General features: G+C 42.0%; 3 protein-coding genes across 7 annotated transcripts; 1 reads left to right on the top strand and 2 right to left on the bottom strand.

The window, feature by feature from the left end:
- Positions 1-32490: 32490 nt before the first annotated feature.
- Positions 32491-69740, bottom strand: TXNRD1 (thioredoxin reductase 1). Of its 3 annotated transcripts, none has more exons than XM_084306652.1 (15): positions 69621-69740; positions 57503-57600; positions 55148-55270; positions 52419-52491; positions 52183-52302; positions 51169-51311; positions 50927-51042; positions 48933-49158; positions 46448-46540; positions 44733-44809; positions 42832-42988; positions 40982-41089; positions 39496-39591; positions 37277-37411; positions 32491-33970 (listed from the first exon to the last, which is right to left on the bottom strand). In XM_084306652.1, the coding sequence occupies exons 1-15, from the start codon at positions 69694-69696 to the stop codon at positions 33815-33817; spliced, it is 1797 nt and encodes a 598-aa protein (XP_084162778.1). In that variant the 5' UTR covers positions 69697-69740; the 3' UTR covers positions 32491-33814. The 3 variants fall into 3 exon arrangements, with proteins under 3 accessions (XP_084162778.1, XP_084162780.1, XP_084162779.1); XM_084306654.1 differs by lacking the exon at positions 69621-69740 and adding an exon at positions 58155-58171; XM_084306653.1 differs by having other exon boundaries at positions 33828-34064.
- Positions 69741-78333: 8593 nt separating this feature from the next.
- On the top strand, positions 78334-96765 carry NFYB (nuclear transcription factor Y subunit beta). 2 transcript variants are annotated; one of them, XM_084306240.1, is made up of 7 exons: positions 78334-78450; positions 88314-88407; positions 88910-89040; positions 90904-91101; positions 93070-93151; positions 96035-96114; positions 96322-96765. In XM_084306240.1, the coding sequence occupies exons 2-7, from the start codon at positions 88314-88316 to the stop codon at positions 96352-96354; spliced, it is 618 nt and encodes a 205-aa protein (XP_084162366.1). In that variant the 5' UTR covers positions 78334-78450; the 3' UTR covers positions 96355-96765. The 2 variants fall into 2 exon arrangements, with proteins under 2 accessions (XP_084162366.1, XP_084162367.1); XM_084306241.1 differs by lacking the exon at positions 78334-78450 and adding an exon at positions 79224-79392.
- A 9109-nt stretch (positions 96766-105874) lies between these two features.
- HCFC2 (host cell factor C2) lies at positions 105875-126228 on the bottom strand (the record flags this gene model as incomplete). Of its 2 annotated transcripts, XM_084300136.1 has the most annotated exons (16): positions 105875-108853; positions 109714-109999; positions 110919-111104; positions 113132-113269; positions 114497-114567; positions 115778-115978; positions 116951-117113; positions 118120-118223; positions 118638-118823; positions 120082-120270; positions 120849-120952; positions 121909-121993; positions 122478-122686; positions 123719-123879; positions 124268-124416; positions 126063-126228. In XM_084300136.1, the coding sequence occupies 16 exons, from the start codon at positions 126226-126228 to the stop codon at positions 108828-108830; spliced, it is 2424 nt and encodes an 807-aa protein (XP_084156262.1). In that variant the 3' UTR covers positions 105875-108827. The 2 variants fall into 2 exon arrangements, with proteins under 2 accessions (XP_084156262.1, XP_084156261.1); XM_084300135.1 differs by having other exon boundaries at positions 105875-109999.
- Between the last annotated feature and the right edge of the window lie 3287 nt (positions 126229-129515).

Raw genomic sequence — 129515 nt, 5'->3', positions numbered from 1 at the left:
AACACAACTCTTACTGAAACAAGATTTGAGGCTTTACAGAATCAAAGCAGCAGCAGCAGCAATCCCTACCACTGCCACAAATCCTGTGTGAGGCTGGAGCAACACCTTGCCTTCCAGAAGAGGCCAAGAGCACTGGCTGCTATCGCTGAGCCCCTTTGGGCCTGTCTCTTCCCTGCAGAGCTATTTCCTTGGGAGACCAACAACAGTTTTCTGTCAGCATCACAGGCAGAGTCCTATTTTATCAGTACAGAATCACGGAGTGGTTGAGGTCAGAAGGGACCTCTGGAGGCACCTGGTCCAACCCCTGCTCCAGCAGGGCCACCCAGAGCTGGTTGCCCAGGACCATGTCCAAGCGGCTTTAGAAGATTGCCAAGCAGGGAGACTCCACAGCCTCTCCAGGCAACCTGTGCCGTTGCTCCATCACCTGCGCAGTAAAGAAGAGCCTCCTGATGTTTAGACAGAACTCCCTCTGTTCAATTTTATGCCCACTGCCTCTTGTCCTTGCACAGGACACCACTGAAAAGAGCCTGGCTGTCTTCTCTGCAATCTCCTTGGGGTGTTTATAGACACTGTGAAGATCCCCCTCGGCCTCCTCTTCTTCAGGCTGAGCAGTCCAAGCTCTCTCAGCCTCTCCTCACAGGAGAGATGGTACAGTCCCTTGATCACCTTGGTGGCCCTCCTCTGGACCCCTTCCAGTACATCCATGTCTCTCTTGTTCTGAGGAGCCCACACCTGGACACTGTACTCTAGGTGTAGCCTCACCAGCACTGCATAGAGTGGAAGGCGATCTCTCCTGACCTGCTGGTGATCCTTCACCTAATGCAGCCAAGAATATTGTTAGCTTTCTTAGCAGAAGTAGGATGGGCCATTATGGTAAAACCCACTCACAGTTACTCAGGTATGGACAGTCAGCCTCTTGTACTTTGGTCCTCAGTGACCCTGTAACATGCCAGGAGATCACCTTTCCTCTTCTCATACCAGAGAAGAGAAAAGCACCACGTGAAGGCTCGTGGCAGCACTCCAAGAGACAATCAGAAAAGCTCCCTTAGAAAAGGGTCATTCCCTCTACCTCACAGGGAAGATTTCCCTGAAACATCTGCAACTTTACTACTATGGTTTCAGACTAATGATACACTCAATTCCAGACTTGCCATGACGTATAGGGCTGAGAAGAAAGTAAAACTAGGTCATTTTTTTAATAACTAAACCCAGTGGCATGCCTTGCCTTCAGCTGAACCTTTGGGGTTGTGCTTCTGATGACTTTATTTACAAGTTTATGTTAATGTTGGTAACAGCCTTTAGCTGTCACAACACTAGCAGCATATGCCAAATCCGTGTATACTAAAGGAAGCATCAAGTAGCTTTGCATTTAGGGCAGGGGAAAAAAAAAAAAAAAAAAAAGAAATTCTCTCTCCAGGGACCCAATCATCCTGCCAGTTTAAGTTGCAACACACACCTGATGAAATGATTGTGCCTCAAATTAAGCTTCCTAATTTGTGTATAAAACTGGGTCACAAAGCGTATTTCCTCTTCCCCTCACCCCCCTTCGCAGCTCCCATCCATTCTAGTGCACTCTAGTACAGAGAAAAAAAAATATGCTGAAGGGTAGAGCTTTGTGGATGGCTCTTCAGTGTATCTATGATGTGTGTTACAAGTACAGCTTGCAACCAGTTTCTGAGGCAGCACGCTGACTCAAAACAATGTGTGCTTTACCATGGGGCTCTCTGAGTCTGTTCTCATTATGCTATCAATGCAGTAATCTTGCCTTCCTCCTATTTTGTTTTTAAATCCCCTCCCAATTTGTGTCACCAGCATCACAAAGTCTGTTATTTGCCAAGTGTTTCTCAGCCTCTTGAGTTCTGTAGGCAGCTTCCAGATTAGAGTTTGTAAACTAACCAAATCATTGTTGTTATTCGTTTGCAAAGCCTTGGTTACAATGTGAAGTAGTCACAGAAGATTTGCTTTCTTCTCGTCTAGGTGCAGGCTTAAGAAAAAGAAAAAAATAAAATAAAATAAATAAAAAAAGGATTTTTTTCTGAAGTTAGATATAAAGTAATCTGTACTTACTTAAAAGAATTACCATTATACCGTAAACTGAGAGATAAAACATTTGTCAGGCATACTGACAAAGCCCCGCAGCCAAAGTCTCTTATCACTGAACCATCCAGACAAACAACTCGAGCTTTTATCCTCCAGCAGATGTTGCAGCTGCTCAGGTTAGTGGAATACCCATTTCCATCTCTGCCCAAAAACAGCAGACTCGGGCTCTTGCAAGTCACCATCTGACACCAGGAACAAAAGGTCAAACCATAGTCTAGACAGAAGCCGTAAACTGGGATGCCCAAAAGCCATCAGTCTGACAGCCTGAAAGAGGAACCTAGCTGAATTTTTACAGCAGATTATATGCAGAGTGGGTACCTTAACATATATAACTCCTTCCCATTAGTGAAGGAGTTATACAAACATAGGCCAGATTTTTGGCCCACACTACGTTTTGCATGATTTTAGTTTCTCTCTAAGGTACTCACTCACCTTATTTTAGGAAGGCAGGTCCAAAAGCACAGGTCAAATACACTGAAGATGTACCTTGATATAGGCAGGATAAACTCAACTAAAGTTACTAGAGGAGTTCTAAATATTAATTTAACACAAGGGTCAAATTCAGTCTGCTGACTGAAAACAGCTAATCAAAGAGCCGTGGTAAATCAGAGAATTAATCTACACAACTGTTGCAGCACCCTTCCTTTCCTCTCCAAATCGGCCATGAAATCAGTACCGCCATCTCAAAGTGAAGCAGTACGGGCACCCCAGCGAGCTCTCTTACACTTTTCATTTGACCTCCTCAGGGCCCAGATTTCACCCCACCTGTTTTATAGCTTGCGAGCAGAACAGCAACCTGAGGGATGAGAAATGCAAAAAAACATTCAGGATTTACACTCAACTAATGCCTCATCGTGTCTCTGCTTGCTAAGCTCTACAGTAGTGTCAAGGAGCAGGGTTGAACACCTTCAGTATTTGGCTACACAGCTCTAATATGCATGCTGCTCCTGCGCACCCTGCCTGCTTTGATTACTCCTGCTTTTGGCAATTAGCACCAGGAGATTAACAATTGGCTCCAGGACAATTGACTCTGGAGGCAATTAGCCTCTTACAGGCACCTCACTGGTTGCCAATTTCGGAGAGGTGAGAGGTGCAGGGGCTATTAATGAAATGCATCAGGAAGAAATAACTGAACTGTCAGTTAGTCTTGGGTCTCATCCATAATTCTGGTTAAGAACAAATGCTGTAATTGTACATCCCATGTGAATCACAGAAGGCTAAGTGAAATCATCCTAGAAGGACTGCTTTCCTTTGCCACAAGCAAGGGGTTCGTCGGATGCTCCCATTACGGTAACATCCAGTTAAAATTTTCCCTGTTTTATACAAATTAAGTGGTAGTGAAGTGAAACGACAAGGACGCAGCTGTGCCGATTTAAGGTAACACCATCCCTGCCTGACTTCTGAAGCACCGAGTAGACGCACCTCTCTTCCAGCCTGGCGTTGTATGTAAAGGCAGTGACCTGCACAGCTGAGCGCTGCCTGGAATGCTGTGGTCAGTTCACAACCAAATCCAAAAATACACGAGCTGCTTCAGAAGCAGATGGTCTGCTTGAGCCATTTAAACAGCAATAAACTTACATCTGTATATACATTTACTATTTGTAATACACAAGGAGTTCGGTTCAGAAATCCTTAATTATTTGAAACTGTTCATATTAGTATGAGTTGTGTGGGCATGCATCCTTTGAGAATAGAGATGTTTTCCAACTTTTTACTGGTGTTTATCCTAGTGTTGGAAAAGCAGGTAATGTACACCTGGACCAGGAGCTTCTGGGGAGTAAATCTGTGGAAGGAATTAGGCTTTCTGTCCCCGCAGCGGGATCCTCACACTCCCAGGGGAGGGAGAGGTGCTCAAGACCGCCAAGAAATAGTGCACGAAGCAATCCTCAGAGGGTGCTGTTGGCGAGGCTGAATCTTATATCTTGTCCCTTTCCAGGATTTCATTTCATGGCTAAGTCCACCTGGGACTCACAGCCCGCAGTTAGGTATATTAGCTAATAATAATGTAGGTATTGCACACTTAATAACCCCTGCAGCTGGGACGGGAATTCGGGACTCCTGTCAGCTCTAAACAGCAGGCTTGAAATTCTTGGCCCTGCTTCAGTTGTTTATGAGGATAGGCGATTAGAAACAGTGGCAAAAACCTTACTAAAGTCAAGATAAACATCATTCACTGCTCTCTCTTCATCCACCAAGCCAGTCCTCTCACTGTAGAAGGCTATCAGGATGGGTAAGCACCATTTCCCCTTCATAAATCCACGCTGACTACTCCCATTCACCTTCTATCCTTCACATGTTTAGAAATGGTATCCAGGTCTAGCTGCTCCATTGCTGTCCCAGGTAGCAAGGGAAGGCTGGCCAGCCTGTAGCTACCTGGATCCTTTTTCTCGCCCCTTCTTGCAGATGAGTGACATTTGCTTTCTTCCAGTCTTCAGAAACATCTCCTGATCACCGTGACCTTTCAAAGACAAACTAGAGTGGGTTCAGAGAGACACCGGCTAGGTCCTTTACCACTCACATGTGCATCCCAGGGGACCTGATGTGCATCCCCAGTTTGTGTACACCTTCCCTAAGCTGATCCTCCTCTGCTGAGGACAAGCCTTTCTTGCTCCCCACTCTCCTTCTGTCTCAGGAGCCTGAGATTGCTGAAGGCAACGCCTACCATCAGAGTCTGAGGCAAAGGTGGCATCGAGTACCTCAGCCTTTCTGATGTTCATTTGTCCTCTGCTTGAGTCTTCTTTCCTGGAGTTCATCACCTGCTATTTCACTTTTCTCATTCTAAAAATGTCTCTTAGCTTGTTTAATCCTCCTGCAATAGATTTTTTCCTGTTAGCAAATTAAAACTAGTGCTCTGGAGGCCAACAAAAAGCAGTCTCTTAGTGCAGGTGGGCTTTTTAAAAGGTGCTGAGCATTTTATTTGAGAATTGGAGAGGGAGAAACAGTCCCATAAAAATTAAATTACACCCATTTGATACCAGTCATCATTTTATTGCACATAAAACCTGAAAAGCAAAACATTTAAACTCTTCTGTATTTTCAAGTCGGTTATCTTGTAAAATATTATATTTAGCATAAAATATATCCTCAACCAAAATATTGATCTACCAGTTACCCTAGACAGAAAGGAAATCAGTATCAGCTTAATGGTGTCTGGCATTTCAGTTTAAAACCTTTTCAGCTACAGAGAGAAGAAATGAAATACAGAATCCCCGTCTGCACACTGGGCTGGATCTTCTCCAGGCCACAGGCAAGTGGTGTGCCTGGGTCTGGCGCCCCACCTGCACTGATGGCAAGAAATGCAACCGCGCTGCCAGTGTCCTGGGTTGTAGTCTGATTTCTCAGCCATGCCATTACCTGTGAAGCAGACAGTCAGGAGCACAACGTGAGATGGAGCTGCACATAGACGTAGCTGAAGGAAAGGGGCTGTGTGGCTGTTGATGCCCATCACCTTGTCAAGCACTTCTTGAGGTTGCCATCTATAAAAAAGCCAGCCATTACCACTGCTCAACCTCTGTCACAGCACATCCCCTCAGGAAGGTGTTTGGGAGGCCTTGTCCATTCATGAAGGCAGTTAGCTAGGAATACCTTGAGGATTCAAGACCCTCAGTGGCCAATACTAAACAGCTTTTCACTATACGGGCTAGAAGGTCAGAATTTCAAGGCATGGCTCAGAGCTGGAAAGAAGTATGGCAGCACAGAGAACAGCTAACGTTCCTCTAAAAATTACGTGGACATAGGTGAGCTGAGTGAAGAAGTGGGTAATAAAGCATCAAGCCTTTTGTTGTCTCCAGGACAGCGGCAGTAATTGAAGACCAAAGACTAGAGAGCAATTCATACACATATAAAACATGCTGATCTGAAATAATGTCTAGCCAAAGTCATAGAGCAACTGCAAACACAACATCCATAAGGAATGCCACTGGAAAGAAAGATCAACGCTTCAGAGCATGGGGTTGAGGAGAACTGAAACCTTACCAGAATGGTCGACCAAGATTTGTACCAAGCTCACAACTTTGGCTAAGAGTGAGAGGCAGCACGTAATGGGAGACCCCATCCCATGGTCTCATAACCCAGCAGTGTCTGGAGGAAGAGTCCACAGATGTGAGAGGAACTCAGCAAAGCACAGTACAGCTTTCTGAGTCCATTGAAAAGCTGTATGAAAACCTACAGAAATAGACACAGGTACCCATCATCTGGTGGAAGACATAATAAACCTAATTCTGGCTGATCACACCACACTAATTCTGGCTGATCCAAGCTGGCTCCCTCCACGGAAGACCATCTAGAAGAAGAGGATGGGCATGCAGAGCTCTGAGGCAAGCGTGCTACAGAGGGATGACAGCTATGCTTCACTGTGTGCGGGCATCACAGCAGGTCTGTGACACGCAGTTTCAGACTAGGAACAAAAAAGCAGTGACTTTTTTGGAAAAAAAAAAAAAAGAGCAGTGAACAGAAAAAAATATATATAATTTGAATAGTTTTAAACCTTTTCATTCCGACCTAAAATAAAAACCTTTCTACAGAATGCCCACACCAACTGGCTGTGTGTGTGAGCAGAGCAGGATGCCTCTCAAAATAAGAAAATATAGCTGTGCATTTCTTATGCCCAGGAACCAGTATAATGCCTGACTGCCTCACAATAAAACGTCAAATCAGAGTCTTAAGGGGATGAGGCAGGGAAAAGCCTTTGAATTTGACCCTAGTCAGAACAGGATTAGGACGTTAAGGCCACATGTGCAGCCGAAAAGCACAATATTGATGCATACAGAACTGGCAAAGCAGTCAGAAGAGCTTTGAAGAACTGCTGCTGCCAGCAGAGACCAAACTCTATCTTGTGACAAACGTATTAACCTTTGGAAGCCCTGATCCAGGTGTCTCATCAATTCTGTGACAATTCTCTCAGCGTCAGTGTGCGTGTTGCACTCATGCCAGCGAGGTCACAGAGCTCATTTATGGTTCGATTTCACACACCCCTCCTCCATTTTTACCATCTTAAGAACAGCCCAGCTCCTGTACTGAGGCCAGACTTTTTTTTTTTCAAAGGCGCTTAAACTCCAAGAGTCCCTCCTTGTTCTCAATGGGAGATGAAGGCTTTAGAAAATGCCAAATCCCCATTTAGAGCAAGGGGCTCTGTTGGAAATCTGATTCTTAGCATTTTGCATAGCGTTACAGGCCCACCTGCCCATGCAAAATGAACTGCCCATTGCAGTTCATTTTGCAGCCAGAAAAAGCCCAGTAATATGTGACTAGATTCTTGGTGAGTGCTCTGAAACTGGACAAAGTACGCTCCCTTTATCAGCACAAAGAATGCAAAGCAGCTAGCTCTCCAGAGTGCGTTTGTATAAGCGCCTGCTTAACCATCACATTTAGATAAGGAATCCTAGGTATTGTGTGGTTGTTACTGCAATAACACCTGCACAATCCTTTACCCTCTTGATTACATCTATCCCTGTGCCACCCCTTCAGGGCGGTGTTATCGCCTGCATCTTGCTTACACAGAGTTGAGGCAGGGAGATGGATTAAGGCAAGCGACCTGAGACACATAGTGCAGAAGTCTGCACTAAAACTGAAAAACAACCCAAATGACTACCGCACTCTAAATAGAGCCTTAGCACAAGGTATAAATACAGAAACCAGCAGACAGATGGAGAACTGCAAAATATGGGTCTCCAGGAAACCAGCAACAACATTTAGTTTAATACCACAAAGCTGCTATCTGTATTTCTTCATACAGCTTATCAGTAGGAAAGTCCATCTGAAAAAAAGCAAAAACAAAAACAAAAACACTAGTTTTGCAGATTTTGAATTTCCTTCCTTCCTTCCTTCCTTCCTTCCTTCCTTCCTTCCTTCCTTCCTTCCTTCCTTCCTTCCTTCCTTCCTTCCTTCCTTCCTTCCTTCCTTCCTTCCTTCCTTCCTTCCTTCCTTCTCTCCTTCTTTCTCTCTCTCTTTCTCTCTCTCTCTCTCTCTTCCTTCCTTCCTTCCTTCCTTGTTTATTCTTAATGCCTTTAGGCTCTAGTCCTATGAACCCTTACACCTCAACATGTATTTCTCAAAGAGATACTTCTTCCATGTAACGCTTCCAGCACTGGATTCTTCATGACTAGAAACTACCGCCTAATAGGCTAATAGGGATTCTTTTTTCCCGTATGTGAATGAAGCAAGCTAATATTAGGAGGTTATTAATAAGCTCTATTGCATTCTCCAGAAAGCCTTCCAGGCATAACTTATCTAAGTATTCAGCCCCTCTCTCAACTTTCTACACTTACCTTCACCTTTCCCCTCATCAGTCCCCATGGAAAGAGAACCTACCAGGCTCTAAGGACAGAGCTGTTGGCACCACTAAAGGCTTCCTGATCAAGGTGCAGTCCTTCAAGGGGCTGTGTAACTAACACCTGACCCTGGAAGTGCTTCTACACACATGCAGTTACTCAAATGCATTTGCAGAATCAAGCCCATTTCACTCTCACTCCTTTGTTTCAAAGAACATTTCCTTCCTCCTCCTTCATCTGCTGGGAAGATACCACACACAGTTGCAATTGTGACTGTAGCCCTCGGGGTCTACAGTTTGCTCCACGCAGATTACTTGTCTACAAAGCGTTTTCTCACCTGGACCACCTCTTTAAAGGGAATTCCTCTAGCTCGGGTTTGTAATGTTTCCATAGAACATTTATTACATTGCTATTCACCAGCATGAAATCCATGCTCCATATGAGTTCATCAGCTACAGCACAGCAACTTCCTAGACATCCTGCTATGCCCAAGGTCCAATTCTTAAATCCAATTTTCTCCACTTTAAGGCTGGCTGTCACAGTTTCCATTTGAGACTAATTCAGTAGCTCAATTTTAGAATCTGTTACTCCCAGCAATTTTAGCAAGACTGGTCTAATAAAGGCAATTTTTCAAAGGCAAGTTGGTGCAATTCTTTTTTTCTCTGTCAGGCTCGCAGGCAAATTATCTGTGTTCAGTACACACAAAAAGGATCTCAGATTCCAGTCTAGCTCTATCCCTCACACAGTGAGATTTTACCATCATACCCCTGAGATACCGTCTTTTCTTCCCTACAGAGGGAGCATTAGTGTGCTAACACTGCTAATGTTGCTAATACTGTCACGAGCAGACTTTTGTTCTGCTCCTACCTCTATTACTAAGATGCTATGTGAGGCCAGTTCTTCACCTCTTGCCTCAGCTCTTTTACCTCCCAAGAACAGATGATATGGATGTTGTCATACGCGGCCACCAGTGCTCTGGTATTTGAGCGCTGCTTTTGGGTCTTAGGGAGAAATCAGTGCTGAACTTCCAGCTGGAAAGTCTGGCTTACTAACGTGATTCCCACAAAGGAAAGGAAGGAGAACCTCTTGTTTCTATACCCTAAAGGCACTTGGGATTTTTGTGGGCTTCCAAGGCCAGTCCTACATATAATGAAAGCCATAATGAAAAACAGAGACCCTTACAATGAAAGAATACAAAAAATGGACTCAGGCCTGAAAATGCATGTCTTCTTGCCCTCTTGCCTACGCAGAGCTCCACAGGGACAGGGACAGGAATTCCCCTGCATTGAGCTGCTCCCCAGATCACAGCTAGCTGGGTGGCCAGTTGATCATCTACAATTTCCTCCTGCTTCGCAACAGCAGTGCAGCAGAGTTGCACAAAGGCTCCTCAGCTGTATGGCCAAAACTGCACTGTGCAGCTGCCAGCTGAGGAGCGGGAGGCATCATGCCCAGGCCTTTACCCCATCAGGGGAGCTGTGGGGCACAGAGGCGGTGACACATGGCAGGCTGGGAGAAGAGCCCGACACTGATGTCCCACACACCCTGAAGGCTGCAGTGGCCCATTTGGCTCCATGGGATCCAAGCATGCCCCCAGGAGCCAGCCCAAGCCCTGCCAACACGCTTCCTGAAACAGCTGGGCAGCTGCCTGCGTTGCAGTTTATAATTTGATGAGACCTCTGTGTCACTTTTGCTCTGCTCCCTGGTTTATGGCCTGCTTTTGGTCAGGAGCTTTTTGCTTTTTTGGCCAGATCTGAAACACAAAAGCTCTGGCAGAGCCAGACTTCCAGGAGGATTAACCCAGAAGATATGCCAGGTGGATGGCAGGGACACTTGCAGCAGCAGAAGGAGAAGCTCTTCAGTCTGCTGCTTTATTTACTTTTTTTTGTTTTGTTTTGTTTTCCTTTACCTCATTCACATTTAGAGGAAAAGGGCAGCTGGAGAGCCCTGCAGCAGGGGTGCTTTAGCCATTTGCTTCCCATTGCAATTCCCCCTTTGATGCAGCTTCACTTCAGTTTCCTCGCTGTGTTTCTCTGCTGGCAGTGATCAGAGGAGCCCTCCAGCTTTCTCCTTCCCTGGTGATAAATTAATTTTGGTGATGAGTTATTCAAGAGACACTGTGCCCATCTAGATTTACAGCAGCTCCCTTATTATCTGGAGTTACAAGCTGTCAGCCACCTACAGGGGAGTCTTCTGCTGAATAACCCAAACACCTCAGCAGCAGGGAAAAAAACACAGCCTTTATTTTACATTTCTGCTGGAAACGCCAAACTGGGTGGCCGCAAGCTGGCGTGCGGGGCTAAGCCTGAGGGAAACCACCCCGGTGTCGCGGGGAGAGACCCGACCCCAATGTCTCCTTCCAGGACAAGCATCCTTAAACCGACCTTAAACCTTAACCCGACTCCCCCTCCGCTGCCCTGACCCCTGGGCTCCCCACAGAGCTGGGGCAGAGCTCGGTGGGGACACCCGAGGAGCGGGGAGGCCACGGGGAAGCCCAAGGCCGCCGGCGCGGCTGCGGCGCCATCTTGCGGCTGCGGCCGGCCGCTGCCGCCCGGTGCCCGCGGGGCGCTCCGTGCCTCCAGGCCCCTGTCCGCCATTTGCAGCCCCCTCAGGGCCCCTCCCGCTGCCGCATTTTGCCTCAGTTCTGACCTGCTGACGGGAGAGAAGGCTGCTTTCAGCTCCTTCCTACCCGAAATAATGATTCACAACCTGAAGCTTGTGGCAGGGATGCAGGAGCTTTGTCTGCATGTTTTGTCCAAGCGTTTTTTTTTATGGTAGCTAAGATCTGAGGGCTTTTTTCCTCGCAGACAAAGAGTGAAGCTGCTAAAGCGGTGATATAATGGCACCGCACTGGCAGTTAGCTTGCCTGTAGAAATAAAGCTTTACAGTAAAGAGCTTCCTTTATCCCGTCTCTTCTTTTTGTAATTTTCCATTGATAAAGACGCTCAGACGTCCCTTGCTGTTCCATCAGAGCATCTGAGAGGCAGCAAAGCATCAATAACCTTAGGCTCGCCTAAATCTAAAAAACAGACCTTGACCTGAGTAGAAGAAAACCAACATCACATCTCAGCTACTGCACACAAAGGGTACAGATGCACTCACCCAGCTCCTCAATAGGTCCTGTGACGTTGTTTTAGAATGGGTCTCCCTACCATCTATACAGCTTAAAACATTATTTTATATCACTAACCTAAACGTAGCCTTTGTTTCGGAGTTACGGCAGGAGGTAGGGTGTGCGTGGGTTGGTTGGAAATTCTTGTCCCAGACATTACAAACCCTATGAAAATTATTTCTTTTTTGCATTTTTCCCAGGGGACCACTGCAGAGATCAGGAAGCAATGCATAAGATAGGAATGTCTCCAGTCTGCTACAATAAACTTGAGCTCAGAGCAGATGAGTGAACTTTGCCCATAAGCCACGGTCAGAGCAGAGTAGCATTTGGAAATGGGCAGAGCTGAGAGCTGATATTTAAGAGCTTCACGATGTGGAAGGCGGGGAGGGAGCATCACATGCCAGAGTATTTTTCTCTCCCAGGCAGACAGACACCTTTGAGAGAAAGTTGTCTTCATAAACACAATATTCTCCAAACCACATTGTCATACAGGGAAGCACACTTTTAACAAAATGCCTTTCTCAAACTGTTCACAGTTCCCAGCTTTACCTTTTGGCAGGGGGAAGGTAGTATTTATGATGTGGACTTGTTCCACTGAGAAGAACAGATGAGTCCTTGTCTCTCAGCAGAAACAGAGAATTGTCATTGGGATGGGTGTGTGACAAGTTACAGAGGGTTATTCTGAAGAGTGGAAGATTTTTCCAGGATTGCCATGCCTTGTCAGAGATTTTATTTTCAGGGGGGCTACAAAACAGATGTCCACACTCTCACATTTCACATTTCTCTAGGATTTATTTTTTTTTATACATAGCATTCATGAATACAGAGTTGGAAAGGGCCAGATCCTTGCAGGGTTGAGGTATGCCTATGCCATTCTTGACGAAGATTTCCTAGCTGTTTCTTAAAGACCATTTCCAACACTGGAGATACTACAGCCTTCCTGGGTAATCTATCCCAGTGCCCCGCTATCCCTGTAGGGACAGGTACTTCCAGACGCTTAAACACAATTTCTGGGACAGAAATAAAGGCATATCAATGGTGTGGCTGATACTGGCACATAGTCTTGCATTCAGCAAGACCACTGGACGTCTCAGAACCCCAAACAATTTTTTTCAAAATTTTCAAATTGCAGGTGGACCAAGTTGCTGCCCACAAAGAATAGTAGAAGTTCAGAGAAACCGTACAGATACCAAACACACGCCACACCTATTATGGCAATTTTCTGTCAGCGCTGTAAAAGATGATAATATCACGTAAAATAAAATTGCCCTGTTTCAACTGGTTTTATCCACCTTACTGAGGAGATTATACAGATGATTTTCACAAGACCATGCATCTGCAGTATAGATGGGGTGCTTGTGGACTGCAAGCAACACAAGCACAGCAGCACATCTTCCCTACACAGTACAGCTCCCATGCAGAGGATTCCTCAAGGCTGGTGCAAGGACTTCTGCATGGTCTGAAACCATAGCAGGGGAGGAAGTGAGCAGATGGCAAACCCTGCTGCTGGCATCACTGAGTTACCCTGGCCTCCAGCTTCATGCTCTGCTTTATTTCACCCCATGCTAGAGCAGCAGCAGTGGTCTTCTGCCAGTGACCCAAGTCACTGGGTTCCCAACAGCCTTCTCCTGCCAGCACTTTGAGCTACTTAGCTTTGCCATCCTGTCACCAAGACATTTCTCTTGGTTGTCAGTTCTGAACATACATCACTGAAAAATGGGATGCTGTGAAAAGTATCTATTACATCAATATTTCTGTATCACCAGCAATCAAAGCAGCTGCTTTTAACACCAAAGGGAAAACAACAACAGTAACAATAACAACAACAAAAGAACTGTATGCTTCTCTGTGTTTATACAGACCTATTTTTGCTTGTTTCAGAACAGGTGTGGGAGTGAATCTCGTTATAATCTGTGAAATTTTCTACAGCTTCTCAGTTTAAACCCTAAACTGATTATTCTCTGAGGCTACGTTAACTGGAACAGCAGCCATGCAGGAAAGGTGAACTGTTTGGCTGGCCAACGCTTGCATGATCAAATAATTAATCAGCCTCGACGGAAAAATTAGATTTCCAGGAACCCTGCTTCTTTGGGATTAGATTTTGGAGTGGAAAAGGTCACACTGAGCAAGCAGCTCAAATAACTCACAATGCTTTCTTCTGTCATTTTTATTTAATTTGGAGCAAGAAAAATAAGCTTCCATCCAGAGCTGGGTAAAGGAGTTTTCTCTTGTTAAGGCAAAATCCTGATGTACTTACTTAAACCCCCAGTACCTGTTTTTGGCTTGGTCCCAGTTTGGTTTATAGCAGCTATTTGCTTGCAATACAGAAGCCCCTCTTGCCAACAACAAATTTATTAGCTCTTTGGAGATTCACCAGGCTGCGTGGTCAGGACCCACTAATGTGTCATTTACTATGCTCCTGACAGAGACACCGCTTCTGCAGAGCTCTGGTTGTGAAGCTGCCTCTGCTGCTGAAAGATGGCTCATTTGTCTTGCACAAAAGAGGAATTGATCCTTTTGTAATACTTAGGATCTGGAGACTGGGTGTAGTGGGGAACATCGAGCTCTAAAGCACTTGACCCATCCCTGTGGAGACAATGAGCTGTGCTGGTGGTGGTGGAGAAAGATCTTAGTCCGCAGAGCTCATCTGATTTGTACCTCCACTTTTCCTTGGGATGCCAGTCTCCAATAATGACTTCCTCAGACAGATGCAGAGCACAGACCCTATTAAATACAGTAATTAAGCCCAGCTTCAGATGTCCTCTGCTATTTTATAAAAACAAAGGGATGAATGCACAAAAACCCACAGCACACAGACACACCAGGGCTTTTCCTTCTGTTCTGGTGACACCTTCCATCTCCTGCCAGCACAGCTGTGCCACCATCACCTGTTAGTGGCTGCTGCCATTTCTGACAACTGTAATATGCTTGCTCCAAAGGGGCAGCTTAGCACCACTGCTAACAATTTAAAAATTATTTTTCTTTGTAATTCCTTAATAAAATAAATAAATAAATATCAACCTTAAGATACCCCCGAAGCAGAAGTTTGCATGCAGTGAGCAAGACAGTGAGTTACGGTGCACAACCCTACGTGGCTGTGTTTTGACTGCGTGAAGAGTGAGGTAACCTACATCCCACACAGCTTGCACTCAGCTTCTGTGCAGGACATGGGTGCAGATTCACAGCTTGGCTTTCCTGTGCACTGACTCCCCAAAGAAACGAGTCCCAGGCAGCACGGGTGCTGGCACACGGGTCCAGCCAAACCCTGCGCACAACACTCGGAGCTCATGAGGACACTCGGGTGGATCTGTGGCCCAAAATGTTCTCCCTTCTGTTTACTGACAGGCACAGCCTTGTAAGGTCCCGTGTTCTTCCTCTAACTTGCAAGTCCCTTAAGATACACATGTCAATGGTTGCGAAGGGCAAGCTGGGGCATAAGGAAAATACTTTTATCCTACAGGTTAGGAGTGTTCCAGCTAAATAGCAGGCTTCTGTACATCAGGTACAGAGGGCATCAGTGGAACTGAACGTAATTCACACGTTTGCTACCAGCACTCAGCTTAGTTCTCACTAGCACTTTCAGTCCTCCCCTTCCCTGAGCAAAGAAATCCTTCCAGTTTGTTTGTTTTCTAAACAAAAAATAAAAATTAGGAAGAGAATATTTCTATGCTCTATTCACTCACAGTTGTTTACAGGTATGTTGCTGGGACAGCAAAGTCTGGTTTTAGTGACTGGTTGCACTATGAGGCTTCCCGAAGACAGATCTCTGTCTTGCCAAGAACAACTTTTCTGTCCCAAATTAATTTCCATAGTGAATGTACAAGGGGGAACGGAAATTTTAGCAGCATGCTCAAGAAATAAGTATGCCCTACACACTTCCAATTATGGGCCCTGAACAGGCCTGGAAAATTTTTTATTTTGGTCGACTCACCTCTGTATTTGAGAAGTATCTAAGCCCATAGCACAACCAGAGCGCTGTTGGCATTGTCTCCACACTGTGAGAACGGTAAGCAGATTGTGTCTTATCAGGAAACACCTCCGAGGTTGTATGTAAATGACAGATGAACACAGCCCGACAAGATGTTCGTTGACAGTAAGTGCTCAGCTAGCACTCTTCACTCTTTACAGTTCCAGTCAGTGTCACTGTCTTTGAAAAACAGCCAGAAAAACGAAGTGCACTGCTTAAGTTACCCAGCTGCGTAATGCTGGGAATCCTTCTCTTGGGGCTGGCATTTATACGAAAGGGAAAAAAATATAAGATCATCTTGGACAGAATTCATAGCTGGACAAATTTAACCATATTTCTGCCACTCTGCACTGCTGAAATGGGTTGAACATACCTGAGAAGTGGGATAATGTGATTTTTTTTATTATTATTAATGCCTTTCATTTGCAAAAATACAGAAAAACATATATTTTCTATCACTCAGAAAGCCTAAAGCCACAAAGAAATAGGGCAAACCAGCCTAAGTTCACTCATTTATGATCAAGCGAACATATAGTTTACATCATGTATACATTACAGCTCTATTTTCCAGGGTGTCCAGGTCCAGCCAAGACATCTAGTGTCCAAAGCCTGACATGACACAAGCTGGGCAGTTTGTGCCTGGGATCTCAGCTATTCTGGTCCCTGACAGATTGCTTGCACCCACGTATGGGCTGCTGACTGTGGTGATAGCCTGGTGCCCACACAACGTCCAGCATCAGTACAGAAATCCCAAAGGCACCCACCTGCCTAAGAAGGAGCAAAAAGGTCTCTCCCCTGTCCTAGTCCACTGCCATGGGCACAGAAACCCATCCTCCCTCTGAAAGGAGCTCCAGAAGCAGAGGTCTGGCACAGCAGTATGTCAAAGGCAGTGTTTTCCCTCTGAGTTTTATGAGTCTCCGCAAGAAGGAAATTAGAAACTGAAGTCTACACTCTCTCCCATGTATAAATGTGTCCATAATGTGTACGTTGTGCTGTAGGTTAATGATGCAGTTCTCAAACAAGATTAACTGCTGCTTCAGACAGCCATCAATTTTTTATGATTGCAAGACCATTTCCCTACTAAAAATGTATGTTACATCCCCCCAGGGACGGGCTGTAGTCAGCATCAGTCAGGTGTGTAGGGTGAGAAGATGAGGATAAAAAAAAGAAAGAAAAAAGAGAAAGAGAGAGAGAAAGAAAAATACACAAGTCAGTTCCCCAGCTCCCCCAGTAGGGAACAGCTATCTGACTTTTAACACTGTTACTTCTGAGAATCCTGACTAAGGTAAAATATGCAGGGATGGGTTCATACTACTGACCCCACTGATGGGGCCAGTTCCCTCTAAAATGACCCTATAGGCATTCAGTAACCAACACCTGACAAAAGCTGCACAAGGCCAGCACAGGTGTCATCCTGCCTCAACAGCCTGAGACATTTCCCTTGCCTGAGAGAGATGGTCCAGAGATTGCTTAATGCTGTAGTTAAGATTTGAGTTATGAGTTATTTGTTTTTTAAAACAAACATAGCCTTTATTTTAAGTCAATCCCAAGAGGCTGCCTATAGCAGCATCAGCAGAACAACAGGAAGTCACCTCATCCACCAGTCTTTTAGGACTAAGAAAGTGGGAAGAACTGTCTTGTGTGGGCGCCTGCCTCTCACCTTTCTTCCCTCCACCAGCTGCCAAAGGCAGCCTGATGCCTAGCCAAGATTAGAGGCACACCGTTAGATGTCTGAGGCAAGGAGAGATGAATCCTCACCTGGAGTGTGGGATGACTTTGACCAGGAACTACTGGTGAGGCTGAAAGGGTCCCAGCCACCTTCATTAAAGATAATTCACATTTTAACCTGATGGTAGAACCGTTATCACTCTGAACATTTTCAGAAAACTAAACCAGAAGAGTACAGTGTCATTGTAACTGCACTTAGATTCAGCTTTAGGCTGGCTTGTCCTCATATACCTTATTTTGGCTCTATGTAAAGGAGTAAGTTACATCTACGCAATGAACCTTGTATCCTAATAACTACATCTTTGTTTTCGTCTAAAAAAATTAGGGTAGGTTTAAAAAAAAGAAAAAAAAAAGGAAAAAGAAATCAGTCTGTTGTCCATAGCTTTTTCCCAGCTTTGGGACTACAATTTCTCATATCATTAACCTCATAACCTCATCTCATATCATAAGACGTTATATTTGTGTTACCATAAGTGCAACTGAGACCTTTATTAAAAAAAATGGGACTGGAAAAAGTTCATTGTGAACACTGCCACTAAATAGGTTCCTAATTAGCATGTAATCCAGCTATTTTTAAGAACAGTTCTGGTGTTAGTACATTGACAATGACTGAACAACCCTATGAGGAAGTCCATGCTTAAGTTCGTGTTTAACTGCATTTCTTTCAGCCAACTCATAGCCCACACTGGAAAAAGTCTGGGCCTCAACTACACTAACTTCTCTGGGCATCTCCCACTTTTCCAGAGTTGCAAATGCAGCTCTGGTTGTTTCTTCCATTTGCAGTAGTGTTGAAGAAAGCCTTTCTGGAGTTGTTCTATTGCAAGGATGTAAGATGAGAGCGTCCAAATGGGAATCCTTATTTGTGCAGCTGCCTTTTGCTACAAAGCACAGTGACCACTACTGAGCTTACCTTTGTTTCAATATCTTAATGGTGAGACAGATGGGTTTTGTTGCTGCCCCCTAAAGCAATTTGAATGTGCCTTGATAAAGCAAGGGTGGGCTTCTAATTACTTTGCATTGAAAATGCATTTCAGACAAAGTCAATGAGAACATTTCCTGTTCAGCCTAATAGGATATAGATAAAAGTAAGCTGACACACCTACTAGTACAGCTTCCATTAAGAAAACAACTTAAATATTTATGAGGAAGGAACATATCCCATCTTTTACTACAGATAAGCTAGGTCTCCTAACCTTCTTTGGGAAATACTGTAAATCTTATGAGCACACACATGTAACTACCCTGAGCTGCTCTTCCGAAGAGCCAGGTTGCATATCGGGTGCTTGGTGCGAGTCCTTCACGGGAGACCTGAGGGCTTCCAGGGTGTAACCCCAAAGGCCAGAGACCACCGTGGAGAAGCAGGGTGATCCACTGGCTCGTCCTTAACCACCCCAGCAAGGAGGAGACAAGCCCACAAGCAGCCAGGCCACTTCTGACAGAGCAAAAATATTTATCGCTGCCCATGCCAGAACAGCCCCAAAACACTGACAGGAGAACTGGGTGAGAGGCATCCCTCGCTCCCCGCTGTGTTCACTAGCCGTTTGGAGAACAGCAGTCACTACATTTTTAAAAGCTGAAAGGCTTGACAAAACAATATTTAAATGCAGGAAGGGTGCCAAAATGATAAGTGCAGGGACTCGAGCTCGCCATTCATATGCAGAACAGGTCTAGCACAAGCTGTTGCAAGGCAAACCTCAATTTATCTGTTTCTGTGGTCCCACCATCTCCAGAGTAGGGCAGCTCCCCCCAGTGCTCTGACATAACTGTAATATTTTCCTTTCTTGCTGCACACTGGAGATAAAATTTGATTAATCTCAAGCTTGTTTTCTGCTGTGTGTGTGTAGAAGCTTAGGCGCTTTTGCCTGTTTTCGTGCACAGCGCTACTCAGAAGAACACTGGCTATCCACAAGCTTATAGGAACAAAACCAAATAACATAAAACAAAGATACACAACCAGTTCACAGCTCCTGAACTGGCTCCCTGCCATCAAGCTGGATGCCATTCTTGTGTACATGTGAGAAGTGTTACTTTCTTCTTTGTCTAATAAATACAGGCAAATGCACAATACAGGAAACTAAGACTGTAAAACAATCTCAAACAAGCTAAAGACATTAAACTGCACATGCCACATGAGAGACGGAGCAATTGCACTGCTAGTTATTTCCATGTTTTCTAATTCTACCACAAGATACTCATTTCACTAGCTATTATGTGCAAAAATTGTTACAGCGCAGAGGGAAGCAGGGAATAGCTTGTATATCCATAGTGTGATCACTGCCAATACCCCAGTGCATGAAAACAAATGAATGCATTTTCCCTCAAGTATCAGAGTAAGAGGCTACATATCCAAAAAAAAATTGACTTAGTCCTACGAGGAGAAAAGCCATTTTTAAAGAAACAGCATTAGGAGGCAGAAAAGCAGAACAGAATAACTTTAGGGTCATTTCAAGAGAAAAGCGGAAGGCTTAGATAAGGGTATCTGTCATACCACAGGGACTGGTCTTTGTATCAGCAAAGAAAGAAACGAGAAATACATCTGAATTCTTCTTTGTTGCATTTTTAATTAATTTGTTCCCTCTACAATTTTTTTAGGCTATAAATATTAAACTTTGGATGCATACTTGTTGCTGGAGCATCTTGGCAATCTAATTGTGGTGTTGCACAAGCCTGTAACTCCAGTGGCAGATCCTTTCCTCCCCCAGCTCAAGGTTCAGCGAAGGCACACTGAAATTTAGTCCCAGAGTTTGTCCCTTTCTGAGGAGCCCCTGCTTTTCTTCCCAGGTTGGAGCATAAGAGGTTTAGCCAAGGAAAGGCTGGGAACTATAAATGTAAAGGTGAAGAGGGAGAAGACGACAGCTTGATTGACTGGTCTTTCAAACACTTTGGCTGTTCTGAATTCTAAACACAAGAGAGAATTAATGAGACAGAGCTGTCCTTGAGCATTAAAATTGTCAACGCTCAATCACTGAACACCACAGAAGAAGCACAAGCTTCTGCTCTCACCTGAACGTTGTCAGACCTAACCTCCCTCCCCTTCAAGCCGTCAGGTTTAAGCCTACTTGTGATGGTGCGTGCTGAGGCAGCACTGTGATGGACAGGCAGGATGAACCCGGAGAGCAGATAGCCAAGCAAACGGGGCTGACAGCACTGGCAAGGAGAGCAGAAGGAAATCTGCTGAGTCCCAACCACGTACCTGGTTCTTCCAGATCAAGTAGGAAAGGTCAAGGTAATGATTTTTATCACCAGCTCATCATTTCTCCCTGTCACATAGGTTCTCAACAAGTATGAATCACTTTGTGAGGGACGTCTGTGCTTCTGATCTAGACAGTTTCTGAAAGGATAAAAGCAAGCTGGGCTGCAAAGTGGTCTTAGGTCTTTGGGGTGGTCTTGTGCCTGGGAGTCTCAATACTCCTGGGTCTGACGGGCTGACTCGGGCTCCATTAACCATGGAGCAAGCAAAAACTCAACCTAATTTATACTTAAACTATTTTCTAACTGAGGAGACAGATTAATGGCTCTGTCTGTAAAACAATCCATATAATGTATTTCAGAAAAAAAAAAAAAAAAAGTGTCACAATTAATGCTTCTGTACAACTGAATGTAATGAATCCTGATTGATGTCAACCTAATCCATATGTAAATGTCTTTATGAACCCAACAACCTCCTAAGAACCTTCTGCCTGATTTGGAGAAGCAACTGAAGTACGCCCTTGCAAAGGAGAAAGAAGAAAAGATGATGATGACTTTTCCTCCCAAACCTCTCTCTGGTTAGTAGGTTAACTCAAAGCTCTCCTTGCCAGGATTCAATATGGCAGTTTTCAGCCTCAGTGGAAACTGGAATTACTGCAAATAATGGCAAGTCCATAAGAGGCAGGACCAGTCAGCAGTGCCTGAGCCACTGAGTCTGAACCTATGGCCGCAGACTGACAGCTCAGACACCCCTGGGCAAGCACCCATCCTGATCTCCTAGTTACACCTAGAAGGACAACAGACATAATCTGGAGCAGTACCAACAATAAAGTCTGTCCCAGATACATGTTAGGTGACCTCTTAAATGTCTAATTAATGTTGATCTTTTTCTTTTGACTCTAGACCTGTCGTGGGAAGTGAGGCAGAGGGAAGTTGTGGAGGACAGGGACTCACCACGGGTGCTTCATGCCTTTCATTTGCAGGACCAACCATGACTCCATCTTCGCAGTCCAGCTGAGGTAGCGTTCAGCATCAAAGATGGGCTTTCACATCTGTCACCATTCTGTGTTTATCACCAAAGCGAAAATGAAAATACAATAATGAGCAACATACCCTGTAGCTTCGGAGCTAATTATGCAACTTTCTTCACAAACTAAGTGGAAAACACATGAGCTTGGAAGATAACCACGGAGCAATTAAACACGTGCTTGTCAACATGTCACAAGTACTGTGTTGTTACAGTTGAAATGAAAACACAAAATGCCATCTGATTGAACTTCAGAATAATTAGCACATCATAGCACAAAACCATGACAAGTACCTGTCAACAGTTATCAGCACAGCAATGACATTTTTCACTGTGAATAATAATGCCATTTTCCACTTTTGAATAGTAACACTGTTTTTTATTAGGAAAAAACAGCATTGTTTAAAACATACAAATATATCCTTGGTAAAACAAGATTTCGTTCTGCTAAGTTAACGCTCAAACAGAATTATTTCATCGATTTTGTAGCCCAATGTGTAATTCCACATGCAAAAGCAAACGAAGCTCTAAATCCACGTAACTCCTCGAGGGAGAGGATGCTGCCCGCGAGATGCTGCCTTCGCGAGCCAGTACCCACGTACGCCTAGAACACTTTGTCTCTACGCCAAGCTGCAAACCGTGAATGCTCTGGACTTGTACTAAGCTGGTGATTTTTTACAGGACACATTTTAGTATAAAAATATACCAGATAGTCAGGGTGCTGTGGGTTAGTCTCAGCAATTTGGGGCAAGTTAATAACGACAGTTCGGCTGAGCTCCTAGAACAGTTTGCTGAGGCAAAGTGTAAAAAATAAAAATAAAAAATATTCTGTGAAGTTTTCTTAAGGTTATAAACTGCTCTGCTGGGTTGTTTTCTGTAAACAAGTTGGTTATTGATAGTTACGACTTAAAATACATGTCAAATTGCACATTCTTTTTTTGGATGGCTGTGTACAATTTTATGCTTGTTGACTATGACTTTAATTAACAAGTCTCATGAGTTGGACACTTTGGTCTTTGGAGTCTGTTAAAGAAAAAAAAAAAAGCATCATAGTAGCAACAACCCACTGACAATCCTACAAAGACAAGTTATAAAAGAAAGGCTGGAAGGAATCAATTTAATGTGTCCGCAGGTATTGACAGGGCAGTAGGGCAGGAGTCAAATTGCCTGCCTGACGCAGCTGGGACCAATGTATTGATTCACCTGATTGAGTTAATTTGGGGAGCCCCGGGCTTGTCTGTCCGCCAGGATGGCAGCTTTTAATGCCAGCTGGAGGTAGCTCGGTGCCATCACAACAAAAGTTCTCTGTTTCTATTAACAGGATTAAGTAACTGAGATACGGAGATGGCTCCTCCTCACACAGAGCGCAGAAACCTGCCTCTAGCAAAATATTACATTAAATCACATCCCAGAGCTGTCAGTTCTGCTGAGGCTTCGCACCCCGTGGGGTGGGAGGTGTCTTGTCTGTCTTTAGCCATTTAAAAGGTGTGTACCTACCTTGCGTGGGAGCAGAGGGTTCTGCTATAACCCGTGGAAAGGTGTCAGCATCTCCAGACGGCAAGATACCTCACCTGTCTTAGACACTTGCATCTGCAGCTCCCAAATGGTGCAGAAAACCCAACTTGACCTACAAATTTGGACCACAACCAGCACTGCCATACTCGGGTCTTTGTTGACACTGGCACGGCAATACAAATACTACAGAAATCCACCTTGTGTTTCAATGGCTTCCACTTCTGACTCACCTCAGTGTGAAAGAAGCCCCTCTCCCCAGTGTAAGTTGCATAGCACTGGTGCCATGGAAAGAAAAAGCAGCTTTGCAGTAGAAAACTTGAGATGCTCAGGAAGACTTTCTACTAAGTGCCATCTTCCTCTGAGTGTTTGCTGTCAAGCTGGGTGATGAGGGATCAGGCAGATAAAGCTGACTCTCTGTGCCAAACTCCCACATCATGCAAAATTCAAGTAAAATTTTGTTTAAAATGTAACAACGAAGATCTTTAAGGGCAAGATATGTCTCTCTCTCTGTCTCTATCCCCTCAAGCGCTAACCCCAATATTTTTACACTTCCACCCACCACAGAAAAAGGGCGAAACGCTACCAGAAGATTGTATCTGTGGAATTTAAGGCTCAGCAGCAAGCATGAGAAGAAATCACAAGGATGCAAGCTGCTGAAATTTCTGAGAACTCTCCACAAATCTGCAGTGTCCACAGCCATCCTACAGCAATGTGGTTCCCGTTGTGGTTGCCTGACCCGAACCTGCTGTCCCACCGCAGGGGTGGCCAGTCCCATCTGTGACCCCCACTGCCTGCTGAACTCCAGATCAGCAAGAAAACCACCACCTGTCCCTCGGTTCAGGGGGAGGAAACCGATGCTCAGGAACGAGAAGTGGAAGCGAGGGCAGAATAAAGCTGTAAAACTGAACTGACAAGGGCACACGCTGGAATTCCAACAGGCAGGGTAATAAAGTTCCCACTTTGCCAGGTTTTAGGCATTGGATTTTTACCTCCTCTTGACATGAAGTGGGTTGAGCAGATCTATTAGATGAGTTCTGTCACCAAAAGGGTCGACCGTATTCTGTCTTCCCACCCCACTACTGGCTGCTTTATGAGCCACACCAGCCCCCCAAAAAAACAACCTGAGGGAGGAGGGAAAGTGCAGAACACCGCTCCTTGGTGGCAATTCCTCTTTCTCCTGGTTTTGATTCTTAACATATTTCCCTATTCTGTTTTGATGGGGTTTATCCCCTTTCAGGAACGATCTTTAAAAGGAAGAGAGGAAGGGCTACATGGGAAACCTACCAGGCTAAGTACCAGATGGAGGCAGGGCCAGCTGGGTTGCATCGCTTTCTCTACAAGAAGTGTGTCAGCAGCGAGCACAGAAGGAAACTGAACTCATGGTTTCCAGCACAAATCACCCTCCAGAGACAATGATTATAAACCTCCTGTGTTCACTGTGGTTGGCGTAGGCAGCCAGGGCAGACGGACAGGGACTTCCCTGCAGCTGTCCACACGAGCATCTGCGCGCAAAGGCTGCGTTACGTAGAGGCTGGTGGCTGGAAGATCTCGGTCAGACGGGATAATGCCTTTTGGGCATGCCAACACCATCACTTCAACTCGCAGCGCAGCTGGAAGAGGACAAATACTCTTTAGCAGCAGTACAAATGTGCCTTGCAACATCTGTGGAATATCAGAATGACTCCGAAATGGAAATAAATTACCTTGCACATAAGCTGCAGGGCTAGCGATAAAATGTATGAAAGGAAATCTTTTGTTAACTCCAACACTTCACTCAGAAATGTTTCTTTTTCTACTTCAAAGTATCAAATGTTTGTGTTGTAGAGATTCAGAGAAAGATGCCTTTTCAGCCAACTTGGTTCAACAGTTCAAAAGATCCTGGGAAGATATTTAATTAAACTTCGACGTGATTTATATGGGTTTGGTATAAATTCACCCCTTATTATTCCGGACTGCTTGTTTAGCCCCTAAAAGACCTGCTCTTGGCTCAGTTTAGACAGGCAGAAAGGCAGGAGCTGCTCAGGAGGGTCAATGCTGACCCCGGGAGGTGAGCAGGGGAGATGCCATGGAGGGATGAAAACACCAGAGCAGACCGGAGACATTTCTGGGGAAAGGGCCCAGTGAGGAACCTTTGAGGTTCAGTCATCGCATCGCCCTCCTTCCAGCTCATCCCTGGCAGAACTTGGGAGCAGCAAGCTTTGAGGCAGGGGGAACTTGAGTCTCAAGCAGACCAAGGCACAGTCGCTCAGTTTTGTAAGGCTTCTGCAAAGCAGAGCCCAAGGAGGGGAATCCAAGCATGAAGAGCCTACGCCATAGGTGTCTTTAATCTGATGTCCCTTCACTCAGAACAAGATGATTAGGTAATGGCTATAAAATAACATAAACATAACATTAACAATACAAAACATACAATAAAGGTTATAAAAACATCAAATATACAGAGGGTTGCTTCTTGCAAGTTACCCACCTAAGCTTCCAGCACTCCGTGGTTTAAGGGCATCTGCACCATAAGCTACAGCCAGGTCATTATTTTATTAACCTCCCAACAGGCATGCTTATGATAAATCTCTTTTTCTGCATAGTTACATTTTTAGACCATGACATCCTGTGACAGGGAGTTCCATTTAGTTTTCTGTAACGCAGGGGAAAAAAACCCACAGCCTTCCATGTTTTCTGTCATGTCAGCTTCCTGCTAACTTCACTTCTTTCACCATAGCTCTTTTTGTGAGAAATCAGGCTCTTTGTTTGCCTTTCCCATAAGTTTAGGACAGCTAAAAACTTCAAGAGAACTCCCGAAGACAGGTCTAAAACTGGAAAAAATAAAAATAAATAAATAAATAAGTGAAGGATAAAAGGGAGGAAAGACATCAGCAGATTAAAGCAACAGTCAGTATGTATCAACATGTAGGTTTAAAGCTCTGTGAGGTTTCAGCGCAGGTCGGTTCTGTTCCTCCCACTACAAGAGACTCCAGAACACCTTTTCTTCTGTCTAACTCGTAGGAGGCAACATGTCTAAATCAGAGACACTGCTTTAAAGTGTTCTAGGGCAACCTCCCCACCAGGTTCCTTTTCAGGTTGCTTTGATTTCCACCATGACTTTACCTTCAAAGGTACTTCACAGCACACCAGCTGATTGCTCACGTACCTGTTCCCAGCCTAGTCAAGGTTGCAGCTCTTGCCCTGCCACGCGTTCTTCGTCATCGTCTTCCTAAGCAACCTGAGGAAAGAATACTCAATTCATGTGCAACCCAACGTGACTGTGTGTATATAAGACTACAAAGTGATGAAGTCCATGTTTTGAAAGAAAGAATTTTGCAAAGATCCTGGATTCAGAGTTGAAGAATATTTTTGTAAATAAACGTGCTTGTAATGAGCAAAAAAAGCACCGAAGGTGGAATATATGCAAATGTGCCTTGGCATAGGATTAGACAAATTGTTTTGTGTCCTTTCTGTTACATAGCACTGATCGACACCGAGAGTCCAGTGCAGAGCCACAAGGATGATTAAGGGAGTGGAGCACCTTCCTTACGAGGAGAAGCTGAGGGAGCTGCTTCTCTTTAGCTTGGAGAAGAGGAGACCGAGGGGTGTGTTATAAATAAAGTCTCAACTCAATCTGAATTTAGTAATATTTATAAAAGACAAGTAAACAGCACTGGGTGCGCGGGGAGTCTATGCTCTACCAACATGCACACACAAACATCAAACCTTCTAAATACACAGCACATTGCTTTTACATACTAAACCCGAGTATGCCTATACATATGTACAACCAGAAAAGGTAATAAAAAATCCTTTAAGTCTATTACTATCAATGTCCATGACTGGGGGCGCATAGTTGCCCTGGTTGAAGTGCTCCCATATTTTCCATGACTTTTAACAGTCTCCATTTTCCATTCCTTTTCTTGATTACAAACAAGTCTCCATTTTGCATTCCTTTTGAACAATATGTCTTGCTTTAAGTTGTCAAGCAACTCAGTCTTTGGGCCTCATGTATCCTAATCTTCCCGGATCGAAGGAAAACCTATTCGTCTCCTTTTCAAGGCCAATAGGGCCTGGGTCAAAAGGCACCTCCAGGTCACCAGGGGGCGTAACAGCAAAGGCCTGAGACGGCTGTAGCAGCAGAGGGGCTGATGGCGTAGCAGTAAAGGAGCCCGCAGTTCCCTCACTATCTGGCAAACCACACGTCTGGCTGTGGCTCCACATGGCTCTTTAAGGCCTCAGAGACTGCTCGCCAGGTGCCGAGCAATCCCACCGCAACCTTGTCGTTTTTAGTTGCAGAGTTCCACACCCTGACCTCAACTGGGTCAGGGTCATATTTCAGGATCATAAACTGTCCGATTGTTAATAAGGAGAATAAGCTGTAAGGTTACCAGGACAGTCTTTGTTCCTAAGGGCGTATGATTCCCCATAATGCGCAGCTGCTTACCAGCGAGGGGCAGCTGTGTGCACGGGTCTGCTTCTCTCAGCTCGAGCTTCTCTCCAGTGCGACATTTCCAAAAACTTTCTGTACGAGCTTCTCTGAGCGGTTTGCTGAGGCGATCAATGTGCCTGTTCCCGTCCTGGTCTCCATCCTGCCAGCCTGTTCCTTTTCATTCCTTCTTTCTGCTTCTTTATCGATATAACTTCATCGTGTTGCCTTTTTTTTTTTTATCTTGAGGACAGGCTCTTCTCTTATACCCTTCTCCCCACAGCAGTCCTTTTCAAAAACAGCTTTTCACTGGTCAAACAAATTTGCAAATAACAGCAACGGCAAACACCCAGAAACTTCCATGCCTTAAGGGCTGGAGAGCAAGCAACCTGAATCACCCTTCTTTGTGCCCTCTAAACTCTTTTACATTCCTGATGGCCTCATCGTTAAGAGTCTGATGTTATCATTAACCACGGGGCTTTCCGACCCCCATGGCCACACTCTCAAATCTCCCCCTTCTTTATTAATATCAGCCATTTTCTCGACACGAGTTACCCCTCCATATATAACATATGCTCCTCCCCACAGCAGTGCTTTTCAAAACAACTTCTCATTGGTCAAACAACTTTGCCCGGCAACAGCAAACGCCCAGAAACTTCCATGCCTTAAGGGCTGGAGAACAAGCAACCCGAGACAGCATGGCCATGGCGTCTCCTGAATCACCCTTCTTTGTGCCCTCTAAACTCCTTTACGTTCCTGATGGCCTCATCGTTAAGAGTCTGATGTTATCACCAACCACTGGGCTTGCTGACCTCCATGGCCACACTCCCACATCTCCGCCTTCTTTATTAATATCAGCCATCTTCTTCACACAAATTATTATGCCATATGTCGCAGGTGACCTTGTTAATGTTTATAAATATGTCAAGGGCAAGTGTCAGGAGGACAGAGACAGGCTTTCCTCGGTGACATCCAATGACAGGACAAGGGGCAGTGGGTGCAAGCTGGAACATGGGATGTTTTGCTTAAATATGAGACAAAATGTTTTTTACAGTGAGGGTGACAGCACTGGAACAGGCTGCCCGGGGGTGGGTTGTGGGGTCTCCTTCTCTGGAGACTGGACCCGTTCCTGTGTGATATGATAGGTGTTCTTGCTCCGGCAGGGGGATCGGACTAGATGATCTTTCAGGGTCCCTTCCAATCCCTAATATTTTGGGATTCCTGGTCTCTGAGAATGGCGCCTTTCCCAGAGCAATTCCTCCTTCTCAGACCATCCATTGCTCTTCGTCTGTTGCTCTTACAGTTCCTTGCCTTTGCCCTTGGTGGAGGTCTCTTCAGGAAGTCTCTGGTTCTTGGGTACCCTTAGGCTGCCCTTGCAGGAGGCCAGCAGCGCCTACCAAGGATGCTTCGGGTTGCCAGGCCCGGTTCCAGAGCTGGCAGGCATTCTGCGCTGCCAGGCTTTTAGGAGACTTTTGCTGTCAGCCTTTTTCCCAGTTGGGCCAGGTCACCGCTGTGGCTGCTCCTGTCCCCAGCAGTTTCCCATTCCCATGATGATTTCTCATCCCCCAAATGACTCCTCATCCCCCAGTCTCCCTTGGGGACCACCCCCCTGCAGCCGTTCCCCATCAAGAGCAGAAATCCCCACACCAAATTGCGGTGAGGGCAGCGTTCAGCCTCCTGACCGACGCAGGAATAAGTGCAGGTAGAGGCTTTGCAGGGTGGAAAAGCTAATTTAATACTGGGATAATTGTGGCTGCCACCCCCAGCCTGTCCCCAGGTGAGGCCCCTCTCAGTCCTCAGGCCTGGCCTGGCGGCCCGCGTGGTCGCCAGACCCCAGTCCCTCCAGCTGGGCCCTTCGAATCCAGCGCATGTCCCCGTTGTTGTCATCCTCCAGGGACCGTGGCAGTCTGTGCCCATCCTGCCCCGAGTGCCATGAAAAGCTTCGGCGAAGTTGTCGTTCCATGGCGGGGCTGCGCTCCCTGCGCCTGGGCAAGACACTGCGGGACCGATAGTTGGAGGGGCTCCTCTGCCACTGTTGCTGCCCCAGCCCCACATTGCGCCGCAACCTTCTGCGGAGCCAGTGGGATAAGGCGTCGCGCTAGGCAGGCGGCACCAAGCCCATGATGGCCATGATGGGCCCATGGCACACTGGGCAGTTGAGTCTTTCAGTGGCCCAGACATGGGTGCATTCCAGGCAGAAGGAGTGCCTGCAAGGGTCAACGCGAGCCGGGTCGGTCATCTGGCCCAGGCAGATGAGGCACATCTTGTCCCCAGGGGCCTCCTCTGGCTGCTCCTGCTGGGGCCAGTTCATGCTGCCTGCAGCCACCCTGCTGTGGAGATGGTCGTCCCCTGGGATCTTCTCTCCTGGTGCCAGGCGCTTCTCAGCAGCCTGTGGTCCTCAGCACCTCCCTTGGTGGTCAGTGAGGGGACCTCAATGCCTCCTCTCGTGTCGCTGGCTGGATCTCGACGCATCATGTGCCACCAGCAGGACCACTACGGATAGAACCAGGCAGAAAATATTCTATCAGCAAATATACATTAGCTTGCTAGGTTCAACCAAGGTGTCTACAGTACTGTAGCAGTAAATATTCTTAGTATGGATTACAAACATTGCTATTAGAATGGCAAATATGCTGGTGATAGGTTATGCTTCACAAGAATACACTTAGGACAGATGAGGTACATATACACATATGTATTTGATAACATTACCGAAGGACTTTGATGGATGTGTGCAACAAAAAGGGCTTCGTGTGTGCTTCCTGCAACGCCTCCGCCTCTCGCCTTCCAGCAATGGGACCTCGAGCTCTCAAGTACCAACAGCTGGACTGGACTCAGGCATGACTCTCAGGGCACTTATGGCCAGCCAAATTTTGTGAGGCCGTAGGGTGACAGTGACTCTGGTGGCATCGCAAGGGTCTCGGGGTGCCCCTGATGGCAGCACTGACAGAGGTCACCTGCCTGTGGTGAGGAACTGCTGAGGTGAGATGGCTGCTCCACGCTGACAGGAGCAATGTCTGCCAGGCTGGGGCCCAGGCCAGGATGTCCTGGCATTATCCCCCACATACCCAGCGCTGTTAATAAAGAATACCCGCTTGCTAATTCTCCAAAACGAGTCTTGGAAAGTTTCTTTGCTTTTTGCGTTCCCCCATTGATAAGGGCACAACAAGAAGCTGAGGACCAACTGATCACCTGGGAAGGTGGAAATTAGCCAGAGACGGTGGGAACGTGCAGGAGAAATCTAGGGTTGTTTAGAGGAAATCAGGAATCGTGCTGTGGAGGGGCTGCGCTCCCTGCGCCTGGGTGAGACGCTGTGGGACCGGTAGCTGGAGGGGCTCCTCTGCCGCTGCACAACAGCCCCAACAGCGCTACGGGCTGGGAGCTGGGTGGCTGGAAAGCTGCCTGGCAGAGAAGGACCCGGGAGCAGTGGTTGATGGTCGGCTGAACATGAGCCAGCAGTGTGCTCAGGTGGCCAAGAAGGCCAACAGCATCCTGGCTTGGATCAGACACAGCATGGCCAGCAGGACTAGGGAAGTGATCGTCCCCCTGTACTCAGCTCTGGTGAGGCTGCACCTCGAGTGCTGTGTTCAGTCTTCAGCCCCTCACTACCACAAGGACATTGAGGCCCTGGAGCGTGTCCAAAGCTGGTGGGGGGTGTGGAGAACAAGTCTTACGAGGAGCGGCTGAGGGAGCTGGGGTTGTTTAGCCTGGAGAAGTGGAGGCTCAGGGGCGACCTCGCGGCTTGTGAGCTGTCGAGCCCAGCTCGGCTGCGTGGATGCTCTTCCTGATCAGCAAAATCGCTGCGCTAAGGAAGAGGCAGCATGTGTGCAGCGGGCATTGCCATCTGACTGCAGCTACCAAAGGGGAACCTCAAAGTCTCGTTTCAGCAGTAAATGTGCAATGAGCAGCGTTTTCAGCATGCGGTGTTGGAGTGACCACTGCAGGCTTACCAGCTCAATGCAAACACCAGCTATTAACTTAAGCAGGTATTTTTAGCAGCTGTACAGCTAAGGGAGAAACAGTGCCAGCAGAGCCAAGAAAAGCACAAGCGAGGCTGCTGCGAGTTTCCTGCATCCCCTATGCCACCGAGGCGCTGACCTGCTGTGCCCCCACCACACACCGCTCTGCCACAGTCTGCCTGCACCACGCAGGAACTTACAAATCGTGTGTTTTGTTAGTTTGGGTTAAATACACCGATGGTGTTGGGACAAGAAGCCCCCTCGTGGGAAACAGTTTCACTAAAACACCAAACAGCGTTTGCTTATGGCCTGCAGCCTCTCTGGGATCTTCTTTCCAACACCCAGGCGCCTCAAAGCACCACTGAAAGAAGCATTTGTCCAGAGAGGCCTTGAGTCACCCCATCCCACAGCTTGCACCCGCGGGAGCACAAAGGAAGGAGCAGAGCTGCCTAAGCAGCAGGTCTGTTGCTGCATGCCCCGGCCAGCTCACACTGAAGTCTCAAGGAGGAGATGGAGACATTATCGTGTATCTCTATCATCACACACAGATGACAAAAATACACACCAGAAAATATTTTCCTTCTGGAGGAAGAAAAGAAAAAGCCCTAGGAAGAAGAAGAAAAACAAAAAAAGCCTCAGACTTTTAAGTTTAAAGTAAATTAAAAGTAATAAAACCCCCTTTCTGAATTACGTCATTAATGTAGCAATGTACATCAACACTGAGAACAAGACCCATGAGAAAGAACAGGTACATTTGGTCCAATCTTGCAAAGCTGTGCTCGTGTATGTCTTTATTCCCTACATGCCAACACAGGCTCATTACACATCTTTATTCCCTACATGCCAAGATCAGACCTTCTTGTAGACACACTTGAAAATAACGCTGTTCCTGTGCTTCAGTATGAAGAGCTGAACTGCTCCTGGCTTTCCAGAACACACACAGACAGTAACCTGTGCAAGCACTGGTAGAGTTGGTCCTAGTTCATTCCTTATTTTTAAGCGTGTCCTGATATGTTTAACATGCAAAAATTGCACATGGAATAGCCCCACACCCTGTTTCCAGAGAAGAACTCTAAGTTTTGTCTTCAAAACTCAGAAGACTTAAAGGAATCACAGCTGGGATTATCAAGGTGCCCTCTGCTGGCCCATTGAAAAAGTCATCTTGCTATCCCCTGCTTTCTTTTCCCAGAAGAGCCATCAAAGCCAGCACCTGTTTGTGCAAACATTCCATTTATTTAATAAACTGGCCAGAAAAACAACATAACAGACCATTCCTGATGACATATAAAAGTTTTTTTAAAAAATCCTTCCATTACATATGACTTTATAAAAATAACTTAAAGCACCATTCCAGGAATCTCAGTAGAAAACCATGGATTTGTTGCTGGGTAGAAGTTCAGGCACAAGGTGTTCTGCCCAGAGGGAGGAAGAATTTACCCCATTTTCACACCGCAATGAACTCCCAAGAACCATTTAATTAAAGTAATCTGAACCTTCCTGCTAAAAGAGAGGGAAATGAAAAACCAGATCAAAAAGCACAATCATTTCCGGTACAAAGAGGCATTTTACCACCTCCTGATAAATATGGATGGAGTTTATCCAGCAAGAGAGTGAAGCTCGCTTGTACTTTTCATGGAAACCTCCATTTCAGAAGTATTGTCTTCTTAATTGAATACAAAACAAAACATACATGGAACTAAATCTAGCTCTTACGCCTTGTCTACACAGAAGAATTTTCACTATAGGTTTTCAGAGATTGAGTGGTGGTGGTTTGCCCCAGCTTGAAGGAAAGCTTCAGTACCAATGTGTTTAAAGTGGCCAGTTCACACCTGAAACCGTGCAGTATACAACTGCTCACCTGAAAAGGAAGAATTTATTCAGATTTGATAGTTGTTATGTAACACACTTGGAAGTATAATCCATTCAAATCAGGATTCTGTCAATTCTAAACTGGACTATTACCACAGAAGCTGCAAGATACAGCTCAGAAGATCTGTTATATGCAACGTTGTTACTATGAAAATAAAAAAGTTTATGTATGACAAGGCTTTGATAAAAACTATTCTCTTTCTCACCCAGAACATTTTTTATAAATAAGCATCTCTAGAAAGTAAAGTCATTCTGAAAGCAAAGAGATGTTATTCTAGATGGTACTAGACTTCTTTCAGTGATAGCTTCTTCCTCGTGACCAAACATGCAGGTAATTTCCCCCGTTTTGGTACACAGCTCTGATCAGGGAAAATGGACATTCACGAGGAGGACTTGTACTTGCAGTGTTAAAACCCGGTACACAGGGGCACTACACAGTTATCTGAACTTGTGGTGACATTCTGGAGTTAGGATGCTCTTTGTTCAGGTAGCAAACTAAGGAAGAAAAAAACAAAGTTGTTGGTCAGCTGTGCCAGCAGTTCTTCCATCACTGCCCACCAGACAATGCAGGTTTTAGGCTATGACTTCATGAAAGCATTTGTTAAATGCCCTGCCAAACACCAGCTGGAGAGTTCAATACACCCATTGCTTTGCTGATTGCCAGCCCATCACCACTAGTGACCGACTCCGACTCCCGCAGAGCTCTTCTCCTCAGACGAACTGAGCGCTCTGGTTAAGATGTACACACTTCTGCACACTTCTGAGGATGACTTCTCTCGAAACCTCTCTTCTGAAGTACACAAGTCAGCCACAGTGATGAAAGTCAGTCTCTGGCAATAACAAGAATGGGGGTCTTTAACCTCAGCAACCAGCCATGAGAGTATTTTCACCAGAACGCTTAGTCACGGACAGAGTGGTGAATACCTTCAGGGAAAGAAGAAAAAACAAGAACAAATACTTTTTAGTACAGCCAGAATCTATCTTCTCTTCCAAAGATTAATTTGGGCATAATGCTCAAACCACAGCCATTTCCTAAAGTAATAAAATAATAATAAAAACCCCTACATTTAAAATCCTTGCTACTAAATAGCGCGCGCACACAAATCCCCCCTGTTCCCTTCATTTACCCCATGGCCTTACTTTTACGGTGGAAAGAAACAATTAAGGAAGTCTCATGGCTTTATAGCACCTTTTGCCTTACTGCTGGTAAGTTTTTACAGTGCGAATGAGCTCAGCAATAACACTCTCCAGCCTGTACACCTAACAAGTGTCTTTATTGCTTAGACAATTTCTTCGTTGGGAAAGTGAAGTTAACCTAAGGCTGTAGCATTTGAAGAAAACCTAGCTTTTGCCTCCGTGTCTTTCCAGATATTATGGAAATGTGGAGCTAATTGCTGATGAGGGTATTATGCCTGGGTTTTGTATCCTCTGGACAATAGCTAAGAAACACTCAAGCCTAGCTTGGAAAAGTCAAATCTTTACTGCTTTCAAGTCACGTTAAAGTAAAGGACATATTGAAGAGTAATTATTGAAAAATTAAATGATATCAAAATTCAAAAAGAAAAATTATACAATAACGTGTTTAGTATTAGAACTTTACTATGCAAATAATTGCATTGCTTTGCACAGATGTAATATAGAAAGGAAAACAGGAAACCAAACTAAACCCACTTCTATTTAAATAGTTCGAAGTTGCAATAATTAGCCATCAAAGCCATCTCTCAGGAAGAATAAACTTAGCACAGAATAAAGTAGATACACATTTCATTTATGCAAATAGCACTGAAATATCTAAAGAAAATGGGGATCTGAAAGCCCTACAGTCCTGTAAGTAGCAGCTTTATTGCATTAAAGCTGCCAGAGCTCGTCAGAGACCATCAATAAATGATATGGCTCTTCTACTTTCTACAAGCATGTAAAGTATTATGCAAAAGTCAGGAAGACGAATGCATGTTTAATATATTATGGCAGAAGAACCAAAATATATTTAAACTATGGTGCATGGCTTGATGCAGGGTTTCTAACTTTTCAGTTCTGATCCACAGACTGACAATCCATGGGAATTTTCATTTGTTGCTATAGAATCACAGAATCATCAAGGTTGGAAAAGCCCTCCAAGATCATCTGGTCCAACCATCACTCACCCTACTACCAATGTCACCCACTAAACCACATCCCTAAGCTCCAGGTCCAGCCTTTCATTAAGCTTCACCTGCTTTCTTCTTGTCCCAACTGCAGTCTCTGGGTCTGCTAGCCAGTTCCAGCAGCTCTGGGGACCACAGAGCTCACCAGCTCCAGTAAGCCAGCTGGGAGTCTTTTGGTAACTAACTTTTTAGCTGACTCACAGAATCATCCTAGCTTTCAGAAAATACCTTTTCTTCATCACAGATGCTCAATCATATGTGCCCATATTTAAAGCAGTGCAGTACAGCCCAAAGTGAGAGGTAACTCTCTATACTTCTGACCTTCTACCAATCTGTACTTGCAGTTATTTGTACTTTGCCTTGCAAGAAATTCCATTCAGAGTTCAAGTTTTCTGCAGAATATAATGCTGTTCAAATATGGGAAGTGAAATCTCACCCTAATTTACAAGCAGCGAGAAATGGGACCCTCAGTCTTAGTCTTCAAGTTGAGTAATACCGTGTTTCACGAGTCTCTCTGAGCAATCAGTTAGCACTAATGCCAGTGAAGACGTCGGTATTTGATCCTGCAGCACTGACCCTTTAGTGCTCAGATCAGAGTTCATGTTCCTTAGCCTTTATATATGCATCATAAACAGAAGGCTATTATCCATCATTTTATTCAGCCAGATATGCACAGCCCTGACAAATTCCAAACATTTTTAAAACATTTTTTTCTTAGTCAAAGAGTACCATCTTGCACTTTGATTTTTGTTTACTGCATAAGAGATTAAATTAAGTAACAGGCATAAAAAACCTTCTAAAGACTGGCATTAAAAATGATCAGTGTTCCCTGGAGCTTTTAAATAGTGTATTTCTCCTGAGCCAATTTCTTCCTCCCCCACTCAAACAAATATGATTATCTGAAATTACCTCCCTAAATTATGTCTAATCATCATTCTATTCAGTTTCAATTTTAGCAGCTCAGATGTCCAGAATAAATTATGACTATCAGCCTCTCTTCACACTGCATATGCTAATATCCTGCTCAAGTTCACAGGTTTGAATGCCTCACTCAAAGTTCCCCCTCTGCAGAGCCCCTGATAAGATAAAGACTTACTGCCCCTCTTCAAGGACTTGAAAAGAACACTGCTAGATGATATTACGGGGAAAAAAAAAAAAAAAAAGAATCTGTTTTGCAGATGCTTTGAAGATGATTCAGATTGCTAGAAGTCCATTCCATTAAAGGAGCTCATATGAAATTGCTTATACCACATCAACTCGGAAGCACGTGAGAAGTGGGCTTCACTTCTACAGACTGGTATCCTGGTGCTCTCTCTTACACTCCGTAGCTAAAATACACAGGTAAGAACACAGATTCTGTACAATGACCTACAAGGGTCATATACAGTTACCTGGGATTCTCAGCTAAAATAAGTGGCCCTAATGCTACTAAAATCAGTGGAGCATCTCTGACTTACACCAAGGGGGAACTGTTCCCTCCTTGTTAGACAAAATTCAGTTCTTTGTTAAAGACAAATAGCAAGACGAAGGCAAGAAGTTGTTACATGGCCTTGTGTATTTCAATTCAAATACAAAGACCTAGAGAGTAAAGGAGAGAGCTTCAGAAGGACAGAATTTAATAGAAGAACTGGCATGTGGCTGGTCCCCTTCCACAGCACCAGTTTATATGCCTAATTTGAGTACATATATCCAGAAAAATTAGCTCTGACAAGCACCTCCAAAACGTGGGAGGAAGATTCTGTTCTTCCCAGTAGAGGGAGCACTGGGTTAGTGGAGATGACAATTATTTCACAAATGAAAAAAAAAAAAAAAAAGTAAAAGTTAGTTTTTTAAATATTAAAAAAAAAAAAAAAAAAAAAAAGTTTCCTGTCTTTCCCTCCCCTCTACTTTCCCCTAATTCTGACTTTAATAAAATTCTGATGTTTGGATTTCCAGCAGCTTATCCCAGAACGCTACAGAAGCTGGGATAGGAAGGTGACTTCATATACAAACCTCTGCACAGACTGGATGGATTCCTATGGTGCTGTCTAGCTGTTCTTTGGTCAATCCACATTTAATAGCAGCTGCAAAGCCTTGGGTGACTTCTCCAGCATTTGGGCCGAGGACATGGAAACCAATGACTCTCTCCTAAATAACAAAGAATCAAACGCAAGCACAGTTAGCTGTAAGGTCTTACTGAGAGTATTCAATTTCACCAGTTCACAAAACATGCCACAAATTCATGTAACCACAAATGTGAACTATCATTAGCTCCAACAGAAGGGACTTAGTGGGAATAAATTTGTCTCCTCTCCAAGAAGGAAAAGATTAAACTAAGAATTCACGAATCAGCTTCCTTACAAGCTTTGTGCATGAGTCTTCCATTTACATCAAGAGCATTCAAATTTAACACACATCATGATCTACACTTGATTATTGTGTCCAAATTGCAAATGTCCTTAAACTTTATTCAGGCAAGCTGTTCCACTCATTCCAGTAAGATTAAGTAAAGGCAAACATCTTGCATAAAGGTTTGCAATATCAGGGTCTATGCTAGCTGGATGGATGGTGCATACCTACAGAAGAACTCACAACTTGATAGTTGCTTAGTTGCTTGATAGTTGGAAAGAGCTGTAAGCTAAAATTCTGGCTAGAGAAGTGACAAGAGGTGTGTGGTAACTCAGCTGACGACTACTGTTGTTGTGGTGTTCACTGCCATTGGAAGATAATATACCTAGAGATTCCCCAAATAAACTGAAAGACATCTAGTTACAAAGAAGAAAATATGACTCCATACATTATTTCTCATACCTCCACTACTGTTCAGCTGCAAAATACGCTGAATTGTGCACATATCCTTACTGAACACCCAGGGGAACAAGCCCTTTGAACTTGACTTTCTTTTCTTCAAGAATTTGTCTTCTTCAGCAAAAGCTAGCTGCTGTGGGCTTCAGTGGCTTTCAGAACATTAACTAGATTTTGCTAATCACAGAACTAGCCCAGTTGGGAATCAAGAGTTATCTGCTCCTCCTGCTAAATATCACATGTAAGGGAGTGGGGATAACCAGTACACTGGAAGGTTATTTTCTTTCAGTAAGCCTGACGACTGGGAATTACCAGAAGGTTCATTTAAATAAGAAAAGCTAACAGGAGACAGTATCTAAAATAGAATTATCCTTACTTTCTATTAAAAATATGCACATAATGTAAACATAAATCCACAGAAATGAAGCTGAGATAACTACAGTTTCCCCTATAAATTTAAATAGTTAATTTAATAGTTTCCATCCGGGGTAACTTTCAGCTCAAAAACTCTAAATGTTTAAACATATTTCTAATTTTCAGGACAAGAAAACATTTTAAATCACCAGAAAGTCTTCCTATTTTCTTAAGTAACTTTGGATTAGGAACATAAGTATGGGTTCTAAAATAACTTCCATGTTAGTGCAAACTCCTCCAGAAAAAGGAGATGGGCAAAACCAAGCAGATTTGAAGACTTCACAAAATGACACAATGCTTAGGAAGACTGCAGGAAGACAAATCTGTAACTGGTGATAAAATAAAACAGGCATAATAGATTCAAAACTTCATTAGGGCTTGAACCTTTATGCTATTAGCTTATTATTGCAATTAGCAATTTTACTTGTGCTTTTGCAGGTACTGTACGTTTCCTTAACCAGGAAGTCTTATCCTAGTCCAAGGATGATCCTGGCATTATCACTCTAAATGAGATTTGTGCAGGCAAGATATATTAATCCTGTTAGAACAATCTCAGGAGTTTTATAGACACATATGGATTTGCAGAGGTCAATGGATGCAATGATTTCTGAGTGATCTCCACTTCAGAGACAAAAATCTCTCCAAAAAAATCATATCCTAGTTTGGGAGAGGGAGAATAAGATAAATGGATGTGACTTCTAACCATTATTTTTTCTGAAGTGAATCAATGGTTAAAATTAATGAACAGTCTTAGAGCTCTCTATTTGTCATTTTTCATATACAAAATACTCCCTATACAAATGCTGACTGCAAAATTTTCTATTTTACTGATGGTGATTTTTGTATCAACAAAAGTACTGCATCATTACAAATACTTATTACATTTCAAAAGGTAGAGAAAATGTAAATTCTTTTTTAACTTGTTAAAAATAACCTATTTATAATTGTGGTGTCAGTGGTCCCTACAATGAACATACAGTTTCTGTTTTCTTTGGAAGTAAAGATGCACTTACATTATCTCGAATATTGCAAATTATCTTCGCATAGCATTTGTTGTTGTCTCTGGATGGCACAGTCCATTCCAGTGGCCAGAAATGACTATGGTACACCTGGAAATACAGCACAGATGAGAAAAAGTTCTAATTACATAGCGGAGAGCATCTGCTGTCTCAGAGAGATCTTCCAAAAACTGCCAGTTTATCTTAAATTTGCATTGTCTGCTTCCAAAACTAGAGCTTTACTACTGACTGCAGCTGCAACAGACTTAGGAGGGTAAAGGACTTAGAAAATCATAACCTGAAACGAATTGCTATTTGAAAGAAGTTCCTAGGTGACTGCAACTTGAGTAAAAATATGCCCCTTCACAAAGTTGGAGAGAGAGAGATCAATGTTTCCTGTATTAATGGAGCTACAAAGCAATTATAACCATTGCTATACAAAACTGAAATTTAATAGGTTTGGATGACAGGTGCAACTCAATATTCCTACTGAAGCTTACAAACCAAAAGCCGTGTGACATGATAAAGAGATCAGGATCAACTAGATTAGGGCTTAACCAGAACACAAACGTTTCTGGATGCACATTTTCAAAAACGTGAAACAGAAGCAGATTTGCCACAATAAAGGGTCCAGTGTTTCACATGGAAGAGCAGAAACTTAACTCAATAACAAAAAATTGACTCTGTATAAACAAAGTCTGTGGGCATAGCAGAATTTCAGCCTCTGTCCTGTAGTTAGGTTAACAGCACTGGATGTGCAGCCATATTAAGTCATATTTACCTCTTTTCTCAATGTACAAAAAGTGCATCTGACAAAGCTAAGAGGAAGACAAGTTCTCAGCTTTATGAGCCACCACTTATGTGCTTATTTCCCCCAAATAATGCTCCTCAAGTGATTCAAGTGGACATAAAAGAAGTTCAGATTATTGTCACACACCCTCCCCTCATGCTTCTGTAGTGTGGTCTCCACAGTATTTTGTAAGAACGGTTTGGGACACCAAGTGCCTACATATTTCATTCCAACCGCAGTCCCAGTGAATGAAAAGGGGTTATTCAAGTGAGTAAAATTAAGCACGTATCTGCCTACATAGTCAAAATAAACAGGAAAAACAGCGTACCAACATTTGTTTTCATAAAGTAAAAATCATCATGACAAAGAATTTACCATCCTGTAGCTACAAAAAGCTCAGCTTTGACATTGAAACCAATGTATTACTTCCAACACCTCTCATTTATCCTGAAGTATTTGCATAGAAGATTTTTTTTATAATAAATATTCCACCTACAAGCCCTGTTTGTCAAAGAGAGAACATATTTACAACTAGAACTATCAGAATTAGGGACTATTTTTAAAGCATGCTTAGGAATTGCCAAGGAAGACAAAAATATAGTCTCCTCCTGACCTTACATCAGAGTACAGAATGCTGTTTTAATCAACTTTTAACATCATTTTAAATTACAGACTCGGAACTTAAAATCTAGATGAAATTAAGGCATTTACCTCAATGTTTTCCTCCCCAAATTTCGCTATTGCATTCTCTTCGGAATATCCACAGGCTCCATATTCTAAAGGAGTGAACACCGTGGTTGGAACATTCACGTAGTCACACTGTGTGGTATTCAAAATAAAAAACACACACGATATTAGTAATAACATCAGCACACCGAGTAAAAATTAAGCAGTCTGAAAGTCAGGAATAAAAGTTGTATTATTTGTAACTCTGAAAACTACTTTTTCTTTATTTTAAATGAAGCTACAGTTCTGGTGTTGTCCCTCTCAGAGGTGTTAACTACAGCAAGAACAGAAAGACAGTTCAAAGCCACAGTGACATTAACATGCACAGAGTGAGAAGGAAATGCAGTAGCGCCCTGCTTTAAAACACACCAGATCACAAGTGACGCGGGAGATAAAAAGCAGTCAGTTCAACTGCTTCTACAGAGCGTTCTATTTTTAGGAGGTACTGCTACAAATACAACACCACCATCCAAAAACCAGCATCTTTTTCATCAGCTGCAGTCTAAAGTCTTTAGCATCTTTAGCAGATGCTAAAGGCATGAACTACAGCCATCTGCAGCGATAGCACTGAAGTTGTGTCCCCAGTCACATCCAATGTAAGTCAAAAAGGCCTGACTACTCCACTGACAGTGATCTGCCAAGATGCATCTGCAGGACACAGCCCAAGATGCTGCTGGCCTTTGCCATCAGGGTAGATTGCTGGCTCAGAGTAAACTCCTTGTCCCCCAGCCCACCCCAAGGGCGCTTCTCTGCAAAGCTACTTTCCCACTGCTTGATCCCCGACCCACGCTGGTGCATGGGGTAACACCTGCCCAGGCACAGAACAGCCTGTCTATGAGAACGTTACTCTAGCCCTACTAGAATCAAAGCAACAACATCACTGCTCTCCCCATATTTACCAAATTAATCATTCTGCCCCAAAAGGCTAGCAGGTCGGTTGCCTCTAATTAATTTCCAGCAACTTTATTCTATTAATTTCAACTCTAATTTCTTTGTGTCTAGGTATCAACTAAGGTGCTGTTTACTATTCTTTCCCCACCTATCCATAATACTTATGTTTCATACTATCACCCTTTCCAGATTAGTTAAAACAGCAGTGTAAGCCAGGATCCCACCTAAGCAGTTATTTATTTCTTGGATTCATTCAGAGCGATGATGCTTTCTTTAGCAGCATAAGGATTTTCATAACCTGAGAGACAGTTATTTGGCATCAAATGTAAATTAAGACCGATCTGTAGTTCTGCAGTAAGAAATCCTGGCTCCGGCTATGGTTTACTTAAACTTTGCTTGACTGATATAATGACATTAGGCACACTAATTCAAGATTCTGTTACTGCAATACCTGCCAGCCTAAAACAAACAACTCAATCAAGCTCTAAATCTGGCTGATAACAGAACCTGATATGAGTACAGCAGGCTCTACAGTCGCAAAGGTTTTTACTTAATCCCCTTGGTTATGAAAGTGAGACAAGCACCCATATCAACGCTGCTTGGATAACATTGCTTCCTTCCCTTCTATTTATAACTTAAGATGTAAAAAGTACCCATGTTACTCCTATTTGAACCAGCATAACTTGACTGAAGCCTACAATCACACTCGTATGATATGTAAACACTGGATTCATTAATTCAACTTCTCAGGTATAAATACTTGTTGACTTATTGGCACACTTCATCGTTCTTTGCATCCATATTCAGTTTGTAGCAAAACTGTGTACAACACTGAAACCATAAGGATGTGAAAATACTAGTGCGAGTAACACTGAAAATTAAAAGCATCGCATCTCCTTGGAAGAAGTAGAGCAATGAGTGTTTTGTAGCAATTGGTTACTTACCTTAGTGGTTGCCCCACCATAAAGCCTCTGAACTAACAGTCTTCCTGCCTGGATTGCCACCGGTGTGAGTTCCAGCCTGTCCTGCAGTATATCTCCGATAGCGTAGATGTATGGCACATTTGTTTGCTCCACATCATTGACAGGTATTTTTCCTGTTCTGTAATTTGCATCAACAAAAATAAAAGATGTAAATATTCTGCTGTGAAGACTCAAGTGGTAAATAACATTGCAGCAATTGGGCCCTTTAAGCTTCAAGAGATAGGCATGTACTTGAAATATGTGGAGAAGAAGTCATAGTCACAACCTTACAACCTTGGTCAAGAAAGTAAGCTAGTGTAAAGTTTGGTTTCTACCAAGACTACAGGAATTTACACACTGGATAAGGAGGTAGCCACTGAAGTTGATTCATCTGAATAAATTCATTGGTGAGACATAACTGCTTTCCTCAAAATACACTACTACCAGCTGAACCGTGTACTGGAAACCTTGAGAAATACCAGGAAGAGACTTCTCCCACTCAAGCTGTAGGTTGAAATAATTTCTCCACTACTGAAACTCCAGTCCAGTGGGTGAAGTAGTTTCAATAAACTTGACCTTCAGGCTTCTTCACAGAAACGAGTCAAATTGTTAGACACCCCACTTAAGAAATACAGCAAGCTTTTTAGCATTAAACGTATTGAGCTAATGGAAGTTTTAAATTATTAATATTTCCTACTTCATTAATAAATGACATAGTATAGTAATCACTACAGGAAACTTATCTAACGAGTAAACTTAATCAGACAGGCACATAAACAGTTGCACAGTTCCTTGAAGGACCAGTAGCGATTTTTGTATAAAGATGCAACTTTCTTAATTTTTGGTTTTGTTAACAAATATATACCGCTTATTATTACTTATATATATATGCTACTTATTATTATTAAATATATAATACTTATTATACTACTAATTCTATAGTTAGTTCTATTAAATTAGTAACCGATGTCCCAATGTCAAACAAATAAAGACATGTAGTGTTCTACAAGACAATATGGGTCTGCCAATTCTGAATTGAATTTTGAATTATTATTATTTTTTTTAACTTTAGAACATTGCAACAGTTCTCTTCAGCAACATCAGTCACAGTATTCATATACAAGCTGCCCTCTGTACTGCTCTCTCACATACTACCAAATCGAGTTAATGGTTCCATCAAAGGGAACATGGTCTAGGCCCCTCATATCTAGAATACATTTTCAAGTTACCAATATTGAAAATGCTACTGATAGCTCCACCCCCTGGAGCAATGACCTCACTACATTAAACCTGCAATTCTCTGCAGGAGAGAGATTGTTTCCAAAGGTAGAAGCCATAAAGCAAGAAATAAACTCCTCCAAAAACTAAAACACATCACCAACTCCAGCTGTGAGCTTAAGAATGCTACTTTGATTTTATATTCCAACATAAACATACAGTAGTATTTATGTTAAAAATGTAAATGAACCCTACCACACTAAAAGTCCATATGAACAAACACATCTCTGCCCCCAAGAGGTGGCAGAGATTAAAAAAAAAAAAAAAAAAAAAAAAAAAAAAGGTGATGGGAATAAGAGAGTATGAGAAACAACTGACAGATCCTAGAAAGCCCAGTCACTGGAAGGAGCTGGCAGACCAGCCTTTGAACTGAGACAGAGTGGAAGAGACACATTTGCCTCTCAGCATTTAGGAACTGACATTTCAGTATAAAAAAGAAAATGTGGTTGTACTATGCAAGATAACACAGCTATCTGCTGCATAGCCTCCTATCCAAACAGGAGACAATTTCTCCTGAAAGCATTTGACTGAGGATGCACGGCTGCCACTGCACTAGTCAATGGCACCAGCTGTGTAGTCAGTGATATAAAGGAGTCTCTTCTTACTTTTCATTGATTTTCACTCCAACTTTGTCCAAACCAATTTTTCTTGTACACGCATCCCTTCCAATTGCTAGCAGCACCTGCAAAACAGCAATGCACATGTTACTGATTTCCTAAAAACTCAAAAGCACCCCTGCTTGTTGCTACCTATTATTTTAATTACAGACTAAGGATCAGTACCTAAGGTTTGGTCACATTAAGATAAATACATTAGTTACCCATTGCGTGTTCATTGAGTTTTACACAAGCCACACTACCATCATGACCCAACAATACCAAGTTTTAGCTATAGGATTAAATGCAGCCAAATATATTTCCCTGGAAAAATATATAAACAGTATTCTAAATAAATCTGTTATCATCTTTCCTTGCAAATACATACTAAATTGTTATACCATATTCCCATATGTTGACACTAAAACACTCTTTAAAGAAAGGGCTCTTTAGGAAGGAAACTCAGGTGCTTATGCAAATAGAAGACAAAATAATCTTTGTTTTGATCAAAAAATATCACTTACTTACATATGCCCTCAACTAAGCCACTGCCAAATAATATTTGTTGAATATTATTTGTTTCTGCATTTGTTCAGAGTGATTTTTTGGACATTTGTTCAGGCCAAAATTCTTACCCAAACCATAAATTTGGCTACCTTAACTAGAAAAACAAATTTCGATGTATAATGTCATGCAGAGAAGTGTTTTGTGCTTTTGCGTCTTGGACAACTGCCCAGTTAACTACACAACGTACAAGTGACAAAAGAACTGTGTTGAAGTTGTCCAAAATCTGTTTCGAGTCTTTTAGATGACCAAACCTGCCAGATCTTCAGAGCTGAAGGTTTTCAAATGCATCATACGCAGCTCATATAATAAGCGACAGCATTTCAGTGAAAGATGTAATAGCAATGAGAAATCAGAAGTTTCTTTAAAATAAATAAATAGAAAAAAAGGCACTGATTTGGAAGTTTAAAAAAATCTTTCAGTACCATAGACCAAGAAAAATAGTATGACAATGCTGTGAAACAGCACTGCTGACCAATGTGTGAAACACCACCAACTGATGGATGGTGCAGATAGATGAAGTCACTGGCACAGACTATTTTTTCCTTTCAAGGCCTAAGAAAATGAATGGTGTGAGAGGTGATGGAAGCAGTCAAACATATAGAGGCATACCTGCATGCATTTGCACTGTAATTTTACTGCTTTCAGTGTATAATGAAATTCCCTGCCTGACTTGCCATGGGGTGTTTGTTTTTGTGAAGATGTGGCATCAACAAACAATCTTAACAACACCTTAACAACAACACCTGTTTTGTGTAGCTCTTGTAATGACCATTGTTTTATGCTAACTCCAGAACAGCATGCTTCAGTTACTATAACAGTTATTAAAAATCATTACTTATAATTTATGACAAATACTTCCCTGGGCAAAAATCCTGCAACTGATTCCACATGACCAAGCTCCTCTAAATCCCTAAGCTAAAAAACAGGTTTCAAAAGCATGCAAGTGATTTGGTAAGGCACGTGGGACTCATGCCCATGGATTCTAGGACTTTTCTCACATTAATTACATGTTGATTATGTACCATTAGCCTATTGTAATAATTGAAAATATTTTTTTTTTTTTAATTAAAGCTAAACTATGGATAAAAAGACCCCAGGAAGCTTAACATTAACTGGAAGGTTATTCCATGTTCTTTACATATATAGACAGGACTCACAGTATTGTATTCCCCTTCAATTACTTCATTCCCCTTTGTGGACTTGGCTGTAACTTTCAGTCTTCCAGGAGTTCCTTCCTCAATCTGCTCAACCTACATTTGGGAAAAAAAGAAAAAAGAAAAAAAAAAGTTAGTTTCAAATTAAAGTATACACATATATCTAAGTCCCACAATATATCTTACGATCAAACGTGAGTGTTTAACCACGACCTAAAATTCAAGCATTTGTTCTAAAGATATTTTCACCACTCTTTAGATTTGTGATTATTACTTTCATATTTAAACATTTTGTTTCATCTCCATGCATTTATTCTTATAATTAACACAACAGGACCTCATTTCTGTGTACAACAGTTGTATTGACTGCTAATTCTTGTCCAAGAAGCTGTCAGTATCAACTGTGGACAGGGAAAGTGAGGAGGAAGGGAACTACTTCTAGACCTGGAAACAGAATCAGACATTTTCTTAAGCCACACCTAGAGGACCGTGGTGTCTTTCACCCATGGGGAAGCCACAGTCATAGCCCTGCCCCTACCCCTGTTGAGTGACATCAGTCCAATACATAAAGCTGCAATTGTTTTGCAGGAGAGGGCAGCAGTTGGCTCTTAATGGCTGAAAACCACCAGCAGCTTAAAAAAAGAAGCAAACAAACAAACAAACAAAAACAGCCCTTCCAAGTTCCTCAAAGTAAGCTGAAATAAATATTACTAGTTTTAGCAACAGATCAAGCTTCTTCTCTCCCCCCATCCTAACTGCAGTGGGTTACAGCCTATTCCAGTAAAGCAAAAACAAACAAACAAACAAACTGCACCCCCACATAAAAAAGAGAATCTTTTTGCAATTGTGTTCTTTGCTGAGGGTAATAAAATATAAAGGCTTGTTTAAAACAAACACCCTCCCAAAACACATGCAACCTCTACATAACCAGAAAACAAAGCAGAAAGTGATGCCACTGGCTTTTTTGCCCCCTCAAAGGCTCCTTTTTCCTCCAATAAACAATCAACACCAAACGAGCAAATGGAATTTGAAGCTAAATAGGTGGGTTCTCTTTTGCCTGGACTGTGAGAGGACTGTATGTTTAACTGCAGTCTTTCTTTTTACCCTCTCAGAACAACTGCCACAGCTCCTACTTTATATTCAATATCTGGAGTCAGGAAAGGAAATTTCCTGATTGTTTCCCTGTCCTTTATTTTTTTTTTAAATTTAAAAGAACTCCAACCTTCTGTCCCATCCTATCAACTTTACAAAATCACTTTTAAATTGCTCCTATTTGAAGGTGGCATTATTTATAATCATTTTCTGTCTTCAAGTGTCACACTGAATAATAAGCAGAACATGCAGAACTTCAAAACCAATGCAAGAAAGAGATGAAAAGATCTAGTAAGGAGATATCCAGCAGTTAAAGGCTATTCTCAACTAGAAACAAGGCCACATATTTTATTCGCATTGAAATCAAACACATACTGAAGGGACAGTATGGAATAGACAAAAGTGTACTTTATGACTAGGGTGAGGGACTCTTTGCAGACTGCATCTGGCTGGGGGAGGCCACATGCCATTTAGTTGAAATGATCTGCTTCTTTGAAGACTAGTATCTTCCTTTCCTACCCCACCAAAAGAATTTACAGAAAGATAAATCTGAAACAATCAAAAGCTAGATAGTCATCCCTGACCCTCTGTAGGGTCAGATCTACAGAGTGATAACTGGCCAGAGCATTTTTTAAATTATTCTTGATATTAGTAAGTGTGAAGAAAAAGAAACAAAATAAATAATTTAAAACAAAACAAAACAAAAAAAAAAACAAACAAACAAAACACAACACACCAGTTTTCACTCTATTTAATACTTTACTTCCTAAAGTGTTAAACTCAGTAGTATACTAGTTTAACACCAATCAGAAAAATGCTTAATATATTTCCTATTTCATAATTAAGTCCTAATCGTTGTGGAAAAGCATTAAAAACACCAAACAAACAACATTGTTAGGACTCTCTAAAGCCTTTGTTAAGGCAGTTTAACATAAGAAAAGCTCCAGAGCTTATCTCATCTACTTTGCAACCTGAATTTGCCTATACATAGACCTAGCAGCCTGCATGCATACCCCTATGGAATTCCAAGAAAATTAGGCATGTATGTAAGGTCTCTGCTAAGTAAAAGACAGAGATGGATACTTTAAAAACTCCTTTACTTTCTGGTACTATGCACTGTAAACAGAATTTGCTGGCTGAGAATTTGAGAACTGACAATGAAAAAGATGACTATTTGTGATGCACTAGGCCTGGTCTTACAGGAAGTATACATGTACATCTTCCCACTTATCAGTCCACAAGAAGTCTTAAAGCCTTCAGAACAGCTGCTAGAATTTAAGTATATTCAATATTTTCAGGGTCAGGACAAGTAGGCAAAACAACTTTTTAATGTAACAAACACTAACTCGTTATGAAAGGTGTATTACAATCAATTGTAGTACCACCTCAAGCCTACCTTGATTGGCACAAACTCTCTGATGAATTTGATTCCGTGTTCTTCCATGTATTCACCAATTTTGTTTGCCATATCCTGGTCAAATCCTCTTAGAAGAATGGATCTCACCATTACCGTGACATCTAACCCAAGGCCTGCAAGAAATCCTGCACATTCCAAGGCCACGTAGGAAGCTCCAACCACCAGGGTTTTCCCTGGACAGTAAGGCAGGGAGAAAAGATCATCACTGGAAAAAAGGGGGAACAAAATAAAAAAGTTAGAGAAAAACAGGAGAATATGCTGCGCTTTATATTTTTCTACTTTCTTTTGTAAAGATTATATTCCTTTTCCTGATCACAAACAACAACAAAACTTATTTTTGGAAATCATACTAGAATATTAGATCAGTATATGACAGATTAAAACATTCTAATTAGGACCACGCGCAAAAATATGAAATACTCCAAAAGAAACAATAAAATGTAGAGTTTTTTTTTTTTAAACAAACTTCTGACAATTTTTTGAAAAAAATAGGATATTTTTCCTGAATTGCTTCAAATATTTTACTGCAAATTTTAGCTCCTGACAGCTAGAAGGAAGAGGAAAAGGTTTAGCATGTAAATAAACACACCACCTTAACTTCTTTGAAGACTTCTCCTTTTGCTAATTAATTATACACAGAGCTAAATACGTGCAGACAATAAAACAAATTAATGCAAACCACAGTAACAGGCAGAGCTAGGAGTACAGAATTAGAGCAAACATTTATTTGCCTGCTTTCCACTTCTTTCAACTGCTTCATCAACGTCTCATTTCTGACACACCTTGGAATTAGACCCAGGCTGTGGAACCAGGGCCTCATGGAGGCATTGTGCTTGCTCAGCAGAAATGCAGGAAGAGTTTGGCAAGAAAATTCTCCAAAGATTTACATTTTAAAAAGCTTCACTTTTTCAGCCATCAGCGGCAACCACTAAACAAGATGCTCTCTGCAAATGCTGCAGTGGAATGAAGTGTGCCTGTGTAATTAAAGGCTACATCAAAGTTCCTAGCTCTCAAGGAACCCAGTTAAGATTACAATAGACAGCCTCACTCTGATAGCCTGTAACTCTGGCATTCCTGACCCTTCCACCTTGTTGTTATTTTAAAGCCCTACTTTATCAGCTATGTAATCTACTACCTTTAATTTCACTACCACTTAGTATTAGGGAAACATACAACGTGGTGTTTGAGTTTCACAGGGATTATGCCAGTCATTTATTTCATTATTATAGGTTTGCAAGCCTGTAATTCCAACCTGTGTTTCTACAGTACGTAATTTAGCAGTTAGCCTGATATGAAAGCACATTTTATCCATTTCATCTGCATATCACTTTTTTGTATGTGTGCACACATGTAAAATTGTGCTGAAGTTCCTTGTTTTTTTTTAGCCAGACATTTGAAGCAGATTCTCCCAGAATTTGAATTCACTCCCCTAAGCAGCTGGGAAAAAATTGGTTCAGGTTTCAAGACTGGGACTCCCACAGTGTGTGAGGAGCTTCAACCAGCTTCACAACATCAGCTACTTTCGAACTCCCCCTTTCCCTGACATTGGAGCCGGAGTTTTTCTCCATGCAGACTGTGCTCTTCATTATGAACAAAACTCAGTACATGAATGGAAAGACCATAAAGAATGACGACAAAGCGTGTATAACAGTAACTAGGGCACAAATGATGAATTAATTTTATGTCAGACACGCAAATGATTTCTGGGATTCTCAAGCTGCTCTGTTATCAGCTAGAAATGGAACTGTTCTAGCCTACCACCCACAGGCCAGTGGTGTCCAGCGGACAACATTCCCAGCACCCTGACATCCGTCTCTAGCTCTTCTCCTTCTCCTTACTTTCCTCTAAGAAGCAGAAAGAAACAATATAGAGAAACAACAGCATGCAAACAGCGCTGCTTATGCTTTACCACCATTTCTCACAGGTTAAGCATTTACACACAGTGAATGACTTCACATTCTTCCTGTTTTTACCTGCTAATGCAGTATTCCTTGTCTCCAGGGATACCCAGGTAGCGTGGCCTTTCACCCGTAGCAATGAGAAACCTCTCAGCTGTGTACAGTTTTTCAACTCCTCTTTTATTTGTTGCCTGTGAACAAAGCAATAGTCCAAAGTGAGTATTTTGTAGTCCTACTAAGGGAAATATTATTCTTTGACGAACATCTGTATTCAGAAAACACTACAGGAAGACCCAGCAAACAGGGCTAGGCAGTACCTTGACTGTGTGTGGCTGAACAAATTCTCCATATGCATTCTCGTAAGTGACTTTCTTCTCTCTCAGTGCTACTCGATAACCCCAGTTCAGTGAGCCAATGTAATTCTGAACCGATTCTGTCATAGTCATCCAGTTGTGTTTGACTGTTGGAAACAAAATAGATGTTTGTCTTTCAGTCTGACACTTATTTCCACGGCCAACCCCATATTCCCAGACAGACTTTTTTCATGACCCAGTCACCTTTGTCCTGTTCCTATTTCACTCCAAGGCAACTCTACTGAAATTCAAAGAGCTACATCAGCAGAGACCAAACGAAAGGTCAGTGAACCAGATACGCCTTAAACAATCAACGACTTGCCTTCTGCCAAGCATTTGCGATATTTCCTCCCTTTATTAGCACAGCCGCAGCCTTTGACACATGGAACACTTAGACTTTGCATATTATTAATCGTTTTCCAATGACACATGCTCTGAGCAGGTGACATTGCTCAACAAATGAAGATTACGCATCTCAGAGGTGCCTCTGCATGCTCCCCCTTATAGAATTACACCCTAAATAGATCCCAATCCTATAACCATGCACTCTAGAGCTAATATAAAGAAAAATTCAGCTTCTGATGTAGAAGCAATGCAGACTGAGGGAACAGTAACCCTTGCCTGCAATTATTAGTAAGCTTCTGTTTCTAACAAACAACATTTTGGGGTATTCCTTTGGATGTTGTGTTACATTCAGAAATAGAGTAATATCTTACTGCTTTTATTCACACAGCAGTGTGAATAAATCAAACACTGACACAATGAGAACATATTAAAAACAGATCAAGTGCTGCAAGGCAGTAAGTCCTGTGGCTCTAAACTTGAAAAGCACTTAAGCTTACGCGTAGTCGCTCTGAAGTTGCCTAACATTGTTAAAGCCAGCACGTAAGTGCAACAAACACTTGACTGTGAAAAGAACCTATGGATTTTCAGCACAAATGACAAAAGCGAAAAAAAAAAAAAGTTCTCCTTCTGTACCTTCTTCTGTAAACTGCCATCCAAATTTGCGTGAATCTTGCAAGGCTTGTCCCAGTAAAGCTGCCTGGTGCATCAATTTTTTAGGTATACAGCCCACATTTACACAAGTTCCTCCAAGACCTGAGAGAAAGGCACAGAATGCATTTTTCACATCAGTGTGGCTGATCCCACAGAACAATCAGACTCTTAGTAAATAATGCTCCTTTATAACAAATTTGCAATGAAGAAAAATTTACCCCATGAATTTCCCAGAGGCGTAGGCGTGACAAAATCCAGCACCATCACTTTCTTTCCATATTTGGCAGCCTCCTGCAAAACAAATTAAATAAGACATGTATCTAAATATTAGAGGTTAAATTTGGAGTAGATGATAACATCATGCATTGATGAAAAGCTTTGTGACTTTTAATTAAGCAATAATGAATGATTTGCAAGAGAACAGCCAGACAGCCATTAATCTTCAGAATTAGTCTGTGCAGTCGGTAGGAAAAAAAGATGAAGGGGAAAAACAGGCATTTACTCTGCTAAACATGAGCATGGCACCAGTTGATCGAGGACTCTGGGAGTCAAACCCCTTCTCGCCTCCATCCCATCATTGTGTTTACAATATTTCCCAACATGACATTTGCTTTTAATATATTTAACAAGTTCTTCATTAATCTGGTTTTCCATTCATAGATGGTTCCTCAAATGTTTGTTTGAAACCACATCACACAATGACATCAGCATTCACGTGGCCAAGCATTACCACTACACTCATCCAGTCTTTCTCCTTGTAGAAAAGAAACACTCAATTTTGTGTACAATACACAGTTGACAGGATGAGGTCTTGCTCTTCACCCTAGTCAACATGTGGCACGCTGACTCGATTTTCAGGATGCACAGATGTCATCCGTTCCAGAAAAGCAATGATTTATTTTATGATAACTCCCCTGAGAAGTTTCATTAGCAAATATAGAAGCAATGTGTGTGCATGATTCTGAGAAATGGAATTTCTACACTGACTCCAGTATTCCCTTTGTGCTTTTTTAAGAGAAAGGCAAAAATCCATGGTAATAACTGGTACCAGAGAAAGACACTTAAGCACTACAGAACTGAGAAACAAAAGATTCCTCCACGAGATGCAGCAAAATAGCTTTGGTACTTTGAATAACCACAACTGTGCTGCATCACGTGATAAATTCTCAGACATGTAATAGCAACTATAGGCACAGGATATTACCCTAAGGCCTTGGGTTTGGTTTGGGAGGAGTTGGATAGCTTTCAGCATTAGATTACTAGTAAGACTCGTTAATCCAAATAGTTGACAATCAAAATTTCAATTTTAAATGCATCTCATTTCATGCAAAACACAAATCATATTTCAAACAACATAGGCCGTAGACAGCTTAAGAAAATGTTAACGTATGAAATTTCTGCTTCCAATTAAAGATCAAGGTTGGCCAAAAGGCTCACTTTATGCATTAGCAGCACCTTTGATAAAGTTTCTCAGAAAGGTGCTTAGGGATTTAGATGTGTTATTAATGCTTCCTTACAACAACAACTCTTTCAAACAGCAGTTTGAAAGCACATTACCGGCGTTAGCTGTCTAACCAGAACGCACCATTACCAAGCTCACACTCAGCTAGATGGAGCTGTACATAACAGAGCACAGCACTGTACTGCCACCTCAATAGAGATCACAAATAGATAGAACCACATCTGCACGGTGATAAGCCCACAGTAACAAAACCTGCCCTGTAGGCTTTCAGACCTTGCTGGATTTAGTGCAATGTGCTGTGAACACAAAGGTGGCTTAGGGCTGGAGTTGTTCTCTGTGAACTGGTAGTGGTGGCCTGGGTCTGTGGCTGGGCTGCTCAGAGTCAGCTTGGCAGCACTGGCACTCACTGTGGAGACAAGCCTCCAAAATAAAAAGCTCTGAGCACCGTATGGAGAGGAAGGGGAAGTTGTTCACACAATATTGCATGTGTTATAATGAAAAACAAACATGTAATCAACCTAGTTAAATTGCTGTAGATATCCGGAACTTGGTACAAGAGCTGTATGGTTGTTTTTTGTTGTTCTTGTTTTGTTTTGATTTTTAAAGCACTAAAAATACTGAATAAACTAAGTCTTAGTCAGAAGCCTACCCACATAAAACAGCTTCATTTCAACTTAACGAAGCTGTTTTGAAACACACACATGACTACTGATAGCAATGGTGACTTTATTGATCTACCGTCCTTTGCTCCACAATCACATGAGTACACTAAGAGGCAATATACTTTATATGCTGAATAAGGTAATTTATCTCTAGCCCCACACCTTTTCTATCCCACAGCCGAGAAATGATGCAATAATCACCACAGCTACAGTCTCACAACCTCGCATATGCATACAGCAAAGCAAAGGAGCCTCCTAATGGGAATTTCAACAGATGGCTTTTCATTACTCCAAGCCGGTTTTGCATTCCTGCAAGTTCTTTTACTCTTTCATATTAAGCACCCCTAGACCCTGAAAACTTCTCTTTCCAGGTCCTCTGAATTTTTGTAGATCTTATCTTTCATCCTTGGCCACGACAACAGTGCCTTATTGATGGACAAACTACCGAAATAGATTACAGACATCTGCATGTTATAATCCACCACAGCTGTGCACTCTCACTCTGTTAAGATGAGTAACTTCTGGTTTCTAACAGCATTATCTCTGATCTGTGGGCATACAGGGGAACCAAGTTTCACTCCACTGAAATGTACACCATGACATTTTAATGTTTTTCTGCTTCTGAACATATGGAAAATACTATTGTATTCTATACCTATGATATGGAGAGGACTGTCTTTAACCTGGAGGTAACTTCAAAAGAACTCCTGCTGAACAGCCAGAAGTGTTTCTACAAGTGTTCAAGATATCCAGATCCAAGGTGCTGAGGATGTCAGCCACCCACTTAAAAGGGCAGTGTGAATCTGTATTTTCTGTCCCGTACCTTGGCAGCGGCCAGACCGCCTGAGCCCCCACCGATGACAATGAGGTCATAGTCATAGGAATGGGGCGCCGCTGTATGCCCGTTCATTTCCAGCAGACTCTGAGGATTGCCTTCTTTATGTGCCTGAACAGAGAAAGCAAAAAGGATTAGAGAATATTGAAACATTACCCATGGTGCTTAAAAATGAGCATTTTCAGCAGCAAATATTGTGATATGGGAATGTAAGTGCATCTGTATTTTCTCTTAATTAGCTTTTTAAATCTTCATCTTCTTAATCCATTGTTGGATAGCTCAGTACCTATTAGATACCAAACTATGAATTTCCTTGTTCTTTGGAGACCTGGGTTTCCTTGCAGAGCTTCGTCTTCCGCATCGCCACAACCCCAGTGCCTCCTCACACTGTGGGCACCAGGATGAGATGCATACCTGCTGACACAGGCATTCTATGGATTTATTTTATTGCTTTCATCTGCCCTGGACTTCCCTAATTATTTTTTTCCCCTCCTGCTGCATATATGAGTAGGAAAATACAACAATATGCAACACCATAACAATCTGCAATTACCAGCCTTACCAGCTGAATGAACAGAACTATCTGAAGAAAATACTTTCTGAAAACGACTTTTTTTTTTAACATAACTAGATTATCACAGTAGCTAACTTTGGAATCAAACAAATCAAGTGTGATCACTAAAGTTTCATGAGAGGTTTTGGTTTTTTTTTGTTTTTTTTTTTTTTTTTTGGATCAGATGACTACAACCACAGGAAAATAATCCCCTAAGTCCTAAGATGCATTCTGACCTCTCTGTGCCACACAGAACATTACATTAATCTTCATATACTTTTGCTAAAATGACTCTTCATACTCAAATTGTGGAGTTCCAATGAATCAGGACTTCAGACCCTCAGGTCCTTCAAGTTGCTGGGAAAATTCTCAATGCCTCTCAAAATGCCCAACAAGATTTGGAGTGAGTAAACACGGGATGCCTCAACTGATACAAATCACTGAGTATCAACTGAACACATGATAAAACTTTTAAGACTTAACAACAACAACAAAAAGAAGTAAATAAAGAAACCCCACTATGTCACTTTACAAATCTGGTCACTTTTATTCAAGTGTTTCTGCCATGGTAAATAGAATACAAGAAAACAGAGACATTTTCCCTCTCTTCTTGTCTAAATTTTGTTTTGCATTAAGCTTCCCTTTGAGCTCAAGACATTCTACAACTGCCTTTCTCTGAGGTTAGATTAGTCCCTCTCTCCAAGCATAACTGGTGCCAGTGCATCTGTATCAGTGACAAAAAATCCCTGACACTCCACCAGACCACACAGTAATTTCAGCAAAAATTCAGACTCTACTTCTGCCTGTAGGAAGTTACATTCGTATTAGTCTTTCATAACCAGCATGTTATTAGTAAAAACCAAAACCTCGAAGACATCTGTCGTTTCTGTGAAAACATCCAAAAATACCTTGTCTTCCTTCCTTTTCTCTTCCCGCTCTGCCACCCCAACATATAACCCTGCCACTGAATCTTGTCTGCACTCAGTTCTCCTTTTTTCTATTTTTCTAACAGTCATCAGACAAGCTTCCCACTGCAATCAGAAAGACTAAAAAAGGAGCATGTATCGCATTATGGTGTGCGGTTTCACTTTATTCTTATTTAGGGACAGAGAACAAGAGAAAGCACGTCGTTCATTTCTGAAGTATGCCCTCTTGTTCGCTCAGCGACAACAGGACGGTGTGAAGCTTAAGGGCAGACTCAAACTTACCTCCCACGCAGTCATCAGACCCAACTACCAAGAATCGCATCTTTACGATGTGTACAGATGTAAAGTATAAAGAAACTACAATATCTACTCATGGATTTTGCTTAAATCACTGCTCATAATGCCAATTTTTTTAAAATCTTCCTTTTAGGAAAAAATGCTTTGTATTTTTACATGTGGATTAAGAAACTTCAGCTTTTATTCCATCAATGGTGGAACCATTAGCTTTGTTTTTTTTTTTGTTTGTTTCCATTCAATGGAACAAACCCATTGTTTGGCTCATTTTTCATAAGCTCTTGATGAAAACATACTAAAAGCTTAGATCACACATAGTAGATTATAACCTTCCCTGATGAAACCACCTCCTAGAACTCCACTCTAAAACAGCCAGGATATGGACAAGCTTTGCTTCCCGTTTAAGGAGGCAACTTGTTCCTGACCATGAATCAGGACTGCGACCCCATACTGAGAACGTATCTCCTCTTTTCTTCTCCCAAGAACTGTAATTTTTCTTTTAAGTTTATATTCTTCTTATTTTTTCACGCCAAAACTAAATTACAGAGTTTAAAATGCATGTCCCCCTACCTTTAAAGATTTCTCATGACCTCCTATTTGCTTCTCTTGCACAAAAACACCTGGCTGTGAAGTCTCTGTGGTTACTTCTTGCAGCTTCTGTGCACTCTCTGTGAAATAAAGGACAAAACAATGTAGTGTTTGGAGTGGCGCCCTTTATGTAGGTTGTGCTCCTGAAGCGAAATTGTCCGGGGGAGTGGCCTTGGCAGCTTCATCACTTCCTCATCAGCAGCACGCCTGTCTCAGGGGAGTGTTTCCTAAGGCAACTGATGAGTCATTTGCAACGTTAGGATGACTTGCTATATTTTTGTCTTTAAGAAAAATCCCATACGAGAACTGGCTGGAATTCCAGGACGTTTTGCCAATCTGACCAGATGCCTGAAACAAAGCAAGGAAATACGATCTGCTGTGGCTAAGCCTGCAACTTCGGTCTAAAAGAAAAACGGTGATTTCTGCTTTTCTTACTCAGAAAGTGACTTTTTAGTGCTGTTGTGCTACCATTTTTTCAGTCTAAATATTTTAAAGTGAATTACAAGTTCCCATTTTGCTCTTTCAATTAGTTCCCCTGGAAATTTCTCTCAAATCTTTAACGATATAATCACATTTTTTTCCCCCCTCCCCCATGCAGCCCCCCTCTTCTCCCTCCAAATAATTTCTGCCTTACAGAGTTTGTTCCTCCTTTGAAATCCTTTAAATAAGCATTTTCAAAAGTCTGGAAAAGATCTGTGCCAGCTCACTGGTCACAACTGATAAGGATATCCTACAGAAAAGGTAAAATATTAGCAGCATGAAAAAAATAACATCTCTATACATGGTGATACTTCACTAGGCATTGCATGGCAAAAATAATCTGATATATGACTGGAAGCCACTATCAGCTCTGCCTTCCTATACATAACTCTGAGTTATGCTAACCTTCATTTCCAACAAATGGGTCAGTACACACTTGTTTGTGTTTGTCACATACATCCTTCACACTGCACAGCCATCACTAATTAACAAACTCTGACACGTGCCCATAGCTAGACAAACAGCCACACTGAGCATGTAGACATTCCTTGGGCAGGGAGCCCACAAATCTGAAGAGTGTTCACCCAGACGCACGCAAACACAAAAAGGCACTCACTGAAAACTGGTTTGTAAGCTTGCTGTCTTGGTTTTCCCTTCTGCAGCTTGGTGATAAAATCCCTCTATCTCACAAAGGTGTTAGGAAGAGTAACTCGACTGATGTTGACAAAGGGGTTTAAAGATCTGAGTCATTACACAAGAGTTAATAGCAATATTAATGATGGAGAATTCTTGGCCTCTTCTAGCCTGGGGAAAGAACCCAGGAATTCATGTCTGCATGTACACACAGACACACCTGGGAAAAGCAAAAACACAGGCTTGAACACTGGTCACCATCTGCACATCGGAGGAATTTTTCCTCAATACATTATCAAAGCTACAGTCCTGAGGGTACCTAAAGCAACTGAAGTCTTGTAGTTTTTTCCTACAAGTCTGAACAGCCTCAGGAATGTTCATGTAAAATTGTATCTTAAATCAGATAAAAACCTACTAGTTAGACAACACAGACATTTATATAAGCACCTCTATCTTCAGGCAGATCTCTGCTAGAGGTTCACAGCTTTACCAAGGGCCCCAAAACCCAAAGGCAACCGTAACCTCTGGCAGAAACTTGAAAGACTTTTGTCTGCAGGTTCTTACTGCTAGGGGCCTCTCCCTTGTTGGCCCGGGCAATTTGCCACAGACAGAATGACAAAGCAAAAAACGCTTTTGCATCACGTGCTGGCTCCCCGTAAAAGTCCACCCATTAACGACAATTATAACAGCCACCGCTGGTGAATCGATGCCTTCCAGAAATCGATCAGCAGATACCATTCCTCAGGCTGAGATTGCTGAACTCCACCTGGGTCAGCGAGCTGCTCTGGACCATTCCGAGATATGCAACACGAGGTGCTATTCTCTTTGCTGGCCAGCATCAGCACTGCCTTCAGCAAACCTGCAGCAGTTTGTGGCTACCTCAGGAGGATCCAGCGAGGCTCCAGCTCTGCACTGTCACTTTTTGGCTTTTGTTAGTCCCAATCCAGGTGGTGGCTGCTGTGTGCCACCTCTCCTACTGCCTGCCAAGTGCTCCCTGGCATGGGGTAAGCTGAGGCACCAAGGCACTGCTTTTGAAGGGGATAAACCTTTTTGGGCCTAAGGCTACTCTCGTCCACCCTCCTGTTTTTTCTTCTCCTTCCTGCCTCTATACTCTGTCCACGTGCTTGGCACCAGCTCTGGCAGCCAACAGACCCTTACAGGAGCTAAACCAATGCACTAACCCAGGAGAAGAGAAAACATGGGCGGGTTTTGACCAGGCTAACCAGGTCCCTCCCCTCACAGGAGGATCCCCCGAGTGACACAGCTGGTACAAGGGAGCCGGCACATCCACACTGACCAGAGCAGAGGAAGAGGAGGCAGCAGGATTTCTCTCATTGGTGCCAGCAAAACTGCTAGATTGGCTCAGCAGGTTGTTAAATCAGCCAAGAAACTGCCTTTCTAGCATTTACCTGAATACATTTCTGACACAGACCATGCTAGGCCTCACTACCATTTCTCATGCAGATCAAGAAAGAATGAACTGTAGTGTTTTAAACTCATATCCTTACTGGGAGGGAGCTTCCTCATGAACCAAAGTTCATGCTGGTACGGAGGCCTGGCCTCTGAACTTTAGACTTGTGTAACTCCTGGCGGGGGGTGAAGAAAGGCACGGCTGGTTTCAGAAGGCCTTGACCACAGAGGAACCGGACAAGCCCTAGAGAACAGCCCAGACCCGCTTCGTGAGCAGAAATACTCCGGGATAAGAATTGCCTTGTTCTGCTGAAGTGTTCACCAGCCGCACGGGCAGCACGTGGGGCTAAGCAGAAAGCCCGGGCCTTGCAACTGCTCACCGTGAAGTAGCCTGAGGTGCTTCAAGGCAGAAGTATGTGGTGATTTAGCCGGATTCTGCATGTCACGCAGAGGCCATTATTAACGAGAAGGAACTTCGCAATATTTTTAACAAAATCGTGTAATTAAAAAATATCTGTCTTCGGTAATGTAGGAGATGCCTCTAATTTTGTAATGCTTATAAAGAGTCATGTGGCTTGCTTTAAAGTCTTATCCCCAGGCAGCTGAAGAATGCAGGATGTTTCATACGACAACGAAGATTTACCTTTTGCTCAAGTTAGCTTTGTAAGTGGAGAAAGTTTCAGCTTTTCCTTCTCCCTGCTCATTTCTGCCCTTTCAGCACAGGTTACTACCTCCCCGGTTGCACAAGCTCAAATAATTGGAAGTGATGGGCAATGAAGCCATTATGTGATCCAGATTACAACAAAAACCCAAACCTTTAAAATATGTATGCCTCCAGCCTGGATCGTGTCACAAATCCACGCTGAGAGGTTGCCCTGCCATCAGCTGAACCAGTGAAACTATGAAGGAAAAAAAACGTGGGGCAGAAGGCAGGAAAGGATGAAAGCCTCTTAAACTGGCTTTACCCCAGAGGAGTCACAATGCACCTGTACTTTCAAGAGATTCAGGATCAGGGGATGAGAAATTAAAAAAATGATAAGCAGAAACTATATTTTGATGAGCCAGTGGTATAAGTTAGACCCTCAACTTATCTCACACGCTTTAATTTTTTACTGTGCCAGAGACACAGAGCAGCCTTACAGCTAGCCAAGAGAAGCAACTGAGCTGGCTGGTGTAGAAATGTCAGGGCTTGCTAAGATAAGGACTGCGTGTGCTGTGCTCTAGTGATCCTGGCCAAAAACCACCGTTACCTTTGACAGGGTAAACCAGCAGCCCTGTGGCGATTTTCATTCCTTCCAAGAGCTGATTCAGCACCTGGCTGCCCCGTCAGAGGAAGTTTAAAGATAGCTTAGAGGTACATCTGCCTCCCCACCTGTACACTGCCAAAGTCTGATCCCACACTAAGTCACTAACATGAAGACAAACCATCCTGACATCATTTATACACACAGAATTCAGCGCCCACTAACGAGCACTGTTAATCAAAAGTGAGCACTGAGTGAGTGACTGCTACTACTGAAGGCTGGTATATGCGAGCCCTGAATCCTGCTGCCTACACGCAGGACCAGGATATATGCTACACCCTAGTACTAGCACCTCTAGCCTTCTCTCTGAAATTGGCTGCTTGTCCTTAAAGATGGGTAAAACACCATGTGTCATCATCACTGCACAGAAATTACACTGCTAGATAAGATCTTTGTTTTTCCTAAATGTCAAATATCAACGCGTCAAAACCCAAAAGTTTAAGAAAACTGCCTCCTTCAGCTTTCCCACCTACACGCACCAGCAGAGGAGTGGCCAGCAGGTGGAGGGAGGGGATCATCCCCCCTGAACTCCTGTCTGGAGCACTGCATCCATGCCTGGGGCCCCCAGCACCAGAAGGATGGGGGGCTGTTAGAGCAGGTCCAGAGGAGAGACACAAGCTGAGAGAGCTGGAGAAAAGAGGGCTCTGGGGAGACCTCATTGCAACCTTTAGCATTTTAAGTGGGCTTATAAAAAGGATGGAGAGCAACTTTTTACAAGGGCAGATAGTGATAGGACAAGGGAGAATGGTTTTAAACTAAAGAGGGAAGATTAAGATTAGAGGTTAAGAGAAAATTTTTCACTCAGAGGGTGGTGAGGCACTGGCACAGTTTGCCCAGGGAAGCTGCGGATGCCCCATCCCTGGAACTGTTCAAGACCAGGTCGGTGAGGCCCTGGGCAACCTGATCTAATGGGTGGCATCTCTGCCCATGGCAGGCTTCCCTCCTTTTCTCCCTGGATCACAGGTCTGTTCTGTTATCTGTCAGCTTCCCACGCGTGCATTCTTCACATAGCACAAAGCAGCGCCATATGTGGAAGCCTAGAAAACAGCAGTGACTTGACATATTGCTGAAATGCCCCAAAGGTGTTTACGTGTTTGCAGTGGTTCTCATAGGAAACATCTCTCCAGAAAGCAGATGCACAGGTTTTCTTGGCTTTAAGAGGACCTTGGCTTTATGCTCTCTCCATGTCCCACTAGTAAATCCTTAATCCCACTGGTGTGAGTTACTTCATTGAGTAATTACAGTTTTCCTTGCAATTACTGGCTATCGATATAAAAGAGTAGATCCAAGCCAGCCCTAACACCCCCAAAAGACTGTGATGTGTAACCTGGCCCTCTGAAGTCCTTTTCAACACTCATTGCCCTAAATTTACTGAATTCAAGAACAAAGGTGAACTGGGAATTTCGGACATAGTTGGATTCTGACTCCCTGTTGAAACCAAAACCCATCAAGCTTCAAGACTTACAAATAAAAGAGCAAAGCACATTCTCCTAAGAAACGTGAAGTTTTCTGTACTTTTTTATGGTTTGTATCTATATCTATACAGCATGCTGTCGCAAAGCGCTTTAGTTTGAATTGTATTCTTCCTAATCCACTTTTTACACCTACGAGCATAAGACTTCTTCCATTTAAATAAAGCATAGCTTCACGGGGAGCAACATCAAGACATAACGTGGAATAACACAACTTTGCACTTGGTTGAAACACAGCTACATTAACAGAAAGTGGGGGGCTCTACTTTGGCACAGATTTCTGTTAATGAAGAATCTAATCCATAGTGTTACCCTAAAACACAGATGTCCTTCATGAAAGCATAAATTCTTTTCTATCACAACTATTTGGGAAGAAAAAAAGGCATTTAAAAGCATTTTCGTAAGTGGAAAAATCATGTGGATACAAATATTCTTCTGAGTGCTTTTCAACTTAAGTTCTAAGCAATAGGAGAAAAAAATGTAATTATCCCCAGCAAATTAAATGCAATTAACCTAAGAACAAGATAGGAAATGATGGAACGCTTCATAGCTCTGTTTTCTCAAAGAACAATAGAAGTGTACTCAGAACTTTTAAACAAACCTCTACCTAGCAAAGCAAGAATTACAAAACCAAGACAAGACAAAGAAATCCTGACAGAGGAATGATGAATGCCGCAGCACACAAAAGACGTTTTCAAGCGACTTCTCTCTGAGGGTCAGATTCAAAGCTCTCCATGCCCCTTCAAAAGCTCTTGCTTGAATGAAGGCCCTAAGTGATGAGATTCACTCCTTTCAGCTCAGTTTTCTAATGAGCATCTGGGGACCAACTGAGCAAATTCCTTCAGTCTGCTTTTGACTCAGGATGGGTCAACCTTGTATCATGAGCAGACTGCAAGGCACCAACTTTGCATCCAAGAACGAGAAGAGTTGCTAATGTAATGCAAGCAGCTCAACACCAAAATATCTCCTACTCTGCCTGCACACAACCAGGCACTCCAGGTCATTATCTGTCCCATCCTGACAGTGTGCAAAAGAGCTTCTGAAAATGACCTCAGGTCCTAGCAAAAGAAGCAACTCCTACTTTCAGTCACTTATTTTCCTTCTATTTTTCTAGGTGTCCATGCAGCAGTGCCACCAAGTCCAACTGTAATGTGACAAAGTATTTTGCTTTACTGATTTCAGCAGGGACAGCATCATGCTCCATGGCTTGTGATGAAAAGCCTTGAGACACGTTTTTGCCATAAAAATTAGGGAACTTGACAGCCCACTCCAAGAAGATCCAGGTTTTCACACAGACTTCCCTAATAGCTCTCACACCACCAAAGCCTTTGGCAGTGTAAGACCACTGATTGCTACTTATCTTAGAAAGTCTTCTTATGTAACTGTTTACAGTAAACCATATAGGATTTAGTGAGGTTGCTCTAATTAGCATTAATAGGGATGTTTCTGTGAGCATAACATCACATGCTAACCTCAAATATTTCTATAGCATCTACAGTATAAACTATTGGCTGAAACAGAACCAGCTGCGTACATTAACCAGAGGTAAACTTCAGACTCTCTCTTCCTTAGTAAAAAGGCAAGTAACGCTAAATGAGTTAGGTATCTTTGAACAATTCCATCTTTCATTTTATTCCATGTTATTTCACTGTGAGCTAAATTAAATAGGTTATGAAAAACCCAGGATAAACCTTCTCTGGCTTTGGAACTTTAGTAAAACTTCTAACATCCCATATAAAGCTTTACATGCAGCCTTCATGGAAATCATCACCTGAGAGCACCAGTAACTTTTAACATGCAGCTTTGCCTATTCCCACCAAAAGTCCCAGCTGCTTTTGGATTTACCCTTGGTAGTCTAATGCGTTGAGTAATCCAAATCAAAACAAAGGAAGCTGATTTCTGGTATGACTACCTGTAGGTGTATCATTCTCGCTGTGCTCACCCTTCATTTGGGATGACCTGCAAAAGCTGAGCTTCCTGATTTTTTTTTTTTTTTTCTGGAAATTCCTGTGGCCGCTACAGACTGTGATTAATACTCTGCTGCTAGAGGAGGAAGTACCACCAGCCACACTTTAACAAGTGTGGCACCTGAGGCACTGGGAGGTGAAACTCAGCAGGGCGAGTACTCAGCAGGGCTGGGAACAGGATCTCCTGGTAGTCTGCCATTCATTAGACCTTACCGCCACCAGCCATGCCTTTACTGTTTCTACCACAGTTAAAACCATTTATCCAGCTCCATACATCTCTTTGTAATTAGGGTTGTGTTTGAGTCATACAAAACATCAAAAAATGGAGGGAAACATCCCACCCAGAATCATTCTTTTTGCCAAACAAGTCAATATTAAAAGAGAGCAAGGTTAAAGGAAACACAAAGGTTTTGCAGACAATCCCCTACAACACGCAAAAAGTTTAAGGCAGTTATTATACTGTGAAATATATTTGGGTGCTTTGTTTGGATGCCTGACACTTGTTTTTAATCTGAGCAAGGCTTTTAATAGGAGGAAAGAAGCACTTGTTTTTAACCCAGAGTAACCAACTTTTCTTGTCCTTGAAAAACAGAAGAACTTGGGTGGAACAATTTATTCCCGCTTGTAGCAGCCCAGCGAGCAATGACATTGCATTTCTACGAGCTGAACAAAACAGCACAACCCAGCAGATCCTTGCCCTCAAACCTCTCCTGCTACGTACCTGCTGCAACCCACCACCAACCTGCCGCATGCAGATTCCAACAAAGACCTGACTGGAAAAGGTTGTGCAGGATGGGTGGAAAACAACAAACAGCTCACATTCATGCAGTGAGAAACAACGCATAGGAGCGTGCTTGCTTTGTGTCAGGCTGTGCAAACAGTGGTGGAGTTAAGGAAGTAGAGAGCTTCCTTACTGCCACAGTGGGAACGCAGTGCCAGAACACGCGGGAGACAGCGGTGCCAAACGATGCCTTCTGTGAGCAAAACAGGCAAGTTTGCTACTGCAGAAGATGAAGTAAGAAGATATCTCGGTTTACTCCTTGAAATTTTACAACATTCTTAAAAGCTCAGGACTACGCTAGAATAGGCTCCTATTGTTTTCTATCCCACACCCAGTAATAGCACCAAGGGAAGAAAAGGACACGCACCATTAGAAGGGAGACAAAATCTTATCTGCAGACACTACTTTAAAGATTCTAATTGCAGGAGATACAAATACAAAAGGAGGAAGCACACAGTAAAAAAAAAAAAAAAAGTATGCAAATAAAAGTGCTTGGTAGATAGAGTTGGAGCAGCCAACAAAAACAGGGGTCACACGGGGTTTAACACAGATAAGTCTGACTACAGCAGTACAAGGCATGGAGAGTACAAACAGCAATGACAATAAGCTGAGGAGAGCAACTGCTGTGAGCTTTTTTAGAAGAAAAACAGAAAGTAAGCCAAGCTGGAGATGAGGAAAGAGAGAAAACATCAGGTACGGCTTGGCAAGTCAAAGGACGGCTTTTCCAGGAAGACGTGCAACATGACACCACGTTCAGAAAGGAGGTTATTGAAAAGTATGAATGAGGAAAACAAGATCTGAAGAAGAATTTCTCAGGAAATACCCAAGTCCAGGTGCTATGGACTGGAAGGCAGCTGCACTAGAATAAAACAGTTCGGTTGGAAGGGACCTGCAGAGACCATAAAGTCCAACTGCCTGGCCACTTCAGGGCTAACCAAAAGTTAAAGCATATTATTGTGGGCGTTGTCCAAATGCCTCTTGAACACTGACCACCTCGCTAAGAAGCCTGCTCCAGTGTTTGACCACCCTCACAGTTACGAGATTTGTCCCAATGTCCAGGCTGAACCTCCTCTGGTGTAGCTTTATGCCACTGCTGTGTGTCCATTCAACAGGCAGATAGCAAAATACAGGAGGCATCGAAGACAGAGCTTTCTCAGGAGACAGCAGGTGTAAAGTTCACTCACTTTAAATCAATGAAGAAAGGAGAGTAAGTTATCAATTCAACATACTGAATTAAGCCATAGTGCATTATTTCATCTGGTACTTGGTTTGCTTTCAGCAAGCACAGCCAAACAGACAGTAAGACATCCTACCAAGGGATGTCCAAGATAGGCTTAATGAAGGAACAGCCTTCAGACAGGAACAAGCCACCGCTGCTCTCCAAAAAAGTCTTGGAAACAGAGAAAACATATTAATGGCCTTGGAATAAAGAGGACCAGTACAGTACATTGTGAGGGGCAAGCACTGCTCCCAGTCACAGTGGAAATCAAGGGGGTGCCATACTGGTGAAAAAGGGGAGAAGGAAGAGCATGGGCAACCATGGTGTCACCTCCAGGAGCCAAGTCTGCTCCATAAAGGGTGCGATGACACATTTGTTATTGTTACACCTGAGCAGTTCACACGCAAATTATATGGTCAAACATTTGCAGGAAATACTACAGAAATAATTTTTAAAAAATTGGGGCCTGATTACTCACGTGTTCACCACACGTGAATGTCGGTGCAACTCAATAACCACCAGTGCTGGTAGCCCAGCGCAGAGCTAGGACTTCTCATATTAGCACCAGAAACAAGCAACAACGATTTGAACAATACTTTGTTAATTTACTTGCTAGAATTCAACCCAAATCCCATTCCAAGTCCACTAGACCTTTCCAGGTCCACCGGGGTATGTGCTGTGTCCCAAGTGCCCAGTCCTGAAAGGAGCTGGGCAACTTCAGTTTGACTTGTGCATAAGTTGAACTGAAAACACAGCCACTCAAAATTCATCTAGCATGAGGATCTGGGCTGGGGGGGGAAAACAGCATTTGAGGAGTCCTGCAGGAACAAACAGTACATTTCAGTATATTTTTATAAGGCAAAAGCTGCAAGTCAGGATATCTCAATTCTGAGATGTGAAACTTGACCATCAGTTTTGGTATTTCTCATGATTCCTTCTTTGCAATAATGTGTCGGTTTAATAACACACAAAAAACCCTAACCTGTGTGAAGACAAATTAACAAGAAGTCAGGAAAAGCATTATCTTCTGAGTTATTTCCAATTTTCATACCTTAACACCCACAAAGTGCGTCATAAATACTGCTTATTTGAAATGAAACTGGTAAAGTAAACTAAATACTATTTGAGGATTGTAGGATAACCTTTTTAAAAGCACAAGCTAAGGACAAGAGAATGTTTTAAATAGCTATGGTACACAAAACATATATACACATTTTATCTTAGAATTTTTACTTTTTCCTACAATAGCCATCATTCTCCTTGCCAGTTTCTCTCATTACTGGCTTACTACTTTTTGGTTTTGTCAAACACCATTTTAGGTCTTTTAGTGCATTCAAAACTCTGAGTTTATTATTCCCATTGCTAAAATGGTGGAAAGGTGGGAAAAGATCCAGAAGGTAATTAAGAAATTCTTAAAGCTAGGAATGACCCAATTTCTTCCTCCTGCTACTGAAAGGAGGCACAAGTTTAAATGCACCTTGTCTGAGAGATGTACGTAGAGGTAAAAATAAATAAATAAATCAAAACCAACCCACTCCCTGGTATGACTAACTGTAGAAAGTTAATTTAAGATAATCCCTGTTTCAGAGGCATTTAAACAATGAGTAACTAGCTTATTTGAATTATGTTTCAGTTTTCAAGTAAATTACACATCACTATTTGCATTTCAGTAATTATTTGTTTTTAATCTTCTTATTTAACCTCTTTTAACACCACCCACAACTCCCCTCTTCTCTTGTCCTTGATGGATATTGAAATATTTGACTTGTTTCTTCATTGGGCTCGACAGAATAATCCACTCGTATGTGACCATCCCAGAAGCAAAGCTGCCTAGATGCTGAAATATAAAGCTTAACATCAGAGTTTAAAGCAACTTTACTACACAATTAAGACACTCCCAGCATTGTGGAAAGGGTAGCAGGGAATAGTAACGTCTTATACTGAAAAACCAAGATACAGCAGAGTGTATAAATTGAAGCCCAAACAATATGTTCTTTTAAGTCAGGTTAGCCCAAATGACTCAGATTCACAAGGCTGCAATAGCTGGTTACGATGCAGGCTTCCTTTCTGAGGTTGTGTCAGCAGATACACGGTTGTCCAGAGGAACTGGGTTGGGTATAACTAAACAGATATTTATTCTGCCTCAAACTCTGTGCTACCATACCTGTATCTGGTTTAAAGCTAAATTGGGCATTTCTACTCTTAATAGGAACATGGTAATGGCAGCATTAGGTGAGGGACCTTCCCTAATGGGGTGACTGCTGTGGGTTACCCTGAGTGCTCTCAGGGAGCTGCATCACCCTGGAAGCACAGGGACAACTGGATGCTTTTGACAAATGCTTGAAAATGATCTTTTCTTCAGTCTTGTGTGTTAAGGTAGAAGACCATCCAGTGTTTCCAGTGCCATGCCTTTCTGTTTGTACAACAGAAAGTTACTAAGCAATACGCGGCCACAACGATAAGCCCATTTCGAGACTTTTAAAGGGTTATAAACCTCATTCGTGTCCTCGCCAGCTCCTGCCTCGCACAGCCCCTCACTGCACAGCCACCTCCGCTCTTCGCCACGCCACCGGCGATTCCCATTCCGCAAAACAACCCTTGAAACGCGTTACCTGAAAGCTGCCAAGGCGCTTTCGTCCCAGTGCTCTTCAAACACCGAAGATGTAACTCGGGCTTCCCAGGCAGACCCCTTTCCCTGGCACTCGGCAGAGCCGAAAACACCCCTCGAGCAGCCACGCTTTCACTCCGGCGGGCTGCTTTTTCCCCGCTGGCTGCCCCCAAGCTCACAGCAACCCCCAGCGATTCGGCCACGACCCCCGGCGGCTGCCCCTTACCTGCCGGGCGCCTCCCCTGCGGGCAGCCCTCGGGCGCCTGCCGCACCGCCTGCCCCTTCCTCAGGGCGCCCCCCATGCCGCGCCTCGGCCCCCGGCCCGGCTCCAGCGCGATGGCGCCGGGCTTAGACCCAGCCCCGGGCCTGGCGCGACCCCTGGCGGTGCCCAGGCGGAGCCGGGCCGGGGCCTGGCCGATGTTAGGAGGGAGCTGCGGGTGTCTGAGGAGTGTTTTTGTGGCAATTCATGTCCCTAACTGGAAGAGAAGCACCGAGTGGGATGGGGCTGAGCGCCCCGCTCCCCTCGGGGATCCGGGAGGTCCTTGTCTTAATGAGCTCTTAATGGCCCCCTTGGTGGCTCTCCCACAACATCAGGGCAGGAGCAGAGCCTGCCGAGGAGATTCCTGGCCTAAACAGAGGAGACAAAAAGGGTGGGATGAGCAGCAGCACAACAGCTCGCTGCTGGTACCCTCGGCTCCCATTTGAACTTTCTTCACTCTTCCTTGTTACACCAAACGTGGCAATTTATCCAATCTGTGTTCTTGCTTACAGGAAACAATGACTTTTTTGGAAAGGTTTTAAAAAAATAATTGGATTTTTTTTGGTGGATGGAGCTTTTTAGCTGCACAGATTGGCTGCTGGGCTGCAGGCTGGGTATGGAAGCTGCTGGGCTCAGTAGGGCCAAACACTTCATGCCAAGACACTGCAACAAAATGCATGCTGTAGACACAGGAGCTCCTAGTCCAGTTCCTAAGACCACTGGACAATTGGTCTGTGGTCCTGAGGAAGTCACTCATGCCAAATATCCCCCATCTAGTTACCCTATAACACCTTCAGAGTTACAATTACCTTGCTAATGCTTGTTACACCCAGCGCTGAAACACAAAGGCTCTCTACTCTGACCCAACAGTAACAAACGATGAGCGACAGAGGAAAGGACTAATAGAAAGGGAAGAGAACAAGATAAAAACTTTGGAATCTTAAGGCTTGAGGCATTACCTCACAGTCCTCAGCTTTCTTTTTTTTTTTTTTTTTTTTTTTTTTTGCACACAAGAATTCAGCAATTCCCATTTGTGATGCTGTATTACTCTTACACTCTGCAGCAAGATCTCCAGTGTCAGCTGGAGTTTCTAATTAAAAAAAAAAAAAAAAAAAAGACAACTAAATTTATAAGTGGAAAAAAGTCTCTGAACTCACTGTGGGAATGATCACTGAGATTTCAGAAATAATGTCTTCAATACAGGTATCTGTAACAGCATAAATTATGATGATAATGGGGATAATAACTGTTACATGCATTCAGGGGTTATTACAGCTTCAGAATTAAAGTTATTAAAATCATTTGCTGAATAAGCTTAGGGAAGGAACTCTATTCTGCCAAACCCCATCTCAATATTTCCATAAAATGGGGACTACAAGCTGACAATCAGTCAACGTGAGAAAAATCAAGTTTAAAGAATACCATGGTGTGCTATTTCTGTCCTTGAAATCATTCACAATATATCATTTTGCTTATTGTTTTGCAATTATGTTCCCATCATGTTTGCTTTCATTAGGAAAAGAAAAAAAAAAAAACAACTCAAGTTGATGTGGTGAAGACATATTGAAGGAGAAAAAACTAAGTCTAACATTTGAGATGTTTCATAAGACTGCAGAACAGTGCATCCAAAATACTATTTTCCAAAGTCACTTTAAAATTTTAAGTATAGTAACCCAAAGAGTCTGTCATTGCAGAACAGAGCCTTGATGCTGCATCCAAAGACTAGCATTCATTTTCACCTTCTTCATCATCCCACTCCTCCCAATCTGCTGCTTCTTCCTACACAGTTTTACTTGCACACCTCACCTCTTAGCCTAGTTATTAGAACCACCTCATTAATACTGCCTTGAGGCCATTCAAAGTGCAGCCTGAGAACTTACATTCCTTAACTATTCTTTTAATCAGACCACTCCTGATCTCAGCCTTTGTAAGAAATCTCCTTTCCAGTTTTTCCATGGGCTTCATGGTTTCACATGAGTCACAGGTTGTGATCAACCCCAAGTTCCTATAAAATTCATTTTTTTTTTTTTTTCTGATTTATTATTTTGCCAGAGCATCGTCTCTCCAGTTATATCTACTTTTTTACCATGTTTGTGTGATTCTCCATCGAGGTCTGGTCTTCTGTTTGCTCTTACAATGTCCCCCAGGTTAGATTTCTTTCTGGGCGAGTCCAAGAAGTATCTAAGTTTTTATTTTAACTTCTCCTAGAATTTACACTTTCTGAGGCTTATGAAAAGCCAGGCACATCCATTTATTTTAGAATTTATTCTTAGCTGGCTGAACTGCAAGCATACATGAGGTCCAGTGCTGTGCCACTGAAATGAAAGCAGAACATGATAACAAGAATGCCACACGGAAGAGGATGAAAGAAAAATGCTGTATTACTAGTGAGATCTCCTGGTGCCTTGTCTGTCCATTACATATCTTTTCCTTATTTTCTGCCTTTCTCTCTTTGTTTTGACTCTTTGGGAGAGAGACTTTATCTTCCTCTCTGTTTAGAACATGCTTGACATTTCAATTTCTACTGCTGTCCCCCTCATAAATAATCTTCATGCTTTCCTTTTCCAGTAGCAAGGACACACATCGGAGAGCAGTCTTCAGGATCATAAAAGTTTAAGGACACCCTGGGTCCTGTAGTATCTCCTTGATACAGGCATGAATTTAAATCCCTGTTGGAGTCATAGATAAGTCTGAGCACTGAAGTTTTTGGGAAACTGAAAGTCTGTTTCAGCTCCATTCCAAAGCACTGATTTAGATATGCTTCGGGTTTGTCTTCCAGTCTGTTAGTTCCATCAACATGAAAATTTAGTGCACATCTTCAAAAATGCCATGTTAAGAAGCAGGACAGCAATGACTGTCTCATTAAAAATATCTGTAGAACAAAAGAAAGCCTTGAAAATCTCACGCATAGTGTCCTGTCTTGAATACTGGCTTATCATAAAGCATAGACTGCATAAAATACCATTGTTGGTGCTAAGAGATCAGCTGTGATAAATTCAATTAACGTGTAAGAAGTCTACAAAATATTTATTAATAAAAATAGCAATTACATTAAGATATTAACTGATAACATTTTTATAAAGATGAAATGTAAGGTGTCTCACAGTGTTCTGAAATCTTGATAAGTTATAGCAAACATTTTTGCTGCATGACTCCCAGTGAAGAACCCTGCAACAGAGTCACGATAATCTAAAGGATACATCAGTGGGACCAGTCACTCAGTTGTTTCTGAGCTAATTGATTCCCAGTTCCCTGTGGCTATTATAAAAGTGACCATCAAAATAATAGATTTCTATATATTCCATCTATATATAAACTAGGAGGAAGGTTTGTTGCAGTAAATGAAGCGCCCAGAGTGCCACCTTCTCCTTATAAGTTGCAGAATTATTGGTGCCGAATGCAAAATAACTTAAATATTCACATTATTAAAGCTGGCACAGTCCTTGTATTTTCTGCATGCCATTGAAATACCTGTCATTTTTGCAAACTTAGGTTCTTCTTACCTTACATCAGCCACCTAAGAGCTTGGCCTCTCTTATAAGCTCTTGATCTAAGCTCGTTCTGTAGCCTGCAGAGAAAGACAGGCATCTCCAGATGGCAACTCATCTTCCAGAGACAGGCTTCCACTGCTAAAGAGTGGGCCTATCCATCCCTAGCCCTTAGTTTGGACAAATTCAAGTGAGAATTCAAGCTTTCATGATGAAGTTGACAGAAGAAATCTATGTCTCTGCCTACACTACAAATGTGACAGTGTCAGTATCTTAGCAATAGTTGAGGGGCACAGTTAAGATCCGCCTGTGGTAACAGATTCTGACTTGGAAAACAATTTTGTTTTAGTGATGCCACTGAGACAGTGGCAAGCTTTCAGCTCTGCAGTTTGGAATCCCATACAGTCACCTCTACGGGTGAAACTACAAATACTGACAAGTGTCACAGCCTCTGGAAAGGTCAGATACTTCTAAGAAAACGCTGAATTCCTCCAGTCATTGCAAGCAAAACTGAGTCATCAAATCTATTAGCATTGTGCAATTCAAACACATGGACAAAATGTGGGAACGTACCCTTTGGAAAAGAAGATCTGATGATACAGAGCAAAACTTAGCTCTGTAGTTCTCTGGAGCCCCTATTCCATAAACCAGGTGTATCAGAACTGGCAGTCTTAGGGTTTTCCTAACTGTAACTTTGTAAGCACAATTGAACTGGGCAGTAATCCACGTCTTCACTTCCCATCTTCATCTAACGTGCCTTCTGGACTCCCTCGGCAATGCCCAAAACAGAGCTGTAACAGAATGCAGCTTTTCCACCCATGGGAGATGTCAAGTTTCACCGCATGGCCTTTAAGCAGCTGCTTGTTCTCTTACACAGCAGAATGAAGTAAGACGTCTTTCACCATACTCATGCTACTGGGTAAATTCAATCCCACATATAGCTGATAATAGGAGAAGACCAAAAACACATAACCACACAATACAGCTGAGTGCAGATGATAACAAATAAACCCATGTGAATGACGGCTGCAAATGTGCCATATATCTAGCTACAGAAAAGTTTTACTAGAGTATCTAGTTTTACTAGAGATACTGAAGCTTTTCTTTCTATACTTTGTATTACTTGTCATAAGGTTTGAAAAGCCAAATAATTTTATCCTTTGCCATTTAAAATGAACATTGATTTTTTTCCCCCTGTGTTTCAAAAGGAGCCCGAACCATTGCACACGTTTTTTTTTTATCCAGGAGGCTATAATTGCATAATCACAAAGCAAGGCTCCTGTCAGATTGCATCTCAATAAAAGTGTGGCATTGCTTTGTGGAAAACAAAGTTAGAGTTTCACCTCCAACTGTTGCTGTATTATTCACGGCCAAGACTTCTGCCAAGATCTCATCTTATCTTTTAAACGATTCTGTCTGGACCACCTTCTTGCACGTGTACTTTGATGTTCTTTGTTGCTCTTGTGGTGCGTTTATACTTGATGCTTTAGACATGTTTTAACAAATCAATTACCTGATTACAAGTCAGTTCTGCTGCAGGTACATTTCAAAGGGATTGCTGCTAGCCATGTTTAACCCTACCTGGCTGAGAGTAACTAGTACATCTAAACTACAAGTAGTATCTTTGGATCTACTTGCTTGACTAGCTGTTCCACGGGTAAAAACAATGAGTTGATTTTTCTTTTTATCTAAGGGAACAAGACTTATGCATTCATGCACTGCCTATTTGTCTTAGCTCCCTAGGTAACTTTTGAAACGTTGGCCAATTTTAATCAAATTTACTTAGTGGTATACATATCAACATACTAAATTTCTGTACATCTTGTGGAAAATAAAAAATAATAATAATTTTAAAAAAAAGTATTTGAGTGCAAGGAAATCACTCAAAAATTATTTCAGTCGCAAGAAGTCTTCAGGAAATGGCTTCACTCTTACATGTCTTGTTCTCTTAGTGTCTAAGCAATTTACAGTTCATCTCCAAGTAGGAAAGTAGTATTGTTACTGATGTAGCTGATGGGGAATTGAGGCACAATATAATTAAAATTCAGACTTTCAAAGGTGTTTATGCACCTCTCAATTGACATTTGATGACCTTGATTTACAGTGATTTGCCCAAGAAGTGCACAGGGAATTGAATCCAAGATTGCACCGTGCTCTTTGGACCATACCACCCAGATGGGCTGCAGTCACTTCAGAATCACACTTTGTCCAGCCTCCTTTTGGCTGGATACCAACGTGCTGTGAATAAACACCTCCTTCGGTCCCCATGGTGGGGCTGTCAAAGCCACCTACTATTAAAGAGCTGCCTCTTGGTGCACTGTCACAATACAGCCCCTGCACGACTCCCTGTCAGGGCTGTGGGACCACAGCATGAATGCTGCCCAAGCACTGAGTTCCTTCGAAGTGTGGCAGAATTTTTAGTGTTTAAAGGGCAATACAATCTAAAAGCGAGCTACACTGTGGTAGCTAAAGATTCTTTTCAACATGAGTGAGAGCTACAGATCTATGGGAAAATTAAAAATGTCCTGAACTTTAATTCATTCCATCTGATCTCACCCTACTGTGACTCCTGAGCTTGGTTACTTACCTGTAGAAAATCTCTCCTGAATTTCCATATTCAATTTTTTTTTTTTTTCACATAGCACTGTTGGGCTCTGTAGTATCTTCCAAGTATCTTTTAATTAGGACTTTCTACTACAAATAAGAATGCTCTAGCCTACAAATCTTCTAAGAGTGAAAAGATTCCTGAAGCATTATGGAGTTCATAGTTTGACAACAGACCTACGTATATGTCCAGTCTGTTACACTCAGAATTGCACAGTAATGAGAACTCGGGAGGATGTCGGATGAACCCCCTACTACCATCCAGTGCTATTTCTTTTAAAATTGCAATTTCTTGTTTTAACCACATTGTTTCAAATGTCAGAGTCCAGACCACAATTGAGACACAATCTGCAGTGGGCTGATGTATCCCGGTTTAAAGAAGGTTCTGTAGTAATACCTGTAGCACACTTGCTCACCTCTGAGAGCTTTCTTAGCTAACCAGATAGAACAGAAGATATGTGAAGGTTTTGATTTCCTTACTGGAAATTTCAGACATCAATGACAACCTCACAAAATAGATCACAACCTCACAAAAGGTTGTGAGGTTTAGGTCAGAGGTTGGACTCAATGGTCTTGAGGTCTCTTCCAACCTAGACAATTCTGTGATTCTGTGAAAACTCTTATATTTTACTACAGTTAACTCCACCCGCTCTTGCAAATTCTTCCCCTCTTTTTGTATGGACAAAATTTGACCTGGTCTAAAAGAAGAAATGTATTGACTACAGAATATAAGGAACACACTACAGACAGGAGAAATTATATTCAGGCCTGGAAAATATAACATCTAAATGCTGTGATGAGGAATTTGAGACTGCAACTGATAAGCAGGTAGATAACAAAGCAGCAAGTGTTATACCAGATACTTTATCAAGGTTCTCACAAGACACCACTAATATTGAGCAGAGGGGAGATGCAGATTGGACACATTGAAATGTACCTCGTCAGGATATATGGGATGAATAGAACACATGGTGTTGCAAATATATGGAGCTTAAGTATGCACTTAGCATATGGATAAAATAATTAACCAATTAAAGACTCCACGCTAAATGTGTGATAGAAGCTGTTACTAATAAAGGAACACAAGATAAGAGGTATGTAAAGAAGAACTCTTGATTGAAGTCTTGGATCTCCTCGTTTCAGCTAGCTGACATACTTAACTACTGAGAGCTCTTCTGTCACCAGTAACAGCGAGCACTTGTTCCCACTATGCTGTCCTAAAGAAAAACGTTGAATAAAATCATTGGACAAGTAATTTTTTCATCAATGCAACCGTGAGAAATGTCAGCAAAACCATCACAGGTAAAACAATTAGTATTTTTGTTTAGAGTTTGAAAAACATACGGTAATAAGATTTAAGGGCCACACTTTCAATCAAAACGTCAACTAGCTGTTCAAAATAAAGTGCAGCTTCTACACTGTGCCCTGAAGAACCTGCACAGTGGTGAGCATTTGTCTTTCTACTCAGTTGTGAAATTCCAGGTTGAGATGAGAGAATCCGTAGGATCTTAAAAGAACATTGCAAGATGAATAGGGCATTGTCGTGGTATTATATTCAGTGTACACAAGCTGTAAAATAGACAAATGCATTCCCTAAGGCCCCAAAGTTAGTGAATGTTCTTTTATTACTTTACATCTTCCAGGCATTTAAAAAAAAATAAAATTAACTAATTACTGCTCACAGTACCCAGGAGGCAGAATGAAGCCGCAAATAGCATTTGAAGTAAAAACCTGAGGTCATGTAAAATTTGTCTCATTTGATGTTTCCTTTTAAACCTGAAACTCAGTCTAAATCCATGGATGTTTTGAGTGAACATGAATCTTTCTGGTATAATGAAATATAAGAAACTAACATTCCTAAGTGAAAACAAGGGGCACGTTATAAGGTTTATTGGGTTTTGCTTTGTTTAAATCCAAACGCCAGAAGAAAACCTGGAGAGGAACGTATTTGTGTACCAGGTATTAACTTGGTAAAGAACGCTGACAAAGGCCATTGTGAAACATGAGTTTCTTTACTGCACTTTAGCAAGATGCTTAGGACTCTGAAGTAATGAAGAATTACTACAGGTTATTAAGGGCAGTATGAAACAAAATTGTTCTGTTATTTCTGCTGTGGAGATCACAAATGGACACATGTTGGTGGCAGGTGTGGGGAGTGTGTTTGGCTGCCTTCACCTACAAAAACAAAAGTCATTCTCTACAGTCCTAGTGAATGGCAGCAGTGGTGTGTTATGAAGTGTTTCATATAAACGCTTTGTAAGAGGGGTTTATAGATCTCGGTGGAGAAGCCAGCTCTAGGCCGTGCGTGTTAAGAACAACAACAAAGCCCGAAAGTGGAAGGAAACCAGGCCCTTTAGGCCCCGTGTCATGGAGCGGGGGGGGGGGGGGGTTGTGTAAAAAAGGTTTTCAGGTCTGCAGCGGGATGGTGTGAGTGTAGAGGAAACAGAGGGAAGGGGCAGGACGGCCTCGCAGCACCTCTGACTTAAAACAAATAAATAAATAAAGGAAGGAAGGAAGGCGCTTGGCGGCGGGAGGCAGCGCGCTGAGGGGAAGAGCCGGCGCGCGTGGCGGGGTAGGCGGCGCGGAGGGAGGGCAGGCCGGCTGCGGGAAGCGGGGCTCCGCGCTGGGACTGGTTCCTTCGCAGCCATTTTCCGTCCAACCAAACAGCCGATTTGCGGAGGGAGCCAACCAGGGCCGCACTGGAGGTTTGTGCCTGGCTCCGGCCAATGATTGGTAACCGGTTCCACTGCAGGCTCGAATGAAATGTCCGTCTTCCCTCCCCGGGCCCCGGCGCTGCCGCCGCCGCTGCCGCCGCTGCCAGCGGGGACCAGGAAGTGTTGGGGTGGTGGTGGGGGGGGGGGGAGCGAGCGAGCTCAGCCCCGCGGAGACCGCGGCCGCTTTGTGCACGGAGGAGCTGGGGGGGAGCCGAGCCGGGAGGCGAAGCGAGGCGGGCGGGGAGCAGCAGCAGCAGCAGGAGGAGGAGGAGGAGGCGGTGGGGAAGAAGAAGAAGAAGAAGAAGGGAGGAGGGGGGCTCAGCGCGGCCGCCCCCACCGCTGCCCTCTCGCTATCCGCGGGAGGCGCCCCCCCCCCTCCACCCTCCCGGCTCCATTTTGTGTCCGAGGAGGAGGAGGAGGAGGTGGAGGAAGAGGAGGAGGAGGCGGGGACGGCCCCGGGGCCCCGCTGCCCGGCGGGGGGCGGCTTTGTGGTGGTGGTGGCGGCCCCGCCGTGCCCGCTCCCTTCCCTTCTTCCCTTCCCTTCTTCCCTTCCCCTCCTCTCTCCTCCCGGTGCTGAGGGGGTCGCGGCCCCGCCACCACGCCCACGGCGTTGGGGCTGCCCCGAAATTGGGGAGGGTGTGGGGAGCCCCCCGCGAAGCTCCACGGGGAGCGTGGGGGGGCCGAAAAGAGGGGCTGTGGGGCTGTGGGGGGGGTGCAGGGGGTTTGGGCGGGAGGGTTTCGTCCTGCCCCAGCGCTGGGTGCTGCTTGCTGCAGTGTTGAAGGTCAGGATGCGAGGTCCAGCAGGTCGCCAGGTAGGGGGGTCAGCCAGGAACACGCGTGGCAGGTGGCGGAGATGGGCAGAGCGAGGTGCTGATCCCGGCCGCGATCCCGTCCTGAAGCTGCAGCCGGTGGACCCCAAAGGAAGAGCTCTGTGTAGGTTACTCGCAGGGAATCACGCTGGAAAGGGAAAGAGACACGTGCTCTGATAATGCTTCTGCAGCTCTTGGGATGAAGGAAACGTATCGCGGGTCCTGCTGGAAGTGTAATGCTGAAAGGACGCAAAGCCAGGCAAATCCTAGCTCTGCCAGGTCCATTGGGACTTAGCCAAAAAGCTCGGGCTTTGTAAAGAGTTGTCATGTAAAAGTTACCTAGTGGGCTTGGGTTGGTTTGGAGGGGTGGCAAAATAATTGCTGACAATGACCTGAACTTTTCTAGGCAGGCAGGGAAGTGAAAATATGAATTTCAGCCCTTGCCTACCTTGCAACACATGGTTTGATTTGGATAGACATTATTGTCAAATTAAAAACAACCACAGCAAAGCATTGCCGCTTTCTCAAAAGGAGCCCAGGCAATAGTGGCAAAATGGAAGGATCTGCTTTGGGTGTTATTCACAATCTGGCTTTAATTGGCTAGCAGGAGTGGAGAAATGGTGTTTATGCTTAATCATTAGCATAGCGTTTTTAAACAGCAAGCTTAGCGATTACTGTTTTTTTTTTTAATTTGCTTTTGTGGCCTATGGCATGACAGCTCAATGTAAAGGAAGGATCCATGTGTAATTCTCTGGGAGATCCACGATGGTTTAATCTGAATCATTATTTATGAGGTCTGCGTGAGTTCCTTGTGCTCTGCATTGAGCAGGTGATTATATATGGTCTTGGCTGTTATTGTGTACAGCCATGAAGTTACGTTTGAAAGAAGCCAAGGAGACTGTATATGACTCTTTAGGCTTTAATAATTGACAATTACAGCAGTTCAAAGTTCAGTAGAGAACCTCCTATTTGTGGTAATAATTACATGAAGGGAGGGAGGCAGTGTACAGAATTTGAGAGGAAAACGAAGGCAGTCCAAGATACTGCGAAGACAGGAAACACGAAACACTATCAAACTGTTTTGAAGTTGCATCTTCTTTTATTTAAAAAAAAAAAAAAAAAAAAAAAAAGGTGGGGAAACACTTGCAGAAATGTCAACTGAAAAGAGACCTACAATGGTACTTTGGAAAAATGTAGTGTTTGGGAATTAATATTTTAGTGGCAGGATGCTCAGAAAAAGTGCAAAATATGCCACTGTACACGCATACTGATGACCTTTTATAAATAACATTGATAGAATAAAATGAAGTGTCAACAGTTTCGATGATTTTGCCTGAAAAAAGTGGCCTGTCCTGAAATAGCGTTGTGAAACTCTTACTTGCCCTGTTGCTTGAGAGGAATAAATTATCCTTGACACTTACTAGAGATAATACCACAATGAAGGAAAAAACATAGTCAACTTACAAATGTTAGCAGATTTTGAAAATAAAAATGATTTATGGATTGCTGTTTTAGTAAACAGATGAGCTTAGCTTTTCACCAGAGATGCTAGGAAAGCACCAAAAAATTAATATATGGAAACATTACAGGGCCCTTACGGTCAGTGCAGCAGCAGGAGGGAGCTGGGGCTGTGTCTCTTCATCACTGTCGCCCTGCTTTGGCTTCTGCAAAAAAAAAAAAAAAAAAAGCCGCCTAAATTCCCTTGCTCATTAGAGGTTGTCTCCAGCTTCTCTCTCCTCTCTCTGCCAGAAATGAAGTCATGGATGGTCAGACAGCTTCTCCGTAGCACCGATCCAGTCGCGTTTGATGTAAAAATGTGCGTGTTGTTAGTCCAGCTGTTGTATATATTGCAGCTAGTGGTGTGTCTGAGCAGCTCCTCAGCGTGGGTAGGAGTCACCGCTTCCTAGAGCACAGCTGGATCCACGCTGCAGGGTGAGGGAGCCCATGGCCTGTGACATTAGGGCTGGTAAGATGGGCCATAAACGTGTCTGGCATCATCAGATGGGGATGGTGGAAGGGTGGAGAGGCCCTGCTTGGATTTCATAAGGGGGAGGATTCCTTCCTGTGGTCCAGGGGAAGGAGCTCAGTGCAGGCTAACAAGTGTTAGTGAAGCTGTCGGGTTCTCTCGGCATCAATCTGCCACTCCTGAGGCTGTTCTGCTGTGGGGGAGAACTCTGTGAGAGATTAGGGGAGCTGGAGATTGAGAGAGACGGCGCGGCATCTGTTTGTGTTCCGGGCACGTGCCAAGGGGTTTTATCTTTATGTTTCTGTGGATCTGCTGGAATGATGCCCTGTGCCCGCCAATGCGTTTCCCAGTCAGTGTTTTCTGCTGTAGGAGACAGTGCTTCGCTGCCAGGTGAGAACTCAGTGGAAAATCAAATTCTCCAGAAGTCACTGAAAATCAAAGGGAATTAATGCTGTATTTTCAATTTAGAAAGTCTTTCAGTATCTCGATGTAGGAGCAGCAAATGAAGGTACAGAAAGCCCAAGCAAAACTTTGTTGTCTCTTAGATGTTACGTACAGACTTTCAGGCTTACATTTCCTGTGATAAGGGATTGTGGCAAAACAAATCTACAACAGCTGAAGCAGTTACTACCTACAGCTTTAGTTACCATTTCTGTCCTGCTTCAGTGGCAGGGACAGCCACATGGCAAGTTCCAGGTGCTTCAGTTCTTTATGTACAATTTTCTGCGGTGGGACTCTTGTGGGACAGCAAATTTGGCAGAGTGGTGGTGTGCATGAATACCTCATTAAGCACTTAGAAGACGAGACACACGGTTTCCCTTGAGAGACCAGGCTCACAAAGTGCTGTCAGGTAATTCGGAAGGCAAGACCTTCCCGTCTTTCCTTTGGTTTTTGCCTCTTATGCTCGTGTAAGTCTAAGACCCATCCTCGCCTCAGTGCTCGCAGTTCTGGGCTTGCATTCTCGCCTCCTTACGATTTAGCTGAGCCACAGATACCAGTCTCTTAAGAGAGCTTTTAAGATTAAGCAGGATGCAAGATTTCCTTTAAGGTAGTGAGTTGTGGTTTTTTTTTTTTCATTCAGTGTAGATATATTCTGGGAACTGTCTGAGTTGTCGGCAGCTGACAGAAGCATATTTTTTAAGCGTCCCCCAGAAAACTTTCTACCAGATGGCAGTGTAAACCTGTATGTGCACTCGCTTGCAGCTTATCATTGAGTTTTCTTTGATGCCCTTGATCTGGAGTGTTTCCCTTTCAACATATTTCTGGGGTTGCTTTTCCTGGATCTGTTCATTTGTATCTTCTTGGTCCCCTCTAATAGAGATGACAGTGGCATGAAAAAAAATCAACTTTGTGCTGCTTCTGTGTCCAGATGCTTTTTGCCAACATAGAAACAGTCTCAAGTCACACCAGGAGAGGTTTAGGTCAGCTATCGGGAATAATTTATTCACGGAGAGGGTGGTCAGGCATTGAACAGGCTGCCCAGGTGGAGTCCCCAGCCCTGGAGGTCTTTAAGAGGTGTGTGGATGCAGGGCTCAGGGACATGGCTTAGTGGTGGGCTGGGTAGCTAGGTGGGTGGTTAGACTTCAGGATCTTAAGGGACTTTTCCAACCTAAATGATTCTACAGTTCCGTGACTTTTGAAACCCACACGTTGTCATTTCTGACATCCTTGGTTCTTGGTCTTGCTTCAGTCAGTGTGTGTATGTGTGGAGAAGCGTCGGTGATTTCCTTGTGCTGGAGGCGAAGAAGGGTGAGCTGCAAAATGGAAGTGCCTTTCACAAGTGTGCGGTTTAGTTCACAAAACTGCAGTTTCGCGTAGTGCCTGCTACTGAGCAATGTGTTGGGAGCCCTCCTTCCTCATGTGATTCGGTGGCCACACAGATGCAGGAGACACCACCTTGTATGAAAAAAACATCGCAATTTCTGCATGCCAGAACTGCCACGGTGCAAACGAGATCCATGATCTGCAAATAGTGTTTCAAGTTGTGGCAAGTCCTGTGGTAATCTGCTCTGAGATTACCCACCCACCCGGCCCCTTTCTGAACACGAGTTTTAGGATTATATCTTCCAGGATTCTGTCTGTTTATGAAATTTAGCAGCTACTTCCATCCAAAGAAGTCACTCTTTTCCTACTAAGCCTGCCAGCTGAAGAATTGCTGTTTTTTTTAGTCTCCTAGGCACTTCAGTTACTGCAGGCAGCAGTTGTTTCTATGCTACGTTGTATTGCATTTTCAGAGCAACTGTAGTGACACTGGAAGATTGTTATTTTTGTTCTTTTTTTTTTTTTTTTTTTTTTGAGGGAAATTAATTATAAACATATTAGAGCAGTATTTTCTCAGGATTGGATTGTGTTGTATCTATTACGGACTCTGTGCTGACATTCAGTGTTCAATATATGGTGATCTAAGTGACTTCTGGAGTTTTGATCATCTGAAGTATAAACTATAATACCTGAAGAAGCACCTGTGTGTTCTTTATGAAGTAAGTGGGATAGCAGTGGCCACATTTTTTGGCAAGGTCATGTTTGTGTCAAACTCTGAACTCAAAGAAATATTAGTAGGGTGACTGTACGGTGCATTAAGTGCAGTTGCTAAATTCAGATACCATGATCCAGCATTGAATTAAAAACCAAAATGAAATCTGACTGCACTTCTCCCACAGAACTTGCTGGGGTTGGAGTAATGTGTAGGAATGCTGCTGGTTTTTGTAGAATCGTTAAGGTTGGAAAAGCCCTCCAGGATCACCCAGTCCAACCAGCCCCTACCACCAATGTCACCACTAACCCATGTCCCCAAGCACCACGTCCAACCTTCCCTTGAACACTCCCAGGGACGGTGACTCCACCACCTCCCTGGGCAACCCGTCCCAGTGCCTGGCTGCTCTTTCTGAGGAGAAATGTCTCCTCAATGCCAACCTGAACCTCTCCTGGTGCAACTTGAGGCCATTCCCTCTAGTCCTACCACTAGTTACCTGTGAGAAGAGGCCAACCCCCAGCTCCCCACACCTTCTTTTCAGGTAGTTGTAGAGAGCAATAAGGTCTCCCTTGAGCCTCCTCCTCCCCAGACTGAACAGCCCCAGTTCCCTCAGCTGCTCCTCACAGGCCTTGTGCTCCAGGCCCTTCACCGGCTTCATAGCCCTTCTCTGGACACACTCCAGGGCCTCAGTGTCCTTCTTGTACTGAGGGGCCCAAAACTTTTCACCACGAAGCCAGTCCAGCAGTGGAGCAGGCTCCTGGGGCGGTTGGGCCCTCTCCATCCATGGTGGTCTGAGTCACAACTGGACGAAGCCCTGAGCAACCCGCTCTGAGCGCAGAGCTGACCCTGCTTTGAGCAGGGGGTTAGGCTGGAGACCTCCTGAGCCCCTTCCAGCTGGAATTTCCCCTGTGATCCAGCCAAATTGTCCCGTGATCCTGGATTAGCACCTGGCCCTGCCAAGTGTTACACAGAAGGGTGTTACACCGCCCCAAGGTTGTCCTGGCAGCTGAAAACCTTTGTTGCAGTAATAGCCACAGAAGTAATATCAGGAGATAGCAGGCTGTCCGTGCCTGTTTGCTTTATCGGAGACAGATCTGCCTTTTTCTTTTGCAAGCCTTTTCCTTTCGGTTTTGCTGATCTAATTGCTGGTTTTGATTGGTAATGGTGATAAGCAGCAGAAAATTCTCGCTAATTATCAGATGACACATATTATAAGTAGAAGTGGAAACGTGGACACAGAAGAGAATAAAAGTAAATACGGATCTTGGAGGATGCATTAATCTGATGAGGTCAAAGCTGCCAAGAGATGCAGGAGGCTTTTAGAAGAGACTCAGACAGGAATTGTCTTTTGAAGGCCACTGAGGCTAATGAAAGCGCGTTGGTTCCTTAATGTTACGGGGGCTTGGCAGCAAAGGTTCAGATGGGTATGGATGGAGAAGCTTTGGTGTTCACCTAGTGCTGGATGCTAAGGGTAACATACAAAATGCAAGTGCCTGCAGAATGGGTGAGCAGACACAAGTGAGTTGTCACATCACTGCAGAAGTTTGAAGAACATTGCAGTCAGAAGAAGACAACGTTTTAGAAGATACGGTTCATCGAAAACCGAAAAAAGAAAGGGACGGGGGTGGAGGGGAACCTCAAGGCATTTAAAATAGAGCTGGGGCTGAATAAAACTCAAAGCTTAAAGTTTTTGGAGTCCATAATTCGGAGTTAAATTCAGAGCTGAAACTGAGAACAAGACTGCCAGAAAATCCGAAATTAATTTTGGAAGCAGCTTTTGGGATTTAGCAGACTGCAGAGCGTAACCACTCCAGATTGAGGAAGGAAAAGTGACACGACTGTTTTAAGGAAGGGTGATGTCAGTTTTCGTGTTCTTGATGCTCAGGATTGCCATATCCTTGCATTGTCATTACAGTGAGCTGAGTAAGCAAACTCTAAACCCTTTGGAAAATTGAGAATCAACGTTAAGCAAAGAGCCTGCAGCGTGCAGACGGAGTGAATTGGCACGGCAGCTGGCACATGGAAAGCTGAAGTATAAAGTGCTGCCCTCCCTTTGGGCAAAACCATTTTACAAATGCCCATCAAAAACGACCAGAAGTGCCTTAAAAGAAGCAGCAGGTCATGTGTGCAGCAGTCAGTACGGTGAAGAAGAGGAAAAAGCTTTTCCTTGAAACAGCGCCGAGGCCACCTCCAGCGGCGGCACCGTTGCCGTGAATGTGAGCAGCACTCAGCATTCAGGTTACTTGCACATCTGTGGCCATGTGTGGCACCAGATGCTGCTTCAGAGCTTGAAAGCAAAAGCCCAGCCCTTGTGGCCACAGGCAAAGTTCAGATTTGAGAGAGGCTGCGTTACTCATGTTTCTGGTAGGTGCAAAAATAGCATGAGATTGCCTCCCCCCACTTTCAGGTAAATGGAGGCAGGTGAGCTGCGGGGGCTCAGCGACAACAAAATCCTTCCCTTTCCACCTCTCCCTCCCGGGACAGAGGTGGTTCCCCAAGGACAGGAGGGGTACCTGCATCTTGTAGGGATGGCGCGGGGTGCCTGACGGGGCTGGCAGAGCTGACTGTCTAGGAGCAGGTGAGCAGCAGAGCGTTAGCAGGCTTGTCAAATGTTATCCACAGCAAAGAAAATCTGGAGCAAAGGTGTCTGTAAACGCACTCAGAAATATCTTTAAATCTGTGAGCCAGTGTTGAAAGAGATCTGGATGTGCTGGGAGCCCCTTCTCCATCCATAATTTTTTTGCATTGTTTCCCCTCTCCAAAAGCAGCATCATTACAATCTTATGTATTTAAACCCAGACCACAAAAACCTGATATCTGGGAAGTATGGGAGCTAAATGCTCTGGAAAAGTTTACTTTTTAATACGCTAATTTTCAAGACATCTTCAACTGGAAAAAAAAAAACACACAAGATTGCTCAAGTTTTAAGAGACTCAAATTCAGACTTGTACTTGGCAGCACTAAAATAACCCCTCTGAAAGCAGAGCCGTTGTCTGCCACGGTTTCACATTGGTCTGAGCTTCCTACTGAGCGCCTGGTGGTAGTGCTTGAGAAATTTCATTATTTCTGTAGAAAAGCAAATGTGATACAGTAACTGGCTGCCTGGGCAGAAGCATTCGCTGTGGTGTATCTGAGCGTTGTGTCCTGTGACAAAATGGGGATGCAGCAGGCAGTGATGTACCAGATTGCTGCTTCCTCGTGGAAAGGGATAAAAAGGGATACAAACTAAAGGGATACAAACTTTTCTAAAGGGATACAAACTTCTACTCATTTACAAAGTAAATTTGTTCCCAAATTTTGGGACTTAGCAACAAATAACTGGGATAGAAGGATGGGAAGGGCAGGTGCATCTTCTGTGCTCCTCTGGCTGAAATGTGGTCGGTGCCTCCTGGGACAAAGGCAGCAGGGAAGGGAGCCTGTCTCTTGGCATCACTCCTTCTCCTAGTATTTAAATCCCCTACTGAACTGTGCCCAGTTTCTAAAGCCTGAAGGAGAAGAATTCTTGTTGGCCGCCACGTAGGAACATTGTGAGAGGAGGAAAAATGAGGAGCGAGGCAGGACAGAAGCTGGGAAAGCAAAGGCAAACATGACTCAGAAGACAGCCAGGAGTGACTCCTGCCTCAGGAAGGATGAGGATGGAGAGCTGGTCCTGAGGTCTGGCTAGGAAAAGTTGGTCAGCTTGAGAAAAGCTGCTTGGGCAATGGAAAGCAAAGGGTGCGCTCTGTGTAAGAACTGTAGGTAATGCATTTGGTGAACTGGGGTTAGGTTTTGAGGACTGTTTGGAGAAATAGATGCCTTGACCTGTTCTGGTCAGCCTGTCATTGCAACCGCACAAGTTGCTATCTGGATTTGTGGTGCATGAACCAAATGTTCCTGTGCACGGCCTGTGCCTTCAGCTGAATTTCTGGGCAGGTTTCACAAAGCAGTTTCATTATTTTCACTGTCAGAAAAGCAGCTAACAATTTGCCTGTGACGCTGTGTTCTGCAGACTTCAGACTCACAGCTGAAATTCAGCTGGGACTTGAAGAATAATGTCAAAAGCATCTTGTACTGCTGTATGAGTAGTCTTAGGTGGCCTTACTACTGGAAAAATAATGAAACTCTTTATAATGAAACTTTTTGTTGTTCCTTTGCAAGATAAGGGGAGCAAAACTACCTTTAAGCACTCCACTTGTTAGCGTGGTCTTGCGGTTTAGTCTGATTGCCTGTGGCTTTGCATTTTCATCTCCATAGGTGCTTGGCCCTGATACCTGATCTGGGAATGGGCAATAGTCAAAAAGAAAAAGTTACTAGGAAGTGTTAACTTTTGTTTTAATGGAATGTATGAACCTACCTCTCCTTTAGTTAAGTTCCTTTAACTTATCATTTTTGGATGAATGAGAGAAATAGCTGCAATAATTCTTTAGTATTTTGCATCCAAAGGACTGATCAAAACCAAAACAATGAGTAAAGCTCAGCACCAATGAGTGTGCTGTTCCCAAATGGCAAAATACTTACAGCTCTGTAAAAATTGGTCTCATAAGCTTCTTAAAGTGTGGTTTTTCAGCAATAGCTGCCCTTCCGGCACAGCAACCATACCTGAAAGCATTGCTTCTTCTGGTTTTAGATGGACGGTGATAGCTCCACGACGGATGCTTCTCAGTTAGGAATTGCTGGAGATTATATTGGTGGCAGTCACTATGTGATACAGCCTCACGATGGTAAGAAATGTACCAGTACTGTTTCTCTCTGTGTGTAATTTCCTTCCACCTCTTGTACGGTTCTCTGCTGTCAGTTCTCGTGCTAAGTATTTGCAGTTGTTTGTATTCATAATGCTTCACCGTATAATGCATTTTTCCTGTAATCTAAAGGTGAGTTTTAGATTTATCAACGTTGATACTGTGTCCTTGGGGGTGATGACAAAAAAAAAAAAAAAGCACAACTCGATCTTTTAAGAAAGGATTTTTATTTTGACGTGACATTAAGAATGCTTGGTTTTCAGCAGCCACATAGATTTCTGTGCATTGTAAGGTAAATATGATATTGAACGTCCATAAAGATACCCTGATGTCACATCTGTTGCTTTTTGTGGCTATTTCTACAATGTTAATACACTGCTCTTTCAAAAATGATTAATCTTTCAGTGGAATATTTTATGCTTGATTAATTATTGCCTGTTGTCTATCAAACACGATTTCTGCTAACTTTCCTTTTCTTCATTAGACACAGAGGACAGCATGAATGATCATGAAGATACAAATGGGTCAAAAGAGAGTTTTAGAGAACAAGATATCTATCTTCCAATTGCAAATGTTGCAAGGATAATGAAAAACGCTATACCCCAAACAGGAAAGGTAATGTCTTTATCTTGTAAAGAAAGTGTATTAATGAGTTTTACTCCTTCTGAGTGCACTTAAGCTGGTAGCACAACATTCCCAAATAATCCCTGTTTATTGGAGGAAAGCCTTCAAAATATATAAAATCTGTCCACTTTTCCTAGGGTTCTGAAAGCTTTTTATAATTTCCATCATTACAGGATCTTCAGCTCCTGAGAGTGAGCTTCATAGGGCTTTCAAGGGCATTTTTTTTCTTCCAAGATGTGTTCTCTGAAATTGTCATAACAAGGCAGACTTGGTGAAAATCCCATGTTGGCAAGAATGTTTTCTATGTAATTCTCTCCTACAAAATTCAATCTTGTGCTTTGTTTGAGTTGTTTAAAATTTGGAATAAGTGAAATACAGTAGGGGAAATAAAAATCTATTTCTCATCGTGGAGGAAAGCAAATGGTTAGTCATCCGTTGCCTCAATTTTTACATGTCCAAATACCAAAATGACCTAAGAAGCCTGCCTTATATCGTGTAGCAAGTAAAGCCAGATATTGAAAGACTTCTTTTACATGTATTTCTTTCTTCTAAGAACAGACCTTTTAAATCAATTTTAAGCTAAGACTGGTTATAAGTGTTTGAATGTTCTACCAGTTGATCTTAAAACTTTGCAGGATTGCTATTACTTGCCATTTGTCTATTGTATTCCAGAATTACTTCTTGCCCAACTATTATTTTTTTCTTCGCTAAGGCTGCCTTTTTTCCTTCTTTTTTTTTTTTTTTTGAGATCCCTTTAAATAGAAGGCAAAATTTTCTTGCATCTGCTTGTACTTCATAGTGTTTAGGGCTTTCTGGAGATCTGGGTGTTACATTTATATCTTTGCTGTGAAAATTTCTTCACTGGTCCATATTGTCATGAATTTTAGCAATCAAGATGAGATTTTTCTCAAGAATTTAGCATATGGGATGATGAGCTATCTTGAAAAATCAGGGAGGTCTTTGTGAAAAGCTGCAAGGGAAGCTGTTGGCTGATGAGTACTTCTGAAGATCTGGCTCTATTCCTCTGAAAATATCAGAGGAACTAGTGAAGATTCTACGTATTGTTACTGCTTCATATAAAAAAAAAAAGAAAATACAAACAGGTTCTTAACGTGTGAAGAATAAGAATCTTAATTATTATAATCCTTCATTTGGCTCCTGTCAGCTTCCCAAGTAATCGTGAGTAATGGTTGCTGTTATTTTAAGTCAGGTAAATTACTTTTGTCCAGCTGAAAACCATAATCAAATTTATTTCGTTCTTGCCAGGGGCGTATGTTTCTTCAGTTGAACTCTCATTTGCAAAATTTATACCAGAATATTAAAGCACTAGAGAAGCTCACCGCTAGGCATATATTTTAGTCCCTTAATCTGGTCAGGATAAACATACTTGTCATTGCCAGGTTTGTGGGAATGTACTACAGTGGGGTTGGAGCTGCTGGGTCTATTGAAAGGAAAGTGAAAGTGGGCTGTGATATTGTAATGAGCAGGTTGAAAGAGAAGTAGTAGGTAAGCAAATTCAGGCACAATATTGAGATGCATCTATATATAAAACCTTGTACAGGACACAATTATGAGTTCAGGAGATCCTGGCACTTGGTTGTTCTGCTTGAAATAGTAAAACTTCAGTTAAAATCATGTTGCAGCTGTGCTTCCACAGAGCAGTGATAACATCCAGTGGTTTCCTTATACAGTTGTTGCCTAAATGGGTATTATTATCAGGCTTTGGGATGCTTCCTTTAATATCTATTGCAACCTGCTGTGTTTTTTTTTTGGTTTTGGTTTTTGTTCTGTTTTGTGTTTTTAGTGTTCTTTGGTCTTGATGAATCAATTTGTGACACTTTTTTTTCTCCCTAGATTGCTAAGGATGCAAAAGAATGTGTGCAAGAGTGTGTAAGTGAATTCATCAGCTTTATAACGTCAGAAGCAAGTGAGAGGTGTCACCAAGAGAAAAGAAAGACCATTAATGGAGAAGATATTCTCTTTGCCATGTCTACCTTGGGATTTGATAGCTATGTTGAACCTTTGAAGTTATACCTCCAAAAATTCAGAGAGGTTGGTATATCCTTCAGTATTTCCTCATTTATTTGACCTGCTTGTGTTTATTCTAAGCTCCACGTCATCATTGTGTAATGGCCACCTTGTATCTCACAGCTATTGTCAGGGACCAATTGGGACTACAGTGATGTTTTAAAATGTTCCAGAACCTAACAAGACAGGGGGGAAAAAAAAGGCATTTTGATTAGACTTGCTGATTCAAAGATGTTAGAGCTTTCAACTGAATAACTTTGTCTAATATATTGTCGGTAGTAAATCATTCTGTTCTTTAAAGGTGCCTATTAAGAATACTTAATTCGATCTTTGGGTTCAGTCAATAAAACTGTACTAGACAGCATCCTCTGAGGATCTGGCCTAATGCCTAGTGCTTTTCTGGGCTTCAGATATGCAAAAGAAAGTTTTTTCTCATGTTGGAATACTTATTCGCATAAAAGGCTATCTGCTACAGTGGTGTTGTAATCTGTTGGTTTTTCTTTACTTTTTTCTTAGTTTGCTTTTGATACTTCGTACCTGATAGTTATGTGATAAAAGCACTTTTTCTTTATCCCTTCTCTAGCAGAAAGTGACTTATTTTTTTTCCTTTCAGAAATATGTATTTTTTTTTAAAAAGAAGTTGCTTCTGCTTGGAATTTTTGTTCTTTCCCCCCACCCCCCTTGCTGTTTGGAGACCAAAGGAAATGATGCTTTCCTCTTTACTTTGTATTCTGCTACCTCAGAATACCAGATTTAACCAAACAAATCAAATGCATTTTTATCCAATGACCTCCCTTCTTTATAAACCCAAATGAAGAAATTGTTCAGGGTTAAAATAATCATGGGAAGAAGAAAGAAAATAAGCTTGGTTTTACTGGCATGAGTGAAGCAGGGATGTCTGAATTAACAGTACTGTGGAAGACGATGTTCTTCAGGCTTTCTCTGTTCTGCAAATCAAAGTTTTTTCAATTAATGGCACTAAGGCTCATTAGTGATACTCAATTTGCTGATAGCACTTTAAACTTCCCCTTTCCAGAAGATCATTTTTTATGGTGGATTGTGAGAGGGTGTTTAACTGAGTAACAGGAGGTGAAATCTAAAAGTTGAAGCACTGCCGTCTGCTGTCTTTTTCTACTTCTCTCTAACAGTTACAGCACTTTGGATGGCACAGGCATGTGCATTAATTAGAAATGCAAGTGGTGCCGAGCTAGTTGCAGTTCTTCTGGAGAAGTCTGAAGTAGGTCTATTCTGCTCTTCTTCTGAGAGGTCTATTTTTTGCAGATGTACATACTGTAGTAGCAGATCGTTGGGATTGGTTTTCAGCTAAGTAATGGTTTGGATGTTTTTTCCTATCAATTTTAAACATCCATTCCCTCTTCAGAGTACTGTATGAAATGCTGCTTTGAAGCTTATGCATTTATTCTCCATCAAACAGGTGCAGAGAACACATTTCTTACCTTTAATATTTTCCTGTGTATTCTTATGTAATAGAACCTCACAGTTGTACAACTGCATGCATATTACTAGGAGCCTTGGCTTTCTGTGCCGATACCCCTTCTGGCTCTAGTCCTTGCTGTGGGGAGAGAAATCCAATATCTTGGTTTTAAATGTCAACCCTTAGTTGTATGAGGATGGCGCTTGCATATTGTTGGTAAGCAAATGTTGCACACTCAGTAGTTCTGAGGTTCTGTGATTTCTTGCAAACGTGCTGACTGCTGCTGGGTTACTGCAGATCTCTGACTGTGTGCAGCAGTTGAAAACCTTTTCTACTCAATCTCAATTTTTGAGTTTTTGTTTCTGAGGAGTATAGCTATGATGAAAAACACCCTTTATGTATTCTCATACTGTGCACAGTCTTAAATACAGTAGTTTTTCAGGTCTTGGATTTCAAACTCCAGCTCAACTTCCAAACTTTGGATAGAGGTCTTGGGTCCCTGAAACAATCTCACACCAACAATACTCTAATACAAATACTTTTTTTCTTCTCTCCAGGCAATGAAAGGAGAAAAGGGAATTGGGGGAACAGTTACAACTGGAGATGGTCTAAGTGAGGAGCTCACAGAGGAAGCATTTAGTAAGTAACACTCCTTAATTGATTTCATTATTGCTATGGCTTTTCAAAAGATAGCATTTCCTTTAGACATCAGAACTCTTAACTGAGGAAGACATTCTGGACTGACCACTTGTGTTACATCCCCTGAGGCTTTCATTTGGGATGTCTGGAGTATACCCTGTGCCAAGATAAACTCTTCCCAGTCAGTAGAACTTACAGTCAGAATGAGCTAATACACTGGTAAATGCTGACATTCTAGTAATAGTTAATGTCAGCTCTGGAAGATTTTTAAATATATACATTAGGGACAGTATTTTTTTCTACACATAAGCACGTATTGTAATAAAAGATGCAAACCTGAATTTTATCTTTTTTTTTTTTTTTTTTTAAATAGCTACACATTTAGGCTCCATTTCTTCTAGTTGCAAGACTGTTGGGGAAAAAAAATAAACATCATGTGATGACTTGGGGAGCTGGTCTTTGAGAAAGAGCCAGAGGAGAACATCATCTTCACGGAATTCTAAAACAATTAGTATTTCTTACGTTTTCAAAAGAACAAACAGATTAGCACCTAAAAAGTATATGGGAAAGAACATCATATGCATTCACTGTAATTTTTCTTCCAAGTGTCAGGCCTTAATTCACAGCATAAGGGTCTCTGCTTCAGTTTTGTTGGTGCTGGAATCTTGCATAGCCTTCACCTTGTCTTTTACACGATAAGGTGGTACAGGAATTAAGAGGTGTGGCTTTTGTCATAGTTACTGGTGAGATTATTTTTTTTTCACTTACGTACCTGATAAATCTTCTCTTTAAAATCATTGGTATACTACAGAACTAGCAAAAATTCGAAGGCTGAGGACAGAGATGACCTACTCAGGTTCTGAAACAGAACACTTTGCTCCTAGTTTGATGACTTCAGCTATACAAAACAGTAGAGATTCTTATGCTCTCTCCTAGGTTGGAAGATAAGTTCATAAAACTGACCGGAATTTAAGAATCTAAACCTAAATACTACAGGGGATTTGCAGAAAGCTTACCTTTTTTTTTTTTTTACTTAAATTTCCAATTGAAGATTAGGAAATGCAAATAGCAAACTCTTATCTGTACTCACTTACGTAATAGTTCTTGGTTCAGAAGTAGTAGGGTACCAACGAAACTACAGACCCAATTTATTTACCTTGGATATGTTGCTTGTAGTTCCTGGATTGCAGCTATTGGAGGTCTGTCCAGCTTGAAAGGTTGTCAAATCAGTATATAGATACTGTTCTAAAAGCTGTATCTTGTATATGCTCTGGCCTGCTCTTTGTGCATTTAAACTGCAGCTCAGGAGTTGAGGGGGAAAAATAGTTGGAATGTTTTGATTGTGTCTGCATCCAGTACCTTTTTTGGGCCAAGAAGTGAGTTCACTAAAAGTTTTTTCTCAGGGATGCTCATACTCTTCTTGGCCTGAGTACAATGCCCACCAGAAATTGGAAACCAGAAAAAAGGAATCCCATTCCATCTGTGGATGCTCTGACCCCTTAACAAATTTGATACGGCCCCCATTAAGTGGCAGAAGGCTGAAGATCTGCTCCTGCCCCCTTTTCCAAATATCCCAGGCCTGGGAGCCTCAGTGTGCTCTATGAAATAAGCGTTAACCTGCTGTGATTTGAAAAGAGCAGCTTTGGAAGAGAATACTAAGTCCTGGAAGGGTGCCAAGGGAGACATTGCAGTAGCAGATAACAGAAGAGGAGGAAAAAAATATGTCTCTGAAGTAGCTGATTGTGTCATGTGCTGCAGGCATTTCTCTCCATGGAGGTGCAGCTATAGATCCCTTCAGGGTGATGGTTTTGCTGCAGCAGCAGCAGTAGTGAAGACTGTGTTACTGTAGCATAGCCCTGAGCTCTTGGTCTTAGATCTTTACCAGAGGTTAATGCTGGGTCTCTGAGCTGGCTGTTGGATGTGGAACTTGGGTTGAAGGGTGCTAAAATTTTAGACCTGCCCAAGCCGTTTCTAACTCTGATCTTAATGCGTCTCTTAATGTGCAGCTTAAGTGTTTGAAAGATAATATGATGATGTTCAGCAAAACCAAGCACCAGCTTTCATATTAAAGCTGTTAGGATTACGCTGGGTTTTTGGATTTTTATGGGGTTTGCATCTTATTTGTACATAGTAACAGCCATAATTCAGAACAGAAAAAAAGTCCCTTTTTTGTCTCCTAGTGGAGAATGGTGTGCTATAGGAACTTACAGCTTGGAAGTTTTGCTGCTTTACTTCCAACTAACAATTGTAACGTGTATTTACTCTGAATGTCAGCGAGCCTACCATATACTTTACTGTCAGGGTTTAACTTAGAGCATCACTCCCTGAATTTTCTCCCCAAATGCCAGAAGTGCTTTTTACTCAGTTCATTAGCCGTGTCTTTCATCTGTGAAATTCAGAGCGCTGGTGTGGTACCCTGAAAGAAATGCTGAAGTCATCTGGCATAATGTCAGGTCTTTGGCTTCCTGTCAATACCTCTGCCAGTGCTTCTTTTTTTTTTTTTTTTTTCTTTTTATTATTCATTGCCTGCCTCTGTTCATCTCTACCACCTTTTGTGCTTCTTCCACATTCAGGTCCCTGTTCTTATAAAGAAGCATGACTTTTTCACTGGGTTTCTTGTTCAGATACGTGCAGATTAAGTGATGAAAAATCAGATAATGGATTTGGATTCTGAAGTACTAATGGGAATAAGCTCGTTGACACTTCACACTCAGTAACAAGCATGACTGAATGCAGTGTAGTATGTAGCTGTCCTGAGAGGAATTGCTCTGTAGTCCCAGAGTGGACCACAACTAAATGTTATTTAAGTGACAGATGCTACAAACAGGGCTCCATGTAGCCTGCAGATCATGTCTAACTCTCTTCAAATGCTTTTTCTTTCAGCTAATCAGTTGCCAGCAGGCTTAATAACTACAGACGGCCAACAGCAGAATGTTATGGTCTACACAACATCATACCAACAGGTACAGTATCCCGTCATCTGTTCTCCCTTCTGCTGCTAACATTCAAACGCTAGTTCAGCTGCCTTGTTCTGAAAACCAGAAATCGATGATTTAGTCTTTTGGTGGCTGTCATGACATTCCAACGCTCTGACAACTCGAGGCTGCTAACGATGGTGCAATTTCAAAAAAAGGTTACACTGAACGTAAGCTTCCGTTTTCTTTCTGTAGATCTCCGGTGTTCAACAAATTCAGTTCTCATGATTTGAAGACAACTTTGGATCTGGGAACATGAGACGCAGAAGCAGTGAAACTCTAACAAAAAGACAGTTTTAATGACTGGTGGAGAGATTTATCTCTTTGTATATTAAATAGCTGTAATGTAGCTACCTGAAGCTAGACTAATTGAGGTGTGAATTCTGACTCAAATCTTTTTCATGAATGATTTTAAAAAAAACAAATTGGATTTTAAAGGTATTAAAGTATTTTTGTTTTGTACAAGAGTTTGTTGCTCTGTATAACTCCTGTATGCATTGTATATTGCAATTTATTACTGTCAGAGATTTGTAGACAGTTTCTTATTTTCATATTGAATCATGTTACTTTTGTAATTCAGGTAAACAGCTGGGTTAATTCATGTTTACCCTTTGAATAAAAATGTAAGGGTAAAGTTCATTTTTGAATGCAAGTTGCCTTTATTATAAAGATTGAGTTGGTCTTGGTTATGTAACTTGTCTTGCATGACAACCTCAACTAACTTTAGATGTCAGTATATTTATTGAAATTTTGAAAGGGACTTTTTCCTCATGAAACTAGCAGCTCAGAAGAATTGCTACAACTGTTTTTTTTTTAATGTAATTTGAGAATTAAAATTTAATCAGAAACAAACAATGCTCTACTCCAGCTAGAGATTTAGAGCTTATCAGCAGTGTTAATTAAAACACTGATTGTGTATGATGCAGGTCTTTTTTTTTCTTTCAGTTGCATTAACTCCTTAGACGTACTTTGCTATGTTTAAGGCAGTCTTTGTGCTACTGAAATAACTTCCTTTTTATGTATGCTTTTTAGAATCCAAAACTTAGAAATTTGACAGTAGTGGGGGGCGGGAGGGGGGATTTTATAGTCCTTGTGGTAAAAGACCTCATTTTAACTTTTTACTGAAATGTTTTAAGGTTTCTTGCGAGACTGTGGGAACTCAAATGTGTTAGCAACTTTCTGTGTACAGGCTGCGTGTGTGTGTGTGTATGTGAGTGAGTGAAACTCGGACAAGCGATACAAATCTGAAATGAAAGACAGACTTCAAGTTTGCTGTCTCTTTTCTGGTTTTGCAATAAACTTTAGATAATGTAGTTCTGTAAATTTAGTGAGCTGTTCTTAGTAGCATTGCTGTTCATTAATAATTGGGTGGGTAATTTTGTTAGATGCCATTTCTTAGCCTGTTAGGATAGGGGTGGTGTTTTTAGTAATTATCTCATTTGGACTAAATTTTGGAACCTTTGGCATTTTTACTGTTTGCAGTTGACTGAAATGTAATAATTATCTTTCCGTATACCTGACATTAATTTAAACAAACCATACCTTAAATCTATTGCCATATAATTTCTTGCTGGTTTTGTCTTTCAAAAAAAAAAAAACAAACCCAACAACAAACAAACCCACAAAACCGTTTAATAATGGAAAAATAGCTTCAACTAAGACGTCCCAGAAGCCTGAAATAGCCAGTTCTTTGTTACTCAAAAACTTCTATGTATGCGTGGATTTCAACAGTGCTTCTTACAAATCAGCATTATGCTGCCAGAGCCTCTGGAGGAGATCCAGCGTGTCCTGTAGCAGTCTGGGCAGATGTTCTGGGTTTTGTGGCAGTCTGTCTTTCTTCAGCAGCTATGACTAAACGAATGGAGTTTTTCATTAAATATACAACTGAATAACACGATCAGTACAAGAGCCCCTTCTGTTTGTATTCTGTTTATTTGAGGCCGTCATACCCTCTTCTCAATTGCACCCAAATCCGCAACGGAGAAAGCTGTGATTACAGCTAAGGAGGAGCTAGAGGTTTGGCAGCTGAACGGGCACAAAGGGAGGTAAGGTCGTCTGTCTCATTTGCTTGACAGCAGCTATATTTTTCTCAATCTGCCTGCTCTTCTGTGAGTTAAGGTTTAAGTGTTTTCTGGAGTTTGTGGTTTATGTACCAGCATAGGTGCAAAAGAGCTGACAGTGGTTTGTTTGGCTTTTTCTGTATTCACTCCCACCCCACTCCTCCCCCAAGGCTGACTGACAAAACCCTTGTTTATTCACTTTTTGAAAAAACATGTACAAGCAATAGTACAATACACTGTGTGGTTGCTTTCTGAAGCAAACTAATAAAGTTTGTAGGGTACTGTAGTGCTGGTAAAGCACACATGGGCCTATACATGGAAATAACCAAGGGAATTTACCTAATTTATACTAGTCAGTGGTAGTTAGCACAGCCACTCAACCACTGTGAGTTCTTAATTTTGTTTAAAAAAAATAAAAAAATTTCACCTTCCTGTTTTTAAATGCACTAATCCTTTAAAAGTGGCTAAAATCAAAAATGAGAGTGACCACTCCCCATTCCTGTTGTATCCCATCTGCTTCCACAAAACTGCTGTTGTTTCCCTGAATGTTTTGTTTGACCTAACAGCCCTGAATTGACTTTGAGATGAAGATAGCAGTGGCAGTTTGTGGTAAAACTTTGGAGAAAGTTTACTTAAAATAGCATTGATGCTCAAACACCTAGCACAGTTTATAGACTTCATTTCTGGATGACCAGGACCCTCCCATTTCCCCATTGACTGGGTAATCCAGGTTCACACCCTATCTGATGCTTCACAGCTGATACATGGCTTTCAGTTGCCAGTCTGTTATTTTTCAGATTTCTTTTGACTTTTTTACTCTTTGAGGTGGCAATGTTTCTTCACTTACCTGGCTTGACACCATGATTTTCACCTAATTGCTTTAAGGAGTTTGTTTGTCTGCATTGTTAAGGTTTCTTATCACTGCAAGCATATCTCAGCACCACGTTCCTTCCCTCTAAACAATGTAACTGTGCAAAAACATTTTTGTTCCCACAGGTTTAATGGGATCCGAGGCTCTGCCTTTACCAGTCACGTTGATGTACGTATGCATCTTTATCGTTGTATTTATTCCTTGGCTCTGGTCTCTGCTGTATACTAAAATACACTAAGATACGTCTGGATGTTGTAGTTAGGGGGCTGTGGCATGAGGCAGCACATCCTAAATGTTAACTGACCCATGCTTATCTGCCCCCAAATCAGTATGAATGATGTGGGCTATACTTTAAGTAACTGTCTTCCTTGAAAGGCCCCTAAATAGGGTGAATTAAGTCAGGTAAGTAGCTGCTCCCTACTGCAGAGTTTCCCAACGCTGCCCACTAATGTGCTCTAAGCATCCGTAGGTGCAGAAGGATGGAAATTGATTTCTCCCTTTCCTTCAGCAGAAGGGGAAGGATATGGGCCACTGCACAGACACAGGAGGTGCAGAGAGCACAGCGGAGAGCTGAGGGCTACTATTTTCCCCACCACCTCGCTGTCGTGATAAGAGCTGGCAGCAGCCTTGCTTATAGCTATAAAACTCTTCGTTCTGTAGAGCTTTGGATGTGATTAATGTTCCAGTTAAGTCACGCAGACTTTCTGCTTCAACTATATTTACAGAGAGAAGATAACGTGCTTGTAAATCACGGCGTTCCCAAATTGTGCGAGCTAAACTTTCTTGACATTTAATTTGCACTGAATAAAGGAAAGGAAGTTTTTCAGTTAAACGTAAGTGAATTTTCTTAACGTTTGTAAATCAAAATCTTATATGCAGATTCTAGGATGAGTAATGCTGTAGGGATGTTTTATGGAGTCCAAGGCCTCCAGGGGCAGAAGTTAAATATTGATAATGCAGATGTATTCCTGTTCCAAAAAGGTTTGGTGGAAAGAACAAGAGCAGTGGTGGGAGGACGCCTCTTGGATGTGGTAGAGTTTAAGACATACCCAGTTAAAAGCAGGGATCCATTTCCCTCTTTGAAAGTAAGAGAGACGGTTCTGGCATGATCACTCCCTTTGACCCTTAAAAATGCTGGAAAAAAAAAATTATACTTAAGCAACTGAAGGCTGATCTGTTTACCTATTGATTTGTGAAACTGGCGTGATGATGGACGGCATGCCACAGCTGACCCTCTGCATGTAAAAATTTCATGGAAAACTCTGTAGAAACTCAGTGCAAATTCCACTTGCGCTCACATCCAAGGCCAAATACCCCTGGGAATGAGCGCGGTTTGCTTGTATGCACAATAGTTTCCAAATTGGTGCCAGCTGCACCGAGCTTATTAAATTGCAGTCTCCAGCTCTGGCTGCAGAGGCAGCTACCCTGGTTTAGGAAACCCTCCAGGCACCCTGCCAGGGTCATTTCCTGGAATATCTTATTGCAGGAGGATCCATTTATCAGACACAGTGAGACACCTGATTTGCCTTTGTATGGAAGAAAGCTGCTGGGGGGTTAAATCTGCTGGGGAGAACAGCGTCCTTCAGGCTGAAAATTGCACGTGGGTGTGCCTGAGACTGAATGTGGCTGAGAATCGGAGACAACAACTGACTTTAGGACAGCTCTGCCTGACAGGGTTTGGTTCTGGCTAACAAATTGCAGCGTTTCGTGGCTCGGTACTCACCCCCAGAAGGCTCACAGCCGACCCCACCAGAGCTTGCGTCCCGTCAACGGAGAGGAGAGCACAGCGCCGACAGAAGGACTCCGGGATGCACAGGTTTGTCCCTGGGTGTCCGTCTCCTCAGCCCTGGCCATGAAACCCAAAGCCAGCCAGACGCCTGAGCTCCCCGCGTAACAAGACGCCGGGGAAAGCAATCTGGCGAGCAGAAAGCCGCCTGGAGCCAGGCGGTAGGAAAAGCTAAGTGCTGGGGGAGAAGGGAGGGGAGCCAGAAGTCTCACCTCAAGCCAGCTGGAAAGCGTTTGTGCCACGGGCTAGCAGGCTCCATCCTTTTGGGGTGGGAACACCGAGACCAGGGGCCCAGGGACCTGGTTCAGCCCTTGCTCTATTCAAAACCAGCAGCAGCCGCCACATTTTTACAAATGAAGCAACTAAAAAGGCCTTTTTTTTTTTTTTTTTTTTTTTTTTTTTAACAGCTCAAAGCTGCCAGGCTGTGCTAGGTGGCTTGACACCATGTGCATAAAATCAGCCTGAAAACGACTGCTCCGGCTCATTTCTTGCTTTCAGAGCAGTCGTGGGCTGGGGGAGATGCCAGGCCAGCAGCAGCTGCAGGCACAGCAGAGCACACCAGGGCTCTGGGGTGCTGGGGGCGGGTTGCTGGTGAAAAACAGCAAAACCCACATCCAGGCCCAAGGGGCTGCAGGCTGGGGTGTCCAGCAAGCACCACAGAATATAATATATATATATAAAATATATATATAAAGTATCATTTTAAATTGTCTGCTAAGTGCCTGTGTTTTTTGATCTGGCCCAAAGCGTTTCTCTTGAGTGGCTGCACTCAGATCAAGCTCTGTACTCACCAGAAAAAGCCATATTGATGATATTTGGCAGTTCTTTGTTGTCTGGCTTGAAGGCTCGCATCTTGCTTCAGATGGCTTGGCAGCACCTTCCTGCAGCTTTATCTTTGTAACTTGCCAAAGGCAAGAGACTTAAAAGCACAGATGAGAGCTCTGTCTTTCAGGAGATGACCATCACCACCACCCCAATCCAAAACCTCACCAAAGGTGGCAAGGCCAATTTCCCAGTGCTTGGGGGAGCAGGCTCCATCTGAAGACAGACAGAGCAAGTAGATGGAAGGACTAGCAAGAGACTGTCTACAAAGGCAACTTTTAAGAAGAATTAGCTCCTCCTGAGAGATTATGAGTTGCTGTTGGAGCCAGACCTCCAGCTAACACCCTGCTCTTCAATTTACAGAGAGCCCTAGCATTTCCCATGCTGACGCTCTACCCTGTTGGCTCTCCTGGGTGGGCTTTGTCCGTGCCTTCTGCTCCCCTGTAATCTGCCAGTAGTGGTATTTTAAGTGTCAACCTCCACCAACCAGCTCATACACCCAGTTAGCATTGCTACCCCTGGCTTGCAGGGAAGCCCTCCCAAGGGCTGCAGTGGCTGTAGGAGACATCAGACACTGTCCATTTAGTTTCACTCGAGCTCCAAATCTCTACTTAGGATTCCTTAAATTGGAAGAAGGTGCATCAACTCAAGCAGCAGATATTGCAAGTCCCATTCTCACAGAGCCCTTACGGATATTAGTTACCAAGAAAATCTGCTAATGACTGAGATCGGGCTACTGGCCATGGATCTGCGTGGCCCTGCCCGTGAAGCATCCTTTAACATCTGTCTGCTCCTTTTTGGTTTGAACCTTCTGACTGAGGATAGTACTTTGTATTTATTACCTTGTGTACTTTACCTTGTTTGGTATCTAGAGTCCATTCCTTAATAGAAAGTGAACATAGATTAAAGACAGGGCAGTATTTGTTAATTTTCTCAACTAAGGATGTTAATACTTTTCATTAATGTTGTTATCCATTAATACTGTTTAATCTGTATAAAAATGTTCATTTCTTGACTGAAGTCAGCAGTAACAAAACAAATCCCAAGTCACCGATAAACTGCAGTTCTTCTCTTACATCTCTCATGGACAGCGTTACAAGATGGATGAACACAGGGGCATTTACATACAGAATAAAAAATCTGCAGGACCATGCAAAGTAACATTAGTGTCCAGAAGAAATAAATTATTATTATTGTTATTTAATATAAACAACTTTCCAGATCAGAATAAAATAAAACCCAGTAGATCTGGCACATGGCTAGAATGAGAATGGGCTTCAACAGGTTCTGATACAGATCCATCTTATTAAAAAGTTAGTTGATTTGAAATAAAATTGAATCCAACTACCCACTGAAAAATTGCACAGCCACAGCTGAAATAAATCCCCCAACATGCTGCTGAAGAGAAGCTATTTAATAAACATGGGAAAATCAAGCTGAATGAGAGCAGATGACTTGCACAGAACTGTGACAGATCACTGGTAGCAGGTAGATAAATAGCACTCACGTTTCCTCAGCTGTTCAAGCAAACAGTGCACTCCTCTGGCTGGGACTTTCCCGGTGGTACCCTTCCATACAAAGCAATACAAAAGCTGCAGGCACTCACCTGCTTCCCATGGAGCCCGCTCCATGATGAAGTGCTGGTTTATTTCAGAAGTCTCCTCCCTACATGCAAAACACAATAAAGAAATAATTACAAAATCACTGCTAGAAAATAAGTATTTGGGGTACTTCATGCCACTTGAAGTTATGAGCGAATACTCACACCTACACATTTTTTGTTAAACTACCCCGAAATGCAGTTGGAGTTCTGGAGTGGGAATAAAAGTGTTTTTGCACAGAGTTACACTGTTTAAAGGTAAGGAACGTGGCATTGAAATATACCTGCAGTGGTAAGAAAGCTCAGCAGGTGACTTGTAAAATGCAGACGACCGCGCTCCTTAGAGCAATTAGGTGAAAATCAGGGTATCAAGCCAGGTAAGTGAAGAAGCATTGCCACCTCAAACAGGAAAAAAAATCAAAATAAATTTGAAATTTAACAGGCCAGCAGCTGAAGGCCGTGTATTGTCTGTGAAGCACTGGACAGGTTGTGAACCTGGATAACCCAGTCAGTGGGGAAGCAGGGGAGGGTCTTGGTCATTGAGAAATAAAAATCTATAAACCGTGCTGTGTGCCCAGGAGGTGTGCTCCTCTTGTGGGACGCCCCCCACTGCAATCGCCAATAAAAATGCTGCCTCACTGAGATCCTCCCCTGAGCCTGTTACTGGCCACGGCGTTTCTCACACTGGCAAAAGTCATTTACCTGAGAGAAGGAAGGGATTACAGGAGGGCACACACAAACCCGGGGACCTGGTGGTCGTGAACCTCCTCCTATGGCGCACACCCAGCGCATCTATTTTAAGAACCTCTTGGAAATATTTTTATGACTTTCATGTGTGGCTAGCAGCATTTTATAATTCCGCCAGACACAGAAATAACTCTCCCAGCACTACTTACCCTTTGGGGCACACTGAAAAACCCTTCTTCCCTTTCTCTCTTTGAAGATCCCGTATCCAAGCTTTAATTTCCATTTTAAAGAGCTGCTCTACCAACTTCGGAATTATGTCACACATTAAAAGCAGATGCTCTAAGAAGCAAAGGCTTCCTCAATAAAACAATGACAGCAAAACAAAACTGGTCCCAATCAAGTAGATTATTCTGGGGGGAGTATAAATCCAACAAGCACTGTGAAGTACCTCGGGCTTCTGAGGGACTTTGGGAACCGAGCAAGGAGGAGGCACGCTCTGCCTTTGTAGATGCTGGCTTTTCGTAGCGTAACATTAGGCACACATGGTTGGGGTTGGGCAAATGGAGCCAACAGAAATCTCTTGGGCCTTCCTCCTGTCCCAGCCCTCCTCTTCCTTCCTCTTTGTCGGGCTGTTTAGCTCCAAAAAAATCTCATAACATCCATTTCAATTCAGATTAAAGCGGGTGCCTAGAACAAGCCCATCCTCCTACATTCAGCTGACTTCTGGAAACTGAAATAAAAGGGAACTCAACTCAGCTTCAGATCAATGGAAAAATGCACCAAAGTTTTTCGCAACTACTATCAGGAGGAGGAACACAGCAACTGCTCGGGCAATACCCGCAGCTCATGCTCCACCCTCGCCGTGGGAATCTCAAAAAGCTCCAGCGGCAGAACTGGAAGCCACAGAATAAAAGCCCTGCCCTTTGGCTTGCTAGAAAATGTTATAAAAATACACTAGAAACCAGCTAACACTACGAGGGAAAAAACAACGATAGCTCTGAACGGGTTTTAGGATAAATTCACATAGAAAATCCAAGTCAGCCTTAATGAGAAAATAAGTTACATTCGGAGAATTTTAGAAAGGAAAAAAAAAACAAAAACCAAAAAACAATAACATGTTGTGGGAATTCTTCATTGATTGCTTAGGATGCCCCATTTGTTATATTTGTTATCCACTAATGCAAGGATCACAAACAATTGAAAATAAAACATTTACCCTATTACAATAGCTGGAGCACAACAAGGGAATCAATTTGGAGCGGACAGCTTTTAGTAGTTTGTCATGTGAAGTCTCTTAAAGAGGTCCAGAAACCGCTCTGGAGCCCTTTCAGTCCACTCAATCTCCTCCTCTGCTTTTAGAAGCAAATCTTACATCCTTCCCCAGGAGACTCCCATGGCCAACCACAGCTTGAGCTCAGCAGCTGGCCCCGAGACTCCAAAATTTGAGAAGAGCTGGAAGCTGGAAGCCTTCTGAGCGCACTCAATGCTCCTTCAAGTCCCTTCCTTTGAACAACCTGTAACAAAGAAACACCAAACTCTTCGCCAATCACTTTGAACAGCACCAACAGAGCTGTTCTATAGACAAGGAAAGCAATTTTAAACATTCCTGTCCCGGATGGGGGCCAGCAAGCTGCATGGCACAAAGGCACGGAAGGGGGCAGAGAACAGGTGAGGAGCGCAGCAATTGCAGCAGAAGGGGTGGTGGGAAGGTGGGGAACCACAACTAAGGGAAGAAAAAAGCAACCAGACAAACCATCGCGTAACCAAGAAGTCACTTGGGAAGCACTTTTTATGGAAGAGCAGTACTCAGTATTACATGGCTCATCAAGAAGCCCTCTTATTTCTCCCCAAGACGAACACGCTCGCTCTCTTCTCTGTATTATCCCCTCAGAAGAAGCAGACGTACACTTCACTGTTTACAACGCATTTGATAGGACAACCACTTTATTACAAAGAACAAACAATGCTTTGAAATAAGACTGATCAACTTTAATTGTACAAAATGTCAGTTTCCTTGTAGAGGTCATTAAGTAACAGGCTGTAAGACTAAGTTCACGTCAAATTCGCTATCCTGAAATATCAGATAACAACAGTAATACTTATTAATATCTTCAGAATTTATGGCATGATCATGTGCTCTACTCCAAACTACATTCAAAAGATATTGCTATAATTACTTTGAAAACACAAAGTGTAGGTTATCGTTCACTCTATTTCCGCTTTCACAAGAACCTCCTCAAGGTGAAGTTGTAGCAGCACCTGCCGTAACCGGCACAACTGTCCTGCACCGACGGTCACATCACAACTGCCTCGGCAAGTTCAGCAAACCCAGACATTTCTGCAACACGGGTACTGCTGCCTGATAGATTTCAGCTTGTTACAGGTCATTTAGTGACTTAGGAAATGAGTGGATAACACGGATTCTCAAGGAGCTGATGTCAACAGTCTTGCAAATGAATTTTAAATCAAACAATCAATATTTGTCTGATATCTAGTTGATAGGCAAACAGGTGAGATTTAGACATGTTCTAAATACAGTTCTAAAACAGACCACAAAGTGTATTTTACAGCGTGTACCACAATTTCATCTTAAAGTAAAACTGCGAGGAATTGAAGATTTGCATATGATCACTATTCAACATCACCCAACTTGGACAAAGAAGAGAAAGTGACATCTGATGTCAAGTCAGTTGAAGAAAGCACACTTACAAGGAAATTATACTTTCATTGAAAACGCCACAGTTTTACCCTTTGGTAGTTGTGACATACCCACTGGAAAAGAAATTGTGCAAACCATGTGAAACCAAGTGCAAAAAAACTTCACCCAGACATACCCAACAGATTTTATTCTTAAATAACAACTCTACAATCACAGCTATCAACCAACAAAATCAAAGCCACAAGTGTTTTCTCTAAAGGCTTCTTTCACAGTACTAATAAGAAAAACCAAGTCATATTTTTCTAGTTAACAGCTCGTGTACAGTATTACTTTTAGTTATCAGACAGTATTGGTAGTGAGATCATACCTGATGAAATGGACCATTAAAACACAAGTATTTTAAAGCCAGTTAACTTCAGGAAAAATTCCTATACATTCATACTATAAACACTGTTTAAAGTGAATCTGGGATATCCGTCATTGTCATAATCACGGGATTCTTCTCTGGAGTAAAACCGTGTGTGTTACTCCCGTGCCACAATTAACACTATTATAGCAATTTATGGTCCCCAGCACTTTTTATATGCTATTATAGCATGTGATGCGTTGCAATAATTAAGGCTGTATCAGCACTTCTGTTACAACCCTGACTTTCAGGGTAGCTAAAACTTGGCTATAAAATCTGCTCTGGGATACTTGAGCTGTTAAATCTCTTAACATCTTAGTGATACTTCTCCCACCAAACCAGGCACATCAATTCATTTAGTTTCTTTATTTACAAATGCTGTTAAGACAAATTTAACTGGCAGAGGCAAGTAATTCTACCTTGATGTATATTGTATTTTGGCATTCAGGGTAAAATTAAAGTGCAAAGTATAAACTTCATTGCACGGTAAAGAAATTTAGATTTTATTTTAAAATAAATCTTAGGTGCCTCAATCTATTCACCTAGTGACCTTGTCCAACTCAGCCATTTTCCTCTACACTTTGGTAAACATAGGTTTCTATATAGATACATAAATAGCATTTAAAATGTTTACCTTTATTTCACTACTGTGAACAAATTTTTCATCTAGCATAGGAATGGATCAACCTATTCCTAGAAGTAATGCTTGTTGAATTTATCAGCTAGCTAGTTAATGTAAAATGATGCATAGTAAAAGGGAGATACTGAACTTGATTGGTAGAATATACTGGTAAAGCAAACAAGCACTTAAGAAGATTAACTGGAATAAATATGTCGAAAGTTGCCATACGATATGTGCAAAATTGCTTACCATGTATTCTAAACTTTGGTTAAAGTTTTCAGATTGAAGTTTTACAGAAACGTTATGGAAGCAACACAAGTGATTACAAACACAGGAATGAGGTAAGTTATTATTAGTGCAAAAAGCAAGCATATGCTAAAAGCAAAGCATATGGATTTAAAAAAAAAAAAAAAAAAAAAAAGAGAATGAATCTCATGGAAGTTTTAATACAAGACCAGAAAGGTCTCTTGTAAACATTGGTATTTACAAGTTGAAGATTTGTACAACTACAAAAGGATAATTCTAAATATTAGTAGTGCATTTACAATGAATTTATGTTTGTTTTTTGTTTTGTAATAAGACAAATGACTAAGTATCTTTTTCCTTTTAAATTTTCAGGGGATATCTTTCAGGATTAAGATATTTGTTACAAATAGTAGAAAAATCATTTCTTTACAAAAAAAGTATATATTAAAATATTTATACATTTTAAGTTACTATATAATAACTGGAAATTTTTGCCTTGTACTCAGACACCACAATGAAGAATGTGGTATAAGAAACTGAAATCAAACAATTTTTTCATTTACCAAATCTTTTTGAGTTATTTATGCAAAATCTCTAGCAATCATGGGGACTGTACCTCAAACAGTACTGCATATGCCAATTTATTTTTTTTTTTATTTGAAACTTTGTGTGTATATATATATATATATATTTAATATTTTAACTATCGCTACCAAAAAGCTACTGGATAGAGTATGGTCCTCCACCCCACCACCTTCAGTATAGCTTCCATATGGTACTCATACCTGAGCAAGGCTCTGTAACGCTGTTGTCTCAAACGTAAAAAAGGTTATATATTTTAAGATAAAAACAATGCAAAAATAAAATATTTGTAGCATTTACAAATAGTACAAGAGTTACATTAAACACTACATTCGAAACTTGAAATTTATTATCTTGATTCTACTTTGAGCTTGATGTTTTCATATCTGCAAGAAGAAGGAGACACTGTTAAACATTTCATAATTTAACTCGTGTACATGGTCAAATGCTATCAAACAACTCCTGTTTCATAGTTCTGGGATATATAGCTCTGGGATCAGGGTTAAAACAGCACTAGAGTACTGAACAGTAGGAAGACAACTTCACTGTTGCTGCCCATCTCAGAAAACTACACTCAGAACAACCAGAGGTGTACTCAACAGTTCACTTTCAACTGCACCCTGTGGAACCCAGCGCAGGGACTGGCAGGACAGCCAAGCCCATCCAACAGCCCGCTACTCCCCGGAGGGTGGGAATTTCAAGTCGATCCATTCCCATCCCCAACTAATCACAAATTTGAGTGTAGGGATGAGATAACAAAAGCCATTCCTACTAGCTCTAATACAGACTTTGAAGAGTACATTAAATCACAAAAATGCACCTTATGTCACTTTATGAAAAATTATTTTGATAAGGAAGGGGTAAAGACTGGGGAAAAAAGAACTACATTCCCGCATATAACTGGATTGCTTACTAAAAAAATGGAAAACTCCTAAGCTGAAGTGAAGTCCAGGGAAATCAGAAGTTTACTGGCAGTTTATTATTCGAGAAACTAAGTGAGATTCAATAACCAGCGCTCAGTACCTGCTCATCTTTGCTCATGAACAAATCCCATCTCTCAATGTTACGCTAAAGTTAACAACCACCTTTTCCTAAAACTTCTACAAAGAACAAAGTGACATTTCACTGCTGAGAAAAGTGCACTGCTGAGACATGCGCCGCTGAGAAAAGTGCTGGTTGTAGAGGCACAATCAGCTATTTTCTCCGCCACAGCCCACTTAAATGCTGTGTCTGACACTGACTTTACCTTGAAGCCATCGAACTTGTGTGGCCGGTCCATATCCCCTCTCATTCTTGGCAGAAATCCTGAACACTATAGCAGGTCGTGAAGTGTAATCAACGTGAGCATTTGAAAGCTGGGCAGCTGTCACTATACAAGATGTCTTAAGCCCACAGTATATTCTCATAAATACAAGCTGATTTGGATTTTCCTGTAACTGCGTGGAACGGATTGCTAAGTAGGCAGAATATTCCAAAATATTTCCAGAAGGTGAAGCTGGAGGCTCCCAAGAAAGATGAATACAGTCTACGCTCTGAAGAAAAAGAGAAAAATATGATACTATTCAGCTAACCATTAGACACTCAACTATATATAATACAAATAGTTATAAATACATAAAAACCTAAGGTGCATCTTAAACTTCTCACCTATTCTGTTATTCTATATTCTAAAATTAACCTTTTATTTCTTTCTTCTGGTACTAATGCAGAATCAACACAGATGCCAAAGGATATTTTGGGAAATAAGAATGCTTATTTTCCGATCCATTCTTTCAAAAAAGAAAGATACTACACTTCTAAACACGGGTTTACTTGTATGTGTGGATGTGCCAAATTTTCACTAGTAAAGAAGACCGTATGTCAGGCAAGGTGAAACACTAGACAATAAAACACATCTACCATTAAAACAAGTTACAAACCCCAGAAAAAGAAAGAAAATCCCCAAGTATTTTTAAGGTGGAATTCGTTGGGTTACGGGTTTGTAAAAGTTATCTGTTTGAAAGTTAGTAGTTTTAAGAGATGAAAACACGTTAGCTTATCAAATCATTACCCAGAATTGCCCTTTGATTTTACCAACATCACTGTTGTTTTATGCAAAAAGACTAAAACCTAATCATCCTTTGGAGGCAAAGGGTCTTAAATTTTGTTTTAAACATGGTAAACCCCTATAAAATTAAGAATGCAGGAAAAGAAAACAATGGGAAAATTATCAGACAATTGAGATGTATCTTGCAACATGATCATTATGTTTTAAAATATTTTTTAGCAAACTTCTTAAAGAATATCATGTTGAGCAGAAGTCACTGACTGAACATTTGACACTATTCAACACTTATTTTTTCACTTTAAAAAAAAAAAAAAAAGGCAAAACTAGCCAAAAACAAGAGTTCCATGATTAAGCTTGCGAACAGAATTTTATGCATCAGAACAAGAACTATTTACATTTCTCACCTTGGTGATTTTGACTGTTGAAGGAGCTCCGGGAAAACCTGGAATACAAGTCTTGAATTCACTGACTTTACTGAAAGGCCCAACACCACAGCCATTAATTGCAGCGACTCTGAACCTGTACACTGTGCCTGGAAAAAGATCCTGTTTCTTAAGTAATCTGTAGTCTGGTACATTTGCATTTTCCAGCTGAAAATAAAGCAATGTTTGAGTTACTTTTAAAAGTATTCTAAACAGAATTAGCCTAAAAAAAAAAAAAAAAAAAAAAAAGACATGAGGTGGGTAGCAATAAACTGAGATTGTTAAGTTTAATTGAAACCCAAACCTGATCTAGTGCTTTTGTATTTGAATCAGAAAGTTTCTGACTGAGGCACTAGCCTGCCTCAGAACAGCTCCTCCAAGAACAATTCCCTCTCCCCACATAACATGAAAACCCCAGACATTTAAATTGAACTGCACTTCTTGTTTAGATTTACTTTGGAAAGTAAAAATAAAGTAGCATTTCTAACTGTATAGCTTATTACTTAATTACTATACTCCTCTGTCCTCAAAAATATTTTTATTTGAAAATTACTTGTTCCTATAGTTAAGAGTTGCACTTTATGAATAGGTAACCTAAATGTTTTTAAAGAGAAGCAGAGTCAGTAAATTAGTAACAAGCAAGTTTCTGAAACATCAGGTGCTACTCTATTTCCTTGCTTAACACATGCATTGATACATCTTTGAAGCTTCCTATTGAACTATTTTCCTCTTGAATAATGTGTAACAAATCACAATATAAACACTGTAAAATATACTACATATACTCTTTAAAACTGGTATGTGGAGTATCTATAATGAAGTGTTTTCAAAAAAAACATTCTGTTCTTTTGTGTTTTAAGAAAACCTGTTGGGGTAAGACAGCACCTTGAATACCTTCATCTACTAGGGTAAGACAGCACCTTGAATACCTTCATCTACTCTAACACTAACAATCTACTCAAATATCAACACAACAGCTTTTGTCTAACCTGTGGTTAAGACTGAAACCTGTTCTCCATGAAACCCCCTCTTACTAAAAACATCTAAGTTCTAACAAGGTTTAAAAACCATCACTATCAACGAAAAGTCCATGTGCCTGCAACTTGTTCTACTCTTTGTTTGTGAAGGTTTCTTTTTTTATACAATCAGTCCTATAAATACATTCTTGAAAAGATAGGTACCTTATATAACAGGACAGCATAGTCAGTATTTACAGAAGTACAGAGAAGACTGAGAGGTTTGGAGAGTGCTCAGGTTGCCTATTAATACACACATATGCAGCAGAGGTTAAAATCTATCCATGAGTTTTATTTTCTCTTACATGTCCTATCTGCCAGTAAGATACCTAAGCTGCGTACTAACAGGCAAAGCGCTACAGGTAAGGCAGAGACCTGTTCTGGCAGAAGGAAAGCATGGCTAAGTAAATACTTAGCCATTTGCTGACAGACAGGTTCCATACAAGGAAGCAAATGCTGATTCCTGAGTTTTGAAATCAACTCCTGCATCTTCTTAAGAGAAGCAGCCTCCTGGCTGTAGGTATTTCTGCCCATTTAAGTGACATACAGCCATCAGTTTTGTTTCTAGTCTACTTGGACATCATTTATCTACACTTTCACTACCAAGACTACAAAGGCTTTGCAAATTACATGTCTATAGTGTTTTCCCATACAAACTTCCATATTTAATAACATTATTTAAAAGAAAACTAATTCAAAAGCCACTACTCTTCCACATCTAGTCTTTTTAAACATTCTGGACTGTTACTAATATCTTTAAAAAGGTATCCTTGAGACAGAGAGTAAACTGACTGAAATATTTCAGTACTGTATGGAAATAATATATTTTAAAGTTTTAAGTTTATTTTTAAGAGTTTTTACTGTTTTGAAATGTCATGAAGTTGAAAATTCCTTCCTAAGGCTACAAATAGGAATACGGAAAGAATTAGTGATGGTACAGTAAGATGTTCCATATAACTATACAAAAAAACAACAGGAAAAAAATACATCTGGTTTAGGAAACAGTAAAAAAAAAAAAAAAAAAAAAAAAAAAAGCCAAATATGTCAGGAACTTTGATCTCAAAACTCCTGTAAGCACCAGTTTGTATCAGAAAGTCCCACATTTTGTCGTTAAACGTATGAACATTGGATTCCAAAACACCTGTGTGCAAGGTCTGTCAGAGAAAAATTAGCAGCTACCTTGTTAGAGTTGCTCAGTGTTTCCTCTGGCAGCAAGTAGAACTGGTTCACCATAGCACTGTTGTTCTTAAAAATTCCAACATCATACCACTGCCGGTCTCTTGTTTTCACCGGTGCCATCTGTCTTTGTGGAGTTTTCTAGTATTTGAAGAACATGTTATGTAGACCATCCATACACTTTAATGTAATATATAAAAAACACATTTCAAGACTCTAGTGTATGTGCAGGAGAATCCCCTTTCATACCAGTAAATGACTTCCTTATACTTTAAGTGAATGTGCATCTGTTACTGAAATACTGTTCAAAACCAACTGGTTCTCAAGTATTTAGATTCAGTCATCATTTAGAAAATATGAAAGCTGTAGATGGGACGTCATCTCTGACATCCTAGTTTAAATGGGAAGGGGAAGAAGTTTACAGCTGTAGAACTAGGTGTGTGTAGCAGCCGTAGTTGTGAGTTAATTTTGCTCAGAGGCCAAGAAGAACACTGCAATGTGGTTGTACACCAGCAGCTCCACCTGGGATTCTGCTGCATCACAGCCCCAAACATACTCCCTTGAAAGCAGCTACTAAATTCACTTGCATCTCAGATCAGGGCCTCCACTGTGGCATGGGGCAACGGTTGTGGAGGGCATGAGAACTATTCCTGACTGGCCCAGAAAGACAAGCTGCCTTTCTTGCTTGTCTCCAGGCACCAAGGAGAGTGCTTGCAGTGCTGCCCAGAGCAGACAGATGATGTTCCTGCTAGCATGGAAGAGGGGCAAGAGTGGCAGCTGCTATTGGCAAAAGCACCCCAACCCTTCAGTAGCAGCTGCTTCTTCCCACCCTTAGCTCCACTCTTTTGGTGGCACCTTGGTTTTGTGTATTAAGTTGTAAGCAGGTGAAATAGGAGGCATTTACTTTTTTTTCAGGCAGTATTTACAGCTTGCATAGCCAGTCCCCATCTCCTCTAGGGAAAAACATCAAGATGTCAGTTCAGTTATGTTTCAAACCTACAGATCAGCAGCTAACACTATATCTGATCTAATACATATTTTAAATTCACTTGTGCAGACAGAAAAACATTTTACATTTGCACATTATACAGCAGAAAGACCGCTCCACTGTGCCAGTCAATAAAAATGATTCAACAGCTGAAACACATACTTGGAGCTCCTCCTGAATACACAACTGCTACTTAGATTCAAATCTAACCCGCACAATGAAATTAGTTCACAACAGAAAATGTTTACCCTGTATTATTCACTTCAAGCCCTAAATATACCTTGCTTCTCTTTCAAAGAGATACAATTAAAGAAAAACAGAAGAGCTCTTACAACTAACCAACAGAGCAAGAGAACTTAATTATACTTATGCAGACTTACAGAGCAGTGTGAATCATTTGTCTGTCCAGTATTGACCCTTGTTGAAGGCATGATATAAGCAGTTTCAGCAGCTAGAAACAAAAAATTACACTTAAGTTGTTTTTTTTTTTTTTTTTTTTTAACAAATTAAGCTTTATAACACAAAGTCCACATAGTATAAAAGCTGACCTCAATAGTCATTTACAAGTGTTTGCTCCAAATGTCTCAAAGCTCTCTTGCATGCAGTTTTATTTGTAACATGAACGACTAATTTTGGTTTGCTTTATATTCAGAGAACAATTATAAGAGCCTGGCACTGCAGACAGCTACAGATAATACCAGACAGGACTCAGAAAATCCTAAAATATGACAGAATTATGAAGTCAGTACGAAATATTTGTGAACAAGTGATAAATATCAGATTGAGGCACATACTGATGACACAGTATGAATCGCTTAAGGATGAAATCTTACACACTGCTTCAGAAATAAATACAGTTTGAATTCTGAATAAGAGCAATTAATCTTTAAAACAAACCTAACAAATGGGAAAAGAACATTTACTAAATTTAAAATTGAATCTTAAAGAAAAAAAAAAGAAACCAAAGCACATGAAAAACTCAAGGGAATATTAGTATTCTATACTTGTGTTTGTTTTTAAAAAACAATACTCTTCAGTAAAAATTGTACTACTTGTATTCAGTAAGAGAATACTTTAGCTAACACTCAAAACAATAGCAAGCACAGCCTGTTGATTTTCATGAAAAACAGAATTGGAAAAGTGTTTATGTTTAGTTTTTGTATTGGTGCTTATTTTGTTTACTTCAAGCATACTGTGAAGAAGTCACCACCTTCGGCTAGTGGTGAGCTAGCCACAGCCATATAAGCTGGCCATGTTTGTTACAGGGGTCAATTGTTTAAAATCAAAACCATGTAAGGTTATTATCTGTAGACTTTTGCTGATGAAACAAGCAATCACTGAATGAAAGCAAATATCCTACAGGCAACAGAACTGGCTGCCATTGCTGTTTAAAAAACAGGCTTCTGCATAAACGAAGATTTAAAAGATTTTTCACTTACAGGAAACAAAGTTGTTTACAAGAATATAAAAGGAACATCCTGATTTTAAAAGATGTGTAAATCATAGCAGAGATCATTCAGGCTGCCCAACGTCCTCCATGGCCCAAAGCCCTATCTCAATCCCAGGTACTAGCCAAGATGGGAATCCCACCACACTACAGGAACTCTGATGGCCTTAGATATATATGGCTCAAAATACAGTATGTGAAACACATTTCAAACCTTCAGATTTTGAATTGAATGTTGTTAGTGAAGTTTCATCTTTAACAACTGCCCCATTTGTACTTGATGATTCAGTTTTAACAGCCTGCTGGGTTACCATAGTTTGTGTGCTGGAGACAGTACTGGATACAGAAGCATCAGGCATTACAGTTCTTTTGTCCAAGTCATGTAATTCACCTACATTTGCTGAAGTCTGAGGACCTTAGAAAAAGAAAATATTAACCAGAATTCAATACTGATGACACCTAGCAAGTCTCAACTTGATCTAATGGCTTTAGTTTCACATAAAAACAGATGTTAGCTCAGGCTTAGACTAAAATAGATCAGATTATATGCATTGCTAACACTTTCTTTATGTAACTAGCTTAACAAGAACTTGTCTATATAGTCATAACCAAATACATGTTAGCAGTTGTATTCAAATAGCAATTTCATTTGTGCTAAATGTATTCTGTATCTATCCTTTCTTAACCAAATTGGGGGAAAAAAAGTATTCACACAAATGAATATCACAGCTTCATAACAAGCAATTTCATATTAGCATCAGTGGAAGTCTATTTCTTGCTCAGCACTAAGATCCCGAACTTCCACACAATAATTGCAACACACTGCAAAGAAAATGAAAAATATAACACCACATAAATTACGTAGAAGTCAAAAATAAACAGATCAGGTGCGTGGGCCTGGATTCACCCCGATGAACTTTCAGTGAAGTGCCTGTATCAGTAACTAGTCAGTTTCTTTTTCCTCTGTAGCCAGAGAAAAACATGCTCCTCTCTACGTCATCTACAATTTTAAATAGGCTAGTAACTTTTCATTACTAACAGACAGGGAAGTACTATAAAAGGAGCCTTGAGTTACTATAACCTTACCTAGTACAATAGATCTGGTACTGTCCATCTGGTCTTTGATGCTAAGAAAGGCTATTTATGTTTAAACAGACACATTTGCCATCATAATATTGAATATATTAAGAATTTTCTCTTGTGATACTTTAAACAGCTTAGGATTTCCTTTTTATATTAATTACATATAGTAGTAACTAGCACAAGGATTTTTTAAAATCCATCTAAAATAATTATAAATTGCAAAACAGAAATAATCTTATTTTGTGTTTGAGATGACTTTTCAATTCTCACTTTTTAAATAATTTTTATTCTATAGATATCTTACTTGAAGTACAACCAGGCAAAAGAGAAGGGGCATTTGATTCTTTGAATCCTGTTGCATCTGCATGGTTTTTCATAGTCTCCTGTGTAATCTTGTTCTCAGGTGCTGCAACCTTTTCTTTTCCTTCTATTTTTAATAATGAGTTGGATGGAAGGGAAACTTGGACCTAAACATTAACAAATAAGTTCTCTTGGTTAACTGTGAAGTTCGTAAATTTCAGTTGCAAACATGGCATGAAAATGCTTGCTCAAAAACAACAAAAATCCTCTGACCAATCCCCCAGCACTTTAAAATACAACAAGCAACCAACATCACAATCCACATTATTCTAGCCATCATAAAACAATGACTGAAACTATGTTAACTTGGAAATGTCCCTGTCCCACGCTACATAAGAATGTGAGTGAGCTCACATTCTTATCACACAGAAGCTCACTAATGCATACATTTAGCCTATTGGGGTGGAGGGACAGGGGTTGGGATAGGCAGGGGGGCAAAATCACAATTAAAGAGGCTTTCAACCACTGCTTTCCTGGCACATATCTAAGATATTTCTACTGTTAGTAAAATTCACAGTGCTTCCATGTGTGTTTTCTGCAGGAACACATTATGAATTCCATACAGATCTAAGGGCTTACACAGTTAAGAAAAGGTCTACATTATTAAAAATGGGATCCTTTGGCCAGAGTTTTTCCTCTCAGTTTCTTTGTTATTGGCAAAACAGTGGAACATGTACAACTGCACAGCCAGAATACATAATAATTGAGTTTATACTGCAGTAGAAACTGCTAAACAGAGTAGCATGAAAACCTGAACTAAGAAGGAACATGCATTATCCTTTTTGCTTCCCACATGAATTTCACCAACACTTTGAGGGTGAAGTGTTTCTCCTGTTATCAGGCTCCCTGTTAGTATTCTGGAAGCCAACACAGTTGCCGTTTGCTCTCTGTATTACCAGGAAGAGGACTTTAAAGACCATGTCAATCATGAAAATAGGAAGGATGTAAAAAAGCATATAAAACCACTTCAGCAGGTGTCTGTTGTTGTTTGATTTATGAACTTCCTAAGGTCTAAGAAGTAGGCAGGGACTTCAAAAACTGAGAAAGTGTTTTGGCAGTTCTCGTGCTTCCCACGCTACTTTGCCACTTAAGCGTTTTTCAGTTTACACTTACGTTATTAGGAATGACATTATTTGCTTGGCTGGGATGATCCACCTTCAGTTCTGGACAAGGGACACTAGGCAATGATTGTGGAGTTTGATGTAGAGAAGAGCCACCTTTCAGGTAAACAAAAGCAAATCACAATCAATTATATAAAACTTAGTATTAATGGGTGGAATCTATTCCAGTAAGCACAAGGGAGACATGAGGTTGCCTAAAGAATGACTTGGTTGTTAAACTGAAATGAAACTGCATGGCCAAATAGTCAATTAAAATCCCTTCCTCCTGTCCCCTTTCTCAAATCATGCCCAGTACTACACAAATATCTCCAGCATTCAGATAGCCAGAACTGACAAGAGGCAGGTTAAAGCTGAATTTTCCATAATCACGATGTACACATTTTGGAAATATCCAAAGAAATAGGGTATATCTCTCTGAGTCATCTTATTTAAAACAAAGAACTCAATTATTTACTCAAATCTCTACTCTGCCTTTGCACAAGCATTAGTGTAACATGATCTGACTACTACCTTGTGAACTCAGCATGGATGTTTCTGGAGCCCCAGTGCCAGGTATTCCAGCCGCTGATGGCACTGGTGAATCAGCATGTAATTGAAGAAGATAGCCTTCAACGGTAGGTACTTCATCCCATTTCACTTGAAAGGAGTTGGTTGTAGCTCTAATCAGCTGTACCTGTGATGGTGCTGGAGGTTTCTCTACAAGAAACCAATAAAATACAGGTGCCATATTTGAAATTGCCCCTTTTTAACAGCTTAAGAAATATCTACATGAAGCAAGCAAAATCAATAGCTCCCTTTTCACTTACATATAATATGCACCAAATTCAACAAGAAACATTGTCAAGGGTGCCAAGTCGAGCACAGAATTATAAACTGACATTCTGAAGTGTTCAAAAACGTTGGATGTTTGATGCCTTTTCTTAAGGTTTTAATGGCTCTTCTGCTGCTGGTATGTCTTTGTGTTGTATATCCATCATCATAGGCATTACAGTATGAGAGATCCTTTTCCTGTCTACCTGCAGCGCTTTGGCTCCTAAAGCTTTACATACTCCTGGAAGGAATTCACAGAAGTCTGAACTTCCTTTTTGCTTGCTCTCTCTAGCTGAAGTGAACTTTCCCTCAAACTTCTGCACAGGCCGAAGCCCAGGCACAATTCAATGCTGATGACCTGCTCTCCTCACTTGCCCTGATGCCTGACTAGGTTGCACTCTCAAGTACATCCCTCCCCTTCCACTCCTTTACTTCTAACCTTTCTAAGGGGAGGGGAAAAAAGAAAGGCAAAAAGAAAAAAAAAAGAAAAGAAAATCTCCACTGCCCTAAGTGTTTCACATTCTCCAATAACCATTCTGACACTTTTGCTTGAGCAAACAACTCCCTCCTGAAAGTGCTATTCTAGTTTCCTCACTCCTGATAACATCTCTGTGTCCTGCTAACAAACAAATATCCATCATGTCAACTACTAATGAGTGATTAATAGTCCCCAAAATCCCCTACGCCCCAGAACAATTTGGTCCTTTCTCTGATTCAACAGTATCTTTTTTCAGTCCAGGAGATGAGGAAGCAGCAGCAGCAGCAATGATCCCAAGAGAAGGAGGGGGTTGGTTAAAAAAAAATAAAAGGTAAGTAGTAGCAGAAGAGATCACTCTATAGAGAGGCCAGGAACTTTGAGTTTAGGTAAAACACCCTTTAGCACCTCTTATCTACCAACTATGGCATGCAATACAGAATCTAGCCACAAAGTTCTTTCAGGGGCTTTAAACATGCCTTTCTATTTTTTTTCCATTTGAATTACAGCTGTAGTCTTCAAACAATCAACAGCGAAACGTGGCTTATTTGAATAAGCTTTAAAATTTAAAACACTTTAGTGCTTGCTAGAGCTTCTGAGCATTGATGACGCCAGGTTCCTATACATTAATAAAATATGGAACATATTTCTCATTTATTTCTGACTCACCAGTATCAAGGTACCAAAGATCTTTGCAGCAAACTTGATTGTTCCAAGCTTTTCTGTAACCATCTCTACCACTCCAGATATACAGACGAGTGCCAACCGCTACCGCACAGTGTCCTGCTCTTGGCCCTGGTAACAAGTTACTTTTGTCTTCCTGGCAATCTGAGATCAGACCTATCCATTCTGTGGTATCTAGTAAATGAAACTCAAAAACTTTAGTTTCTAGATGGATTTCAAAGCATGCAATACAGGTGTTAATACACTTAACTGCTCAGAGAAAATTAAAATAAATCACATCTGTTTTTATAATGACCGCATTGGATTTCTTGATATTACAAACAGAAGGTCATTTTCCAATTCATTTGTAAGATACGTTCAGTTGATTCAGGATCAATTTTCTGACCTCTGGTCGCCCATCTCAGATGAACAGAAGATCAGAAATTGAGGATTAAGGGACAGTTCAATCACAGTTTAGAAAAAAAATAATTTTATGATCTTTCTTGTGTCCAACTATAAATGAAGAAGTGCTATCTACATTACCTAGTATTAGAAGTTGGATGAACAAAGATTTGCACCAGCAAACTTGCTGAATTATCAAAGAAAAAAAACACTTCTTAAGAAATATGAAAAAAGAAGGTATCTTCTGCAATCAACTATGTTTACAGCTTTCTATCTTAAAACTTATCTCAGGGTCTTTAGAATATTTAATCTACTCCATTAAGAAAGGATTAATTCCAAATGCCCACTCCAAGATAGAGAGAAACACTGACCCAAATTAAGATAACAAAATGAACCGGTACATTTCCATTCACCATCATGAGCAGAAATTTCACCTCCTGCTGACTGTGGAACCCATCCACCAAAAACATACATTCTGAAATATAGGAGAAGAGGGAAGAGGGAAGAAGAAAAGAAAAGTGAATTAACATTTCCAGACCTGCTGCATGTGCTCTCTCAAACTAGGACAAAACAGAAAATTTCCAGTGCTTTACAGTTCTTCTTTAAATCAGATTTTGTGTCTTGCTGCAGACATCTACCTTCTGAAAATTTTGAGTAAGTTAACCAATTAAAAATAAATAAAATCTCAAAAAACTCCCCAGAAACAGAAGTTAATACCATGTTCCTTTTAAAAACCACCAACCTGCTAATACGCTCCGGAAGTCATGTGTTTACATGGAATTTCTATCAAAACCTAAAACCATAATGCAGGCTACAACCTAATAACATTATATATATAAAAAATGCTAAGCTCCTGGCTCAGGAAACAGTTTCTCACTTCTTCCCCACGCCCTGCCTCTTTCTCCTCACCCTGACTTGCAAACAGATAAAATGTACTGAAATCCATTTTGTCAGTGCTATCTGCCAAAACAAGTCATGCTGGCAAGAAGCAAAGAACTGAAGAACAGACTACAGAAAAACTGGTCCACAAAAATACAGAACAGCTTTGCCTAGACCTGAATTCTACTCTTTGGGTCAGTTTATTTGTGTACCTATTTCCCTGTCGCAGGTTCAGAGGCACCAAAGTTGGCTCCTGACAGAGCCAGCTCAGGTCCAGGTCCAGCTGATACTGCCCCTGACTGCACAAAGATGCATAAAGGAGCTTGGAAAACTACTTATGGGTTGGGCAGATCATCCCACTGCATGGAAACACTGACAGTTTGTGAACTCTAAATTAAAACCAGTACTTTTTAATTTCCACGGAGATAGGGTAATAGAAGTAGAAATGCACTCTACAGGGCTGATGGTTTATACTGAGTAGTAGTGGATAAGCATCATCGTTCTCCTACTACGTGTACCTTTCTATAGTTGAGCTTTTAACAACAGACATACTTGTTTCCTATTACATTGGCCGTATGGAGACTGCGAGGAAGCGGAACTGTCCCTTTAGTTTCTGGTCTTGACCAGGTCATGGTTTCTAAAAGAAAAAGAAGAAAAACCTTAAATCAACTTATTACTGTGAATTTCTCAACTTAGATTTTAGGAATGTACCTCTAACATTCAACAAACCAAAATTTCAGCTTTTTAAGATGGACACTTTAAAAAAGAAAGTGCAGTAAAATCCATAAACAATTAGTCAGAATTTTCTATCAGTTTTCCAAAAGGATATATTAAGCTCATTTTTTTATGATTATTCAACTCTGTTATCACAGTGACATTCTTTAATGCAGCCTAAGAAAACAAACAATCTCACAGCATAACCCAAATCCTTGAGGATGAGGATAATAAATGCAAAAATAGATGCTGTATGCATCTCATTCCAAAAATTACAGAAGATTAATGCCATGGTTTAAGTCCCAATAACATCTGCACTACAGCATGCCATTAATCCTCACATGCTTTAATTTTTCCTCTTTGCCAGTGAAGCCCCTGAACTGACTTCTACTGGCAGATGAACTCACCTATGTCAAGTTCCCAGAGATCGTTAAGCCGACAGCCACACATCCCTCCGAAAATATACATCTTTGGACTTCCCAAATCTTTTCTGCAGTATACAATGGCGGTGTGAGATTCTCGGGGAGATGGCAAGATACCTTTTGTCACAGGAATACTCCAGCCAACAACTCCAGAACCATGCTGCAGCTCCAGTTCATAGAAATCATTTAAATATCTAGGGTATTATTGACACAGTGTGAAAAACGTGTTTAAAAACATGATTTAAGTGAGTTTTAAATCCTGACTGCTTACAAGCATTACAACTTCTGCCTTGGAAGAGCAGAGAAATTTAAAATCCCCAAACATTCGATGGCATTGTGGACAGTATCAAAACTCAATGGATTTAAAACAATAACAAAAAAAACAAACTATTATAACTTGTTGCCTCTAAGGAAGGCACACCATACTTACATCATACTTCATACGCTATAGTTCATGAAAGAAACATTCAAAACTGGTAAACAACGTTCTTAGCAGAAATTACCACATATGGATAAAGCTGGAGTAGAGTGTAAAGCTGTAAGAAATGCACTACGACATGGGACCTTAAAGAATTTCTGCAACTCTAAGGTAACAAAGGTGAAAAGGAGCTGGTTCTTTAGGCTGGCCAAGAGACAATTAGCCATGTGTTGAAGAATCTATTGGCATGTTATTTTTAGATGACTTGAATCTTGGCATTCGCGCTGAATACCTCATTTAATGAGCTTCAGATTGCCAGTTTGTAGCTCAGGGGATATAAGCACTCAACTGCAGGTGAGCATGGTATAAAATTTCACCGTTACAGTTCTGTTTGCTGATATTAAAGGCAACTGCAACTGTTACTTTAAAAATTTTCCAGATTGTTTCCCAGAGCATTGTAGAAGGAACTTCCATTGTGAATTCCCTGATGACTCATGAGACTTTGCTTCTTTAAGTAAACCTCACAAGCTCACATTCTTAAAAACATCCCCCAAAGTATTAAGGAAGAAAACCAAACCCTATTTAGTTTTCCCTCCAAAGGTGTCAGAGCTTTCAGTCTGTGTTCCATAAAATGCGATTAGCGGAAGAAATATTTCAGCTTCTTTGCATGCAACACCATCCATCTCACAACCAACCCAAATACGGGCAGTCAGCAAGCAAGACAGCCTCCCTAGAATGTTCCTCCTCAAAACTGCTGCATCTAATCATTTATTTTTAAAGACATTGAATTCAAACCAAAATAGCATACCTGGGAACATTATTATTTGAATCCTCACTCTCATTTGCCAGGCCACCAAATAAATAGCACTTGTTACCGTATAAAGAAAAGCTGTGGCCAAGCCGAGGACAAGGCGGTGATCCAGTGGAAGGAGCTTGAGGTTTTACTTTTTTCCAGAGCCATCGACTTGCCTTAAAGACAAGAAATACATGCTGAGAAATATCTTCATTTATATTCGTTCATAGTCAAAGAATTCAAATAATATGAACACTCCTGGTATATTCTGTGAATGATTTTTAAAGAGCACTTGGCTTTTCTTAGGGCATACATTAACAGGGATACATAAAAGCTAACCTTCATAAAACATTAAATATTTTATACTTTGATTAGATGGAAGTCTTTTTTTCAAAGTTACTTATATTTCCTCCATCTTCAGAGTCTATTTAAAGAGTTTATTTTTCCTTGAGCAAAGCAAAGCTCATCTAACTGCACTCTGCAGTTTGTCATATAAAATGTTTTATTCCTAAATAAATAAACAAAGTAGTCCTCAGAACTGGAACATTTTCATACGTTTCCTACCTGTAATTCATATAAATCATTACTGTATCTTCCATATTCAACCATTCCTCCAAAAACTAATATTCTGGTACCATCACAAACAAATCCATGTGCTGCACAGCCTGGAGGAATATCTCCCCTTACAGCAGGAAGGAACCATTGATTTGTAGCTACAAGTAAAAAAAAGAAAAAAGAAATAAAGAAAAAAACACTGAAAAGGAAAGTGTATTTTTAAACACCTCTACTTTCTAAAGAACTACCTTTTAACTGTCGATGACCATGAATGGGCTGCTTAATATTAAGTTTTTAAAATAAAAAATCAGTTTAATTCAATTTAAGACACTAAAACAAATACACACACCTCTATCAAACCAATGTTATTCAATATATAAACGAGCACGAGGTCACAGTAAGTCAGTTACCAAAAGCTGTTCAGCAATTTAATAGACCTCACGAAAAAAAAGTGGCACTCGGAGAGTGTTAGTCCTAGAAACAGAATTATTATAGCTGCAGCAGCAGCATGGCAGTGCGCCTGGACTTAATAGCCCTATTGAAAAACTAATTACACTATTTTGGGATGTTAATATCTACAGAGTACTGCACTGATACATGGGAAAGGAGAGGCAAGAATAGGAACTGAGACTGTCTGGTACCGTAGCATATTGTTGTTCAAAGTGTTTTGGAACTGAGCAGTTCCAAGAGATGGCTGCCTCCTTTTCCTAAGCTTTTTTCATGAATAAGAAGAGGAAATGCGTGAAATTAAAAGCTTCCAGAGAACACTGCTGTAGGGAATTAGGAGGTCCTCAGTGTGTCATCACGCTCAGAGCAGGAATAACGGGTGCCATCCCACACTCGGACACCCCAGGTGACAGCCCTACATCTGAGCCCTGAGAAAAGAGGTCAGATCGAGCCAAACCCACGTTTGGGGGCCGGAGTGGCTGAGTCACGGGCGGTCCTTTCTGTCACTGCTGCAAAGGGGCAAACCCCTTTGGAATCTGGGCAGGAAAATAAATAAAGTGGCATTAAGACTCGCTTAGAAGACATCTGCCACAACTGTTGTTCTAGAAGACAGTGTAACCGCTTTATCTATGAGCTTTACTTAGGCTACTTGTCGTAACGGCGAGGTTAAGAGATTGCAGCTTTCTGAAATGTGTCATCTTTAAGCTCTCATAGAAAAATCCGCTTGGAAGAACTCTGATGCTATGCATTTTCCTCGTAACAAACTATATCCACAACATTTCCACCCTCACGGATTCTACCTCAAAAAAAAATTAAAAATAATAGAAAGCCATTCAGCCAAAATACTATAATCTTTTCGGAGCGTGGGGGGGGGGGGGGTACTTTTGAACGATTTTTAGAGGTCGGTGAGCTGTAAGGACGGCTGACGTGCTCTGAACTTTCACGCCTGGGGTGCATTTCACCTCAGGCCGAAAGCTGAGGCAGTTTCGTGCTCTCGGCAGCCCCCCAGCTCCCAGCCCTCCATCGCGCCCAGCCGGGGCCCCTCAGCCCTCAGCCCTCGCCCCTCAGCGAGGGCAGCGGCCGTTGGCGGCTTCCCGCCCCCACGGGCTGCGGGGGGCGGCCGCCAGAGGGGGACCTGGGCACGGCGCGGGCATCGCCCAGCGGGGGAAACCCCACACGGGGAGGGGACGAGGAGCTCGGGGCGAGCCCGGGGGGCGACGAGGAGGAGGAGGAGGAGGAGGAGGAGGAGGAGGAAGGAGGAGGAGGAGGAGGAGGCCCCCAGGGACATGGCGGCAGCGCCACCGCCCTCTCCCCGCCGCCCCCCGCTCCCCTTGCCGCCCCGCCCCGCGCCCCGCACCCGTGTTGTAGACGTGCAGCTCGTCGGCGATGCCCTCGTTGCCGCCGCCGAAGATGATGACCAGCTCGCGGATGGCGACGGCGCGGTGCCCGTGGCGGGAGCGCGGCACCGGCCCCGTGAAGGAAGACACCCGCCTCCAGCTCAGCCCAGCGGCGGCCGCCGCCATCTTCCCGCCGCTCCCACAATGCCCCGCGCCGGCGGGCCGGGCCGCAGGGGAGGGGGTGATGGCGGCGGGGACAAGGGGGGGAAGGGGAAGGGGCGCGGGGTGGCCGCGGCTTCTCGGGTGCTGTTTGTGGTGGTGCCATCCTCGGGAGCGGCCCCTCAGGCTTAACTGGGCGCCCTGGGTATCGTCCCGTGAGGGGAGTGAGGTGCTGAGATAAGAAGTCGAGGTTTGGGTTGTGTCGAGCTGGAGATCTCGGTCAGTGGGGTGGGAGCTGGGCTTTTCCCTCTGTGTTCAGGGCGTTAAGTGAGGCTGTAAATGCCTGGGTTCAAGGGAAGCCTGGAGAAGGCACTGCTGGCTGTGTGTGGGGAGCTGGTGGTCCCCACGCTGCCGCCACACACACCTCAGAGCTCAGCAGTGTGCACACAGTGCAAGGCACACTAATAAAACAGGTGGATTTCGATGAACACGAACATAATCCTGTATAAAAAGTACCACACAACAGAAAAAGTGGTGGCTGCAACCATCTACACGAAGCATGCAACTCCTTGTACTGCTCTTCATGTATTTTTCCAACAAGCAGCTCTGCAAAAGGATTGTTTTCTGTAGTAAATCAGACACAGATAATACCCTTGAAGCGTATTTGAGACATATGGTTAAAAGCCCACGTTTTCAGATCCTGGGAGTGGAACAAAAATCTCAGTCAAAATTCTAAAAATAAACTCTGCATTTTAACTTACTCTTCATAAGTTGTGTGCTGTCTCATGCCAGAAATGTGAAACAGAATTTAAGGTGTATTCTTCCTCCTTTCACCAGTGATGAAAGTCTTGTGATAAAACTGCTTTAGTGTGTTAGAGGAAGGCTCCTAGAAAGGAGGCAGAGAACTGGAATAAAAGAAGTGAGATAGAAATAAAAGTGCAGAAGCATTCCAGGGGCATTTGGGAGACAGAGAATCAACAAACAGAATATTAACATCTACATGATACCTTAATCTATCGTCCATCTGAATCCAAACCAAACCCATGTGTTCAGATTAATTTCTCAGAGATTTGGGGATGATACAACTCAAGTCAGAGTGCATGCTCAGTTGAATTTTGCAAGTTTCGCTCCATTTCATACTTGCAACAACTGTGCAAACAGACACTGGGAAAACGTTGGCTTTCATTTTGACTTTGGCATGTTGTTGTTTGGCTCTTGCACACTAGTTATTTGTTCACATTTACCACAAATAATGACTAGAAACCTAACCTGCAACTAGACTGTAGAAGTAACTTCTGGAACGGTTTGCTTCCTTCTCTTTCCTCCACCCCCTTAAGACTTTTTGTCTTGTGGGATTTGTTCGCAATCTGCTAGATGAAGCTCTAAGGCAAGTTTGCCAGATCTAGGGCTGCATCATCGTTCAGCACATCTGGAAGTGGTTTATGGGCTCTCATTCCTTCAGTGCCGCGTCTGGACTCTCTGCTATTCCTCAGCAGCAGAGAGAAAAGAAAACCAGCACAACTCCAAAGTAAACTTTGAAGAGTTTGAAAAAGGAATCGAATCTTAAAACTGTTTCTGTGCCCTGTAAGGCCCTTGTACAGGGGACTTTAAAGGAGGACGATGGGCAAGGAAGCTTTGGCAAGAGTGCTTACATCTGTGGGCTATCTAGGATCCAAGTAAAAAGCTCTTCAGGAGAAAGGAGTCCCGAATACTGTGCTGCTTTGAAGAGGTAAAAAGACTAATTAAGCAGGAAATATCTGAGCAGTAATGTCATGTTTCTGAGCTTTCCCTTCTGCAGCCCCTTGTTTTATGACAGGATTTAGCAACTGACTTAGGGACTGCCAGGTTTTAGGAACTAATGTATAAATTCAGGAAAAAAATGAGTAAATATTTATAAGAGAATAAATATTCCTTTCTTTAAAAATCAATGGCTAGTTAATCTGAGTCGCTGAGACTTAGGAACTTTGTAGTTTTGGAATTCAAACTTTTCTTATATGAAACTTTCTGTGTTTAGATTTTAAAATTTAAAACATGGTTCAATGTATGTTGATTTAATCATCTCTGAAGAGATCATGAGGCTGTGACTATCCAACTTTCATTTTGCCCTGATCATCAGTGTTATTTGTGACTATTGTTACAAATTTAGTTAAAAGGCTGTAGTCAGCTCTATTGAAGTCAGTGAAAATTGCTACTGGCTTAAGCGAGGCTAAAAAGTTATTCCACGAGTGTAGGGTTTTTTGTTGTCTCTCTCCTTATCTAAATGAATAAGCTTTTAAGTGTCTAAGACTACAATACTTGTGTAATGTGCAAGAGAAGGGATTTCTAAGCAGCATATTTTTTTTTCAACTGATAAGGTTGTTTTCATATCTATGTAAATTAATGCCACATGAAGAGAGCTGCTGGAATGCAGCCAAGTACTGCAGATGTGAAAGGAGTCACAGAAATATTCCTCTCTCTACGATTTAGTCATCTGTTGGGATCTAAATATATGCAAATGTAAGTGGTTTGTAAACAAAGCCACATCTTAGCTTTATTTATGTTTTTATTTCCATTTTACTTGTTAGTCAAAGTAGAGGCTAATTCAGGATGCTCCCTCACCAGCAGCATTAACCAATGAGGGGTGCTCATTTTTGTGACTCAAGTTTCAAGAATTTCTGCTGTTTCGTGTTCCTTCTCAGGGAATGAGAATGAACTTCATTTTAATACGTGGATAGAAACTGCAGTGTTTCCTTGTCTATACTGTAGCATATCTGTATGTATGTAAACAGGAAAAATGGGTTTTGATCTTGAAGATAGCTACAATTGTATAAGGGTTAGATCACACAGTTCAGTTTTCCTTCACTCCTGCCCCAAACTCTGATAGTGGTTTTAATTTATTTATTTATTTTTCATAAATAATACAACTGCTGCCAGAACTTACGTGAATGTTGTCCTTTTTCCACAATTTCAGGGATTGTGTTCTTTCCTCTCAGGTACAAAGTTGTGGCCATTCTCACACCTTGCTTAGAAGTACAGTTTTAGGGAAGGCTACTTCTTTATCTTAAGCATCACAGATGTGCTTAAATACAACCCATTTTGCACAAGCTCCCCTTTTACTGTTGCAGGAAGGATACTTCTCTTAGAAAATCTTTTCACAATTACTTTAAAATTTTCTTATGGTCTGAGAGTCACTGCTCCAATGTATGATACCTATGTGTTTGGGAACTGTATGCTAGCAAAAGCTTAGTATTCGTGATTGTTCTTATGTTTTAGGTGAGATCAGATATAAAGGCAGATGTATTTACAAATTGCACCAGTTGGTGTTTTTATAATTT

This window comes from Netta rufina, assembly GCF_964035555.1.
Source record: "Netta rufina genome assembly, chromosome: 1".
Classification (NCBI taxonomy): domain Eukaryota; kingdom Metazoa; phylum Chordata; class Aves; order Anseriformes; family Anatidae; genus Netta; species Netta rufina.
Note: the sequence above shows the minus strand (reverse complement) of the source record. Positions and strands in the feature narration are given on the sequence as shown.

What these genes read in the sequence shown, in the direction of transcription:
- TXNRD1 (XM_084306652.1), bottom strand. Translation starts at nt 69,696, where the DNA reads ATGGGGGGCGCCCTGAGGAAGGGGCAGGCGGTGCGGCAGGCGCCCGAG. An exon ending in GCAGGGGAGGCGCCCGGCAG is followed by an intron (nt 57,601 to 69,620) that starts GTAAGGGGCAGC and finishes TTTATTTCACAG; the next exon opens with AGAGTGCACAGAAGCTGCAA. An exon ending in TCCATCCAGTCTGTGCAGAG is followed by an intron (nt 33,971 to 37,276) that starts GTTTGTATATGA and finishes TGTTATTGCCAG; the next exon opens with AGACTGACTTTCATCACTGT.
- NFYB (XM_084306240.1), top strand. Translation starts at nt 88,314, where the DNA reads ATGGACGGTGATAGCTCCACGACGGATGCTTCTCAGTTAGGAATTGCT. An exon ending in CTATACCCCAAACAGGAAAG is followed by an intron (nt 89,041 to 90,903) that starts GTAATGTCTTTA and finishes TTTTCTCCCTAG; the next exon opens with ATTGCTAAGGATGCAAAAGA. An exon ending in ACACAACATCATACCAACAG is followed by an intron (nt 96,115 to 96,321) that starts GTACAGTATCCC and finishes TTCTTTCTGTAG; the next exon opens with ATCTCCGGTGTTCAACAAAT.